This window comes from Benincasa hispida, chromosome 10 (genome assembly GCF_027475165.1).
Source record: "Benincasa hispida cultivar pf3 chromosome 10, pf3_genome.v1.1, whole genome shotgun sequence".
Classification (NCBI taxonomy): domain Eukaryota; kingdom Viridiplantae; phylum Streptophyta; class Magnoliopsida; order Cucurbitales; family Cucurbitaceae; genus Benincasa; species Benincasa hispida.
Window position 1 is genome coordinate 18,637,736 of NC_143487.1, and position 144,179 is coordinate 18,781,914.

General features: G+C 33.8%; 4 protein-coding genes and 3 long non-coding RNA genes across 14 annotated transcripts; 4 read left to right on the forward strand and 3 right to left on the reverse strand.

Annotated features, from left to right (window-relative positions):
- Positions 1-14,316: 14,316 nt before the first annotated feature.
- On the forward strand, positions 14,317-16,456 carry LOC120087685 (Tetratricopeptide repeat (TPR)-like superfamily protein). The gene is made up of 3 exons (XM_039044544.2): positions 14,317-14,711; positions 14,946-15,134; positions 15,459-16,456. Exons 1-3 carry the CDS (start codon positions 14,526-14,528, stop codon positions 15,957-15,959), a joined length of 876 nt encoding a protein of 291 aa, XP_038900472.1. The 5' UTR covers positions 14,317-14,525; the 3' UTR covers positions 15,960-16,456.
- A 1,207-nt stretch (positions 16,457-17,663) lies between these two features.
- Positions 17,664-25,545, reverse strand: LOC120088015 (uncharacterized). 4 transcript variants are annotated; one of them, XR_016523766.1, is made up of 6 exons: positions 25,240-25,515; positions 22,363-22,414; positions 21,136-21,235; positions 20,912-21,052; positions 20,364-20,832; positions 17,664-20,167 (listed from the first exon to the last, which is right to left on the reverse strand). It is a non-coding gene; the product is annotated as an uncharacterized LOC120088015 (long non-coding RNA). The 4 variants fall into 4 exon arrangements; XR_005484793.2 differs by having other exon boundaries at positions 17,683-20,167; positions 21,136-21,832; positions 22,363-25,518; XR_005484791.2 differs by having other exon boundaries at positions 17,685-20,167; positions 21,136-22,431; positions 25,240-25,536.
- Positions 25,546-27,511: 1,966 nt separating this feature from the next.
- Positions 27,512-42,063, forward strand: LOC120088385 (cyclin-T1-3-like). Of its 3 annotated transcripts, XM_039045634.2 has the most exons (8): positions 27,512-27,832; positions 28,476-28,711; positions 29,733-29,814; positions 39,303-39,437; positions 39,952-40,127; positions 40,227-40,378; positions 40,706-40,867; positions 40,940-42,063. In XM_039045634.2, the coding sequence occupies exons 2-8, from the start codon at positions 28,479-28,481 to the stop codon at positions 41,650-41,652; spliced, it is 1,653 nt and encodes a 550-aa protein (XP_038901562.1). In that variant the 5' UTR covers positions 27,512-27,832; positions 28,476-28,478; the 3' UTR covers positions 41,653-42,063. The 3 variants fall into 3 exon arrangements, with proteins under 3 accessions (XP_038901562.1, XP_038901559.1, XP_038901560.1); XM_039045631.2 differs by having other exon boundaries at positions 40,706-42,063; XM_039045632.2 differs by having other exon boundaries at positions 27,532-27,832; positions 28,521-28,711; positions 40,706-42,063.
- A 1,048-nt stretch (positions 42,064-43,111) lies between these two features.
- Positions 43,112-47,054, forward strand: LOC120089521 (interactor of constitutive active ROPs protein). Of its 2 annotated transcripts, XM_039047021.2 has the most exons (10): positions 43,199-43,387; positions 43,485-43,764; positions 44,551-44,619; positions 45,282-45,332; positions 45,432-45,495; positions 45,617-45,688; positions 45,905-46,156; positions 46,388-46,433; positions 46,610-46,688; positions 46,783-47,054. In XM_039047021.2, exons 2-10 carry the CDS (start codon positions 43,492-43,494, stop codon positions 46,873-46,875), a joined length of 999 nt encoding a protein of 332 aa, XP_038902949.1. In that variant the 5' UTR covers positions 43,199-43,387; positions 43,485-43,491; the 3' UTR covers positions 46,876-47,054. The 2 variants fall into 2 exon arrangements, with proteins under 2 accessions (XP_038902948.1, XP_038902949.1); XM_039047020.2 differs by having other exon boundaries at positions 43,112-43,764.
- LOC150033159 (uncharacterized) lies at positions 45,733-47,582 on the reverse strand. Of its 2 annotated transcripts, XR_016523953.1 has the most exons (3): positions 47,390-47,582; positions 47,201-47,304; positions 45,733-46,153 (listed from the first exon to the last, which is right to left on the reverse strand). It is a non-coding gene; the product is annotated as an uncharacterized LOC150033159 (long non-coding RNA). The 2 variants fall into 2 exon arrangements; XR_016523952.1 differs by lacking the exon at positions 47,390-47,582 and having other exon boundaries at positions 47,201-47,340.
- A 2,848-nt stretch (positions 47,583-50,430) lies between these two features.
- Positions 50,431-51,977, reverse strand: LOC150033160 (uncharacterized). Its single transcript, XR_016523954.1, has 2 exons — positions 51,845-51,977; positions 50,431-50,854 (listed from the first exon to the last, which is right to left on the reverse strand). It is a non-coding gene; the product is annotated as an uncharacterized LOC150033160 (long non-coding RNA).
- Positions 51,978-58,608: 6,631 nt separating this feature from the next.
- Positions 58,609-60,549, forward strand: LOC120089269 (uncharacterized). The gene is made up of 4 exons (XM_039046688.2): positions 58,609-59,126; positions 59,360-59,503; positions 60,084-60,239; positions 60,390-60,549. The coding sequence occupies exons 1-4, from the start codon at positions 58,707-58,709 to the stop codon at positions 60,471-60,473; spliced, it is 804 nt and encodes a 267-aa protein (XP_038902616.1). The 5' UTR covers positions 58,609-58,706; the 3' UTR covers positions 60,474-60,549.
- The last annotated feature ends 83,630 nt before the right edge of the window (positions 60,550-144,179 follow it).

Here is a 144,179-nt window from a genome sequence, read left to right on the forward strand (position 1 = left end):
CTACTGACTGTAGTTAAGAACTGGCTAGCGACCCAATTCCAAATGAAAGATTTTAGAGAGGTTTAGTTTGTTCTGGGTATACAGATCTTTCAAGATCATAAGAACAAAGTTCTATCGCTGTCTCAGGCATCGTACATTGAAAGGATGTTGCTCAAGTACTCGATGCAGAAATCCAAAAGGGGCCTACTGTCATTCAAGCATGGAGTTACTTTGTTTAAGGAAATGTGTCCTAAGACGCCTCAAGAGTTTGAGGAGATGAGATGGGTCCCATATGCCTCTGTTGTTATCAGTTTGATGTATGTGATGCTCTGTACTAGACTAGACATCTGCTATGTTATGGGAATAGTCAGTAGGTATCAGTCTAACCCAGGCCAGGGTCACTGAACCGCAGTTAAGAACATCCTCAAGTATCTTTGGAGAACGAGAGACTACATGCTCGTGTATGGAACTAGGGATTTAATCCTTACTAGATACACGGATTCTGACCTACAGACAGATAAGGACTCTCGAAAGTTCACTTTAGGGTCAGTTTTTACTCTTAACGGATGAGCAGTAGTGTGGCAAAGCACTAAGTAGAGGTGCATCCCCGACTCCACGATGGAGGTTGAGTACTTAACGGCTTGTGAAGCTGCCTGCTCAGGAAGTTCCTGACAGGTCTGGAAGTTGTTCCAGACATGTCTAGGCTCATCATCCTCTATTGTGACAATAGTGGTATTGTGGCGAACTCCAAAGAGCCCAAGAGTCATAGGCACGGCAAACATATAGAATGGAAGTATCATCTCATCCGCGAGGTAATGCATCGAGGGGACGTGATCGTCACAAAGATCGCTTTGGAGCAAAAAGTTGCTGACCCATTTACGGAGGCTCTCACGGGTACAGTTTTTTAGGCTTCAAAGTATGGGCCTTCGGGACTGCTCGTGGCTGGACTAGGACAAGTGGGAGATATTTTTGTATTGGGCCTTAGTGCCCTAGTTTATAGTTTTGTACTAGTTGTATGTACACCACACTCGCTTTAGGACAAGTAGAAGATTGTTGGGGATGATGCCCTAAACTCTTGTGTCCTGTAGTTTGTAAACACAATTTTGAACAAACGCTTGTGATGTATAATATATGATATTTTATTCACTTTTTTCTATGAACATTGGATGTTTTATTTGCTTTACCACAAAGTAATAAACTAAGATCCTTGGTTATCGTTTGTAACTTAAGCATGTATGTGGAGACATATAGGTGGATCATGCCTTGAGTGATAATCCAAATGGTCTGTATTATATGGATATAGGAGGAAAACCTTATCTTGGTAACATTACAGATGTGGCTCGCTTTGTAGAATAGTGACAAGTGTTGTGACTTGCTATAGATGGTCTGATCCTGATCATTCATGTGCAGACATGCGAGCGGGGGCGTCCTATATAAAGAGTTTGTATAAGACCGAACAACAAAGTGTTATAGTCTTGTTATATAACGTCAATCATGACAGAAACTTCACTTCACAAGGATGACCATAGGTAACATGACCTCAATTTTGGGTGAGTTGGGAACTCTTGCCTTTGAGGGCAATCCTTTGATTTGCATGGGTGCGAAATGCCAAATCGCCGATTCAAACCTACCACTTTGAGATTCGTTTGATTTGGGAGCTGGAAACTCAATTACACAAGATGGAATTCACTCCTTCCTCGAAGTAGGAGTATGTAGATAGATTGCTCCCTTAAGGGCTGATTCCAGAGCTTGAACGATGTGACACCACACACCTTTTCATTGTTCGGATTGGTGTTCTAATTCTCCCGGAGTCTTGTTATTTTTAGTTATACACATTGTTTATGAATAAAATAAGTGTTGTTCCATTCTGTCATTTACTTATATCCAATAAACAAAGATTCATGGTCATCTTATGTAAACTTAAGCATTTATATGCGATGTACAAGTGAATCATGCCTTAAGTAATAACCTAAATAGGCTTGTAGTATAAGGATTAATGAGGGATTCCTGATCCTGGTGACACTATGGATACGACTTGCTTTGTAGAGTTTTACAAGTGTTATAAACTATTATAGATAGTAAGTCTTGACCATTCATATGGAGACATGAGAGCGGGGGTGTCCTATACAAAGAGTTTGTATAAGACCGGACCACAAGACGATTTGTCTCTGTATATAACACTGTTGATACTGGAGACTTACATCTCATCTAAACGACCATAAGTGACATGACCTCAATCTTGATTGTTTTAGGAACTGTTGCCTTTGAGAGTGGTCCTTTGATTAGGATAGGTAAAAGGATGTTGACAAGGATGAATGAGTTAAGGCCATGAACCAGGAAATGGAGTCTATGTACTTCAATAACGTTTGGGAGCTTGTTGATTCGCCTGATGGGGTAAGACCTATTGGGTGTAAGTGGATTTATAAGCGAAAGAGAGGTGTAGATCAAAAGGTGAAAACCTTTAAGGTTCGACTCGTGGTAAAGAGTTATACTCAAGTCAAGGGACTTGACTATGAGGAAACTTTCTCACATGTTGTCATGCTCAAGTCTATCAGGATACTCCTGTCCATAGCCACATTTTATGATTATAAGATATGGCAAATGGACGTCAAGACTGCCTTCCTTAATCGTAATCTTGAGGAGACCATCTATATGACTCAACCAGAGGGGTTTGTAGTTCCAGATCAAGAGTAAAAGGTTTGCAAGCTTAATAGGTCCATTTATGGGCTGAAACAAGCGTTTAGATCATGGAACATTATATTTAATACTGCAGTCAAGTCGTTTGGCTTTAATTAGAATGTTGATGAGCCTTGTGTTGGGTTTTATGTCCTAAAACTCGTGATTTGTAAACAATAGAACTTATTATGAAAATTAAATAAGTTATTATTGAATATTTTCTTTTTTAGAGATCCAATAAACCTAACTCCCCTGACTATTACATGAATACTTGAACTTTATGTGGAGACATACAAGTGGATCAGGTTCGAGTAAATAGTTAAAATGATCTATAGTATATGAATAAGTTTGGGTACCTTATTCTGGTAACACTATGAGATGCGGCCTACTTTATAGTTGTTACAAAGAGTTGTAAAGTGCTACATTAGATCACAAATCAATTGTTCATTAGGAGATCAGTGGGACTTAAGGAACAAGATGTAATTTCGGGGGTAAAACAGAGATTCGACCCAACCATTATTACGAATAACCTGTGAAGGGTTAACTTACTAATCATGGTTATATTGAGTAATTTACTAATCATGGTTATATCGAGTGGACATAATATATCTACAATGAGAGGAGTTCAGCTATGGTCTTTAATGGAATCAATCATTAGTTAACGAATGGGGGTTAGATCGGTCTAATGAGTTTAGCCGATTAATCTCGGATTGTTGAAGCCTATGATCTGTAGGTCCGCGAGGTCCCTCTACTAACTCGTAAACGGATTAGCTGTAGAATAGCGTGATAAGTTAATTTGAAGTGTTCAAATTAGAATTAAATGAAATTGGAGAAATAATATTTAAATATGATTTAAATATTTGAAAATGGAATTGTGCAAAAATTAATTTACTATTTGATATTAAATTAATTTGAATTATTTTTTAATTAATCCAGAAAATCTCTTTGCATGACTGTCTGCAATATATTGAAGAGATTGAAGTGTTTTGAAGCAAGAAAACTCGTTAAATTTTTCTGAAAAATTCGAGAGAAAAAGTTCTTCTTCACGTTAGGTTGTTGCAGTGAGCTAGTCTCCAAATTCCCTTAATTCAAGCTTATTTTGAGTCCCACTACTCAATCTAGAGCACCAAGAGGATAGTAGAGAAGATCTTGGGGTGATTACGACAAGATTCAATTGAGATTAGCAGTTACTTTCAAACTTAGAGGAAGTTATTCGAAGGTATGTCTTGAAACTAATGTATTTCTGTTGAATCATGCTTTCTTTTCTGCCAAAATTAATGAATTAGAGTGCTTATGGATCCTGGTTACTTCCGCTGCACGATGGTATATTCCAACATCTTGTGTCTACAAGAAAATCATCAACAACTCAGTAGCTTTATGGTTACTGTATGTGGATGATATCCTAGCCATTGGGAATGATGTAAGGTATCTGACTGACATTAAGATGGCTAGCTTCCTAGTTCCAAATGAAAGAATTGGGTGAGGCACAATATGTTGTAGGGACCTAGATCATTCGGGATCGTAAGAATAAGAGGTTAGCCCTATCTCAGGCATCGTACATCGATCAAGTGTTGATTAGGTTGATGAATGTTTACAGGTTGAATTACCTTTGTTTAAAGCTTTCTTTCAATTACAAAGTGTTAATTTGTAAGGGCCCCTGGATTTTTGGGCATAATTAACATCCAATCGAGTCTGTAATTCAAAGATTTTGAGTTAGTCGAGTTGTTCATGATGAAGTTTCGAAGCATGGAGATGTGGTTCTCAGCGAAAAAGAAGACCAAAAGTTGGTCGTGTCGTGTAGCCTCAGGTAAACGATCGTTGGGATTTATCTAAACGATCGTGTAGTATTTACTAAACGATCGTTTAGCATTGAGGTAAATCGTTTACTCTATCCCGTAACGTTGGTTACCCGATCGTATAGATGCTAAAGGTAGACGATCATAGTACGAGCATATGTTGCTTATCGTTTAGAAAAAGGGGCGCACTAAACGATTGTGTAGTTAGCATGCTCATTGCATAGTCACTGACTACACGATCACGCAGTATACAATACAAAGGCGTTCGCTCAAAGATCGTGCTTCATCGCATCGTTGTCATTTAGATGATCGTATAAGGCTTGCATAGTGCACGGCGCGCTGCACGATCACGTACCTCATGCTTCATCGCATAGTAAAAGGTACACAATCGTTTAACTCGGGGAGCGTCAGTAAACGATAGACCAAAGCATTTGTTCTTTCGTGTAGACGATCATAGGGTGTTTGGTACACGATGAGTGGAGAAGCGTTGCTTGCCCGGAGGGTTCAAGACCCGGTTCGCCTATTTGAACCCGTGACTCCTTGTTTTGTAATAGTTAGCTTGTTTCTTTTGAGGATTTGAGACAATTTTACACGGTTCATCAACATTTGTTTATTATACATGTGATGTATTGTTTATATGGCAAAGTGTTTGACATATAGATTTGAAACCCACCTTAGGTTGTGCAATTATTCATGCATCATGTATTATAAATGTTATAAGCTAACGTGAAGAAATTATGTGAAAGCATATGCATGCATCATGAAAATATAAGAGTTATATTTTTACATGAAGTGAGCATTATCATGCATCATCTTTATATTATAAGCATTATAGTATAAGGGTGTATGGAAGCATATTGTGCTTGATTCGTTGCTTGTCTGTATAAATATTATATAAAAAGGTAGCAATGAATGAACAATGCATTGAGCATTGACACTTAGGTTGTTTATAATCATTATGAATGCCTTATATGTGTTAGCTTTACATTGTGGTTTTGGTTGTTTTTGCTATAAGTGTTATAAAGGAAATTAAAACTAAAATCGATAAGAAAGAGTTGCATGCGGACTTAGGGTGAACTCGTGTTCTTAAAAGAGTTTTAAAATTGAATGGAGATAGACCTAAGTTCAACTAGTTCTAATGAGATTAGTAACCTAGATTAATCTTTTAAAATCACTTTAATAGGATTAAATTGATTGACATAAAAGATTATATTTGTTTTAAATCTATCTATAAGGGACCTTTTGTCTAAACCGGGTTCTGTCTAGGCTGGGGTTCTTAAGCTGACGGAAACGAAACACCCCTACCTGGGAACCTACCTGAAAAGATGAATTAGATAGATCTTCTACAAGCATGCGACAATTGATCAAAGACTCCGTTAAAGAGTTTAATGGATGATGATCAAAAGTTGTTTAACTATCAAAGGTAAACGTTACTCTTGGGCAAACCTAAAAAGTCACTTAGTTAAAATTCTTAGCCGTGTTTTTTTCTAAGTAAACTAAACTCTAGGTTATAAAATACTCAATGGGAGGAAGAGATGTATCTGATATGTCGATGATTCCACTCACGTTTCTCCCTTTATGTTCACGCTGTATTTGGTTTTACAAATCTGTTATCGACCTATATCAAGTGTAGGTCCTTTCTTATCTTCAAATCTTGGTAGTCTAGTTGAGCATTCATTGTATCCTTTATCTTTCCTTCAATATTTAACAATATGCCCACCAAATTGTTGCATATGTTTTTTTCAATATGCGTTACATCTAATTTATGTTGTAACAATAGTCTGGATCAATATGGAAGTTGGAACAAAATACTTTTCTTAGTCCATTTTAGAATTCGTTTTCTTTTTTTATCTTGGTTTGATGGATATTTGCTAAGCACAGAAAAGTTCAACGTATTTATTTGTTGTAAGATCTCTTCTCCATTCGTTACGACTGGAGGAGGTCTACGTTCTACTTTTCCATCATGTTGCCTACTTTGGCGCCAACTATGATTCTCTGGAAGATAACATCGATGTCCCATAAATGATATTTTTCCTCTTATCTTGAAGGGCGAATTATCTTCTTTGCATATTGGACATGCTTGATAACCTTTTGTACTCCACCCAGATAGGTCACCATATGCAGGGAAGTCATTAATAATCCATAATAAGGTGGCATATAGTTGAAAAAACTCACCAGTAACAGAATCATAAGTTCACACACCAATTGTCCATAATTCTTTCAACTCTTCAATCAATGGCTGCAAGTAAACATCAATTTTCTTTCCATGAGATTTTGGACCAGGTATGAGCAAGAAGTGTGTTTCCCTCATGCATTTCCAAGGGGGCAAATTATAAGGAATTATCACCACAGGCCACATACTATAAGAAGTACTCATAATTCCAAATGGATTGCACCAATCTAAAGCTAATCTCAAACGAACATTTCGGGGATCTAAAGCGAAATGAGAAAATTCACGATCAAAATGTTTCCACCCCTCTGCATCAGCTGGATGTCGCAATACATCCTCTGTTTTAACTCCTTTATCTTTATGCCATCTCATGTCGGAAGCGCCTTCTTTTGATGCAAACAATCCTTTTAATCTCGGTATCAATGGAAAATGGCGCAATACCTTATGTGGTATTTTTTTACCCTTTCCATCATCAAATTTGTATCAAGACTCACCACAAATGGGGCATTGTTGCAAATCTGCAAATTCTTTCCAATAAAATACATAATCATATTTATATGCATGAATGGACTCATAATCTAGGCCTAAATCACGAAATTTTTGCTTAGCTTCATAAAAGGTAGTAGGTATAGTGGTGCTAGCTGGAAACACTACTTTTAACAATTCCAGCAACATGTCAAACGATTTGTTACTCCAGTCATTGAGAACTTTGATATGCATCAGCTTCACTAAAAAGTTCAAGAACAAAAATTGCAAACAACTAGGGTATAGATTATTACGTGCTTCGGTCATTAAATCCTTGAATAAGTCTGTGGTATCTCTTTCTTGACCATTAGAGAATATTTCATTCTCACTTATTCATTTGCATCTTCGTTTTCAATTGGAACTTATAGATCCTTTATAAGATTCAACATCTCATTTTCTTCGACAATATTACCCTTTATACTATCTACTTCAATATTGTGTATTGAATGAGTTGTATGACTTTCAAAACCTTTAGATAAGTTTATTGACTTTCCATGATATACCCATTCACAGTATGAAGGTGATATTTCATATGTTAATAGATGTTGTTCCACAATATCTAATTTTTTCCAAATTGAATTCATATAATTCTTGCATGGACAACTTATTCGTCCGGAATCATTAACATAAAACTTCACCATATCTAAAAACTAGGATACTCCTTCTCTATACTCCACCGATAACTTATTCCTTAGTTTAATCCATTCTTTATTCATCCTTAAAAATAAATCTTTTCTAATAGGTGATTTGACTTGTGTATACACAACATTCATGGAGTATAATTTGTATTAAAAAAAAAAGAAAAAAAAAAGAATGAGCATTTAGGAATGTGATTGTACTTTTTTCACTTTTTAGAAGCATATTTCTTCCATATTTCTTACCATGATTTGCATCTTTCTTAAGTACAATTGTTATTAAATGGGACTTGGACTTTTCAATTTTGAACTTTTGTGATGTACTAGTTGTAAAGGACTAAAGAATAAACTAAGTCCAAAATTATGTAATAAGTAAAAAGTGTCCTTTTTTTGCCCCTAATGTTATTGATTTGGTTTGAAAACCAAAATGTTTTTAAAGGTATAGAGTTGAATTTTTCTTCGTTAAGTTAGTTGAATTAACAGAGGTGAACACTATATGATGTACAGTTTTACTTATACATATGTCGAACATCTCACAAACTAAATAACATACGTCAGTTACTCCTCTCATTATCAGTTTGAATATCTACCTCTTCATATTTATCTTTTGAGAAGAATCTCTTTAAACTCTTCTAACAAATGAACACACTATTGTCATATCCTATAAGAGAGCACAGACAAGTCTTTCCCAAGTACTGCCTGGAATAGTTGATCCGGGTTAGCAAGATTGAATTGCTTCATACAGTTATTAGAACTCACGAAAATTTTAGGCTTCAGGAAGAAAACTCAAGAAAATCATCAACTTCTAAAACCAGTTTCCTATCCATGCTCGTCATTAGAGACCATGACATAAATTTTAAGAAGATTGATGATTAAATGTTCATAGAATTTTCAATAGAAGTTTTAGTCATATACACAAACATCATAGTAAATTTGAAATATATTTTTAATTAGTTTTAATCAAGCAAGTCACTAAATCCATAACCTTAAGAATTAAAAGGGAAAAAAAAGACTCAATCCACCAAATTGCAGAAATTGTAACATCCACAATCCACAATTCATAATAACATCCACAATCCACCAAATTGCAGAAATTGTAACGTAATGATATAGGAAGGAAAAAAAACCCTATGCTAGAAACGTTAGATTTAATTTAAAGAACAACAAGAGAGATAGATGCTAAATGACAATAAATCAAAGCAATAGTAATCGGATTTCAAAGAGTAGTCAGATTTCAAATTCATGAGAAATAAAACAATGGCTTGAATTTGCAAAATAAGAGAAAGGAAATGAAAGGGATGTGGGCAACCTGTTGAAAGCTTGCAAAGGACACCGGAGCGATGGACGGCATGTGAGCGTCAAAGATCTGCGAACGACGAAGGCACGCAAAAGGAAATGAACGACGGATGACAAGGCACACAAAGAGACGTGAACGACACATCGACGCGAACAAAACGGTGAAGGAAGAGACGCGAACAGAACAACATGGCAAAGAAATGAACGATGAAGGAAGAGACACGAACGGAACGGCAAAGGAAGAGACACGAATGGAACGGCGACGACAACAGCAGTGAGTGATGATGGTAGGCGAGCAGATCGACGGCAAGGCAGGCGGTGGTAGGCAATGACTGGCTAGGGTTTTCAGATTGGGGTTAATAGGGAAGAAGGGAGGCTGCGATGTGATCTGGGTATAACTAGATCAGATCTCCCAACGGCAATCGACGACCCCTTACATCGTCATGAAAGACCCTATCTCCCGACAACCGAGCTCCCAACGGTAAATTTAGGCGTTGAGAGAGCTTCTTTTTCTTAATGTATCAATCGCTGTCACTGATAGATTTTCATCAATTAGAATCAACCCTGAAATATTAACACTTAAGGCTAGCAATGATAGACATCTATAACTAGTTATGAACTTTCAATGAAACTCAATTTATAATATATATTTCACCTAACTTCTATCACCTATATCACTAATATCACTCATATCATGGTTTCGGCGATAACTTCTTTCATTGATACCATCACATTGATACCATCACTGATAAGATGTTATCAATGATCTCATTGATATCATGCCATCAGTGATAACTCTCTATCACCGATAATATATATGCTATCAGTTGTAGCTTCTATCATCGATAACGTTCTATTAGTGTTACCTTCTGTCACCGATAACATGCTATCGGTGGTTGCTTCTATCAATGATAGCTACTGACCACCTTATTGTCTCTTTTATTGTCATTTCCAAACATTTGTACGGTCCCTTTTCTTTTCAATACCTCTCGAGGGCACTTCCATAAAAATAGCGAATAGCCAAACCAAACCCTTCTTCTTCATTGATTTTAAATACACAAATAATCAATTTGTGCTTTCATTTTGGATCATCTATGTCATTTTTCAAGTATATTTCCGATAGATATCATACTCTTAAAGTCCTATAAAAATGAGGGGAAAAAATTATTGAACTATCTAATATCAGCCGCATTTTTTTATTTTTTGAGACATAAACTTGTTTAATAACCATTCTCGTTTCTTATTTTGGACTTTTAAGAAATGTTTCTAAAAATGATGCAAATTTGTGGACTAAAAAATAGTTTATTTCAAATCCCTTTTTATTTTCTATTTAATGTTTCATTATAATAATCAAACTTGATGATTGGCTTGTTGTTGTTAATTCACTTATGAATTGGGTACTTTCAAGTCTTGAGTATGAAACACAGTCTCATAATTCTTATGAAAAAAGATGGAAGCAGCAAAAACCAGATAAAGGAAATAAAATAAAAGAAAGAAAGAAAAAAGAGAATAAGCAAAAACCGGAGAAATGAAAGAAAATTTAAAAAAGAAAAAAGAAGAGAAGTAAAAACCAGAGACATAAAAGACAATTTAGAAAAAAAAAAAAAAAAAAACCAAAAGCAAAAGCAAAAATCGGAGAAATAAAATATAATTAAATTAAAATAAAGAAAGAAAGAAGCAAAATTCGAAGAAAATAAAGAAATTTGTTTTAAGAAAAAATGCGTGCAATAAGACAAGACGGAAGAGAGCGAAATTGGACATTGAAAAAAAAATCAAAAGTTGACTAGTCAACACTTCCATATTTACAAATATTTTTAAGATGTAATATATTTTTATATTTTTTTTCCCTTATTATACTATCTATTAACAACATCCTTTTAAAATTTTAAGTACTTCATTGGGAAATAAAGAAACACAAACAAATATATACATATTAAAAATGTTAATAAATACAATTCTTTTTTTTTTTTTCTCTTGAAATGAGAGTGGAAGAAAAGTTTCCAGCTTTTGGAAATAAGAAGTCGTGTACTTGGAAACGTAAACGACCCATGCAATAATGAAGTGAGTCAACCTTGTCGGCCCGTTGGGCTCAGTTTGACCCGTCGTCACTTGGGCCAAAACCCAACATGGCCCATCTCGTACTCCACGTTGCGGCCTAGCTGTACGAAACAATATATTTAGGACGTAAATTTAAAATTTTGAATGACACTTAATAACGCCTCCTTTAAAAAAAATAAAAAAATGAATTTAACTCAATTGACATACGACAAATTTCTGTATCAATTGGCTCGTTTGTAGTTTACAATTTTATTAAGTTTATAGCCAAACTTGTATACTAAAGTCTAATAATTGAATATCCCAAATCAAATTATTATTATCTTAATTAATCATGGGAGTACGTCAAGATTTTAATAAAGGGTAACTCCAATGAGTAACACTTTTAGGACTAATAATTAAATGTACACCAGTACATTTTAAATAATTGTAACTGTAACAAAATCTATCACATATGAACTTTATTGAGGCTTTATAAAATTTAGTAAAGATAAATGTAAAAAGTGAGACTTAAACTTGTCTATAAATGGCTAAAAGGTAAATTTATCACTAAGTTAGCTAATGATTTTAATACTATATATATATATATAAAGAGCATAAAGTTGAGGAAGACTCAGCCTCATCTGGAGTCATAATAAATCTACTCCTATATGTTAATAGTTTTAGTATGATTGTAATATTTTTAATGATCCCTTTAATAAATGTCGATACGCTGTCTATTATATATATATCAATTTGAATAGGAGTGGTCGATTTCAGATCGACAAAAACTAAAATGAAAGGTGGAGATTGATTTTGTTGGTGATTGAGAGAAAATAGTGAAAGGGCATATGAACACAAATAGAGAAATGGTAGGAGGGCCCATCATGGTGGGCAGACTTTTAATCACGACATCCCATCTTTTCCCACCTTCCTTTCCCGGTTTGAATTCTATTTTGAAAATAAAATAACATACTTTTAAATTTTAAATTTTTATATCTATATTTTTAATAAAATTTAAAATGAGTCACTTTTGTTAATTTCTTTATAATTATATATTTTAGGTAAGAAAATAAAATATGTGAATATGTTTATAAAATATGTCCATAGAAATTTATCAGTGTCTATTAGTGATAGAAATTGATAAAAATTTATCATTGATACTGTGATAGAAGTCTATTAGTGTCTATTAGTTTTTTTTTGTTATTTCTATAAAGAGTTTGACATTTATTCTATTTATGAAAAAATTTTAAATGTTAATTGTTTGATTTTTTTAAAAATTTAAGTGTTAATTAATAGTTTTGGGGAAAAAACAACAATAAACTAATAGTAAAAACTAAATTTAAGATTTATTGAAAATATAATAATTAAAACTAAACAAGTCTAAAAGTACATGAGTTAAAATGATATTTTAACCAGTAAAATGATAATAATAATTATATTGATTAGGTTGAAAGACCATTGTGGTCTATGTACTTTAGAGATTGTACAATTTTAGACAATGTACTCTTAAATGATCAATTTTAATCTATGTACTTTCGATAAATCTTAAACGTAGCTCGTCAAAGTTAATTTTTTAAAAAAATTGGTTAAATAGTAATAAAACTTTCATGCTATAAAATACAATATTGTGAATATATTTTCAAATCCCATAGTTAAAAATGCTAATGGATAACAAAGAGTTCTTGAAAATTTTAAAAAATTAAAAAAAAAAAAAAAAAAAAAACAAACAAACAACCCATATCAAAGACTACATTGTTATATTTATTAAAAATACAGACACTAGAATTAAATATTTGAAAATATTGGAACTAAAAATAAACAAAAATTAAAATAATATTTTTATCTAATAATTAGTATTATTAGCTTAAAATCTCACACCATTACCATACAAAATTTACGGTTGAAAATTAGAAATGTAGTCATGAGATTTAGTTTGTATCGATTTAATAATATTTTTCATGATAAAAACTATGATTTTAAGAACTATTGACTACATTGAGACTAAAAAATTTTACAAAATAAAGTCTATCAATTAAATTGTTATTTTTATAAAAGTTAATAAATTTGTTTAATTATTTATAAATATTTTAAATACTTGAGTTGATCTAAAATGACAGATAGATAAATAACTTTTACAAAAAGAATATAAATAAATAACCAATCAAGAAAATAAAAACTCCAATGACTTAAATTTTATTTTGAGAAAAAGCGGGTTTAAAGAGAAACGAAAAAAAAAAATCCTCTTTTGAAAATATGTTGAAGCGATAGATTTGAATCGTTGATTTATTACAATATATTATATATTTCAAAATGGATGAATTAAAAATACAAAAATCTAATAGTTAAAGACCAAGATGAACAACATAAATTTTATACCAGTGAATTTGACATTAGAGAGAAAACTTCACATGCCAAAATAATTATCTTTTCAAATTTACTAATACGAACATAATTGGATAGTTATCATTTATTATGGTTGTTCAAAAAATCCGATCATTCAAAAAATTGATCAACCCAACCCATTCCGTGTGGTTTGGGTTAGGTTATCAACTCATTTAGGTGATTGGATTCAAATAAATAAAAATTTTGTGGGTTGGGTTGGTTCATAGGTTCCCCTAATATAATCCGGATCAACCTGAATTTATTACTAACTTTAAAATATATTTTTATTATTATTTATAACACAATTATTTATACATATATTGATTTTAATTTTATTTTATTTTATTTCAATATTTTTTAATAATTTATTTTTCAACCATTCTTAAAAGTAGTCTTTTTACATTTTAGAAAGAAAATTTCCACCATATAAATTAAACTTGAGTTGTTAAACTTAATTCAATATATGAAAATAATTAAAAAAAATTATACGTTTTGCTTATTTTTAGAATAAAATTTTAAATAAATGATCCGATTAATTTGAACCTACCCAACCCAAATATTTTATAATTGGATTGAGTTTGGTCAACTTTTTAATAATTGTTATTTGGGTCGAAGAAATTTACAATTGGAACGATTGAGTTGAATTGGATTGAGTCTAAAAAAATCTTTCTAACCTAATCCAATACTTAAACACCCTTATTATCCATTCATTTTCTTTGAGATAGGATTATCCAATCTTCGCTCTACATTTATTAAAATAAAATAAAATAATAATTTTTTTTTTAAAAAAAAAGAAAGAAATTCAAACCAATTTTGAAATAAAAGAATAATTCATGATCTGTCCATTACGTTACTTGTTCTTGTTCATCCTCGAAGCTTCGCGTTTCCCGAGGCTCTCCTTCTGCCATTTCTCCTTCCTTCTGATCCTCTCTGTTTCCAGTTTCGCCCTTCAATTCAAATTTCTCTAATCGAAATCTCCACCCCCCCTATTTCATCACTTGGGGTTTTCTACAGTAGGGTTCCATTCAAATGCCCATGGCTACCGCACCCTTGAACAAAATCGAGCGAGCCCATCAGATGTACCGTGAAGGTCTCTATGTCGAAGCTCTGAGATTTTACACTGAAGCTCTGGCCATGGCCAAAACCAAGTCCCAGAGGATTGCGCTTCATAGTAACAGAGCTGCTTGCCATTTGAAACTTCATAATTTTAACAAGGTAAATTTGGGGATTTTTGTCTGTTCTGTCATGATTGTCAATCTGATTTCGAATTCGAACCGTTTCTCGTTTAACCCAGAATCGGATTCGCATTTCGTAATTGTTCTAATTAGATATGAATCATTGTAATCGAATTGATGACTGATTCCTGGATCAGAACCCTTCTGTCTTGTAGTTTGATTTCTTTATTTTTATTACCCTTCTATTCTTGTAATCTTATCGGTTCCATTTTAGGCAGCTGAAGAATGTACATGGGTTCTTGAACTTGATCACAAGCACACTGGAGCTCTTATGCTTCGTGCCCAGACTCTTGTCACACTCAAGGAATACCATTCTGCTTTGTTTGATGTTAACAGACTTATAGAATTGAACCCATCGTCAGAAGTTTATCAAAATCTTCATACTCGACTCAAGACGCAATTGGTATGGACTTGCTACTTGTTATCCTTCTATCATACTGTCTGTTCTCTAATCAAGTTGTTGAAGGACTCAGTTGTAGGCATTGCTGTTTGCTAATCATGCTGTCTATTATGGGATAGTTGTCTTTTTTGATCTTGCTTATTGAATCATGTCCACGGCGAATAAGTTGTATTAGGATTCGTGTCATTTGTATTACTGCAAGATGCTAATGTGATTACTGGGTTGTTTCATTAATCTTCAACTCGTAGTTCTTGCATGGTTTTGTTTAATTATACACAATTATGGTTGTGGCCATTGGTAAGAGATCTTTTTTCTGCTTAAGGAAAGTCACTTGCTCCAATACCTGAATCAGAAGCAGAGCTTGAAGAGGAGGAGGAGGAGGAAGAAGAAGAATACGTTGATGAGTTCAATGCATATGCAGCCAATGCGAAATGCAATGGGGGAAAAGAAAATGCTGTCGCTCCGAGTATTACACAGGTACAGAAACCTGAGCATGATTACAATTTGATTGAAAAGAACATCATCCAGAAAACTCAGAGCAACTATGGATTATCTGAAGAAGAAAGGGGCAGTCAGAAGGTTGAGGTGAAAATGACTACTAAAAGTGAAGTCGTTGCCCCTCGAGCACAAAACAAGAAGGGCACAACTGACCTAGGTCCCAATGGCTGGCAAACAATCCCAAAACCTAAAGGACACTCAGCTTTAGACTATGCACGTTGGGATAGAGTTGAGGATGATTCTAGTGAAGATGATGATGATGATGAAGAAGACTCGGGACCTCAATTCCGTTTTCGTGTTAGAACCGTTGGTGTTAAACCTGTGAAGTGAACTGAAGATGCATCATACAATCAAATGCCTTGCTATCTTGAATCTTGATAGAAAAACGACATGATATGCAATTCCGTGTTTCGTGGATTTTGGAAATTCACATGTCAAAGATCAGTACTGTTGAGACCTTCAGACCTATGTAAAGTGTATTTGTTTACAAACAAAATTAGCACAGTGGGTATGATCAACGGCAAGCTTTGCCCATAAGATTTTGTACAGAGCTCCAGCCGATGCCATTTGGTTTAAGTAATGTTCCGTCTGCTGCACAACATCAATTTCCGAGTGCTTGTCACAGTTGAAGATCCCGTCTTGGATTATGGATCATATTTCTGGTATATGATGTTCAATACTTGTGGTAAATACTATTATATGCTGCTGTCCGGCATTGATTGATGGTAGATTTAGCAGTAAATAAGCTTCAAATTTCATGGTATTTGGAAGAATAAATACTCGTTTGATGATACCTGAATGAATTATTATTTCACTGCTCTTTCATATCCCTGTATATGTGTATTTCTCTTGTGTTCCTTTCTTTCTTTGTTGTGGTTTATGAGGATTAGGCAACCAGCAAATGTGGAGGTAAGTAGCCAGGCTCTTTTCCCTGTTAACATGATTCTTTTTTATACCATTATTTTGGTTTTTGGGGTAATATCATGAATCATCCCATTTGAATAAATGTTTATGTTTACTTTCTCATATTGCAAATTCTGTAGCTGTTTCTTTAGCATTTAGAAGTCATTTCGTTGATTTTCCTTTCTTGGGCAGATTGCAAAAACCACCTTTTAGTACGGTGGTAGTTGCAATGAGCCTTCAAACTTATAAAAGTGTTGAAATTGGATCATCAGACTTACATAATCTTATAAATTATAATAATAGTTTTAGGCTTCAAATTTTATCATTTGGGGTCCAAAATGTCTAAAATTATTGTAAGTTTGGGGATCTAATTTTAACCTTCTATAAGTTTCTGATTTTAATCCTTTTATAAGTTTGAGTACTCAATTTAACGATTGAAAGTTTGAGGGGTTAATTGTAACTATTATTTATTTAGAGGTGGTTTTGTAATTTCCTCATTATTCTTTGACACTAAGCAAATCAAAAAGATGTTGGGAATTGCTTGGAATGGATGGCGTTGGGAATAGGTTAAAGGTTACTGCTACGCAATCAAAAGAAATCTCTTCCTTCTTCGGCGAAGAAGCAACTGATGAAATTAATGGTCATTATTGACGTGCTAACATAGTTTAGAAAGAAAAAAAATATAACTTTTTGGTCTGAGTTTTTTAATTTAACTTCGATTTGGTATTTAAATTTCAAAATATTATACTTTAGTCTTTGAGTTTTGAGTTTGATTTCAATTTAATTTATTATTCAAAATGTTATAATTTTTTTCTTGAAGTTTTAATCTTGTTTCAATTTGGTCCTTGGGTTTGAAGTTTTACACTTTTAATTTTGATTTTTCTCCAACAATGTATACATTCAATTTTTTTAATGTTAATGATTGTTAATTGATTTAAAAGAATTAAAAAAAGTTATAATCAACTAATTTTCACTATTTTAAGTTAATCTTAAAATTTTACTTCATAATTATTTGAAAATTCATTAATAGATATTAATATCAAAGACTAAAGTGAGTATTTAGTAAAAAAAAATCAAGATTAAAAGTGTAAATTTTGAAAATCTGGGGACTAGATGGAAACAAAACCTAAAATGAAAGGACTAAATGGGCAACAATTTGAAATCTAAAAATAAATTGAAATTGAGCCCAAACTTAAGGACTACGAGTGTACATCGATTGGTCGGTGCCAGTTTTGGGAGAAAATCGACTATGTAAATTGGTTGGCAGCTAATTGCTAGCCGATCAGTTTTGTCAGTTTCTTCTTCTTCTTCCCACGATCAGATCAAAGTTAGAAATAGTCGAATCTACTTTTTTCATCAAAAAGTAAGAAATTGTTGAGAGAAATTGTGGAAGGGAAAGCAAGAGAATAGGTCATGACGACGGTGTAAGGGAGAGTGATAGGGAGATGGAGATCAAATTGGGAATGTGAAAAGGAAAGGTGTGGTAGGATAAGAAAGAGGGACATTTTTTTCCTTTTTAAGAGAAAACACTAATATACATCTATGGTCAGTCAGTTAGGGGGTGTTGATTTTTTATGGGAGAACCGACTACTGATTGACCATGACCTATCCCTGACCGATCAATATTAATTTAGTCGGTTGGTTGGATCGATTTCGATGCCTTTAATTGCATCTCTATAAGGATTCCAGTTTTAAAATTCAAGGATCAAATGGAAACTAAACCCTAAACTCAAGGGGGGAAAGTAATTTTCCCTATAATTTACAAGGCTTATTTGTACGTGTAGACGTTAAATTACAGTGGCTTAAATTATTAATTGCTATTTAAATTATAGTTTGCATTATTGCTATTTAATTTACGTTAAATTCTTAACTTTTTTTTTTTTAGTTAAACACAATATTTTGAGTTGGTAGAGGATTTGAACGTTTAATCTATTAAGACAAATACAAAGATTACAATTATGTTAAAGAATAGGGAAAATTTTCACAAAATGACCCAAATATCAAAATTTCTATCAATGACCTTTTCTTAAAAACTTTTCTACCATTGACTTTTTGCTCATGTGAAATTCCAAAATTACCTTCAGTTTTAAAAAGCCTTTAGACCAAAGCCTTCAATCTTCTTCCTTCAACCATTCAATGTGTATTCAATACAATACCAACATTTCACCAAAGCATTTATTCCCAACTAATATTCTACCAATAGCGTTGAATAATATTGGTAGGAACTTAATGGAAGGTCACTCTCAGTATTCACTTTTTGTTGAACTTCCCACAAAACTCTCCCATTGTTCTCTTAGAGTTTCAGTCCAACATCTTCGTTGATCGTTTTCATCATCAGATTACAAAATGGAGAGAATGTAAGTAATATTCTACAATATTTCTTGTCCCAGATCGCTTTCATAATAAGTGTCGTTTAATATTAAATGAATGATTGTATAGTAATATATACACAATCGTTCATTATAATATAAACAGTCGGTCATAAATTACTAGACAATTGTATACTAAGTTATAAATGATTGTGTAGTAATTTATAAACGATCGTATACTTAATGTATTGTATATGTAATCGTATATGAATTTCTGAACAATCGTTTATACAGTATTACGTGATCGTTTATAAATTACTACATGATCGTTTATAACTCAGTATACGATCGTTTATGAATTACTACACGATCGTTTATAACTTAGTCAATCACCGTAAATCAATACGTGCATAGGTCAGGTTTCGAGTGCAACTTCTGATGCATGTGCACCAAAAGAAGATCTATAGTCTGGTCCAACAAAGAAAAATATAAGTTGTTTGTGCGATAGCTTAAGAAACTTCTAAACGATCGATTTTGGTTAATGAATAAACAAAAATACTCATGTCTCTAAGCATCCATGTGTTCTGCTCAAGCGTTTGAAGAAATCCTTGATCCTGAAGGTATGTACGACCGTCCACTCCTCGTTTTTGGTTTTAGGATGACATTTTCATATTTTGTATGCATTCCACATAACATTTGGGACTGGGAAGCATGGGTCATATGAACTAACGGTTCTTATGGGGAAGTCAGGTATAGGGACCAAGGTTGGGATTGACCGTGGCCAATTGGGGCTGAGAAGATTATAGTAGAGAAAATTAGGGTTGAGAATCTCCTTTCTTCCCCATTTTCACCAATTCTGGTGTGAACTTGGCTAGTTTTTTCCTTTTTCGACGCTCTCGATAATTTTTTTTCTATATGTAAATTATAAATTAGCGACAGTACGATATTAAGAAGACTAATTCACGCAATAGTTGTACTTTAACTTTAGTAGCATCCTTTTGAGTTGATGTCCCCACAACCTTGGCTGAATCCACAATGAAATGGCCCATAAGACTGAACGCTTGAGTGGGGAGTTCATTGACTTCACTGATCGTCCCAACTGGCTGTTCATTGACTAGTTGTTCACTGACATGTTCTTCTGCATCGGTCCAAGGGGGATTTTCTACACTGTGGGTTTCTTGGTGGGTACAAGGGAGATCTCCTGCATCGATCTGAGAGGGATCATCGTTATTATGAGGTCCCTCATTCTTGTCATCATCACCATTATCATCATCACGAGGTCACTCGTTATTGTACCTCTCATCATGATGAGTCCTTGTATTATTACTATCTCGAACAAATCAAACGAAATATTTTGTCAAGGGAGGTAATCGATCATATAAGAATATGTAAATGATCATTTAGAAAATCTAAACAATCGTCTAAAAATCTAAACGATCGTTTAAGGCTATCAAAATGATCGTTTAATATGATCTAAACGAATGTTAAAAAAATATTTAACTTATCATCTAGAAATGCATACCTCATTCAGATAATGGACTATCATCTTTATTTCGTTCAAACCATAATCTTTATTTCATTCAATTGTTTGCTCATCAAATGATGTTGGATAGTAGATGTATCTACCATCTGACGAGTCATGATAGTCAAGTTCGCCAAATCTATGTGAACTTCTTTAATTTCCTCCCTAAGAATCTTGTATGATTTGGAATGACGATGTCTTGAGGACTTTTATTGCCTACATGGTCTTGCTCTATTGGGTTAGCCTGAATCGACATATGTGGTTCTAGCTCTATGCCCTGCACATTTACTGAGCTTTTTACATGGGGTTCATGTTATTCCTGTCCCTGAAAGGACTCGTGAGTATCGATGGAGTGTTCAATCCCTTCATTCCTTCTTGCTCCAACAACAGGAACCACATTAAGTCCTTCTAGTCGGTCCTCCTTGTACCTTATCTCCTTTACTAGGTACAAGTCTCAACACAACAATATCTGTAAATAAAAAAATGAGCAAGTCATAATGCATGAAACTATAAACAAATGAGCAAGTCATAAGTAATCGGTTACTGACTTTTTTTGGGTGGAAAACTTTATTGCTCAATAATTTATAAGATGAAGCACGAGAACAAGTCCATTTAAGAATTCTAGGAGTTTCAACCTTGCTGACTTTGGTGGCTATGAACTTACTTGATGTAGATAAAATTTCGTAAACCTACGATATGGAAATTTTGTTACACGTACATAACACATAGGTTCAATGTATATTAAAGTGAATTAGAAAACAAAAGTACATACCTGGAAAGCAAGTAAAATCCCTTTATATAGTAATGTAAGACGTGGTGATCACCTTTTGCTTTCTTTAAATTATATGCCTCCTTCTTCCCCGCATGATAGTCTTCATGTTATTCAATGTACGTCAATGAAAGAGAAAAGATCCGTCGTAATGTACGACGTGTCATGGTCATCGACGATCCCAAATATATTCACATCAAATTGAGTTTTTTTTTTCAATCATCACCGTTTCAATAAACAGTGCCAATGCAACCTTGACAACATATTTGTTATTAGTAAAATTGAAATTCTCGAATGTCTCCACTTCCTTGCAAGAACTATAATTTTCATTTGGGTCCTTCGGTCAAAGAATGAGTTCTCGCAGCCTTTCACCGTTTGTTTCTCTTTCTATTGTTTCCCCGATCAGCGACAACCCAGTTATCAAGTTAAAATCCTATTGGGAGAATGTTATCTTTTTCCCTAGAATGTTGAATGATATAACGTTTGGGTTTGTATCTGTTACCTCCCTTAACAGAAAGTGGTGCAAAAGTTGTCAATTAAAAACAATATCTATATCCAACAGTGGACCAAAAGCCTTTTTCGTATACAATCTCATATGTTCTTGTGTTAACTTATTCTTAATCATAGGGGCAATTTTGTGGACTTGACAAGTGACTGTAGTAGGGAAATACTTCTCAGCAGGGACGACCATCTTACTAATCTAACAATCATGTACATTGCAAGAATTAGTAAACAATCGCCATCTTACCAATCTGACAATTGTGTACATTACAAGAAAATCTAAATGATCATCTAGAAAATCTAAACGATCTTATACAAAATCTAAATGACCGCATAACAAAAACTAAAAAGTCGCATAATGAAAACTAAATAATCAAATAACACATATCTAAACGACTGCATAATAGTTAGCTAAACGATCACATAACATATATCTAAACGATCATACATATAAACCTAAACGATCGCACAATAAATATCTAAACAATCGCGTAACAGTTAACTAAATGATCGCACGATATAAACCTAAACGATCACACAATAAATATCTAAACGGTCGCTTAGTATTCTCTATGCGATCGTTTAGTATATCTAAACGCTTGCTAGTATTATCTATCCGAGCTTAGTATTCTCCCAACGATCAATTACAAACAAATACGCGATTAAACCCTAAAAGATAGTCAAACCTTGAATATCAACATGCATTCTTCAAGAAAAATAGTCTCATACCTTTCAGATCACGAGAACGGTGGCAAGTGTGTAGAGACGACCAACGAGAAACCTGCGAGGAGTTCTTGGCTGAAGTTCGGAGAGAAAACGATAGCAAGTTTGAGAGAAAATTATTCGAAGAGAAATTGTTTGAGAAAGAAATGAAAGAAATGAAGGAACCTATCGTTGTAAAGTATTCGTAGAGGCACGCAAACAATCTGAAGGATTTTTAAAATTGGGGTAATTTTGTAATTTCGTATGGGCAAAAGGTCAGTGGTAGAAAAGTTTTTGATTTTTGGGTCATTTTGTGAAATTTTCCAAGAAGAGGACTTGCTGCCATTTTTCAAAATTTTTACAACATGTACAAGCTTGTTTTAGAGTGCAGATAATCAAATCTTTTAGATGTTTGGAATTATAAATTCTCGAATTATAGATGTTGACATATTTGAATAATCATATTTGTTTTATAGAAATATTTTTTTGTTGACATCTAAGAATATTTAAATAATTGTGTATGTTTATCTATCTAAAATGTCTTAAATTTACATAATGTTATAAGGACATTCTTATAGATATTCATTAATTTAGTATAATTTGAACATGTATAACATATTTGTTTTTATTAATTTAAATTTCTTCGTGAACTAATATAGTTCTTATTATTTTTTATATGTGTTTTTTCAACAAAACAATATATAGTAATTTAAACATTTATATGAAATAAATATTAATTTAAATATTTTTCTAAAAAGTAAAATTTAGAATTGAAATATTTATTTCAATTATAAAATATAATTAAATAATATATAAAAGAACAAGATGAAGAGTAGAATCTTAAAAGGAGATACCATTGACATGAAAATTTGGAAAATCTATGTTTTAGAAGAATATTCAAAACTTTTGAGATGCCCTCCATAAAGGTATCCTTAGATACTCCATAATTTTTCTAATGCTAGAAAATATTATATTACCAAACAAAACAAACATGTTATTTCATATGTCAACTCCATATCAATTTCAAACTTTTCTTTTTCCTTTTTTTTTTTTTTCTAAAGGACAAGAGTGTTAATACACCTCTCTAAAGTCCATAGTTTACAATAAAGCAAACTTTTAATATCAAGAGTATTTTATATAATTTAAACTACGTTAAAAATCACTTTTGGTTTCCGAACTTTCATAGATGTATTAGTTCCTAAACTTTAGTTTAAACAGTTTTGTTCCTATAATGTAATAAATATTAATTAATTATGCGTTTTTTACAACTTGTAATTATTTAATGTCCAATGTAAAAAAAAAAAAAAAAAATCCAAATTTAATGAAATTTATCCCATATATAGATTGATAAGCTAATTAAAGGTCAAGTTTGTACATAAATGATGTTGTAAGATACCTAATTAGAGATATAATAGAGTTATAAGTAGAATATTAGTATGGTTAATAGAATGACAAATTAGTAAATAGTTAATAGGTTGGTTAGGTCTTTTGGTTATAAATAGAGGAAGTGGGGTGGGAATAAGGGTATAGAGAATTTTATGTGAAGATTTCCTAATTGGGAATTTGGGAGAGTCTAGCCCTCTCGAAAGACGTTTATCTTGTTACTTTGCTTATGAGTTATAGCATATTTCAATACATTTTTCTATATTTCTATAATTGAATTGTCCTTGGGTTTATTCTGTATTCTTGAGTATTGTTATTGTTAGGAGAGGGATCCTAACAAATTGGTATTAGACCTGTTCTTTCTTGGATACTATTTTATTTTGTTTGACAATGGGGGAAGGAGAATCATCGACATGGGAGTGGTTGCGTAAATGGACTACTGATCATAAACGTGAGGCATCCGAGAGAAGAGAAACTCCATGGACATGAGAGCAAATGCATAAGAGGATAGCTGATTACAAGTGTAAAAGAGAAATCCGGGAGAAGATGCAAGAAACTCGAGGAGAAGAAAAAAAATGATTAAAAAAAATTGGAAGAAATGGTGGATGCTACTGGAAGGGAGATTTTTGAGCTGAAAGTTTTGATGCAAGAAATGGCCAAGAAAATCGAGCAGTTGTTAGGGGTAGTCAATAGGGTTTAGTACTCGAGCAGAACGCCCGGAGGTGAGATCAAGAGCTCAACCTCGATTTGGGTGAAATGTCATAGACATGGAAATTCCATGAGATTGAAGAAGCCGGACGAGGAAGGGAAAAAGGAAACACACTAGCTGGAAGGTAGGACGGAGAGAGAACAGAGTACTTATTGGAGGCCCTTGGTGTCGAAGAGAATGATAAGGTGGTTGGAAAGTTAAACAACATGAGGGTAAGATTTGTGCACATCACGCCTGAAGAGATACAAATGATGAAAATAGAAGCAAAAGGAGAAAAAAAAAGGTGAATCGAACGTGGAGGAATCAGAGGAGAATATTATGAAGAATATGGAGAGAAGCGGTGCCTGATCATTGATGTCCATAACCAACATTAAAAGGAGAGATGGTCAGAGACAAGAACTTGGTGGAATTCGAAACATCGATCTAAGTTTCGTGTGCTGGTGAGTTTTAAGTCCTTAACCCACAAAAGAAAACGCATAGACAGAGGAGTCGAGGAACAAGAAGGTTGGCCAAAGGTAAGAAAAAGGAGGCGACAACGGCAAAAACGACGCGGACAATGGAAATTTCATAAGAAGAATAAAAAGTTGAAGGGAAAAAGGAAAAAAAATAATAGCGCTCAATGAAAATCATAGCCAGCGACAAAGAATCATATGGCCTGGGACAATGAAGAAGTTTGTTGAAAGAAACTACAGAGGACGGTGGGTGGAGGTGTGGAGGAAGACACTGACGATTACTTGGCCGTCGCGACGTGACCAGCGGTAGAGGAAATATCGAGAGGAAGAAAAAGAAACTAGGGAAAAAAGAAATTATACCAGCAGCCTTGTTGTGGGAAAATTGGGATGGAGGCGAAGGCAGAAATAAGTCGCGGCGGTGGAAAGAGACAGATTCAGTCATCAACGACCAGAGGAAGATGAAGATTTTGCATGCCTTGTTAATGGTAGGGGACAATGAATGACAATGGAGGGAGATGATAACTTCAAAAAGTTGCCATTTTCGTGAAGAGGAAGGCAAAATATTCTCTACCCACGTGAAATGCCAGGTGGTGGGACCAGGAATTATAAAAAGTTGTTATGGTAATTATGAGTTATTTAATGGGTTGTATTTTCACAAGAAGGCCCAATTTGTCTTAAAGGAACTTGGCTCATATGGAGAAGTTAGGGTCCAGATTTTGTGGGAAGGTTGGGGTCGCATTAAATGGCTAGAAAAACAAATTGAGGCCCATTTGTTAGAGTGGCGAAAAAGGGACTTGAATATGGGCTGGAACTGCCTGAAGCGCATTGGGATTTTGAAGGTAGATGATGTATGGGCGAGGAAGCTGGAATGGGGTTTGAAGCAGCAAATGGATTATGGGCCTAGCCCATTCGGGAAGATCTTCAAATTGAAACACATTTACAAATGGTGTGGAGATGGGCCCGTAGAAAAAGATAACCATGAACCGGCCGTTGGAAATCCAAGTGAAATTATTGAGTTAGTTTGTGGGCCAAATTTCTAAGGGTTTGGAGCAGAAGCATATTGAGTTAGTTTATGGGCTAAATCCAAGTGAAATTATTGAAGCCCAGTTGCTGCACAAAATATGGAAAATGAAAAAAAAAAGGTGGGGTTACAAGGCGGAATGCAAAATGCGAGCAGCGTCGAAGACACAAACAAGGTGGGAAGTATTACAAAGGAGTTACCGGGATAACAAAAAAAAAATCGCCCAATCCCAAGTGAAGTGCCTATAGGTGAGGTCAGCCGTTGAAGGATGTGCACCAAACAGATTGAAATGATAGTTGGGCTGGAGTTGCATGAAGAAGCCCAATTTTCTTATTTCTACAAGTCTGCAAGGGATTTTGAAGTAAACTTTTGTGTAGTCTGTTTTTGCATGAGGTGATGGATAATTTTTTTGGGATAAGATTTGTAATGAGATTATCCAACTCACACCTTGAGGAAGGTGTGTTTTTAAGGGGCGAGTAGTGTAAGAGACCTAGTTAGAGATATAATAGAGTTATTAGTAGAATATTAATATGGTTAATAGAATGGAAAATTAGTAAATAGTTAATAGGTTGGTTAGGTCTTTTGGTTATAAATAGAGGAGGTGGGGGTGGAAATAAGGGTATGGAGAATTTTATGTGAAGATTTCCTAATTGGGAATTTGGGAGAGTCTAACCCATCTCGAAAGGCTAGGGTTTATCAGTTACTTTGCTTATGAGTTATAGCATATTTCCATACATTTTCCTATATGTCTATAATTGAATTATCCTTGAGTTTATTCTGTATTCTTGAGTATTGTTCTTGTTAGGAGAGGGGTCCTAATAGATGTCTACTAAGTCATTACATAATCAAAATTGATAGTTAAGTTTGATGAAATTTTTCACTAAATTGTTACAAAATTGAAAGTACAATGATTAAATTATCTACAAATTCAAAAGTACAATAACTAAGGTTCCCTTCGTTAGCCATTTTTATGGACACTATTTTCACCTTTAAATTTCTTTATTTGTTATTTACTTTTCATCAATGTTTTAAAAAACTAGCCATAATTTGAGAACTAAAAAAAGTAGCTTCAAAAAGTTGTTTTTGTTTTTGGAATTTGACTAAGAATTCAACAATCGTAATTAAGAAAGATGCAAATCATCGTAAGAAATGTAGATGAAATATGCTTAATTTTCTAAGACGAAAACAAAAAATCAAATGATTATTAGATGATGCCTAAATCATTACAAATCGAAATGCATAGACTAAATCATTATATTCAGGAAAGTTCAAAGATGAAAAGTGATTTAAAACTATTTAACCTAACTATAAATGGTAATTGCAATGAATAGTACTCTAGGACTAAGAATGAATTGCATTACAATATTTATAAAAGATTGCAAATATAGCAAAATCTAATAATATTGACCGAATCTATCACTAATAGGTTTTCTAAATTTTATTATATCTGTATTATTTTTTTTCAACCTGCTAGGTTTGCTAAAACTATATTTGCAATTCCCCCAACCATAAATTACATAAACTTTTGGAATCAATTTCAAAATGAAGTGTATGAGTATTGAGTATGACATTATAAAATAAAGAAACAAATATAATCATAAATTTATAGTTAATTTATTATCGTCATCATCATTAATTATTTTTGTTTTTGGAGGGTTCGTCCCAATCGTACGAAGGGAAAAAAGCAGCGTGAAAATGGCGAGCCCCGAACTCGAAGCACCAACAAAATTCTTCAGCTTAGCTCACTCTCCACTGCTTTTCATTCTTTCTTCCTCATAAACCCTAATCCTCCATTGCCAAATTCATCTCTTTTTCCTTCTGGGCATTTTCATTAGCCCTCATTCCCCCCCTTAATTTATCTCCTTCTACTCCAGCAATTGCTCGAGTCTTCGCAATTTTCCCACAATTCTTTTCTGCTCTTCGCCCATAAAGGTATTGTTAATTGCATCATTACCCCTCACTTCTGTAAGTTCGATTACATGTCCGTCATTCTCGTATGTAAACGAGGTATTCTTTTGTTTATGAAATAATCTCTGTTTGAATCTGATTTTTTCGTTTGGGCAACACTCGTGTTATCTTCTATTACGATTATTTTAAATATTTGCCTTTTCCCCCGTGATTATTGGTTGTCTTGCTTGGAATTTTGGGCTTTCTATTGAATGTTTTTGCCCGGAAGTCGATGGAAAGATTTGTTCGGACTCAGGGGAAGGGGGCAATTTAATGTTTTCTTTGTCCAAGGGTGTTGGGGTCGGACATTTTTCCTTAGGTGTTGGGCATTTGATGGCACTGTTGTTCTCATCTTAGTTAGCAGCTTTACACGGGGATATGATATACTGTCCTTAACTTTGTTATGAGAGTTTGTTTTGTAAACTGTCAGTGTCATAAGGTTTCTAGTTTCTCCTTCCAAAACTAGCTGTTTAGTGCTAATTCACAAGAATGTTATTATCATTCTTTGTTTGAGGTTTACATCTGACTTGTGGATTTATGATTGTAATTTGTAAATTACTGGGTTTGTTGTATCTATCTTTCTGTTTTCCTGAATAAGCTATCAATGGCTATAAATCTTGGGTAACAGGATATGCATATGGAGAATTTATCATCTAGTGATCCATCGCATCAGGTGATGTACGAAAATAGTGATTCGAAGCACTCACAGGATGGGTTGGAGGATGGCTCTCGATGGTATTTTTCTCGGAAGGAATTAGAAGAATTCTCTCCTTCTAAACAAGATGGGATTGACTTGAAAAAGGAGACATATTTACGCAAATCATACTGTACATTTCTCCAAGATTTGGGAATGAGACTTAAAGTGTGAGTATTCTAACAATCTTTAAATGTGCTATTGCCTTAAGGCTTATGTCTTCCTTTCTGCTTTTCTCAGTGAAAGGCATTCAGTTTTATTGCTGCCTATTCTTCTGTTCTCCTTTTTAACTGTTGTTTCACTTTCTTTAGAACCTTCTCATGAAACCTGTTCCTTTCACTCCTTATTTGAATTATTTCCAAGTATTGTTCAAGAGAGACATTAAAGACACTCTAGATCTTTTTCTATTGTCTGATTTAGATGTAGCAAAAGATGTAAATGCATCTATTTTATTATATCAACAAATAATTTTATTGAATTGTTTTAAGAGGCTTCCTGTCTTCATTTGTCCCTCCTTTGCCTCTCTTTCTCTCGTCATCTTCCCCATAATGCTTGGCTCTCTTCAACATATTTCTTCCATTTGTTTTGTTGTCTTTAATTTTTAGGGTCACAAAAGGTGCTTTTTGCAATGTATTTTTTTTTCTTTTTTCTTTTTTTTTTTTGTGGTGAAAAATTAGCTTATCTCCGACTTCAATTATGTGCACATATGGGAATTTGAAGGGGGTGCAACGTGCAATACTTGCCCTATATATATATTGTCAAACTTTTATGTGGATGAATTAAAAGAAACAAAATCTTCAAGAACACGAATTAAGAACATTGAAAGAATAAAAAGAAACAAGCTAGGGGGAAAATAAGTATCCCCTAATTTGTACAATTAACCTTATGAGAATACTTAATGTGATGCTTTAATGTTGACTTGATCACACCGTTCTTGCTATAGCAAATGCCTTTCTTCAAAGATCCTTATGTTTTTTTAGAACAAATTTCAGATGTGATAGTCTTCACAGTATTAACCCAGGTTGTCCCTTTTGGGACATCCAATAATGCTAACACAAATTATTTATTTTTCTAAGAGGCAAATTAAGAAGTTTCAGTTTACTTTTCTATGTCTCTAGCTATCCTTGATTAATTATTCTGTTATCTCAAACTAATATTCAGTCCGGTATGGTTTTTGTTTTTATTATGCAGTCCCCAGGTAACCATTGCTACAGCAATAATTTTTTGCCATAGGTTTTTTCTTCGGCAGTCTCATGCAAAGAATGACCGAAGGGTAAGTTCATTCTTCCAGTTTTTGTTGGGCAATATTTATTTTGTATGCATAAGACTAAGAGAATTTGTTCTCTCAAGGTGGACAAATTATATTCTTTGTTGATTTGGTTTGCTGCCACCTTTTTTGAAAATTTTCAGGTGCTCAAGGAAGAAAATCTTTTTAAAGCTGGCTTTTTATACATTCAATCTTGATATTTTTTCATAAAAAATTATGGAGCTTCAGTGATCTATTGATTGCAAGTTCTTTTATATATACACACACACATTTATGAAACAACTTCTTTCATTAAGAAAAAATGAAAGAATGCGAGGGCATAAGAAAAACCAGCCCTCAAAAGAAGGGAGCTCCCTCTATAAAAGAGACTCTAGCCACGCAAAATAACTGCAAATTCTATTTTTATAACAGGAGCTTTTGTTCTGTTTCTTTTCACACTCGGATAGGTTGAATGGCTTTCTATTGAAATACCCTTTTCATGTTTGTGTCAAGTTTTATGAAATAAGCCAAAGCCTCTTGTCGGAAATTTGATGTCAATGGACCATGGACATTTGTTATTCTAGTGCTTACGTAGGAATCTCAAATCCATTCTATGTTTGAATTTCATAGATATATAAATACTGCAATCTCCAATATTGTTCTATAAAAGAATTGTGCCCTCCCCATGGCGGTGGAATCTCTACTATTTACTGACATATAATAAGTGGGATTACATAGCCCATTTTTTCCTCTCTCTAAGTTAGTTTACTGTACAGTGAAACCAAAATTTATCTGTTCTCATAAATAAAAGCCTCAATATTGTACACTTCCAAGCTTCCATTCAAAATTATCTATTTTTCAAATAATTGAACTCTTGGCTTGTCTATGCTGTAGGAAGTCATTTTGGATCTTCTATCCCCATATAAGGGCCACTTTGGCAATATTTTTATAGCATTTATAGGTCGTGGGAAGAGGTTTAGGGTTTGATGCATGTTAACGTACTTGTTAATTCACTTGGAGTTGTTTTTTGTTTATGATTTTACCAATGGTTGAGGATCTTGAAAAGTTGGTTTGTTTATTAAAAAATTTCCAAGGAACACCATTCTCTATTATTTTTCCAATTGCTCCTTTGTTTGGGCCATTCTTTTTTGTAGGTCCCTTCATTTATACCTTCATTAGTCTTTGGAAATTGGTTTCTTATCTGAAAGTAAAACGTCACCTTATGGTCTTCTAATCAAAACTTCATGGTTGTTTCTCTCAATTAATCTACAATAGCCAAGTGAAGCCTTATGGTCCAATGGGTGATTGTGCTTTTATGGAGATTGTGGCTTGGAAGGGAAAAGTTTTTTGAGGGGAAGACACTAGCCAAATCACCTTTTGGGACCTTGTTAGAATTCTTACCTACTCTACATCTAAGACTTTTATAATTATAGCGTCCAGTTTTTGCCAATAGGGAATTTCTTTTGTAACACCGTAGGTGCAGTGGAGATATCTCGTCTTACCTTCTTTTGCACTATTTTTTTTGAAAATAAATATTAGTTTCTTATCAAAATTTACACACACTTAAGTTCACCAAGACACATCAACATCCCGTTTCTAAAATCTGTCTACATTTTTATGGTTTCAGACCTTGTATCTGGTTGCTCTTAAGCCACTTTGATTGGCTCTGCTTCTTTTGCTTCATCAATTAACGTCTTTCTGTTAGGACCCAATTTCGAAATACAAGATAACAAGAAGTAGAAGGAAAGAAATTGATAATAAAAGGGATTATAAACTCATTTGAGGGAATCTAAACCTCCATTTAGGATTTCGAGGAATCCCAACCTCCCAATTGACTTATAGAGTTCAACGTACACAATTCTCTCCCCTTCCTTGTGGATTTCCATAATATAACTAAAACAATTAAGTACAAAAGATCCCTAAAACTAAGGATAGCACTAACCACTGTTATAGGGAATCACTTAGTAGTACTAATTGACTTCGTAGGGAAACAAATGATAAATATTAATTGATATCTAAAACCCTAAAATAAATAAACTAAATAAAAACAAATAAAGTAAAATCTTTAGGATCGTAACACATGTCCTTATTTGTAAGATTTGCTTGGGCTTCTTCTTACTCTTATGTTCAGGAGGTACTTTTCACTGCAGTGATATTGATAACACAAGTCCTTCTCCCTCTTTGATTGAAATTCAGTAGTTGATCACCTTTCTGGTCGATTTTTAGTTGTTGATGCACTTATGTTGCAAAATGTGTCGTTGCAACTTGTTCGTAGTAGATCTTTGCAAAATACATGCATGACAATGGCCTTTTTCTCCATTCATAATAAGGTCCCCCCCCCAAAAAAAAAAAAAAAAAAAATATTCCTCCATCCATTTGGGCCAATTTCATAGTATATATATTTGCTCATTAGGCTTCAGCTTCTATACCTCCATTTATTCAGGGCTCCATCTTTTGTTATTAATTGTTTGGACAAGTTGGTTCAAGATTTCTTTTGGGAAGGTTCTAGAAGTGATGGTGGCATGCATAATGTGAATTGGGAGATTTCTCAGTCACGGCCTTCAACTTTGGGTGGCCTTGGTATTGGTGATTTTAAACATCGTAATTCAACTCTTCTTGCTAAGTGGACTTAGAGGTTTTTAACTGAGAGAGATGCATTATGGAGACGTTTGATTGTGGCTAAGCATTATTCTTCTGACTGCACTTGGCCTTCATCTACCACTCGAGGTTCATCCAAAGCTCCTTAGGGTTTATTAGTCAATACATTGTTTTGGTTGCTAATCATGTTCGCCATTAGCTTGGTGATGATGTTACAACATCTTTTTGGAATGATTCTTTGGCTTAGTTGTGGTGTTCTATGCACTGCTTATCCTTGGCTTTTTTGTATTGCTCTTCATCAGGAGGCTACTGTGGGTAATGTGTGGATATCATCACATGCACAAGATTTGCAATTACATTGCAATCTCATTGAGTTGTAGATTTCTAAATGAGCATCCTTATCTCAACACCTGGTCTGTCAGATTCCGATCCTCTTTTGATTCATGGTTGTAGTTTCTGGGAGAAAATTAATTTTCTATATTCCATGAACCCCAAAATATACCAAATATAGTACAAAAAAATATAGAAAAGGAAATCACACAAGAAAGGAAAAAAACAATATTTTACACAAAAAGAAGAGGAATAATCTACACTCCCCCTTAAGTTGGGTTGTATATAGGGTACAAGCCAAGCTTGGAGTTGAAATCTTAAAAAATTTTCCTTGGTAATGCTTTGGTGAGAATGTTTGCAATTTGATGACGAGATGACACATAAGATAATTCCACTGTGTTACTGTTGACCTTCTCAAATATGAAATGATAATCAAGCTCTATGTGTTTTATTTGGTCATGATGTACATGGTTCTTTGCAATACTTATGGTTGATTGATTGTCACAAAACATTTTAACTGAGTTACGAGTATCAATTTTCAGTTCTGTCAACAATTTCTGAATCCACATTCCTTCATAAATTCCCAAAGCAATAGCTCTATATTCAGCTTGTACTACTTCTTGCTACAACTGCTTTTTTTTTTTCTTCTCCAAGTGACTATGTTACCCCAAACATAGGAGTACTAGCTAGTTGTAGATTTTCGATCTGTTAATTCTCTAGCCCAACGAGCAAAAGTGTAAAGCTCAACCAATCTGTTTGATAACTTTTTGAATAACAGTCCATGACATGGAGTGCCTTTCAAGTATCTCAAAATATTGTTCACAACTTGAAGATGTAGTTCACTAGGGTTGTTCACATATTGACTCACAATACTTACAGAATATGCAATGTCTGGTTTAGTATGTGAAAGGTAAATTAACTTACCCACAAGTCTCTGATACATTCCCTTATCAACTGGAGTCGGCGTTATCATTTTGGTTTAAAACTAGATTTGGATCCATAGGTGTTACTGCAAATCTACACCCAAGATTTCCTGTCTCATCTAATAAGTCCATAATATATTTTCTCTGAGAAATTATAATACCATCTTTGGATCGAGCCACCTCCATGCCTAAAAAGTATCTCAAACTTCCCATATTCTTTGACTGCTGTTTTGCCTTCAATTGCTGGAAATATTTCCTTATTTGCTTCAACACCTCTTGGGTCTTTGATAATTCATTTAGAAGCAATGTGCAACAACTACTTTTTGGTCCTTCTCTAAAGAAATACTCCAATTTACTATGGAATAATGGGGTGAAAGTAGTGCTGGTTGAAATCTGGTTTGAAAGAAACCAAAGAGTGTTCAATGGGAAGGAAACTCCTTGGTTTGCTCGTTTTGAGGTGGCAAAACTCAACGCCTCTCTTTGGTGCTCCCTTTCTAAATGCTTTGAAGCCTATTCTTTGCAAGACATAAGCTTAAATTGGCAGACGTTCTTACAAATGGAAGTTTAATTGAAGCTTCAATGAAAGTGACAACAACTTATCTTTCCTTAGTTTTCTCAACTGTCTTAATTTCCTTGATGTATTTTAGCTCTTTGCAACTTCAATTTGTGAAGCTTTTCCTTGTATTGTCTCATTAGAATGTTCTTTTGCTAGCCTTTGATGGCTTTTCATTTTTGTTGGATGTGATGAGGGTGCTATGGGGGTGTCAACCTAGTTGAGATGTCCGGGTGCACCTACTGATCATTTGGTTTCTTGCTTGGTTCTTTGTATTCGCCTTTATTTACAAGTACTCATCTCTTGTACTAAATCTTATTGATTAATAAAAGCGGTTTCCTTTTCAAAAAAAAAGAAAAAAAAAAACTTCCCAGGTCTTTGATTTCAAACTTGGTTGCAAGCATCCTTTTAAGGTTGAGAATCTCTTCACAAACATTCCCTGTAATGATAATATCATCTATACATACAATTAAAATTGAAATTTTATCATTTAAGGATTTCATAAACAAGGTATGATCAACTCGACATTGATAGTAACCACCTTTGATCAGTGCTTTGGTGAATTTGTCAAACCATGCACGCGGAGATTGTTTTCTTCAACTTGCATACCAGATTACCGTTAGATTTGTCTTCCATTTTGGGAGGAATTTGCATATAAACTTCTTCTTCAAGCTTACCATTTAAAAAGACATTTTTCACATCAAGTTGGTGAAGACGCCGATCCTAGCAAAACACGAACGATACTCAATTTGGCAACTAGAGCAAAGGTTTCTTGGTAATCTATACCATATGATTGGGTAAAGGCTTTGGCAATAAGTCTGGTTTTAAATTGTTCCACACTTCCATTAGATTTGTACTTGACTATGAAAATTCATTTGCAACCAACTGGATTCTTTCCATGCGGTAGCCTTGTAAGAGTCCATGTTCCATTACTTTCAAGAGCTCTAATCTCTTCATCCACTGCCTTTTTCTGTTTTGGATCTTTAAGTGCATCATGAATGATCAATAGGATTTGAATAGTATCCAACTGAGTTACAAATTCTCGACAAGAAGGATGTTCCCATATGCAACATGTTTTTCAATAGGATGATTGGTGCAACTTCTAATACTTTTCTCTGAGCAATTGTTAGGGTCGAATTGTCAATTAAAGGTGCCATATAAGTAACATCCTCTTCAGTGGGATTCAGTTGTATGAGGCAACCTCTCTTCTTCTCCTATAAACAATAGGTATTCGGTTTTTTGATGCTTCAGGGGTATGAGACTGGTTAGACTCGAGAGTAAATGACTCATTTAATGTAGGAGATGAGACTTCAGTGGTGATGGGAATGGTTGGAGTGACGTGGAAAGACTCAACTTTTAATGGCTCAAATTCTCTCATATTCTCCCTCTGAATTTGGGACTTTGTGAAGCAAGACTGATTTTCAAAGAATGTGACATCCATAGAGGTATACATTTTTCTAGTGATTGGTGAATAACATCTGTATCCCTTTTGATGGGATACATAACTTAGAAAAATGCACTTGCTCAATTTGGGATCAAGTTTAGACCGGTGAGGAGAATGATTATGAACCAATGCGGAACAACCAAACACGCGGAGAGGTAACGTGGAGGAAAGATTCTGGAATTGAGGGTGAATTTTGAGGACATCTCGGGGGAATTAAAAGGAAAGAACACGACTAGGCAATCGATTGATAAGGAAGGTTGCCGTGAGAATGTCCTCTCCCTAGAAATGGTTTGGAACATCATGGGAAAACATGAAAAACCTTGCTACCTCAAGATGTCAAATTTTCTTTTCGACGATCCCATTTTGTTGAGGAGTGAACTAGTGTGAACTATGCCATGGGATCAGAGATACATACAAAGATTTGAATTGAAATAGTCTCGAGCATTGTTTGTTCTTAGGACTTGGATTTTGCAATCAAATTGAGTGGAAATCATGGCATGAAAAGATTGAAAAATATATGAAGTTTTAGATTTGTTCTTCATTAGAAAGGTCCAAATCATTTTGGTATGATCATCAATGAAGGTGAGGAACCATCGAGCACCTTAGATATTTTTTACTCTAGAGGACCCCCAAATATCATTGTGAATAAGCAAAAAGGGTTTTGAAGATTCATAAGGCACACTGGGATAAACATTTCTTGTGTGTTTAGAGAATTGACATGTTTCACATTGACAAAAACTTGATTTTCTATTGATAAATAAATTGGAAAACATTTTTTGAGGTACAAGAAATTTGGATGACAAAGATGAAAATGTCATAACATAACTTGACTTTCAATTGACAAGAACTTTGTCTTGGAAACAAAACTGACAAACCTAGAGCAAGACTCAGGATTGAAGACTGAACTTGGAGAACAAGGTTATGAAGAAGATAGAGGCCACCATGTTGCTTAGCTCTGTCAATCACCTTCCCCGAATCCACCTCCTGAAATTTACACAAAGTGGAGCAAAAACTAGAGATACAGTTTGAGTGATCAGTAAGTTTGCTAACTGAAATCAAATTGAAGTTCAACTTGGGAACATAAAACACGTTTGAGAGAATGAGATCATTCGTCAATTTTATTGACCCTCTTCCTATTATTCTGGAGAGAGATCCATTGGCTATCCGAACCGATGAATATCCAAGTAGGGATTTGAATAGGTGGAATAATATAATATCACCAGTCATGTGATATGACGCTCCAAAATCCACGATCCATGGTTTCTGCTTGCTATGCTGCACGGGAAATGTACCTCGATAGGCAAGATTACTAGATGTTTTCTTGACTGATGTTGATGGTGTAGAGTTTGAGAAGGAGTGATGACCAACCAGACGGTCCTTAAAATTTGGTGTCGAGGTATCCACAGTTAAATGGCCATCTTTGCCTCGACCACAAAATCTACATAAAAACTGATTGATTCCATTTAAGGAAATTGTGACCTTGAGGTTTATGATTTGTCACAATTTAAGGAGAGGCTTCCTAACCCATGTTTTGTCGTGTTTGGTAGAGAGAAATAAAAATTAAACACCAAAGACAACCTTTCAAAAGTAAGAAGCAAGGCCAACAACATCAGACTCATAGACCCATGAAGGAGAACTCAGGGGAAAGATTCTGAATAACAGTGCTAAAAGTGAATAGCAGACCCACTATGCTTCAAACCCACGAAGGCCCAGATCCTGGAAATCAAAAGTGAAGAGCAGTGCCAAATAGCAAACCAAAACTCTGAAAAGAGACCCACGAAGTGCCAAACAGCGGACCATGAAAAGAGGAGAAAAAAGTTGGCTTTGATTTCAACTTACTTCCGAATCAACACCACAGAACTCGTTGGAAAATGCAGTGGACGACGAACGGCAAGCGGTGATAGTGATGAGAGCCATGAACACTAGCGATGCTTATTGAGAGGTGACTTAATGGTATTGTAGACTTAAATGATGTTGGACTAGTGGACAATAAACTGTTAGAGAGATGCCCTAATGTCGGAAGAGGTGACCACGTCGGACATGGAGACGGTGTCGAAAAGTTTATGGTTAGGTTAGGGTTGCTTTGAAACCATGTAATGTGTGAGAGAAAATTAATTTTCTATATTCCATGAACCCCAAAATACACAACATATAATACAAAAAAATATAGAAAAGGAAATAGCTCAAGAAAAGAAAAAACAATATTTTACACAAAAAAAAGGAATAAATCTACAATGGTTTTGGCCTCTCGATCCCTTCTTTATTTTTACTGTTAAATCCCTTATCGCTAATTTGGTGAGAAACCTGGATCCAATTTTTTCTTTTTTTTTTTTTACTCTGTGATCTGGAAAGACCGTTATTATGAACTTGTGATTTGGAAAGACCGTTATCCAAAAAGATTAAGATCTTTCTTTGGGAGTTTAGCTTGGGTGCCATAAATACTGCTGATCGCCGGCAGCGTCGTATGTCTTATATGGCTATTTCTCTTTTTTGGTGTCATGTGTCGTCATCATGCTGAATCTCTTGCTTATTTGTTCTTGCATTGTCCTTTTGCTGCTAGCTTTTTGGATATTGTTTTGTGGGCTTTTGGATGGTCCTTTACTTGCCCTAATAACATCTATGGTATTATGACTTCTTTACTGGTGGGTCATCCTTTTGGTGGTTCTAAGAAGATGATTTAGTTGGCTTTGCTGCGTACCTTTTAGAGTTTGCAGGTTGAAAGAAATTGAAGGCTTTTCTGTGACACTTTTTCCTCCTTTCGTAATTTTATGGAGTTGGTTCTTTGTACTGTTTTTTCTTGGTGCAAAATCAAGCACCCTTTCGTTCCTTATAGCTTATCTTTTTTAGTCAATAATTGGCGTTCTCTATTGTAATCACCTCTTGGTGTGGGGTTTTTCTCCTGATTTCATTTATCAATAAAATGTTTCTTTTTCTTAAAAATTATGGTGGTGACAATCTTCACAAATTGAACCATGTTAAGGTATCACCCTTCAAGTTCACAACTTATACAACTCTAGCTTTTTACAGTTCTTCTATCTATTCAAGGAGAAAACAGAATGTTGCTTCTGCCTTGTTGATTAGGACCAACGAATTGGGGTGGTTTCAGGCCTCTAGCTCTACATTTGTTCTCATCTCCATTCTACCATTTGAATTCCCTAATTCATTGTAGCAGGAAAATACCCTCAACCGCACATTCAGCCTTGTTGGCAGTGTGTCAAGGGTCTACATCTTGCGATTCCTTTCCTCCATGTAGTGGAACCAATAATTCTTCTCTTCTAACTTCAGCTTCTGGTTGAAACAGCGAAGTAGTGTGTCCTCAACCACACATCAGTATCCAACCATATCTTAACTACTTTCTGCATTCATTCCAAATGGTTTTCACATTGTTTTCCAGTACTACTCTACAATGATCACTTATCAGCCCTCTTCTCACTGTTTCAAGTAAAAGAGATGGGGGTCCTAGAAATTTGCAATGAATAATAATTCATTTTCATCTTTGTATGCCACGAGAATTTTTGTTGTCTTTACAAGTCTCTTTTGTTGTGCTTCATAAAAGGTGTTAAAATGAAATCTGAAGTTGAGCAACCTATCACATAGGGCTGAGCTCATATATGTTTGAATAGATGATATTATTTTAGTGCCTCAGTTTAGTTTAATTTTCTTGCAGACAATTGCGACAGTGTGTATGTTTCTCGCAGGAAAGGTTGAAGAAACCCCTCGCCCGTTGAAGGATGTTATCATGGTCTCATATGAAATCATCAACAAAAAGGATCCTACTGCAGCCCAGAAAATCAGGCAAAAGGTATCAAATGGTTAGAGTGGGTCTATTTTCTATTCACATTTTAGGGTGGCTGTTATATTATCTTGTATCCACTTGTTTTCCATTTGTGATGTTATTGCTTATTCTAAACTACAATACTGGGTGATTTATTCTTTGTTGTTTGTTTCTTTGTTTATTCAAATTTCCATGTTTCCCCCTTGTCCTAATTACAAGGGAGCTAGTAGCTTTTACTTTTGGCTTCAGCAATATTATAATCTTCTAATGAGCATTGTAATAGGCTATAGTTTAAACGAAATAGCATCGTGGTTTGTACGCTTGTCAGCTAAATCAGCTAAAAATTTGGTCTATAGTAGTGTTTAGTTGAACTGTGGAAGTAAGATGAACACTTCAGAGCCATCACGGTTATGTCTTCTGGTTTTTCAGTTTGACTCTGGACCATAGTTTTAATTTGTCTACCTTATTAGATGAAAATGAAAGCATATATTTATTTAAACAATTAAATTATTTATGAACATATTCACATAATCTCCTGCAGGAGGTGTATGAACGGCAAAAAGAGTTAATTTTACTTGGGGAGAGGGTTGTTCTCGCAACTCTTGGTTTTGATCTTAATGTGCACCATCCCTACAAACCCCTTGTTGAGGCTATTAAAAAATTCAAAGTTGCTCAAAATGCCTTGGCTCAAGTAGCTTGGAATTTCGTCAATGATGGGTATGGGCTGTATGGCAGATTGCATGCCTTGGTTTTTTGTATTGCCTATAGATGGCTTTTCTCCATTCGCTTTTCTTGAAATGGGGATGTGGTATGCAGATTGCGGACATCTCTTTGCTTGCAATTTAAGCCTCACCATATTGCGGCCGGTGCCATTTTCCTTGCTGCCAAATTTCTCAAAGTTAAACTCCCATCAGATGGGGAAAAGGTGTGGTGGCAAGAGTTTGATGTCACCCCACGGCAATTGGAGGGTCAGTGTCAATGCATTTTCTTTGAATGTAGTAGAGCACCCAAAACTGATGTTGCACATTGAACTTCATTTTGTTGAAGTACACGCTGAATCATTCGCCTTCGTTTCCTAGATCTCGTGTTGAGAAAAATCTACATTCTAAGCCAGGGAATAATTATATATATTCATGCATAAGTGGTGCATTTGGAAAATGATCTGTTTAACTGTTCTCATTTTCCATTGTTTCTTATCCCACCCCAAAAAAGGGAAAAGGAAAAAGAAAAACTGTTCTCATTTTCCCCTCTAATAATTGGATGTGATTCTAACAGTGAAGAGTTATCTTTTGCAGAAGTCAGCAATCAAATGTTAGAACTTTATGAACAAAATCGATTGCCGCCTTCTGGTGAAGCTGATGGAAGCATTGGAGGTGGTCCCACTAATCAAACCCCTACGAAAGCTCCTACCAACAGTGAAGAACGTGGCATAGCGGACAATCATGCACTTGGTGCAGGTATTGCTACTTCAAGACTTGGAACCTCAAAAGCTGGTTCATCTAGGCCAGCATCTGAACACTCATTTGCAGGTGACCAGCCATCAAGAGCAATGCAGAATCATAGCCTTGAAAGTTCAAATGTAGATTTTAGAAGTCCTTCCAATCACAAAACAGGTAGTGAATCTAAGGTTAGACAGGAGATGGAGCCATCGGCTTTCCATGACAAGGGACACGTTCAAAACTCTGTAAAGCATCAGTCAGAGGGATTGGTTGAGCAAGACCATGGAAATGATGTGAAAATAAATGAAGCAACAAGGGATGCAATGGAACTGAAAGATAAACATGTAATTCGAAATATAGATTTTAGGGAAGGTACACTCGGCAAATCTCAGGACGTTATTAAAAAGATCGATAAGGACAAAGTAAAGGCTGCACTCGAGAAACGAAGGAAGTCTCTTGGCAGCATGACCCAGAAAAAAGAATTGATGGATGAGGATGATCTCATTGAAAGGGAGTTGGAAGCTGGTGTTGAGATGGCTGCTGGCAGTGAGAAAAACAAGCGAGAACAGAGGCAAAGTTGGAATAAGTCATCGAATAAACAAGAATACGAAGATTCGTATCAAGACAAACATCGAGAGGACGATAAAGATGAGCATCCTCAACGAACGCGACAGTTGTCATATAATCTAGATTCTAGTAACATAGAAGAAGGGGAGTTTGCAAATGCTAATGAAGTTGGTTATGGGTATCAAGATTCCCCAAAGTCGAACAGTCGTAAGAGAGGCAGGGAGCTAACAGGATAGAGCTTTTGAAGGGAAAGCCAAGTTAAGTTGTGTCGTGTCGGTGCAGCTGGTCAAACAGAGAGGGACCACGAGAATCGTATACCGGAAAATTATGTTTGAGAAGTTTCACCAGAGGGTTTTTTTTTTTTTTTTTTTTTTTTTTTTTTTTTGTTTTTTTTTGTTTTCTTTTGCTTTTTTCCCTCCCCCCAGAATGTTTTAGGTATTAGTTATTCCTGGGATCACGCATTGTCCAAGATTATATTCATATATTGACTTGAGAAATTCAGATGAAGGGCTATACTCTCTGTGGATCCCTCTTAGAATGTCAGCTTCTGCTATGCTTTTCATGTATGCACAACTTTTTACACAGCAACGATTTTGAAGTACTCTATTGAGGGTCTCTTTGATATCAGCATAAAAATATGATGATTAGTTGTTACATTTTCAAGTCAGCTACAAATATCTTTTCAAAAAAAAAAAAAGCCTTAGCATCTTTAGAAATTTGGTCAAATTTTTGCTTGCCCCTTATGCAAATGTTTTCAAATAAACCATAAAACTTGTTGTAAGTGCAATAATTCATTGGTAGTGTCTATTATGCCTATGAGTCGGTATTAAATTACTTAATTTTATCAATTTCAATAGTGGTCATTATTGAAGTTTGCACATTTATTGAAGGATTTTATCTTTTTTTTTTTCTCCCTCCCTTTCTTTGCCTATTTATTGAGAAACTTAATCTTCACAATTTTGCATTCTAAACATAGACATTATAATTCTAACATATTAATTCCAAATTTTAGAATTCAATTTAATGCTCCAAACATTCCATGAATTTTATGGAGAGCTTAATTATGGTGGGCATGCTTTAGCACAAAGGATGATCGTGGAAACAAGATTAAGAAAATAAGTTCGAATCTTCTCTAATCAAAGTAAAAGTAAAACGACCAAGGAACTAGTGATAGAATATGCTTTTATTCACTTGAAGTTGTCAAATTTGAAAGCCTTTCATTTACTTCTTTCTAATAATTTTTTTATTTTGTTTTTCTTAAATCTTTTACTTGAATTCATATTTCAATGAACCTTTCTTCAACAAGTTCAATTAAAAACATATTAGTCTTATACTCTCATTGTTCCAATGGGAAGAAGAACCCATGATTAGCTTTTTGGAAAATTTTCAAACAAAATATTAGCTCAACAATTACATTATGTTCCCGAGTATTCTTCCTATAAAAAGAAGATTAAGCGTCGAATTGACTATTTCAATATGTTTTGTTCGCTCATGAAATACATCATAATGTTCCCGTTGAATTGGAAAGAAAGTTTGACAATAGAAGGAAACTTCACCAATAACTAAGATTGCTTGGGGTTGGATAATCTACCTTATTAGTTGAACTAACATAGCTTCTGATTATTATTCACTCTCATTAGGTGTGAAGATCGAACCATCAACTTTTAGAATGATTATTTAATCCATAGTCAAAATGAAACAACAAGTTTTGTTTGGTGGTTTAGAATGGGAGTGTTTTGGCTGTAAGCCAATTTGGAGGGAAAAGCTTACAAATTCAAAACTGGGATCAAACAAAAGCCCCTTTTTCCTCTCATTTCCTATAGAAGTTCGAACCTATAGAACGATTCTACCTACTACTCCAATTTCAAAGCATGAATTGAAAACCAAACCAAACCAATGAACAAAAGGGCGTGCGGCAACTAATTAATCGATCGCAAGATATTCCTTTTTGTGGAGAATTTTACGTTTTTGGTTAGCCCTAATTTTTCCTTTCCGGATTCTTGTTTGCCTCATTTCTGCTGTTGAATCCTCTACCTACCGCTTCTCTGTCTGTAATTCTTGGAGATAGATTGAGTATGTCGGAGAGCAGTGGACCTGATTTCAATCTACCGGATGAGATTCTGGCGGTGATTCCAACGGATCCATATGATCAGCTCGATCTTGCTCGTAAAATCACCTCCATGGCGATTGCTTCTCGTGTGTCGAATCTTGAAGCTGACATGATAAGGATGACGCAAAAGCTTAAAGAGAAGGAAAAAACCATTTATGACCTCCAGGAGAAGTTGTCTCACCTAGAGCACGCGAACCAGGAAGCTGAATCTAGGTTGAAGATTGCGCTCGATGATAATGTAAGTGGATACAGTGTTCGTTATTGGGAATACCGAATACTTGGAAGATTTGTTTTATTTTTTGTTTTTCTTTTTCATTGGCGTATAGATAACGAAATTTGAGCCAATTATGCTGGAGAAATGGCGATGGTTTTCACGGTATCTTTGATGTGTTGTGATATTTTTTGATTGAGAATGACAACCCCGTTTATCCGTTTTTGCTTAAATTCAATGGCTCTTGATTGTTCAGCATCTCAATTTTCCATGAAGACCAATGGCTGATAGCCCATTACTTTGCTTTTGGTTGACGAATCGAGAAACAGCCAAAATATTCCGAATTGTCTTCTTAATATCAGCACTAAAGAACATAAATTATCATCTGGCTCAGATTGCTAAGGACTATTTTCTTTTGAATAAACTGGAAGGGAAGTGTGCATTTGGGTTCTGTGTAATCTTTATAGTCCTCCTTACTTGAGCAGTTTCGTTAACTTGGTTCTTTTGGGGTTGTCTTGAAGATTGAAAATATATTATGGAATCTAATAACTGATCGAAATACCCAGATAATTGTTTGCCATAGAATATTTCATTGGTTTTAGTAAAATGCAAATCGTGGGAGTTTATCTGAGCAATCAGTTAGAGTATGACTTTCCTTTCAGAATGAAAAAAGAGGTGATTAATGCAACGTGTTTTTGCTTCCTCGGCTTTTATTTTGATAAATGCTTAAGCCTAATTTTCTAGTTCCTCATTGAAACATATTTGACCTAATGTTGGTTTTGTTACTCGTTATTGTTACATTTTTTTATGAAGACAAGGCTTGCTAGGGAACGGGATTCACTATCAATGACTTCAAAGAAACTTGGACGTGATTTGGCAAAGGTAAAATTGAGGTCACTCTTATACAGAAGCAAGTTACTTTTTTACCTCTGTTTCTGTCAAGCTTGACACGTGTGTAGTATTTAGCTTTGGCTACTAGTCAAGACTTCAAGTGAAATAACTGCTTTATGGTGCAAACTGAAAGGTGATCAGTCTTGTTTTGCTCATAGACTAAGATAAGAGCTAACATGTGAGGCCATTATGGCATTTGATATCTCTAGAACTTAAACATCTTCCTGGCTTCTGGAATAGAACGATAAAGACATTAGGATATGTATCTCAAAGATAAGTTCATCACCTTTTTAATGAGAAATATAAACTCAGCATCAATTTCTTGATTTCTTTTCCTCTTATATCATTCTGTGAGTTGGCTTCATGAGAGTTCGGTCAGGATCTTGGGAAGTTGGGTTAGGGTAATTAAACAATTGATTATGAAGGAAGATAAATAATGTCTATTTCTTTGTATAGCAAGGTAATTTTATTTATTTAGTATAGAGTTTGTGTACCTATTCCACCATGCCTCTAAATTTGTACTCTTGCTCTTTTCATTTTATAGTGATCGCTTCTCATGTTGTTCTATATAATTTTAGGCATATGAAATGAGTACTTCAATTCATGAGATTTCATATTTTTTGTTGTGAGTATGCTGTCTTTCTTATTGACAGCTGGAGACATTTAAGAGACAACTTATGCTATCATTGAGTGATGAATCCTCTGTAAGGTTCCCTAGTCCATACATTTTACCAGTTATTCTACGCTTGGCCCAATACATAATTCTTCATGTATAATTCTCCTGTAATGTCTTCTCTTACCAGCAAACTGAAACTGTTGATATTGGGACCTGTGATCAAGCAGTTCCTAAAGCATATACTGACAAGGGTATTATAGAATTCCTCGATCTCATTATTCTTAAATTTTGACATCTCAAGGAACCTTTAGTTTCCATCTATTAGTTATATTTTTGGTGCTCAATTGGACTTAACTTTCACCTGGACTTCAGATGAGGTAACTAATGGACACACTGCACATTCTTTCAGTGGTTCTACAGAGACGAGAAGCACTTTAAATGAAGGTATTATTTATTGCCGTGTTCAATGCAAATGATAGAATAGAAGATAAGGAATTGATAATAATTAGATTATAATCTAAATATCAATACCAGATCTTAAAACAATGCATTAGTCAAAATCCTAGAGTGTCGTTTTTGTTGCCAGTTGGCTTTCAAGAAATTTTCTTCCGCTTATGGTGGGTAAATTATACATTAATGGCAACGTTTCATCTCAAACAGGAAAACATATTGGACAAAGATTTTCATCGTCGTACATCACCCCAAGGCTCACTCCATCAGCGACTCCAAAAATGATTTCAACGAGTGTATCCCCCAGAGGGTATTCCACTGTTGCTTCTCCACAGATAACGTCTGGTTCAACTTCTCCAACAAAAGCTTCATACGATGGACGAATTGCACTATCTCCATGGTACCCGTCGAGCCAGCAGTCTTCAGCAGCAAGTTCTCCTCCTCGTTCTCGTCAACTGGCTGGTAAAAGAAAGCATTATGTTTTTCTTTTCAAGCTTACAATATTCTCGAACTTTTTGAAGCATGTTTTACAATTTTATATTTGTTTGCTTATTATTCTATTATGGATTTTATAGTTACCTATTACTGCAAACCTTTAAATTTGGATGTTCCCTTGGGATAAAGATTTCAGCTATTCCTTTGCCTGTTTTTATTTTGAATATTTTCTTAATCTTTTGCACTTAAATGGTGTAGGTCGCTCTACTCGAGTGGATGGCAAGGAATTTTTCCGCCTAGCCAGGTTTGTGTTTATATTCTACTTTTTTTTGAAAAGGAAACAGCCTTTATTAATCAATAAGATTTAGTACAAGAGATGAGTACTTGTAAATTGTGTTTATATTCTACTGGAATTACGTGTTTAATGATTTTACAAATAGAACAGAACGTGTTGACTAATGAATTTGTAATTTATTCCAGGAGTCGTCTGGACTACGAGCAGTTTAGCGCCTTCCTTTCGAACATAAAGGAACTCAATGCTCAAAAGCAGACTAGAGAGGTAGATTTATCAGTTTCTAACAGTTTGCTATCTTTTATATCTTGGGACCTTCTTTTGCTTACTAGTAAATGGTTTCAACTGCCTTTGCTTCCAGGAAACTTTAAGAAAAGCAGAAGAGATATTTGGGACAGATAACAAAGATCTTTTTCTGTCATTTCAAGGATTGCTTAACCGCAATGTTCACTAGGCCTCTCTCTTCTTGAGATTGTTTACATCACACAGGGTCTCTCCTTTTAGATTATTAGAGAGAAAATTCAAAATGTTTGTTCTCAACTGTCTTGCTCTCTCCTAAGGCGCATGTATGCTGCATGCAGACTCACTATGTTATTGTAAAATATAAAAGATCAAACCCTGTTGGAGTTGAAACTTCTTATTTCTGTAGAAACAATGAGTTTGGTTTTTAAGAAGAGTAAGCAATAGATTTGGAGGGGTGAAAGAGAGAGAGAGAGAGAGAGAGAGAGAGAGGGAACAAAAAAAGAAAAAAGGAAAGAAAAACCAGTTGAGTTATCTACCTCCATCATGTGCTTTGTAGTTGTAGCGTCTAAAGCTGCAGCCAGTCTCTGTGACAACTCTATTTGGGGAAAGTATTACTTTCAGTCCATGTTTCTCACTTTACCTACACATTCGAAGAACTCAAAGTCTGCTGTCAAGTTTGCATTTAAAGGAGGGAAGTCAGTGTGATCTGATTGAAAGAAACTAACTTGTTTATGATGAAGGTCAGTCTTTCACTAATATTATTTGTGAAATATCAGGGGCTGGCTTGCAAGAGAACCCAGAAAAGTGATCATCATATGCTCCAAAATCAGCTTACGTTCACTTGCAAGCTATCTGCTCCATCACAACGCCTACTTGTCTAGTCAGGTACCAACTTGGGTTAGATTAATCCGAAATTCTGAATTATTAGATGGTGACTCAGGGGGTAAACCTTAGGTAAAAGTTGTGGTTCTTTCTGCCAAGAAAACAGCTGGGAATCTTTCTGTTTTTTTCACTTTTCTTTTTAGGTTATATATGACTATGATAGTTCATTGATTTCAATTTTAAAAGTTTCCTACATTTGGCTTAAACATTTAAAAACCTCTTGCTCTTATCAAATGTTAATAGTCTTCTTATTATCATGTGATACTTTCTCTTTTTGTTCGTCTTTTAAGTATGATGAAGAGAATTGATGAATTGAAGTTAGTATACAGTTTGCAGGTGAAACTAAACCCCTAATTACCTCAAAACTCATGTCCATTTGTACTGAAAAAGCCGAGAACCTACCGACATCCCAGAAAATAGTTCACATCTTATAACAATAGAAAAATTTTGGAAGACTTTATCAAACTACATAATAAGGCCAAAAATGCAAGTGTCTTTTTCTCTTTTTCTTGAAATTCCCTCGCCCAAATTGAAGTGAAGGGTGATGGTACAGAACAAGAACTGTGTAGGGGACCAAAACATTAGGGGCAGTTAGCAGATAGGAAGTATTTGGTGGGTTGTAGGGTAGGGGGACCCAAACAAGAAGAAAAGAAGTTGGTTTAAGCAAGATGGGTTGTTGAAGGAAGAGAAAAAAAACTGATTTGTACAATGATGGGATGGAAAAGGGTAATCAGAAGCACCTGATACTCTCTCATAGGCTTTAAGAAATATTTCAAATTCCATCTATTTTTCTACTTTTTAGGCAAAACACAGAGGCTGACGGAAAGATAAGATTTTGGTCAAAAGAATCTGCAAAAATGGCTGTCACTAGTTTTGATAAGATTGAGGTTCTCAAGTTGTTCCTTCTCTTTCGGCATAAATATAAGGTTGAAGTTGAATAATACAAAATACCCTTCAATTTTTTAGATATATTTCAATTATGCTTCAAAATATTTTATTTCTACTCTTCAACTTTGAATTTGATGAAGTAGCTAAAGTGTAAGAATTAGGTGTATGTGATATTATGTACAATTATATTGAAGATTGATATTGACACAATTTATTGACACTTGATGTGATCATGTATGCCTTCTAATTTCTACATATTAGTTATTGCATCAATTTCCTTTTTTTTTTTTTTTTTTTTTTTTTTTTTTTTTAACGAAAAATACTCTTCAAAGGCTTTTTTTAGAACAAATTTTAAAGTTGAAAGGTAAAATCGAAATTTTTTAATGTACGCTCATAGAAGAGTGTGTATGTATATATGTTTGTATGTATGATTATATGGTTTTGATACTTGGTAGCTTTTGCTTTAAAAGCATCTTTCTTTTCAGACAACCAGAAGATTTGACGGTCACCCCCACATCATCTTTTAAAAAATATATTTCTTCACACATGGAAACTGATCCTCTGAACTCTTCATCCTGTTCATATTGTTAAAAAAAAGAAGAAAATTTCAATCTTATTCCAAATGTTAGAAAGTTACCCAACTTTCAGACACACCTGGTTAGAACTAGAAGTTGCATTTTCCTTTTTTCATTTTCGCAACTTTAGGGTGAAATATAGATAATATTGTACAGATTTGTTTTGTATTGCCTTTTTGTTTGGATGTAATCTTTGAATGGTGAATCAGAACTTCTAATTAATGCCCTTTTTTTTACAAGAATTTGCATTTTTTTCATGTTTATTTATCTCTTGCCTTCTGACTTCTCTAGATATACACTTTGAAATGGAAAGATTCTTGTAATAGTACTTGTTGATACACCATTAATGTTCGGTATAAGCAAGGATTGAAATACTTATGAATATGTCGATATATCCAGGAGAGTTTGATATTGATATTGAAGTTTGATGGGCATCTTTGATATCTTTTATAAATAATAAAAAAAATTTACATATACTGATAAGCGCTCTTTTTAAATATAAGAAATATTTAAAAATATTTATACTTTATAGCAAAAAAGTTTTTAAATTACAAAATGCTTTTATAATTTTTTGCTATAAAATATAAATATTTTTGAGATTTTTCTACGTATAAGAATTTCCCTATGATTTCATAATGTTAGTAACAAGATTTACTTTGTTTGGAAGTAAAATTAACTTAATTATTAAATTAAATAAGTTTTTTTTCCTTTAATTTACAGAAATATTGAAATCTTGAGATCTTTATCAATAATTTAATCTTCGATGATAAGAATATTGAACCCTCCACATTTCTCTACAATATTATGATATTGTTTATGTTGGACAAGCTTTTATGACTTTGTTTTTAGTTTTATCTAAACTTTCTTGTATTAATGAAGACACAAATATATTATGAATTTTTTTTCTTTTTTAATCAATGTAAAACTTTTTTTTTTGCACTTTTAAGCATTCAAATGCAAAAAAGTTTAGATTGATTAATCCAAACTAAAATGTACCTTTCATCTCGTTTTAATTATTTATAAAACGACTAAATTATAAAGAATACCCCTATACTTTATACTTTGTATAAAAAATATCTTTTAAACTTTCAAAATGAGTTAAAACAAAAATCTTTATCGTGAATTTTAGATGTAAATTGTTAGTGTTTTATGGCATTAATGTTTATGAACTTTTAAAAGTTTAAAAATACCCTAAACATTAAAAATAAAAGTTAAAAAAAATACCTTTACGGTTATATATGAACAAAAACTATTGATATTCTCTCCTCAAATTTTCCACTTTTTTCTCTTTTTTATTACCCTCTTACTCTTCTTTTTCTTAACTATTTGATATCATTTTATCTAAAAATAAATAAATAAATAAATAAAATTATTCACTTCAGTTAAGGTATGTAGACCATAACAAGAAGAAACATAATATTGGAAGCACTAATAAATTTTAGGACTTAAATAATTTAACGAATTTGTACCAAATACATTTTTTTATTTCACTACTTATTGTTTTGGTATGTTGATGTAAGAAGAATAAGGGTTAATCGGGTAATTAGATAGTCTAGGTTAATTCCCTTTGTACCCCCACTTATAGTAAAACTCTATAAATAAAAACTTTCCACTCTTATATGAAATACATTTTCATTCTAATAAAAGATCAACAATCTTGATTCATGGAGAGAATTCTCCTTTTATCTCCTTTAGGCTACATCAATTGGTATCAGAGCGACCGCTTGAGCCAAAATTGACTGTTCCCCGTAGAAGACCAGGAAACCCTTGATGAGGTTGATCACAAGAGGGAGCTTTGTGAGTTGTGCTTGTTGCCAAACATCACACATCTAATTAAGGGAAAACCTTGAAATTCCAAGAAAGAAATAAGAAACCAAAGATTTTTCAAAATTGTGCAAGAATAGACTATTATCGACCAAAGGAGGCGTCCAAGAAAGAATACAACAATTGGTATGGACAAGAAAATCAAATTTACTTCAGAAAAGAGTGTTGAAATTCTAACTTAAGTGATTCTGAAGAAGAATTTCAACAAATTAATTTTGCCCATGCTCGATTTTCTCAAAGAACCTATCATTATCCACATTGAAAATTTGATTCTAGTGATTCTAGTAATTCCGATGATGTATCAAGGGCAATTTGGGACGGAATAAGAAGGTGACAATATCGAAAAAGGGCCCAAAGATCCAATCAAACCCATTTTTCAAGATATCAACATAAAGATGGGGAGTTAGATGAATTAAAGAATCATCAAGAATCATCAAGAATGGATTTTTACAGCCCAAGAAAAACATTCAAAACTTGAAATTACTCTTTTGGTTATGAAACACGATCAAGAAAGATTGATTCAAGAGAAGCAATGGATGAGTCCTATACCCATCATGAGATTAAAACATATTCAAGAATCCAACAAAATGACTACTCAGATCTTGTAGCATTGGAGGAAATAAAGAAAACAACAAAAGAAATCCAACATTCATTAGGAAAAATGACTCAACATATTGATCAACTATCAATTCATTTGCAAGAGTTCAAGAATAAATTGATTTTATATACTGAAGAAAAAACAAAAGAATCACGGTTGAAAAATTTTCAAATAGAGAACTTGAAGATAAAATTGAAGAAAAATAAGAATTTGAAGATGTTATGGAAACAGTTTCAAATGAAGAAGAAAAATCCAATGAAGAAGATGAAAAAGAAGTATCAAACACTAAGCAAAAATCGAACAAGAACAATGACACACTGATTGCGGTGGAAATGGATCACAAAACTATCAAAGAACTTGAAGCGAATGATAAAGAAGACATGATTCTTGAACAATTTTCCTTGGAAGGTAACCTTTTAGTGATTGGTTCTTTGAATACGGTTTTGGATGAGCTTGAAGAAAACATCTTTTTTGGGTTTATGCCCGAGAGAAGTTCATCTTTTGGTGACAATATTAGATTTTTTGTCTCGAATTTGTACCTTTGATCATAATATTTTTGTTCAAAATGTAGGAGGTTAGTTTGGTCATACTCCTTGAGCAAGTTTATTTCATTCTTTGTTTGCTTCATAATTTTTTTCTTTTTTAAACTCGAAGGCAAGTTTTCTTTTTGGAGGGGTAGAAATGTAAGAAGAATATGGGTTAATTGGGCAATTAGGTAGTATTCTAGGTTAGTTCCCTTTTTACCCCCACTTGTAGTAAAACTCTGTAAATAGGAACTTCCCCTCTTGTATGAAATACATCATTCATTCTAATAAAAGATCAACAATCTTGATTCTTAGAGAGAATTCTCCTTTTATCTCTTTTAGGCTACATCATATGTTTTGAGGGGAAATATAGATTTTAATTTTTTTTGGGATTTTATGTTTTAACTTACAACTTTAGTTTTGAGTAAATGTATTTTTGTTCATATACTAATAGTAAGAGTATTTTTTTTATTTTTTTTAGTTTAAGAGTATTTTCTGAAAATTTGAAAGTTTGAAGGTATTTTTTAAACTAAATACTAACGGTTTCTATTCAAAACTAATGTTAATAGTATTTTTGAACTATTTTTATAGTTTAAGGATGTTTTTCAAACTTCTAAAAGTTTAAGGATATTTTTGGCACAAAATATAAAATTCAAAGACATTTTTTCTTTTTGTAATTTTGCTATATATAAGTTTCATTAAAGGGGAAATACCTGTCTCAAGCTTTTGAGTCTAGTTTATCCTCTTAATCCCTAGGTTTTAAAATAATGTTGGACTTTTACCTATAAGTTTTGATTTTAATTTCCATTTGGCCCATAGATTATAAAACTTTGTATTTTTTACTCTTAAGTTTCAAGTTTTGTTTCTATTTGGTTCTTAGAGCTTCAAGATTTATACTTTTACCTTTGATTTTTCATTTAATATTCACTTTCAATTCTTGATGTTACTATATATTTAATTAATTATAAAAAATTATATAAATTTTATTTAAAATTCATTTTCTCTAATTTCCCATCACTATTAAAACTAATTAAATGTTCTTAAATCATAACTATTTTAAATTAAGTAACTAAAATTAACACCAAAAAACAAAAAATGAGCATTCGTAGAATCTCGAGGATAATAGAATAAAATATTGAAACTTAAGAATAAAAAAGAAACTAAATTAAAAAATAAATATGCAATATTTTGAAATCTAACAACCAAATGAAATTAAAATTAAGTATGCTAGAGTATCAATCACATTTTTCATATAAGGATACGTAAAATAATGTGTGTGATGGATTTATGTTTTAATACCAAAGTAAGAACATTTCTTTTTTTAAAATCAATCTGTAGCTTTTAGAATATTTATGGAACTTTAAGAATGGTGAAGTTCTTTGAAAAGAATATAAATAGGCTATCCCACCTACTCTTTCAAAAATAAAGTAAAACAAAAGTTATTTTTATTTATTTTTTAATAGAAAAATTATATTTTGGTACTTGGTTTAATTTAGGGCTCATTTGGATTGACCCGAGAATTCTTTTTTTTTTTTAAAAAACTCACTTTTATTTAAATACTTTTGATAAATATGGTTTAAAATACACTTCAAAAATTATTTTTAATGGTTGTCAAACACTCTAATTTTTTTAATGACTTATTTTTTAAATTAAATGTATTCCAAATACACCTTTACATTTTAACCCCTTTACATTTTAATCCTTGAATTTTTAAACTCATAAAAATTTAAGAGGGGAGGAAATAGAGATGGAAAGAGAAAAACAAATTTATATCAAAAAGTACTTTTATTTTAAACAAATTATACAAACATTTGTTATTTAATTTTTTTTATTATATATATGAATTATTTTTTTTAAAAAAATATTTTATAATTTGAATAAAAACGAAAAAAATTACCAAATACAACTTTATAGTACTATTAATTAACAAAAATATTGACCGAAGTATTAAAAATGTTACCAAATACTAATCAAAAGAATGAAGTTGTTGAATTTAAAAATTCAAAACTCAAAAAACAAGTTTGATGAAACTTTAGAGATCAAAAGTATAATTTCTTCTCTCCTTTAAATTTGACTTTTTGTACATGTTTACGAACACACGAAAACATAAAAATAATCTTCTTTAGAACTTCAACCATTCTTCAAATAAATTTCAAACAAATTTCAAACTAAGAATATTTTAAATAACATTGGTAACTTTGAGAATATATTTTAAACTTTTAGACTTGTGAAGTACATTGAAACTAATATATATAAAGAATACACAACACACTTTTGCATTTTCATTCTTTTAATGTGGAAGTAATCTTTTTCAAGATGAGTTATAAAAATTATCTTGAACTTTGTACTTTATACTTTGTGTTAAAAATACTCTTGAACTATAAAAAAATTTCAATAATGTCTTTAAACTTAAAAAAAAGGTTCAAAACTACTTTTACTTAGCTTTTTCTATAGAACCTGTTAGTATCTTGTTTTAAAAATACTCTAGAATTTTCAAAATGTTTCAATATATAATACTCTTAAACTTTAAAAAACGCTTAGTTAAAAAACACCCTTATCGTTAGAGCATGGACGAAATCTATTAATACCCCGTTTAAAAATTATTCCTAAACTTTCAAAAGTTGCATTAATACTATTAACCTTTAAAAAAAAGTTAAAAAAAAAAACGCTCCTACCATTAATATAGTGATCAATTTATTTGAAGTTATCTTGAGTTGGAAAAGAACCAATCTTCAAACAATTTATATAGATACATTTTTTTTAATTTTTTATTTATTTAGATATTCTCATTTTTTTCTCATTTGTCTAATTCCTACACAAACTTTCTTAGTAACAAAATATAAGCCAAAACATCAAGTATAATCCCACAAAATTTAAAAAAAAAAAAATCTCAAAATCAAAATCTTTCCTTAAAATTTACCAAAATGATAACTAGCCAAATACAAAAGGTCTTATTTGGCTATTAACACACCCTCCTAACGTACAACATTATTGTTAAAATATTTAGGTCCTAATTAAGGTCTCTCAACAGTTCAATTATTTTTTTTCTTCTTATACCTATTGTTTATATATCTTAATTGAAGGAGACAAATTTTGTTCTTTTTTAGATAACGAAGGTTGAAGAAGAGAGAAGAAAAAAGAGAGAAAATAGAGAAGTGTTGGATACATAGATCAATTGAAGTAGGAAAACAGAGATAATGAGATGTAGATAAACGGTAAGAACATTTTTTTATTATAAAAAAAGTAAAGGTAATAATGCAATTTTTGAAAGTTCAGAGACATCTTTGCAACGAGATATTAACGGTTTTTGTTAAAGTATACATCTATCTATAATGATATTTTTGAACTTTTATTTTTTATTTTTAAAAAGTTTAAAGATACTTTGAAACATTTGAAAATCCAGAGTATTTTTGAGTTGAATATATATATTTAAAAGAAACATAAAAATGCTAAGGGTCCAAATTGAATATTAGACATAGACCTGATAATTTAGTTAAAGTAATATTACATCTTAGCCCTTAGCCCAATTAGAATATCTTATCAACACTAAACAAATACAAAAGGGATATAACTTTACACTGATATAACTGTAAGTATACATATTCATTTTCCTCTTTTAAAGTTTTCCTTTTCCCAAATAGCCCCAAGACCCAAAAACACTTTCATTTTATTTCAGAAAGAAAAAACAACAGAGATATGAAGACCAAACAGTGTGTGTTTTGATTAATAATGGTGTCTTAGGGTTCTCTTTTGTGGTGAAGACAAGAAAAGATAGGCAGCCCATTCAAAAGCTTTGGTCAGTGCACATGCAAATTCATTAGAGAATTAAGACAAACCCTTTTCAGATAATCAAATAATAGTATAGAGAACCCAATTCTATTGTCATTGCCAAAGACTAAATTCAAATCAATCCTCTAAAGGACATCTGAAAATGCTCAAATGTTCAAGAAAACAAGGACATGAATTGCCAATTAAAGGAATATTTCATCACTTTATCATCTAATGGCAATGCTATGAATATATATATTTTTATAAACAAAATGATGGGTAATCAAGAAAGAAGCCTTCAGATTTGGGGATATATTGTTGTACTTTGATATCTTGTATGTTGCAAAGGCAAACCCATGTGTTAGATTCTTGTATATTTATTTATTTTCAACAAAAAAAAAAAAATAGGGGAATTTTCAAAAATAGAAAAATAAGAAAAAATATTTACCCAAATAGCAAAATTTAATTATAATTGTGATAGACATTATTATCAATATCTATCACAAAGAAACTTAAAAATAGAAGTCTATCAGCATTTATAAGTAATAAAAGTTTATCAATGTCTATCATTTTCTATTATTGATAGATGCTGGTTAGACTTCTATCATTAATAAAAACTATTACAAGTCTATCATCGATAGAGGCGGATAGAAGTCTATCAATGTTTATCAGTGATAGAAACTGTTAGAAGTCTATCATTGATACTATCAGTGATAAAAACTGATACAAGTCTATCGCTAATAGATACTAATGCTAAAAGAAGTCTATCAGTGTCTATTAATATTTTTTTGTTATTTCTATAAATAGTTTGACATTTTTTTTTATTTGTGAAAATTTATCAAAAAAATAATTTTTTGTCCAAAAGGCACACTTTTAGTTCTTAAGTTTTGAGTTTGATTTCAATTTAATCTCCGTGTTTCAAAACTTTACAATTTTGTCATTGAGATTTGAGTTTTACTTCAACTTAGTCCCAAGGTTTCACGACTTACACTTTTAACGATGATTTAATTTCACAAAATATTCAGTTTTAGTCTTTGACGTCAATATCTATTACTTAATTTAAAATAATTTTAAATTAAAATTTAAAATTTAATTTTAATAGTGATGAAAAATAGTGAAACTTAATTAATTGTAATTTTTCTAATTCTTTTAAATTAATTGATATACTTTAATGCTAAAGACAAAAAAAAAAGAAAGAATATTTAGTAAAAAACCGAGGTTAAGAGTGTAAATCTTGAAAACCTTTAGAATTAAATTGAAACAAAACTCAAATCTCAAAAACAAAATTGTAATATTTTGAAATCTACATATTAAATTGAAATCAAACTCAAAACTTAAAGAAGTAAAAGTATAACATTTTGATATATTTTTTTCTCTATATGTATGTATTATTTTATTTTTGAAAAAGAAAATGAAAAAAGAGAATAGGGTTGAGTTCTTTTAGAAGTACTTAAGTCTGTCTGAAATAGGGCACTTTAATCAGTACTACAAGAATACTATTCGCACGAGGCCTGTCATTTGCCCCTTTTTTCAGGCTTCTTCTTTAACCTTCTCTTTTACTAATATAAATCTTCATTTCATTTTTCTTCTTAATTATCTCTAATATAATACACATTAATTATTACACTCTTTCTATATATATATATATTATAGGCAAGAATATGATCTGTCGGAGATCCTAGCCTCTGATTCGAAAAATGTCTTAATTAGTTGAACTATATATATATATATATATATATATATTTATGTTTATTACCAACTCGATTCTTTTGTTCGATTCGGTGAACAAAAACTCATGTACTTAGGGTTGGTAAATTTTTGTTATACCAGATTTTGAAATATTTTAAACTATTCTTTATAGACTTTTTTTTCCTCTTTTCTCATTAAATTCAAGAATAGAAATTGACTTGGTGGTTAAATGACCGAATTGAAAAGAGTTTGTAACTTTGTTTACAACTCAATTTCAACCGTATAAAAATTAAAATTGTTCGTACCATTTATTTTAACGCAAGATATATCATTTAACACTCATTTATAATTTCATTTACCAAATCAATTTTTATACATTATTGGCACATACGTCAGTTTAAATGGATAATGTTGTAAATGAATATCATGTGTACATTTTCTTTTTATTCATCATTTTAGTAGAAAAATTTCAAAGGGTATACATTTTACTTTAAAACACTCCCAAATTTAAAGTATTAAAATGAAACTTTTCAAAGCTATTTAATATAATAATATAGATTAAAATACTATCTTGGTTTATGTGTTTTAAAGTTTGTTCATTTTTAGTTATTCTACTTTCAAATGTTCAACTTTAGTCTCTATATATATATTTTTTAAAATCTTAAAATTAACCCCTACAACTTGTTTATTGTTGATTTTTTAAAAAATATTTTGGTTATTTATTAGTATTTTTCACCCTAAATTTTGAAAATATATTCACATATTATATTTTCTTCCATGAAAATTATTATTATTATTTAGTAAATTTTGATAAAAATTAAAAGACTAAATTTAAGATTTATTATAAGTACACGGACTAAAATTAGACCTTTAAAAAAGTATAGCTAAAATTAAATAAATTAAAAATTAGAGACTAAAAATGATATTTTAACATATTTGTAATCGAAACCTACCCAAATTTTCGTGCTATTTTGCTAATTTAACCAAAGGAAAAGGAAGAAGTATTTCCTGTGATGTTTTGGAATTTTTTTGGAAAATTTGAGTGAATAATGAACAGGGAAATTAATGATGCGAATTTACGGTCTGCTGACCGAGCTGCCCTACCCCTAGTCAAGGCCACTTTTTTTTTAATAAAAAAAAATTTTCCCTTTCATATTTTGTTGTCTATAAAAGTTGGAAGCATTAACAAAAGCATTGGCTTAAAGAAAAAAGCATAAATTTTTTTTATTGAGAGCCCAAGAATCCTCTCTTCCCCTTTCTCTCTTTCTTCTTTGAGATCTTTAATTTAATTTCAATGGCTTCATTTCCTCATTTCTACTCTGATCTTCTTTATCCCAACAATCTTTCTGATCTTCAGAGCCTATTAATGGCTGTTGGAGACACTGGAATGTGTGACCTTAGAAACAACAACAACAACAATATCGACTTTTCTCTAAGGGAAGAAACTTTCGTTCCTTCCTTTGATCAAACCGTGTCACCCGAGCAATCCTCGTCTGATACCCTATCGCCCCTCCTAACAATGCAGTATCCTGACCTATATGGGTCGGTCTCTGATATGGCCGTCCCGTCGTTGCCCGAGTTTAACACGATGAGTACGTACGACATTCATAGCTTAATCAGCAACAATCAACCACAAGTTCCTGGTACATGCAATTACAGCGAGGAGTTCTTAGGCTTTGTGCCTGAATTGAAGCCCCTATACCGCGACACCTGGGTAATTGATAATTAATGCGTCTAGAAAATTCAAAAGCTTAAACTGATAAATTATACACCGTTGTTATATTATATTATTCGTATTCATAACTCTTATATATTTTTCAAGATTTGAAAATTAGTCGAAAAGTGAAACGTATAATAGACAATTATCGTCAATTGAAAATTCAAATCTATGACTTTTTGGTTTGTTTCGATATATGTTAAAGGAAGTTGAAATTTTTTGGTATGCAGGGAAGTCAGAGTAGATATGAAATGCAAGGAGTGGAAGAAACAAATATTAAGGTGGCAAGTCGCTACTCAGAAGAAGAAAGGAAAGAAAGGATTGTCAGATATTTGAAAAAGAGAAACCAGAGAAATTTCAACAAAACCATCAAGGTCCTAATAATTCTCAAAATAAATAAATTTCCGTTTTATAATCATTTTATTTGTGAAAATTAAGTCTATAAACACTTATTTCACCTATAAATTTCTTACTTTATTGTCTTGTTTTTATTAATGTTTTAAAAAATCAAGTCCAAATTTGAAAACTAAGATCCTGTTTGGTAAGCATTTTACTTTTGTTTTTATTTTTGAAAATTAAGTTTATGGATACTACTTCCACCTCCAAATTTTGAAAATTAAAAGATGTTTTTCTTTTTAGAATTTGACTAAGAATTCAACCAATATACTTAAGAAATATGCAAATCCTTGTAAGAAATGTGGATGAAAAATATGCTTAATTAAAAAAAAAAATAAAAAAATGGTTACCAAACGAAGCCTAAAAAATATATTTTTTAAAACTTGTTTTTGTTTTTAGAATTCGACTAAGATTTCAACTCTCGTACTTAAAGAAATGTGCAAATTATCGTAACTAAAAACAAAAAATGAAATGATTACTAAACGGTCTAAAATAATTTCTTATTTTTTTTCTCTCGATCTTGAAATAATCCTCATGGTTAAATTATTATTTTTACAGTATGCATGTAGGAAAACCCTAGCAGACAGAAGAACAAGAGTACGAGGAAGATTTGCTCGCAACAATAATGAACTTTGTGACACTGATGAAATCCCTCTCAAAACCAACAAATTAACTACCCCCACTCACAACCTAATTAAACAAAGAGATCAAATGGTAAAAACCTCATACCAAATTTTTACTGTTTAATTAATTTCCATTTTTTCTTAACTATTTTCTTACTTATTTTATGTTTTTCTTCATAAAGATTAGACCTTTATCAGATGGGTTGGCCAATTTCCTAATCAATTTCTTTTTTTTGGACAGAACAAGGAAGAAGAAGAGAGCTGGCTGCAAGAATTGGCAGCAAGTTTAATGTATTTACCTTATGTGACAAATTATGGAATGTAATTTGAGTAAAAAATTATTACTCGTGTAAAATAAACTAACTATTTAAAAATGACCTTTTTTTTTGGGGTGGGGTTTCAACAAATTGATTGCTTTTTAAGATGTGCTTATGTAATCTCTGACTCTGTGTGTGTTGCTAGTCAGGGTCCCTTTGGAGTTTGACCAAGCTTCCCATGAGTTGCTAATTACTACCTAATCATAAATATATATGCAAAAAACAAAACAAAAAAGGTTAATTAAGATCTCATTTTATTTGATTTTTGGTATTTGATCAACTAAATCCAATATTCTTTTTCATGCTCATGATGTTGCTACCATTGCTCTATTCTTAGTTGTATATTTCTCATATACATCTTTTAATAAAATATTATTTATTTATTTTTTTCTCGTAAATTCTTAAAACACCTATTAAAAAAAAGTAGATATCACAATAAAGAAACATATATGTAAATGTATAGCAATGCTTATAAGCTTAATTTTTAATAGTAAAAAACTGAAATCTCATTTGGTGACCACCATCTAATTTTTGATTTTTAGTTTTTGAAAGTTGTGCTTGTTTCACGCATTTTTTAAAATCATGATGTTCATATTTTCTATGTAAACATATGAATTCACTAAAATTCCAAAGAAAAAAAAAAAACAAAAGTTTTACAAACTACTTTTTTTTAACCTTGGATTTTGAAAACAGTTCTAAAATAGTGAGAATAAAACATAGAAATCAATAGATGAAATTGATAGTTGTACACTTGATTTTAAAAAATAAAAAATAAAAAACGAAGTAAAATCATTAAACGAGGTCTAAACGATTATAGAAGTTTAAGTGATGGATTAAAATGGAAAATTAATTAATGGTGTTTAAAGATTGGAAAAATAATGGGGGTGTGATTAAAACTAACTAAAATTCAGTTTAAGATTGTAAGTGGGTTTGATTTGTTGGCCCTAATTTTGACCTCAAAATTAAGGATGCATGTGAAATTTAGAAGGGGGGGATTTGAGAAAAAAAGGTGATGGGGGGTCACATTAGGGTTTTGGGATGACGGCACGAAGAAAGAGCCTTGAGAAGTGGGTGACCCATTCTGTGGGTGACTTATTGGCCTTCTTGATGTGTTTTACAAAGAAACTTTCATGGATTCTTTCTTTTTCCTTTTTTTCTTTCTCTACTTGTTAATTTGGTGGTTGAGAAGCCATCTAATTCAAACAGATTCTTTTCTTTTCCCTACACCAATAAAAGATAAAACGAACTCTTTCAAATGAGATCTTAATGTCGAAGATGCGAACATTATCTTACATCAAACATAAATGAATAGATGCATAACTAAAAATTTCGGGCGTATACAAGTAAAGACAATATTTCTATTGATATAAAGTTTAAAATAGACAATAACATACAAATCTGTGGTAAATCGATAGTTGCATGAGTTTCAAGCCCATTGAAAATCCATATATATAAGCCCAACTTTGTTAGTGTGTATATATGAGAGTATGGTATGGAGTGGTGGAGCATGATTTGGCTATGATGTGTTTGGCTTCTATAAGTCAAAGTTTTCGATTGTCGAACTCGATGGATATTTCTCGAATAATTAAAAATTATATTTAAATTAATAAATAAATATTTTAATTTTTTTTAAACAAATTAAAACATTTAATTATTAATATCATGTTCACATTTGTGTAATTTGTTGCTTACTCTTATGGTTTATAAATATTTTAACAATACAATGAAAATATTGATTCATCCCTCATATTGATATGTTTAACCATGAAAGTGTAATATGTTGATGGAAATTTAGTACCAATGCTTAAACCTAAATTATAGTTGGAGTTGTCAAGAACCAACTAACTTGAATAGTAACCCCACTCTTTTTTTTGAGCTACTTAATGACAACTATTTGATTTGTTATTTTTGATTGTCGAACATTAAATTTATAAAAATATATTTAAATTAATAAATAAATATTTTATGTTTTTTTAATAAGTTAGAATATTTAATATTAATATTATATATTTACATTCTTGTTATTAATTTGTTGTTTACTTCTAATGTTTAATGGACCCATTTACGATACAATGGAAATATTGATTCATCATCAATCTCGAACCTAAAAAAATGTAAAAATGTCAATATGTTGACAAAAATTTAATATCATATTTAAGCCTAGCTCGTAGTAGGAGTTGTCAATATCCAACTCACTAGAATAGTAACCCCACTTTTTTAAATGAGCTATTGTATATCCCCACACACACACACACCTTTTTTGTTATGTTATCTACATTTTTTCTCCAAATGTTTTTAAAAAATCAAGCTAAGTTCTAAAAACTGGAAAAAAAATTTATGTTTTGTTTTTTGAAATTTGACTAGGAATTTTCAATTTTTTTTTTAAAGAAAGATGAAAATCATCATAAAGATTTACATGAAAAAAAGGACACTTTTCATCAACTATAAAAAAAAAAAATCAAGGCCCCATTTGTTAATCATTTAACGTCCCAACTTTTCATCAACCATAAAAATGAAAAATCAAGGCTCTATTTGTTAATCATTTAAGATCTCATTTGTTAACTATTTCGTTTTTAATTTTTAATTTTTGAAAATTAAGCTTATAAATATCCATTCAATCTCTAAATTTCTTGCTTTCTTATCTACTTTTCACTCAGGTTTTAAAAAATCAAGCCAAATTTTGAAAAAAAAAAGTAGTTTTTTTAAAAAAATTGTTATGGTTTTTGAAATTTGGCTAATAATTCAACTCTTGTACTTAAGAAAAATGCAAATTATGGTAAAAAAATGTGAGAAATTAGACTTAATTTTAAAAAACAAAAAGCCAAAATCCAAGAATGAAATGGTTATGAAACTATGATCTTAGTTTTTTAGTTTTTGATTTTTAAAAATTAAATTTACTCTTAATTGTTTACAATGATTTTCATCTTCCTTGAGTAAAATAGTCGAACTCTTAGTTAAATTTCAAACAAAAAATCAAGTTTTTAAAAACGTTTTTTAGTTTAAAAAATTGATTTGATTTTTAAAAATATTAGTTGAAAGGGAATAACAAAATTAAATATTTAGGGGTAGAAAAGAGTTGCATATAAATTTCAATTTTAAAACTAAATAATTCTCAAATGAGATCCAAATGATGATCATATGAACACGTAAGTTTGGTCTAACCTCACTTATATGTTAATTAAAAAGCACTAGTTTGTAGAAGTGGCATTCACTATTTATATAATTTAAATCATGCGTTGGATGAAAGATGACAATAATTACTTTTCATGATGGAAGATTTATGGATTTTGGCCATATAATGACGGCCGATTGATTGACAGAAAACCAACTTGCCAAAAGGAAAAAAAATTCTATTCCTTAAAGAAAATGGGACGAGAAACAAGAACTTGGTACTTTGCGTAGGTAATCACTAATTCTTTCACAAACACAAATACCCCATAAATATCTTACAATAATTATGATCAACCACCAAACATTTTACATATAGAGATGATGAAGATCTTATCTAAAAGCTTCCACTGTCAGTTCTAGAATGGTAAAGTGTCAAGGCAAGCTCTTTCCATGAGTTTTCAATATACACGACTTAATTTTAAATTAACATACATAACAAAATAAATAAATGAGAAAAATATATAAATTTTATATCAAAATATATTTCCAAATACTCCTTCAAGTTGGAGCATGAAGATAACAAATGTCTAACTTGTGAAGAAGATAAATAAATCGTTGTAAAAATATTTTCAAGTAACTCTTTTGTAGCAGCATGACATGTAGTGAATGATGTTGTTTTGAATAACGTCTTGAATATATAGTGAAAATACCACAACGTGCTTTGTGCATTCATGAAAAATTGGATAATTTCGAGCAATATTTAATGCAAACTAACTATCACAAAATAAATTGTTGGCATGGAGGATGATCCACCCCTAGACTCTTAAGTAATGCTTTAAGCCACTTGTGTTCATGCCTAATAGACGTCATGGAGTGATACGCTGCCACTACCGACATATGAGACATCGTTTGTATTGCTTATTGGTTTTCCACAAGATAGAGGAACCACTAAGAAAGACAATCCAACCAATGAGAGAGCGGTGAGTAAAGGGAAAACTTGTCAATCCAAATCATACCAACCTGAAAGGGAGAGATCACAAATGGAGCGAAGAAAGATTCCTTGACCCAGACTAGATTTCAAATAACAAACTATATGAACAACAACAACCTAATGTTCTTGTCGTGGTGCCAGTATAAATTGAGCTAAAATGTGCACCTACATAAGCTAAATTACATTGCATAAAGGAAAAGTATATGAGATTTCCTACTAGACGCTGATATCGTTTAGAGTTTGACGATGATTTTGCTCAATTGAAAATCCTGTAGGTTTAGCTCCTAAGATCCCCACTTCTGAAACTATATCAAGAATGTCCTTTTGTTGACTAAGAAAAATACCTTCTGGATGCTGAACAACCTCAATGCCTAGAAATATTTCAAGTACCTAAAACCTTCATGTGAAAATATTCACCTAAATATTTCTTAAATGAAGCAACAACAAAAGAGTTATCACCAAAAATAATTAGATCATCAATATATACTAAGACTAAGTTGAACTTGTCCTTGATGCAACGTAAAGAGCAAGTAATCTGACTAAGATTGAGAGAATCTATATTTCTTTAGTGAAACATAAAAAAACTTGATACCAAACTAAACGTATTAAAAAAAACATTACAATTAAACTTTATAAGGATAATAAGATACCAAACACAATATTGATAGCCTTCTTTTGGACCAATTATCAACTTGCAAATGATACTCTCAATGTGGTGAAGAAATTTTAACAACCAACCCTATCAAGTGAAAGCCTTCCTTTGGGCTGACAATCACTCACTTGACATAGCTTTTAAGAAATGTGTAGTGGAATAACCAATTATGTAGCATTTTCTAAAACTAATTGCAGATTTAGAATATTTAGGGAAGATTCGGTTACCATTTTATTTTTATTCCTCAAAATATCCTTCATTTAACATAAAAGAGCAAACTATCCAAGCATGATATTTGGGGAAGTATTTTTTCACATTTTCATCAATGTGCTGCGTGATTCTCTCTTCTTTTTTCACAGCTTCATCAATGTTCCACGAGATTTGAAGAACGAACGATGTTCATCTCATCTCTTTGTGCGATCGATTTCTAAGTGGTTGAATATATAATTTTGATTTTCTCATCTATTCGTCCATCAATTTTTGCTTGCAATTTGGGATTTTTACTCGTCATTTGGGATTTTCCGGTATGTTTAGATTTCATCTTAGTTTTTGGGATTTTTCTTAGTTTTTTTTCTCATCCTCTTATTTTTCATTTCATCTTTTGCTCGATAGATTCTTCCTCCCAGTTCTAGGTCATGATTCTTCCTCAGTCTTTTTATTTGATTTCATCTATCACCACAAGAAATTTGATTTTTGCCGACAACGAAAACCATCGAAAAGGGTAAAAAACACCATTGGGACAATCTATTATGACGAAATTTCAACAGTTGGTTGTATCGTCGGGGAAACCTTCCTTGACCCAAAAAAGCCTTGTCATTGGGGAAAAAAAGATTTCACAACGAAACAAGGGTAGAAGCTTTCTGCTGACCCTAAATGAAACCGTCGGTAAAAGGTATTTCTCCCAATGGTGAAAATAAATTTTTCACTATCGGGAGAAGTAAGCTTCTGCCGATGCTTTCTTTTAGTGTCGAGAGATGGTTACTTATCCCAACGCTTAATCTATAATTTGACAGTCGACAAAGATTATCTTGAACTTTTTTATAGTTACCTTTGCTGATTGTGACCTATTTTAGTGTTGGAAAAAAGGTAGGAAAAACATGAAATTACACTTTTTTCCGATGCCTGTATCGTCGGGATTATATATTTAGGCGTCAAAAATATACTTTTTCTTTATTTACTAAATATTATATCCGTTTTTTTACAAATGTCATACCTATTTGAATCTTACAGATATCAAATAAATTAAAATAAAACTGATAAAATTAATTAGATGTCTACAACATTAAATAATATCCACGAAACATGTTTGAATCTTACAAATTTGTCAAATAAACAATTACTAATAAGATTTGTCTTAACCATGACATTGTTAGGGTTGATACCTTAAATCTCGTGGGTCCTGTAGTTTGTAATTATATTGTACAAACAGTTTATTTATAAAATTTGAGGTATTTTATTTGAAATTTAGTAGCATTAACCCACAAAACCAATAAACAAACATCCAAGGGCATCTTCTGTAACTTAAACATGTACGTGGAGACATACAATGGATCGTGTTTAAGTGATAACCTAAACAGTTTATAGTAGATGGATAAGGCTGGATACCTTATCCTGGTGATACTATGAATACGACCTACTTTGTAGATGTTACAATTGTTGTAAAGTTCTACAAATGATATGATCTTGATCATTTATGTAGAACATGTGAACGGGGGTGTTCTATATAGAAAGGATTTTTATAAGAATGGACCATGAAATGAATAGTCTCATTATATAACACTGTTAATAATAGAGACTTACATTTCACCAGAATAATCATAGATGACATGACTTGAATCCTAAGTGAGTTGTGAACTCTTACCTGTGATGGCGGTCCTTTGATTTGCATGGGTAAGAGTGGCCAGTTTGCCGACTCAATATACCTATTATTTTGGGGACTCGTTTGATTGGATTTCTGGGAACACAACTATACAAGAAGGAATTTATTCCTACTCTATTGTCAGGGTAAGTAGATAAATTGCTCTCTTAAGGGCTGATTTCGGGGCTTGAACGATGTGGCGCCACACTCTCTCTTGGCCCGAGAGGGGTTTGGCCATAGTTGACCTATGACTTATTGTTAATTAGAGGAAGTAGTAGTACTTAAGGAGTTAGACGTAACTACAAGGGAAAAATGGTAATTTTGGCCTTACGAGCAATTTGTGAAAGGTTATCGTACTATTGATTGGTTAAATCCAATGGACACAAAAATATATTTATAGTGCAAAGAATGTAGCTGTCAGTCTTTAGTGGAATGATCGACAATTAATGGAAGTTGAGTAATTTAATTAAAAGAGTTCAATTAATTATTCAAGTATCATTGGAGCTTCAATCTATAGATCTATAAGGTTCCCTCGGTAGCTCAATTGGGATAATTGAGAATCAAATTGAATTGTTCAAATAATTGAGGGAAATAATTATATATGATATAATTAATTTAAATGAATTATATGTGATATAATTGATATAATATATCAAATACATTATAATATATAGTTTATTTTGAGAGGAAATAAATATTTGAATATGATTCAAATATAAATTTATATGAATTTGATTTATATAAAAACTATAGGTTAAAATTTAATATGAATTAGATTTATATTAAATGCTATAGATTTTATGAGAGATTAATAACTTTATGTTATATTTGATGTAACATAAAGTTAATTATATATATTAGCTGTTAATATATGTATAATTAGTTATATAATTATATACATATATATTGATATATGATATATAATTTTATATTTTATTTTAAAATAAAAGTGAGAGGGAGTTATGTAACTCCCTCCCTCCAAAATCTCTCTCTTTGATCGTGGATTGTGGGAGTTGAGAAAAAGTTCTTCAAAGGTATGTCTTACTCGATTCTTTTATATTTAACTTAAAAGCATGCTGTAATTTAATCATTAATGCATAACTGTCCTATGTTAGATTGTAAATGTTGTTGTTATTTCACAATGGGGTTTGGAACGATCTGCTTCCGCTCATTGGTTCTTTGTCTTAAGAGTTCCTTCAAGAAGAAGATTCTTTACCTGTATGTGAGTCATGTCTTGAAGGCAAAATGACTAAAAGATCTTTTACTTGAAAAGATCATAGTGCCAAAGAGCCCTTAGAGCTTGTACATTCAGACCTCTGTGATCTGATGAATGTTAAGACAAGATGAGGGTTTGAATATTTCATCACTTTCACTAATGATTATTCCATATATGGTTATGTTTATTTAATGCAACATAAGTTTAAAGCCCTTGAAAAGTTCAAGGGTTACAAGGTTGTGTTGGGGTTAATGCCCTAAAGTTTTGTGTCCTGTAGTTTGTAAACAGATTGTACGAACGCTTGTGTTGTATAATATATGATATTTACTTCACATCTTGTTTTTTGTTTAGTTGCATGTTTTATTTGCTTTACCACAAACCAATAAACATAAAGTCCCTGGTTATCTGTATGTGACTCAAGCATGTATGTGGTGACATACAAGTGGATCATGTCTTGAGTGATAACCAAAATGGTCTGTACTATATGGATATAGGAGGGAAACCTTATCCTGGTAACTACGGATGCGACCCGCTTTGTGGAATGGTCACAAGTGTTGTGACTTGTCATAGATGGTATGATCCTGATCATTCGTGTTGGGGACATGCGAGCGGGGGTGTCCTATACAAAGAGTTTGTATAAGACCTGACCAAGAAGTGTTAACGTCTCGTTATATAACACCGTTTATGCTAGAGACTTCACTTCACTAGGATGATCATAGGTAACATGACCTCAATCCTGAGGGAGTTGGGAACCCCTGCCATTGAAGGCGGTTCTTTGATTTGTATGGGTGCGAGTGGCCAAGTCGTCGATTTAAACCTACCATTTTGGGGATTCGTCTGATTTGGGAGCTGGGAACTTAGCTACACAAGATGGAATTCACTCCTTCCCCGAGGCAGGGGTAAGTAGATAGATAGCTCCCTCAAGGGCTGATTTCGAGGCTTGAACGATGTGGCGCCACACACCTTCTCTTGGTTCTAGAGGTGTTCATACATAGTTGAACTATGTTATATTATTCATTAGAGGAATCAGTGGTACTTAAGGAGTGAGATGTAACTACAGGGGCAAAACAGTAATTTGGCCTAGCTGTACTTACGAGCATCTATGAAAGGTCATTGTACTCATGATTGGTTATATTCGATGGACACAAATATATTTGTGGTAAAAAGAGTTCTGCTGTTAGTCTTTAGTGGAATGTCTGACAGTTAACGGATCGTGGATCGTGGATCTTAGAGCTTTGAGCCACAGGTTCATTAGGTCCCCAGCTTAGATAAAGTCGAGAATCAGTATTTGGGTTAATTTGAAATGTTCAAATTGACAAGAGGAAGTTCGATTGTATACGATATAATTGAACTAGTTAATTATATATGATATAATTGGCTAAATGTATGAGATACATTATTTTAGAGGAACTTAAATATAAATATGAATTATATCAAGTAGAGGAGAAATTACTATAGTAGACATGTGATATCAAACTATAGGTTAAAAATATAATATGATTAAATTTATTAATATTTTAATTGGTTAATTATATGATAATTAACCCAAAACCACGCTCGGATGTGCGTTAGTGAGGAACAACGTCGGTTATTGTAACCGATGAATAAAAATGAAATTTGTTTCATTTTGAATCGTTCGTCTGGAAAAAGATCGAGGAGCGCATTGGTGTGAAAACGTAATTGATCGCTTATTCTCGAGAGCCTATACGATAGTCGCTTTGCGCCTAAACGATTGTCTACCTAGCGCCTAAACGATCGCACACTAAGTCCTAAACGATTGGTCAACTTACCTAAACAATCGTATAGTGTGTCGTGTTTGCTAAATGATCGCCTTCTGTTTTCTAAACGATCATTCAATAAAACCTACAGGATCGTGTAGTTTCTCCTAAACGATAAGCATCTTGCTATACGATAGCATCTTTTTCCCTCCCACTTGCTTATCACCTATACGATCAGTTCTTCCTCATACCTCTACCAAACTCACCAAAGACCACGCTTTGGGTTTTCACGCCGAGAATACCTGGGGCTTTTTTCTGGTGGTGTTGTCCCTGTTGCGATCCTGTTCTTGCGGTTGTTCATGCTTTTATTGTCGACTCATCTACTGGGCGTTGTTGATTGGGTAGAGGTCATTCGCTGCGTTGAGTTCCAAAGTTTGAAGACTGTCTTCAACTGGTATGTGAACTCTCTCCCTCGTTATTTTTGTTTAAAGAATGCCTTTAGTTGACTATTTGTTTGCATAACTGTGCGTTTGAACGTATTTGATGTATTTCAGTCACCATGAAATTGGAGCGATCCGAATGCGCTCATGGAACTCTTTGGTAAGAGATCCTTCAATTGGTATCAGAGACAGGTTCTGATACTCCGATTTCATATGTTGCAACGAAATGACATTTACGTTCTTGGTGGGTGCATTTCTACACTGTTTAATTGTTAAATTGCTGTGGATGTGCGAATTAATGGATGTTTTCGTGGATGATTAGCCTCGGTTTTATTTAAATCTTTTACATTTGCGGTTGTTTGTAAAAGCCTCTGCATTTTTGGGCATTAATAATCTTTATCGAGTCTGTATTCAAATTCTGTTTGAAGTTTTGAGTCATTCGAAGAAGAATATCGGTGTAAGCGTCAGTTCTACGAAGATGGAGTACGCGATCGCTGTTGATCGCATCGTGCAGATGATGGGTACGTGATCGCTGTTGATCACTTCGGTTAAACGATGGGATATGCGATCAAGGGTTGATCGCATCGTGTTGACGATCGGGTATGCGATCGCTGAGTATCGGGTTGTGTATATGATAGGATGCTCACATATCGTTTAACGTGCGAATACTCACTAGACGATCATTTAGGTTAGCAAGCTTCATCACTTAATAACTGACTAAACAATCGCTTAGTAACACAAGATAAATCGTTTACTTGTCGCCGTGTTAAGCGATCACATAGACGATCAGGCTTCACAGCCTCATTGTCATCTACGCAATCGTTTAATTTGCTTCTATCATTTAGTGCGTGTTGGACGATCGCCTACCTACGACGTTTACTACACGATGCAGTCCTCTTGGCGGTTCAAGGTCCGGTTCGCCTGTGAACCGGTTTGCTCGATGAAAAATGTAATAGATAGAGTTATTTCATTCCTTTTTTTTGTAAAGGCTCATCTCGGTCCATTAATCCTTTATTTATTACATGCGATGTATGTTTTTATATGTCATATGGTATAAACATATAGTAAATTTCACCTTAGGTTATGCAATGTTCATGCATCATCTCTTTATTGTAATTGTTATAGTTTTGAGAAGCATGATTTAATTATGTAAGAGCATGCTCATGCATCATATTATATAAGAGTTATATTTATGCATGCATAAAAAGGATTGACATGCATCATCTTTATATTATAATTGTTATAGTATAAGGGTGAATGATAGCATGTTTGCTTGGTTGTTATGCGTTATATAAAAGTTATATATAGTAATGACCGGGAATTGAATGAAGCATGACACATAGGTTACTTTATAAATGTTATAAACACCTCGCTGTGTGCAATGGTTTTAGTTGTTTCTTTTTAAAAGTTAAAGAGAAATTAGAACTAAAAGAAATAAGAAAGACATGAACGCTCACTTAGGTTTAATTCATGGTTTTAGTCGTAGCTGACGATGATGCTGAGGATCCATTGTCTTACAATAAGGCAATATAGGATGTTGAAAAAGATGAAGGGATCAAAGCCATGAATCTCGAAATGGAGTCTTGTAACACCGTTTACTAGTTAAGTTCATGTTTCAATTGGATGACCTAGGCAACTTAGTCTCTAAGTATATTATGAACTTCTGTTCATGAGGGAATGTCCTTTGATTTGTATGGGTGAGAGTTGCCAGTTCGCCGACTCAATATGCTTACCATTTTGGGGACAAGATCGAGTTGGGAGCTGTGAAAATAATAATACAAGATGGAATTCACTCCTTCCCTTTTGAGGGTAAGTAGATGAGTGTTCCCTTAAATGGTGTCTCCAGGATTTGAACAAAGGGCCCCACCCGATACTGAGGTATAGGGTATGCCCTAGTTTATTGTATATTGTACTTGTTTTTTCATGTATTATACATTAGTCTCTCAAGGCTTTAGGACAAGTGGGAAATTGTTGGGACTGGTGTTCTAATTCTCCCGGAGTCTCGTAGTTTGTAAACAATGTACACATTGTTATGAATAAAATAAGAGTTATTTTACTTTGCATTTACTCATATACAATAAACAGAGATCCATGGTTATTGTATGTAAACTTAAGCATGTATATGAGATATACAAGTGGATCATGCCTTAAGTGATAATCTAAAAGGTCTGTAGTATAAGGATATAAGAGGGATACCTTATACTGGTGACATTTGGATACGATCCATTTTGTAGAGGTTTACAAGTGTACTACAGATGGTCTGATCCTGACCATTCATGTGGAGACATGCGAGCGAGGGTGTCCTATACAAAGAGTTTGTATAAGACCGAACCACAAGATGACTAGTCTCTTTATATAACACCGTTGATACTTGAGACTTACATTTCACCTAAATGACCATAGGTGACACAACCTTAATCCTGAGTGTTTTGGGAACTCCTACTTTTGAGGACGGTCCTTTGATTAGTATGGGTGAGTGTGAAAAGATTGCTAACAAGATTGCTAACTCAACAAGCCTACCTTTTTGAGGATTTGTCTGATTGGAGAGCTGGGAACTCAGCTACACAAGACATAATTCACTCCTTCCTCGAAGTAGGGGTAAGTAGATAGATTGCTCCCTTAAGGGCTGATTCCGGGTCTTGAACATAGTGGCCACATTCTTTCTTTGGAAGAGAGGACTAAGTCATAGTAGGACTATGACTTATGTTCATTAGGGGAATCAGTGGTACTTAAGAAGTTAGATGTAACTATAGGGGAAAAATGGTAAATTGGCCCAGTTATACTTACGAGCGATCTGTGAAGGGTTATCGCATTGTTGATTGGTTGATGGACATAGAAATGTATCTGTAGTGAGGAGAGTGTAGCTGTCTATCTTTAGTGGAGTGCTTGACAGTTAACGGATGGTGGATTCCATGACTAAAGATTTTCGTCAGTTATTCACGTACTGTTAGAGCTTCAAGCTACAAGTTCATAAGGTCCCCTTGGTAGCTCAATGGATTCAAGTTGAGAACCAGTTCTTGGTGTTAGTTTGAAGTATTCAAATTGACAAGAGAAAATTCAATTATATATGATATAATTGGTATGATGTATGAGATACATCAAGTGGAGGATTAATATAAATATGATTTACATTAAGTACCATAAAATAGAAAAAGAACTATGGTTTATATGTTTCATGAGATGAAATATTAAAACTATAGGTTATAAATATAATATGGTAAGTTGGTTATCATATTTATTTATAATAATATTAATTATTTGATAATTATCTCTGTTTATCTAATATCCAATTGAGTGGGAGGTTATTGGCGGTTTTATGGTAACCGTGAGATAAAAGGAAAAATGTTTTCCTATTTTTAAAAAGAAGTTACTTGATTCGGAAAGTTGCTCATGGAGAAGCTATCAAGTGAAATTGTTTCACTAATCGATAGCTCATAGAGAGACTAAATAACCATGGAGTGTGACTATACGATGGTTCATTAGTTGATTGTAGCTAAACAATCGTGTGGCATCGTCTATACGATAGGCTGCCATCTTCTACACGATCGAGCATATCGTCTATACGATAGACAACATCCTATCTCCTACTTGCTCCGTACACGATTGTTGTCCTCCCGTCTCTTCCTCAGGACAAGTTCATATAGAGCCTATAACTCCTGGATTCTCACATCAAGAATACCAAGATAACCATTGTGGTGTTGTCCTTACTCAACTCGATTGATTTCGAGAATCTGGAGGTCGTTCGTTAAGTTTGTGATCATTTGTTCATTGTGTTCATGCTGTTGATCGTGTTGCACCAATCATTGCGCATTCAAGGGCTGAGTTGCTGTGGACACTTGTAGATTGAACGGGGGAGTTTGAAGAATGTTTCTTCAAAGGTATGCATACTCTATCCCTTGACATTCTTGAAAGCATGTTGTAATTTCGTTTTATGCATGACCTGTTAGTTTCCGTTTATTGATTGTAATTGTTAGTGTTCAATTTCGAATGAAATTTGGAACGATCGTTCCTCTGCTCATGGAAATCCTCATGTCTGATTTCCTTCAATTGGTATCAGAGATAGGTTGTTCTAATATTCCAAATCACTTCTGTTTTGAACTTTTTTTACAGTCGTGGTGGGTTTTAAGGTTTCCCCATTGCGTTTAAATGTTAAATGTGTTTGTGGATGGATGTGTTGATGGATGTTTACAGGTTAATTACCTCTGTTTAAAGCTTTCTTTGCGATTACAAAGTGTTAATTTGTAAGAGGCCCTACGTTTTTTTGGCATAATTAACAAGCAATCGAGTCTGTAATTCAAAGTGTTTGAGTTTGTTAAGTTGTTCATGATGAAGTTTCGAAGCATGGAGATGCAGTTCTCATCGAGAAAGAAGACCAAAGGTTGGTCGTATCGTGTAGCCTAAGGTAATTGATCGTTGGGATTTGACTAAACGATCGTGTAGAAATGTTATGCCCGATCGTATAGTATTTACTAAACGATCGTTTAGCTACTGCTAAATGATGGGGTAAAGCGTTTACTCTGTTGTGTAGCGTTGGTTGCTCGATCACGTGGACGTTGGAGGTAAATGATCGTATAGAGCATTTGATGCTCATCATTTTATAAAAGCCATGCGTACTAAACGATCATGTAGTTAGCATGCCTCATCGCATAGTCAATGACTACACGATCACCCAGTATGTGATACCTCGCACTTGCTGAGCGATCGTTTAGACGATTGTATTTCATTGCATCGTTGTTGTTTAGATGATTCTTTAAGGCTTGCATTCTACGTTACGCGCTGCACGATCGTGCGCCTCATGCTTCATCGCATAGTCAAGGTACACGATCGTTGCTAAACGATAGTTTAGCTCAGGAAGAGTTGGTAAACGATTGAGTAAAGCGTTTACTCTTTCGTGAAGGCGATCACAAGGAGTTTGGTACACGATCAGTGGAGATGCGTTTCTTTGCCCGAACGGTTCAAGACCCGGTTCGCCTATTTGAACCGGAGACTCTTTGCTATTTGTAATAGTTAGCTTTGGTTTTTGGAATTGAGGTTAATTATCCCAGTTCATCAACTTTTATTTAATGTACATGAGATGTATGTGGTTTATATGGCATAGTGTACGACATATAGATTTAAAACCCACCTTAGGTTATGCAATTATTCATGCATCATGTATTATAAGTGTTATAATATGGCATGATGAAATTACAAGAGAGCATGCACATGCATCATGAAATATAAGAGTTATATTTATGCATGCAGTAAGCATATTCATGCACCATCTTATATTATAAGAGTTACAGTATAAGGGTGTATGGAAGCATGTGTGCTTGGTTCATTACTTGGTTGTATATGTGTTATATAAAAGTAGCAATGAATGAACAATGCATGGAGCATGACATTTAGGCCAATTTGTAAATGTTATGAATGCTTTGTATATGTTTGCTTCACGTTGTGGATGGTTTTGGTTGTTTTTGTTATAAGCGTTATAATGGAAATTAGAACTAAAATCGATAATAAAGAGTTGCATGCGGACTTAGACAAACTCATGTTTTAAAAAGGTTTTAAAATTGGATTGAGATAGACCTAAGTTCAAGGTTCTAATGGGATTAGCAACCAAATTTTGATCTTTTTAAATAGGTTTAATAGGATTAAATTGATTGGCATAAAAGATTAAATTTGTATTAAATCTATCTATAAGGGACCTTTTGTCTAAGATGAGTTCTATCTAGATTAGGGTACTTAAGCTGACGGAAATGGAACACCCTTACCTAGGAACCTACCTGGAAAGGTGAATTAGATAGTTTTTTTTTTGCAAGCATGCGACAGTTGATCAAAGACTTCGTTAAAGAGTTTAATGGATGATGATCAAAAGTTGTTTCAACTTTCCAAGGTAAAAGTTACTCTTGGGCAAACCTTAAAGGTCACTTAGTTAAAATCCTTAGCCGTGTTTTTTCTAAATAAACTAAACCCTAGGTTATAAAATACTCAGTGGGAGGAAGAGATGTATATGATATGTCAATGATTCCACTCACATTTCTCTCTGAATGTTCACACCGTGAGATTCATGCTTGGCCTCGTGGTGCCCTAGGAGCATCCCCCTTCGGATGGTGTTTGCATGAGTCAATATCAAGGTGGACGGAGAGAGTATTTATAGTAAGTGGGTGAATGGTGTGTGTCAACACGTCCTGCAGTCTCCTTCGTTGGTTCACATCGTAAGATCATTATTGCACTCTCTCGTGGCACCCTAGGAGCGTCTCCCTTCGGATGGGTTTTGTGTAGTTGGTCTATCAAAGTGAACTCCAGAAATGAATAGGGCCACTTTAGTTTTTTCCCCAATCAGATTTTTTCCCTTCGGATTGGCTGCTTGGGGCAAAACTCTAGGGCTTAAAATGACGGGTCACACTTACGGAAAATTGTTAAACAAGTTAATGATTTCTTGACCGAATCAATAATTGCTAGTCGTTATAGAAGCAAAAGTTGTTATGGTATTAATGGTTGGTTGAGAATGTCTCAATTCAGAGGAGGGATGAATTGACCACCTTTCGGCGACTTTTATCCTAAACCTTTGAAGTGTCATTGCGAAACTAGATGTCACATGGGGTTCATTTCAGTTTTGCTAAACCTTATTGGATGTTGTTTGTTTTTCAATGAGTATTTGCTTAAAATCTAACGTAGGGCAATGTGTTTTTTTTCCCAGCAACATGCATGTTTTTTCGTTAAATGCCTCTAGTTTGACCGATTTCATACAGTGGAAAGAGTCCGTTAAAACATATTTCGTGGTAAACGACCTCGAGTTTGTCATGGTTGAGGAATATCCTCACGTTCCGACCCTTGATGCATCACGAGGTGTGGTTGAAGGCTAATTCATTAGCCCGACATCACATATTGGCTAGCATACCTGATGCTTTGGCCAGAAGGGTTGAGAACATGGTCATTACACGTGAGATCATGGATTCATTGCAAGAATTGTTTGAATGTCAGTTCTTACTTTTCGAGCACAAAGGGATGGATGACAAACACACCAGTAGTGTCAGTTCCCAGGTTAACCTCCAGGAAGAGAAAGTAAGTGTTGCTAACTCTGTTAAAGTTCATCGACGAGAAGTGTTCTTTGAAATGGAACTTAGGGCTTATTTAGGTTCTGATACTAATCCCACTACTCTCCAAAAGAGGAGGAAGTCTAAAGACAGTAAATATGATTCATTGGTCTTGGTGACACGTGATAGGACTCCAATTATGTGGCAATATCAGAACAAAGAGAATAAAATAGAAAAGGGGAAATCGACAGTTGAATCGGTTAATTGTTATCGTCAAGGTTGTTGGGAGAAGTTGAGGTTTAAAAAGAAGGAAGGAAGCAGAAGGGAGGGGAAATTTTGGAATATTGAGGAGTAAGGAAGAGGATCTCTCGAGGGGGAGTTTGGAAGATGCTGTCGAGGAGAAGCCATCGCAGTGTGCAGCTATCGTCTACTTCTACTAGGTGATTGGGTAACAGAACTAAACGATCGTGTAGCATTGGATAGGCGACCGTATAGCAAGTGGTGGAGATCATATAGTAACTGAGAAAACAATCGTGTAATAGTTTATAGACGATCGTGTAGGAATTAGTGAACGATCACAAAAGATTTGGTAAATGATTGTTTAGTAATACTAGGCGATCGTGTAGAACCTATAAATGATCGTTTAGCATTTTGTAAGTGATCGAGTGATAATTGTAAGCGACCGTTAGTCTTGTTGATTCATCTCATTTAATAAAGAAGTTGTTCATAGTTTAACTGCTTTTCTGGGAGGCTAAACCCATATATTACGTTAATAAATAACTTCAAGAATCAGTTTCCTAACAAATTGGTATCAGAGCAAAAACACCTGGGAAAGCATGGTTCAGAAACGTTTTGAAGAAAAATTGGAATTATTAGAACAAGAGATCTCAGGGTTCAAAGTCAAAATACAGAAACTGCCGACCATAAAGAAGAACTTGGCATTGTTGGTGAAGAGCGTAAAGAATTTAGGATTGCAAGCAGAGAAGCATCAACAGATGCTCTTTTCTCATGTTACAGAACTGACTAAGGGAAAGGCAAAAGTGACGGAAGAGGTAGAAAGATCGAATACCCGTAATGTGTGCGAAGAAAATAGTTCTGGGAAAGCCATCGAAGAAGATGCGATTTGCGACTGAAGCAAATTCAAGAAAGTCAAAATGCTGATATTTAGCGGAAGTGATCCAGACACATGGTTATTCAGAGCAGACCGTTTTTTTCAAATTCATAAATAGACTGAAATTGAGAAGATGACAGTGGCAGTTGTGAGTTTTGACAGCGTCGCATTAGATTGGTATCGGTCAAAGGAGGGCAGAGAGCCGTTCAAGGACTAGGAGGACTTGAAGAAAAGGATGCTTGTGTGATTCCTATATTTAAGTGAGGGATCGGTCCGTGGAAGGTTCTTGGCTATTAAACAAGAAACAACGATGAAAGCATATCAAAATTTGTTCGATAAGTTAGTAGCACCGTTGCCGCATCTATCGAATGAGGTTCTTGAGGAGACATTCATGAATGGTTTGGCGCCATGGATAAAGACGGAATTTGAATGTTGGGAACCCATCGGGTTAGCGCAAATGATGTCGCTGGCACAACGTGTTGAAGATAGAGAAAATGCACGAGCCGAAGCTGGACGAGCGCGGATATATGGAGGTAAGTTCCACAATTCGAACGCTTAAAAATCTAATACTGACAATGTGAATAAATCAGTAAACGGGAATGATTCGAAAGAGGGGGAAAAGACTGGAGAGTCATTTCTGATGAGGACCATTACATTGCGAGGAACATCAAGTAATGATAACCGAAGAGAAATTCCGGCGAAAAGATTAATAGATGCTGAATTTTAGTCAAAGAGAGAAAAAGGGCTCTATATTCAGTGCGATGAAAAATTCACTGTTGGACATCGGTGCAAAGGGCGAGAGTCGAGAGAATTGAGGTTGCTGGTGGTGCAGGCGTCTGGAGAGGAGTGGGAGTTGCATGAGGAAGACAAAGCAAGAGAAACGATGTTAGAATTACGTATGTTGATGCTGAGTAAGAAAATTTCATCTGTTACTGAACTGAACGTGAACTCAATTATGGGGTTGACGAACCCAGGTACAATGAAGATTAGAGGGGATATCAAAGGAGAATCGGTAGTGGTATTGGTAGATTGTGGATCGATACATAACTTCATATCAGAGGGCTTAGCGAATCGTCCGCAGTTGAATATCACAACCACGACCAGCTACGGAATAGTTTTGGGATCGGGACCTGCTCTACGAGGCAAGGGAGTATGCCAAAATGTGAAAATGAGGCTGGGAGATTGGAGAATGTGTGATAGTTTCATTCCACTGGAGTTGGAAGGTGTTGACATGATTTTGGGGATGTAATGGTTACACTCTTTGGGGAAAACAGAGGTCGATTGGCAGAATATGACAATATCATTTGTTCGTAGGGGCGAAAGATTGCTCTGAAAGAGAATGCAAGTCGGACAGAGACTGGCGTTTGTCTAAAATGTACGATGAGGATATGGGATGGGACTTTGCGAGTGCTTCTAAAGCATTGGAGGATGACTCTAGAGAAAGTGAAGAAGGCTGACAAAGAGGTAGCTGAACAAACAGAGCTTTATCTTGAGGACAAGGTAAAATTGGAAGGTGGGGGAATGATAGGACTCCAATTATGTGCCAATATTAGAAAAAAGAGAATAAAAGAGAAAAAGGGAAATTGGCGGTTGAATCGATTAAAAGTTATTGTCAAGGTTGTTAGGAGAAGTTGAGGTTTAAAAAGAAGGAAGGAGAAATTGCAGAATATTGAGGAGTGAGGAAGAGGAGCTCTCGAGAGGGGGAGTTCGGAAGACACTGTTAAGGAGAAGCCATCTCAGTGTTCAGCTATCGTCTACTTCTACTAGGCGATCGGGTAGCAGAACTAACGATCATGTAGCGGAGCTCAAGGATCGTGTAGCATTGGATAGACGATTGTATAGCAACTGGTGGTGATCGTATAGTAACTGAGAAAACAATCGTGTAATAGTTGTAGACGATCGTGTAGGAATTAGTGAACGATCACAGAAGATTTGGTAAGTGATCGTTTAGTAATATTGGGCGATCATGTAGAACCTGTAAACGATCAATTACCGTTTTGTAAGCGATCGAGTGATAATTGTAAGCGACCGTTTAGTCTTGTTGATTCATCTTGTTTAATAAAGAAGTTGTTCATATTTTAACCACTTTTCTGGGAGGCTAAACCCATCTATTACGTTAATAAAGAACTTCAAGAATCAGTGTCTTAACAACATGTTTGGTAGAGAATAATGATTCTACCTGGATCCTTGATTCAGGTGCTACTAACCACGTCAGTTCTTTTAACCAACACTTTAGATCCTAGCAAATGTTTCCACAGGGAGAGTTGACTCTTCGAGTCGATACTGGTGAGGTTGTTTCAGCTGTTGCTATAGGCAGGCTGAAGTTATTTTTAGATAAGAAACGTTACCTGTTACTGGATAATGTTTTTGTAGTTCCTCATATCAAGAGAAACTTAATCTCGGTTTCTTGTCTCATTGAACAAAGTTATACTGTCTTCTTTTCTGAGAGTAAAGTGTTTATTTTCAAGAATGGTATGGAGATTGGTTTTGGTTCAATGGAAAATAACTTATATGTACTAAGGCTGTTAGTCATAAAAGCCTTGTTTAATACTGAAATTTTCCATACGACAACAACAACAAAAAGACTAAATGTTTCTCCTATGGAAAATGCCCATCTTTGGCATCTAAGGTTAGGTCACATCAACCTCAGTAGGATTGAGCAGTTGGTGAAATGTGGACTTCTAAAGATTTTAGAAGAAAACTCCTTGCAGGTGTGTGAATCATGCCTTGAAGGCAAGATGACCAAACGATCTTTTACTGGAAAAGGTTATAGAGCGAAGGAAACCTTGGAGCTATACATTCAGACCTTTGTGGTCTGTTGAGTGTTAGGGCTCGTGGTGGGTATGAATATTTCATCTCTTTCATAGATGATTATTCAAGGTACGGGTATCTCTACCTAATGCAACGTGAGTCTAAAGCCCTTGACAAGTTCAAGGAGTATAAGGCTGAAGTTGAAAACTTGTTAGGTAAGAAGATAAAAACACCACGATCTGATCGTAGTGGAGAGTATCTGGACCTTAAATTCTAGAACTATATGATAAAACATGGAATCACGTCTCAACTCTCGGCCCTAGGTACACCTCAACAGAATGGTGTATCAGAAAGGAGAAACAGAATCCTTTTGGACATGGTTCGGTCTATAACGAGTTATGCTCATCTTCTAGACTCGTTTTGGGGATTTGTAGTGGAGACTGCATGTTACATTATGAACAACGTTCCCTCAAAAAGTGTTTCTGAAATACCTTTGAGCTGTGGAGAGGCCGTAAAGGTAGTTTACGCCACTTCAGAATTTGGGGGTGTCCGACCCACGTGCTAGTGACTAACCCGAAGAAACTGCGTTCGAAAGTTTGCCTTTTTGTAGGCTACCTCAAGGAAACAAGGGGTGGATACTTCTATGATCCGAGTGAGAACAAAGTGTTTGTATCGACAAATGCTATCTTCTTGGAAGAATACCACATTAAGGATCATAAGCCATGAAGTTTGTTTTACATGAGATTTCTAGTGAGACTACTGAGGGTTCAATAAGAGTTTGAACAGACTGACAGATCAACAAGAGTTGTTGAGTTCGGTTCACTATTCAACCATTTCAAAGTTGAGACTGCCTCGACGTAGTGGGAGGGTTGTGAACCCACTAGAACGCTACATGGGTTTGATTGAAGCCTAAAACATCATATCTAATGATGGGGTCGAGGATCCATTGTCCTTTAAGCAAACAATAAAGGATGTTGACAAAGATGAGTGGGTTAAAGCCATGAACCAGTAAATAGAGTTTATGTACTTCAATAATGTCTGGGAACTTATGGATTAGCCTGATGGGGTTAAACCTATAGGTTGTAAGTGGATCTACAAGCAAAAACGAGGTGTAGACGGAAAGGTGCAAACCTTTAAGGCTACACTCATGGCAAAGGGTTATACCCAGGTCGAGGGAGTGGACTATGAGAAAATTTTCTCACTTGTTTTCATGTTGAAGTCTATCAGGATAGTCCTTTCCATAGCCACATTTTATGATTATGAGATATGGCAAATGGACGTCAAGATTGCCTTTCTTAGTGGTAATCTTGAGGAGACCATCTACATAACTAGAAGGGTTCATTGTTCTAGATCAAGAGCAAAGAGTTTGCAAGCTTAATAGGTCCATTTATGGGTTGAAACAAGCGTCTAAATCGTGGAACATTAGATTTGACAGTGCGGTCAAATCGTTTGGCTTTGATCAGAACGTTGATGAGCCTTGTGTTTACAAGAAAATCATCAACAACTCAGTAGCTTTCCTGGTACTATATGTGGATGATATCCTACTCATTGGGAATGATGTAGGCTTTTGGACTGACATTAAAAAATTGCTAGCCGCCTAATTCCAAATGAAAGATTTGGGAGAGGTGCAGTATGTTCTAGGGATCCAGATCATTCGGGATCGTAAGAACAAGAGATTAGCCTTGTCTCAGGCATCGTACATTGATCAAATGTTGATCAGGTACCCAAAAGGGGTTTATTACCCTTTAGGCATGAAATCATTTTGTCTAAGGATCAATGTCCTAAGACACGTCAAGAGGGTGAGGAGATGAGATGGATTCCTTATGCTTCAACTGTTGGAAGCTTAATGTATGAAATGTTATGTACCAGACCTGACATTTTCTATGTAGTAGGGATTGTCAGTCGTTATCAGTCCAATCCAGGATTAGATCACTGGACAGCAGTTAAAACGATCCTCAAGTATCTTCAGAGAACGAGGGACTACATGCTCGTGTATGGAGATAAGGATTTGATCCTTACAGGATACACAAACTCTGACTTTTAGACCAATAGAGATTCTCAAAAATCAACATCGGGGTAGTGTTCACTCTGAATGGAGGGGTTGTAATGTGGTGAAGCATCAAGCAAGGATGCATCATAGACTCCACTATGGAAGCTGAATACGTAGTTGCTTGTGAAGTAGCTAAAGAGGCTGTTTGGTTGAGGAAATTCATTGTAGATTTGGAAGTCGTTCCAAATATGGATTTGCCTATCACTCTTTATTGTGAGAACAACGGGGTTGTGGCAAATTCAAAGGAGCCTCGGAGTCATTGTCGGGGCAAGCATATAGAGCAGAAATACCACTTGATTAGGGAGATTGTGCATCGCGGTGATGTGACAGTCATGAAGATTGCGTCGGAGCACAACGTTGCTGATCTGTTTACAAAGGCTCTTATGGTTAAAGTGTTCGAGGGTCATCTGGAGAGTTTGGGTCTACGGGACATGTGGCATCTTGTCTAGGGCAAGTGGGAGATGATACTGGGGTATAGAGTATGCCCTAGTTTATTGTATATTGTACTTGTTTTTTCATGTATTATACATTAGTCTCCCAAGGCTTTAAGACAAGTGGGAGATTTTTGGGATTGGTATCTTAATTCTCCCAGAGTCTTGTAGTTTGTAAACATTGTACACATTGTTATGAATAAAATAAGAGTTATTTTATTTTGAATTTACTTATATCCAATAAACAGAGATCCATGGTTATTGTATGTAAACTTAAGCATGTATATGAGATATACAAGTGAATCATGCCTTATATGAAACCTAAAAGGTTTGTAGTATAAAGATATAGGAGGGATACCTTATTCTGGTGACATTACGGATATGGTTCGCTTTGTAGAAGTTTACAAGTGTTGTGAACTACTACAAATGGTTTGATCCTGACCATTCATGTAGAGACATGCGAGCGGGGTTGTCCTATGCAAAGAGTTTGTATAAGACTGGTCCACGAGATGACTAGTCTTTTTGTATAACGCTGTTTATACTTGAGACTTACATCTCACTTAAATGACCATAGGTGACATGACCTTAATCCTGAGTGTTTTGGGAACTCCTGCCTTTGAGGACGGTCCTTTGATTAGTATGGGTGACAATGGCTAGATTGCCAACTCACAAGCCTACCTTTTTGAGGATTTGTCTGATTGGGGAGTTGGAAACTCAGTTACACAAGACGGAATTCACTCCTTCCCCGAAGCAGGAGTAAATAGATAGATTGCCTCGGGTTTTGAACATAGTGGCCACATCCTTTCTTTGGAAGAGAGGACCAAGTCATAGTAGGACTATGACTTATGTTCATTAGAGAAATCAGTGGTACTTAAGGAGTTAGATGTAACTAAGGGGCAAAACGGTAAATTGATGCAGTTGTTCTTACGAGCGATCTGTGAAGGGTTATCGCCTGTTGATTGGTTGATATGGACATAGAAATATATCTGTAGTGAGGAGAGTGTAGTTGTCTGTCTTTAGTGGAGTGCCCCGAAATTTAACGGATGTTGGATCCCCTGACTAAAGAGTTTAGTCAGTTATTCACATACCGTTGGAGCTTCAAGCTACAGGTCTATAAGGTCTCCTTGTAGCTCAATGGATTCAAGTTGAGAATCAGTTCTTGGTGCTAGTTTGAAGTGTTCAAATTGACAAGAGAAAATTCAATTATATATGATATAATTAGTATGATGTATGAGATACATCAAGTGGAGGATTAATGTAAATATGATTTACATTAAGTACCATAAAATAGAAAAAGAACTATGGTTTATATGTTTCATGAGATGAAATATTATTACTATAGGTTATAAATATAATATGGTAAGTTGGATATCATATTTATTTATAATAATATTAATTATTTGATAATTATCTCTTTTTATCTAATAACCAATTGAGTGGGAGGTTATTGGTGGTTTTATAGTAACCGTGAGATAAAAGGAAAAATGTTTTCCTATTTTTAAAAAGAAGTTACTTGATTTGGAAAGTTGCTCATGGAGAAGCTATCAAGTGAAATTTTTTCACTAATCGATAGCTCATAGAGAGACTAAACGACCGTGAAGTGTGACTATACGATAGTTCATCAGTTGATCGTAGCTAAACGATCGTGTTGCGATGTCTATACGATCGGCTGCCATCTTCTACACGATCGAGCATATCGTCTATACGATAGACAACATCCTATCTCCTATTTGCTCGGTCAACTACACGATTGTTGTCCTCCTGTCTCTTCCTCAAGCCAAGTTCATACAGAGCCCATAACTCCTGGATTCTCACACCGAGAATACCAAGGTAACCATTGTGGTGTTGTCCGTACTCAACTCGATTGATTTCGAGGATCTGGAGGCTGTTCGTTGGGTTCATGATCATTATGTTTGTTGTGTTCGTGCTGGTAATGGTGTTGCACTGGTCATTTTGTTCGAGGGCTGAGCTGCTGTGGATGCTTGTAGATTGATTGAAGGAGTTTGAAGAATATTTCTTCAAAGGTATGCATACTCTATCCTTTGACATTCTTGAAAGCATGTTGTAATTTCGTTTTGTGCAAGATCCGTTAGTTTTCGTTTATTGACTGTAATTGTTAGTGTTCAATTTTGAATGGAATTTGGAACAATCCTTCCACTGCTCATGGAAATCCTTATGTCTGATTTCTTTCAGTACCCTCTTGTTGGCCCAAGAGGGATTTCTGTTTATTGGTTGGACCATAAACATGTTGTTCATTAGAGGAGCATTGGTACTTAAGAAATCAGAGGTAATCCAAGAGTAAAGTGGTAATTTGACCTAGTTGAAGTACGAATACTCGTGAAGAACTAACTTGCTGTTATTGGTCTATATTCATAGACATAGAAATATATCTGTAGTGAGAAGAGTGCAGTTGTTGGTCTTTAGTAGAGTGTACCCACAGTTAACGAATATTGATTAACTTGGTTAATGATTTTAGCCAATTAATCTCATATCTTAGAGCTTCTTATTTGCAGGTCCACCAGGTCCCCTTATTAGCTCACTAAAGGATATTGAAGAGGAATAATTTGAATTGTTTAAATCAATTTGAGGAAATTGTATATTAATATGATTAACATGTAATTGATTATGGATGTGATCTATTATTCAAATTAAGTTTGAAAGGAACATTTGAATGAGATTCAAATAATTAATTCAGGTGAATTAGATTCACAAAAAATTAATTAATAAATAGAGAGGTGTTGCATATAGACATACGATGTTTATGGTAATTAAATATATACGTTAAATTGGATTTAATGTATAAATAGTTATTTAATTAATGTGCTAATCAATTAAATAAGTGCTATTTATCTAATTGTGCACAGGGAAAAAAATGGAAAAAGGCTTGGAGAAATGGGTTAACCATCTATATAAAATCTTCCTTATGGCCTTTTGGGGCAAGCATTCACTGTGTAATTTTACCTTAGCCACAAAAAGAAATCCTTTCTACTTTCTCCAAAGGTTTTTCCTCCTAACCTTCTTCCAATAGTTAGATACCACCCATTCTTCTATTGGAATCCTTGAGAATAACAAGGTTATTCTCATGGTCATATTCAAGATTGTTGGAGGAGTCGTTCGTTGGAATATTGAGAGGATCTTTCTAAGAGCTCAAGAATCTTCAAAGATGAGAATTGTTCTTCCTTCTTATTTCCCTTCATCTAAGCATGCCCATATTGTGTTTATCCTATAGATTATATTTTAGTACACTGATTTTGTTTATGTAAAAATCGATTTTCAAGGGATGCAAGGCATTCACACGCTTTCGCTTGGGATTCGATCTCTTCAGGGTGGTCCTTTGATTTGTATGGGTGAGAGTGACCAGATTCGCCGACTCAATAAATCTACCATTTTGGGGATTCTTCTGATTGGGGAGCTGGGAACACAACTATACAAGAAAGAATTCATTTATTCCCTTAAGGTAAGTAGATAAATTGCTCCCTTAAGGGTTGATTTCGGGGCTTGAATAATGAGGCGACTCTCACTTTCCTGGCTTGAAAGAGGTTCAGTTATAGTTGGACTATGACTAGTTGTTGATTAGAGGGATCAGTGACACTTAAGAAGTTAGATGTAACTATAGGGGTAAAACAGTAATTTTGGCCCAATTATACTTACGAGCAATTTGTGAAGGGTCAACGCAATGTTGATTAATTATATCCAATGGATACAAAAATATATCTATAGTGCGAAGTACAGCTGTCGATCTTTAGTGGGGTGACATACAGTTAATTAAGTTTGATTAATTTAATTAAAGAGTCTAATTAATTATCAAGTATCACTAGAGCTTCAATTTGTAGATCCTAAGGTCCCCTCGTTAGCTAAATAAAAACAAATGAGAATCAAATTAATTTTGGTTTAATTTCGAATTATTCAAATTAATTAAAGGGAATTAATTGTATAAGATAAGTTAAAGAATGTATGTTGCTATATTATAAAGTATAATGTATGTTGATACATTATATTAAATTTATGAGAGAAATAAATATTTTAATATGATTCAAATATTAATTATATGAATATAATTCATATAAAATATAACAGCTCAAGTTTGTATACAAACATTATAGGAAATTAAATAATGAATGTTAATTAAGGTTCAAGGTTAAATCTAGTTATTAGTAAATAAGCTCTAAGTTTAAGCCATTAAGTTTAAAATTTGGCCTATAAATCTTATTGGTCATTAAATAAATAACAAACATAATATTGATTTGAAAATTATGCAAATCCAAGTAATGAAGAAAATCTAGAAAATAAAATAATGACAATATAAGAACATTTTGAAGAAAGTGAAATAATAATATTAATAATATAAAAGAAGAAAAAAAAAAGATAAATATAAAAGAAGATAAATACAAAAAAAGAGAGATAAATATAAAAGAAGATAAACATTAAAAAAAAGAAGATAAACAAAAATATAAAAGAAGATAAACATAAAAAAAGATTAATATAAAAGAAAATAAACAAAAAAGAAAAAAAAGAAGATAAATATATAAAAAAAGATAAGATAAATATAAAAGAAGATAAACATAAAAAAAGAACATAAATATATATAAAAAAAGAGATAAACATAAAAAAAAAGGGAAGTCGGTTAAAACATCGCTATAAATAGGGAAGTGGGCACTTTGTTGGAAAAAAAAAAGAATCAAAAGCATTTCAAGACCAAACCATAAGGAACAATTAGGATTGCAGTAAAAGTAAGTAGTTTTCTCACCTTCTAAGTTTTTTATGGTAGTGTACTTTTCTTATGTTCTTTATTATGTTCTTATTATTATGTTGCATTACCTTTGTAGAGTCCCTAGCGCCACAAACAAGCATCTTCAAGATTCCAACGAATGATCTCCAAACAGTCTTGATTACGAATAACTCCTTGATCGATCACGAACATTACCATAAGAGAAACCTCGTTATTCTCTAGGATTCCAATAGAGAGATAGGTGGTATCCAACTATTGGGAGAGAGAGAGGAGAAAAGTGTTTTGGAGAATTGAGAGGATTTGGCCTAGAGAAAATTCTGTACAATAACACTAAGAAGTTGTGTATTGTTAGAGTTTCTCTGCAATGCTAAAGGTCTAGGAATGTGTATTGTCAAAGGGACATTGAGAGGTCTTTATATAGGGAAGGGACAAGGATCTTTCCCAATATATTTTTCTTTTTTATAATTAATTAAATAATATTTATTTAATTAATTAGTCCATTTAATTAAATAACACTTATTTAATCAATTAACCCAATTAAATAACAATTAAATAACACTTATTTAATTTCAATTTGCACAACAATTAAATAACATTAAACCTAATTTAATGTATATATTTAATTATTATATACATCCCATGTATATGTGCAAAACCTCTCTATTAATCAATTCTTTGTGAATCTAATTCACTTGAATTAATTAATTTGAATATTATTCAAATATTACTTCTCCAATTTAATTGTAGATCATATCCATAATTAATTATATATTAATCACATTAATATATAGTTTCCTCAAATTAATTTGAACAATTCAAATTATCTATTTTAAGTATTCTCTAGCGAACTAATGGGGGCACCTGGTGGACATGTAGATCAAAAGCTCCAACGATATGAGATTAATTAGTCAAACTCTTTAACTAAGTTAATCAATATTCGTTAACTGTGGGTACACTCCACTAAAGATCCACAACTGCACTCTTCTCACTACAGATATATTTCCGTGTCTACGGATATGGACCAATAACAGTGAGTTAATCCTTCACGAGTGTTCGTAACTCTAACTGGGTCAAATTATCGTTTTACCCTTGGGTTACCTCTAGCTCCTGAAATACCAGTGCTCCTCTAATGAACGACCTGTTTATGGTCTAACCAATAAACAGAAGCTCCTTTCGAGCCAATGAGAGGGTACAACCCTTTTTTCAAGTCCCGGAGACACCACTTAAGGAAACACTCATCTACTTGCCCTAAAAAAGGGAAGAAGTGAATTCCATCTTGTTTTATTCTGTTCCTAGCTCTCCACTCGGTCTCGTCCCCAAAGTGGTAGACATATAGGGTCGGCGATCTGGCCACCCTCACCCATGAAAATCAAAGGAAAATTCCTCATGAACAAGAGTTCATAATATACTCAGGATCGAGACTAAGTCGCCTAGGTCATCTTATTGAAATAGGAACCAAACCAGTCAATGGTGTTACATCTAGTGGTTACTATTTCGCGGTCCAGTCTTATGCAAACTCATTGTATAGGATACCCCCACTCGCGTGTCACCTACATGAACGCATTGGATCATTATGTTTGTATCAAATACAAAGTGGATCGTATCTATAGTGTTACCAGGATAAGGTACCCAACCTTATTCTTATACAATAAACCTTTTAGACTGTATCTTGAACATTGATCCCCACATGTCTCCACATACAATTCAAAACTCATAAGGCAACCTTGGATGTTAGTGAAGGAAATCGGACATGAGGATTTCCATGAGCAGCGGAAGGATCTTTCCAAATTTTAATCATATATGAACATACACAATTACAGTCACAAATCGAAACAATAGGTTATGCACAAAATAGAAATTACAACATGCTTTAGTACACGATCAAGGGAAGGAATTAACATACCTTTGGTGACTCATCTTCAAGTCCCTTGATCACGAACACTCGAACAACAACAACACGACAACACACAAATGCTCGGACACTACAACCGCTACACAACACGATCACAGCAAATCGAACACCCCAAACACCACGAACGGTCTCCACAAAACCTCGACTGTGTTGAGTTGAGTATGACACCACCAAAAAGGTTATCTTGGTATTCTCGGTGTGAGAAACTAGAGTGTGGGCTCTGTGTGGACTTGGGTAGAGGATAAGACCGGAGGAGAACAATTATGTAAACGATTGAGCAAGTGGGAAATGACAAAGCCTATTTTATAGGTCGATGTCCAATTGTTTACCAAAAGCTATGCGATCGTTTAGCTCATCGGCTAGTTCAGTGTCTATCTCCAAGCTGTCGTTTAGTAAATCTAATTTGCTTGACAACTATTCCGTGAGTAATTTCCGAGAGTGGAAAACTCAAATCAACATTAACTAATTTTAGGAAAGCATTTTTCCTTTTATCTCAAGGTTACCATGAAACCACCAATAACCTCCCACTCAATTGGTTATTAGAGAAAAAGAGATAATTATCCAATAATTAATATTATTATAAATATAAATGATAACCAACTTATCATACTATATTTATAACCTATAGTTTTAATATTTCATCTCATGAAACATACAAACCATAGCTCTTTTTCTATTCCATGGTACTTAATGTAAATTTCATTTACATTAACCCTCCACTTGATGTATCTCATACACCATATCAATCATATCATATATAATTGAACTACCTCTTGTCAATTTGAAAAATTCAAATTAACACCAAGAACTGATTCTCAACTTGAATCCATTGAGCTACCAAGGGGACCTTATGGACCTATAACTTGAAGCTCCAATGGTACGTGAATAACTGACTAAACTCTTTAGTCACGAGATCCACCATCCGTTAACTACCAGGCACTCCACTAAAGACCGACAGTTGAACACTTCTTACTACAGATATATTATGTGTCCATCTTAACCAATCAACAACAATAACCCTTCACAGATCGCTCGTAAGTACAGCTTGGCCAATAACCGTTATGCCCCTGTAATTACATCTAACTCCTTAAGTACCACTGATCCCTCTAATGAACATAAGTCATAGTCCTACTATGACTGAGTCCTCTCTTTCAAAGAGAAGTTGTGGCCACTGTTGGGAATATCCTAGAACTCGCAGTTCGTGTTAAACATTATATTTTATCAATAATAATGACTTGTTGATTTTGCATCTTATTATGAAAATCTAATAAAAATGCATCCTTGGCTATTGTCTGAATGCTATAACTTTATGTAATGACATGAATAGGATCAAGTTGACAGTATATAGCCTAAATGGTCTAATAAGTATATGGATGAAATTGGGTATCTCATCCTGGTAACACTATTGGATGCGGCTCACTCTGTAGTTGTTACAAGAAGTTGTAAAGTGCTACAAATAATGTGATCCACAAATTGTTCATGTTGAGACATGAGAGTGGGGGCATCCTATGCAATGAGTTTGCATATAGATTGGACCACGAAAATAGTCACTTTTCTTTATAACGACCGTTTACTGTTAAAGCTGACTATTTCATTTAATATGTAACCTAGGTTAACTCGATCTTAATCCTGAGCTAGCTATGAACTTCTATTTGTTCGGGATTATCCTTTGATCTGCAAACAGTGAGAGTAGTTCAACAACACTACTCAATAAGCTTACCATTTTAGGGATAAGACCAGATGAACAGCTGGGGACATAGCTTTGCAAGATGGAATTCACTCTTACCCTATTTAAGGTTAGCAGATAGGTTGTTCTCTTAAGTACTGACTCCAAGTATTGAATAATCGGAGCCTTGCCTTCTCATGATAGAGAAAGGATTTGATTCATAGAGATTATGAATCAGAATTGTTCATCAGAGGATCAGTAGGAACTTAAGGAACAAGATGTAGTCACAGTGGTAAAATAGTATTTTTGACCTGGCTGTGATTATGAACAACTTATGAAGGATCGACTTACTAATTATGGTTATTAAGTGGACATAATATATCTACAGTGAGGGGAGTTCAACTATGGGCTATAGTGGAGTGTCCCATTAGTTAACGAACGGGGGTTAGATCGGACTAATGAGTTTAGCCGATTAATCTCGAATTGTTGGAGCCTATGATTTGTAGGTCCGCAAGATCCCCCTACTAGCTCATAAATGGATAAGTTTTAGGGTAGCTTGTGAAATTAATTTGAAACGTTCAAATTAAACGGAACAAGAGAATATATATTTAAATATGATTTAAATATATGAAAATGATTATTGTGCAAAAATTAATTTAATATTTGATATTAAATTAATTTAAGAAAATTGTTTTTCAATTAAATGATTTTGAAATCGTTTTATATTTTTAAAAGAAAAGTGAAATTCGTTTTTGCATGTTGCACAAAATGGAGAATGAATTTTTTCCATTACCTTCATCTTCATGCTCACACAAAAGCCATTAACTTCTCTTCATTAATTCTCCAAGGATGAGCTACAAGCCATGTACTTCACCTTTTTGGATGTTCATCTGCAATATATAAAGAAGATTGGAGTCATTTGAAAGGAATGAATGCAGAATTTTTTAGAGAAAAATTTCTGTGAGAAGAGACTGTTATTCTTGTCCCATTGCTGTGAGCTCTTCATTGTTCTTCACCTCTTCAAGCTATTCTTAAGTCCCACAACTCTGCCTAAAGCTCCAAGAGGATAGTAAGGAAGGCTTTGAGGTGGTTCACGGTGATTTTTAGTGAAGACTGCCTGTACACTCGAATTCTTGGAGAGTTATACAAAGGTATGATCTTAAAACCCACTTTTTAGAAAAGCATGCTTTAGTATTTGCCAAAATTAGTGAATTTGAATGCTTATGGATCCTTGATACTTCCGCTGCATGTTATTTAACTCTTTCAGCCACTATGTTCAAGCCCCAGAATCAGCCCTTAAGGGAGCAATATATCTACTTACCCCTGCTTCAGGGAAGGAGTGTATTCCATCTTGTGTAACTGAGTTCCCAGCTCCCAGATCAGACAAGTCCTCAAAAGGTTAGGCATGTTGAGTTGGCAATCTAACCACTCTTATCCATACTAATCAAAGGACCGCTTTTAAAGGCAGGAATTCCCAAAACACTCAGGATTGAGGTCATGTCATCTATGGTCGTTTAGGTGAGATGTAAGTCTCCAGTATCAATGGTGTTATATACAGAGACGAATCATCTCGTGGTCCGGTTTTATACAAACTCTTTGTATAGGACACTCCCGCTCGCATGTCTCCACATGAATGATCAGGATATACCATCTGAAGTAGTTTACAATACTTGCAAAGCTCTACAAAGTGGGCCGTATTCGTAGTGTCACAAGGATCAGGAATCCTTCCTTGATCCTTATACTACAGACCTATTTAGGTTATCACTTAAGGCATGATCCACTTGTATATCGCATATACATGCTTAAGTTTATATAAGATAACCATGGATCTTTGTTTATTAGATATGAATAAATTCCATAATGAAATAAAACTTATTTTATTCATAAACAATGTGTATAATTACAAACAACGAGACTCCGGGAGAATTAGGACACCAATCCCAACAATCTCCCACTTGTTCTAATGCCTCAGAAGACTAATGCACAATACAATATAAAATACATGTACAATATACAATAAACTAGGGCATACCTCAGTATCGTCTCCCACTTGCCCTAGACAAGATGCCGCATGTCCTACAAATCTAGACGCTCTAGGTGACCCTCGAACACTTTAGCCGTGAGAGCATTTGTAAAGGGATCAACAATGTTATGTTCCGATGCGATCTTCGTGACTATCACTTCACCGTGATGTACAATCTCCCTAATCAAGTGGTATTTCTGCTCTATATGCTTGCCTCGACGATGACTCCGAGGCTTCTTCGAATTTGCCATAGCCCCGCTGTTATCACAATAGAGAGTGATAGGCAAATCCATATTTGGAATGACTTCTAAATCTGCAAGGAATTTCGTTAGGCAAACAACCTCTTTAGCTGCTTAACAAGTGGCTACGTATTCGACTTCCATAGTGGAGTCCGTGATGCATCCTTGCTTGATGCTTCACCACGCTACAACCCCTCAATTCAGAGTGAACACTGACCCTGATGTTGATTTGCGAGAATCTCTATTGGTCTAAAAGTCAGAGTCTGTGTATCTTGTAAGGATCAGATCCTTATCTCTATATACGAGCGCGTAGTCCCTCGTTCTCCGAAGATACTTGAGAATCGTCTTGACTGTCGTCCAGTGATCAAATCTTGGATTGGACTGATATTGACTGACAATCCCTACTGTATAGCAAATGTTGGGTCTGGTACACATTATTGCATACTTTAAGTTTCCAACAGCTGAAGCATAGGGAATTCATCTCATCTTTTCAACTTTAGCCGAGAGAAAGCATTTGTAAATAAATCAGCAATGGCTACTACTTAACTGTTGTCACAATATTAGGGGATGAGAAAGTCCGTATTTGGAACCATTCCAAATCACTTAGAAACTCCCTGAGCCAAACTTCTTCCTTTTCTGCTTCACAAGCAGCCACATTCTCAGATTCCATAATGGAATTTGCAATGCATCCTTGCTTGGTATTACACCTCACTACAACTTCACCGTTTAGAGTAAACACTGATCCTGACGTAGATTTTTCAGAATCCTTATCAGTTTGAAATCAGATTTGGTGCATCTTGTAAGGATCAAATCCTTAGTTGTATACACCAAATTGTAGTCCCATTCTTTTAAGATACTTGAGGATGTTGTTAACTGTTGTCCAGTGATCTTACCCTGGATTGGACCATTACCTACTGAAAATTTCCATTGCATAACAAATGTATGGCCTAGTGCAGAGATATAGGGAATATATCCTCAACTTCTTGAGGTGTTTAAGGATACTGTTCCTTTGAGTCAATAATTGTATCCTACATCATTCCCAATGAGTAGGATATCGTCCACATAAAGTATTAGAAAGCTACTTTATCTTTGATTATTTTCTTGTAGATACAAGATTGATCAACGTTTTGATCAAAACCAAAAGATTTGATCGCCATATCCAATCTAATGTTCCAAGATTTGGATGCCTATTTCAACCCATAAATGGACCGATTCAGCTTGCAAACTTTTGCTCCTGGCCTTAGGCTACGACCCCTTGGGTTGAGACATAAAGATATTCTCCTAAAGATTGGCATTCATAAAAGTAGCCTTGACATCCTTTTTTCATACCTCATATTCATAATATGTGGCTATGAACAAGATAATTCTTTTAGACTTAAGCATAGCAATAGGGGAAAAAGTTTCCTCATAGTCAACCCCTTCTCTTTGGGTATAACCCTTTGCTACAAGTCTAGCTTTGAAGGTCTGTACCTTTCTAGCTACATCTCTCTTTCTTTTGTAGATCCATTTACACCCTATAGGTTTTACCCTTTCAGGCAAATCTATAAGCTCTCATACCAAATTGGAGTACATGGACTCCATTTTAAGGTTATGGCTTTGACCCATTTATCCTTATCTACGTCATTCATTGCCTTTTATAGGACAATAGATCCTCAATATAAATATCTAGTATGACAACCTGAGTTTCAGTTAAACCCAAGTAAGGATTAGGTTGTATCACAATCCTCCCACTGCATCGAGGCACTCTCAACGATTAAGAAGGACGAGATTGACCTGAAGTGTTGCCTTTTTCATTAACTCTTGATGAAGAACCAACTTCATCAACAACCCTTGTTGATTCTTCAGTAACTTCATTTAATCTATATGGTTCATGATCTCTCATATGGTCTTCCTCTATAAAAGAGATGAAGCATTCGTACCCTTCTCTAGTCTTTCCATTCATTGGACCACAAAAATCTGAATGTATGAGCTTTAAGGCTCTTTGGCTCTATAAACTTTTTCCACTAAAAGGTTTTTTAGTCATTTTTTATTCGAGACAGGATTCAGATGGAGGTAATGAATCATCTTCTAACTTACTTAGAAGTCCATTGTTTACCAATCTCCCAATCTTGTCAAGATTTATGTGGCCTAATCTCAAATGCAAAAGGTAGGTATCATTATTACTTGGAGAAATTCTACGCCTTTTATTTTGAGTATTAGCGGTTTTAAACATTCATGATTTAACAGTGCTTTTGATTCAGTTGGTCTTAACACATATAAGCTATCTTCTAGTTTAGCTGAACAAATAATCACACCATTTTTCAAAATGAACGCTTTAAATTAAAAGAAATAGAGTATGATTGTTCAATTATACAGGAAATAGAAACAAGGTCCCTTTTCATCTTGAGAATAATGTATTAAGTTTTCTACAAATAAAAATCTATTTCCAAAAGACAACTTAGCATCTCACACTGCACGAGCTGAAATGGCATTTACCGTTCCAACCTTGACTGTCATTTCACCCTCTTCTAGCTGCTGAAAGGCATTAATTCCCTGTAAAGAAGAACAAACATGATTAGTGGCTTCTGAATCAAGTATTTAGGTATCATAGTCATTTGCCACTAAACAAGTTTCCAGGACTAATAAACCATATTTACCTTCATTCTCTTTCTTCTTTTCAGCAAGGTACTTTAGGCAATTGTGTTTCCAATGACCATCCATTTTACAGTCGAAGCATTTTCCTTTGTCAGCCCTAGCTTTGCCCTTTTGTTTGCCAGTAGCGGAAGCCTTCCCCTTCCCTCCTTTCTTTTTCTAAATCTTCTTAGTACTAGAAGTCGAAAGAACAAACTTAGTTCTAGAGGATGAATTCTTATAGAACTTTTTGGAATGGGCAACATTTGCCTCTCCTTCTACTGGTCCCTTACCATTGGCCTTTGTCCAAAGATCATAAGCATCCTTCAATACTTGAAATGCATTTTGAGTGGGGACTGTAGGAAATTCCTCCGTCAAGACGAACCGTAGATCATCAATAATCCGAATCGTATTAAGAGATTTTCACATCGCATAGTTTTCACTAGTTAATTTCTCATTTTTAAGCAAAGATATGATTGTGGAAGACATGTTGAAATATATAACAATCACTTGACCTTATTAGTTATTTTTGTCATAACCCATTACTTAATTATCCAATCAATTTAGCAAAAACACATTTAATCATATAACCCTAATTAAACTATTGATTTTAGTTTTTGCAACGATACTTCAGATGTTTAGAGCAACAGCCACTGAAGGGTGATCAACCACTCCTCCTCTGAATCGAGACAATCTCAGCCAATCACTAATACCAGAATATAACTCCTATGTCTATAGTTTTTTAGCTACCGTTGTTTCAATCAAGGATTCATTAATTGACTTAATTCGTCCCGTAAGTGTGGCCCTCCCATTTTCAATCCCAGAGGTACGCTTCAATAAGCTACCAAAGGGAAAGACAACTGTTGAAGGTTAACCTAAAAAACCTATCCATTGTTGGAGTTTACGATGTTCCGAGCCCTATGATGAGGCTCTCCGAAGGGATGGTCGCTCTAGGGCGACATGTATGCGGACCATAGAAATCTCACAGTGCAACCTAATGGTTGAGACCATGGGATATTGACATGCGTTCCTCTCCCACTTACTATGAATACTTTCTCCATTCACTTTGTTATTGACCCATGCAAACACTTTTCAAAGGGGGCCCACTCCTAGGGTGACACGAAGCCGAGCATAAATGTCATGGTATGAACTCTTGGAGACGTGAGAGCTGAAATTTGATATATCACATATACCAATATCCTCCAACTAAAGTATTCCAATATTTTATTAGGATTTTTATTATACTTAGTTAAAACCCCGACTAATGAATTTTTCTAAGTTCTTTAAATTTGCTCAATATAACATTTATATTGAATAATTTAAAAATACTTAATTATATTTATTAAATTTTTTTTAATAAAATCAGTTAGCTAATGCTTATAAAATATTTACCCAATTCACCTTCCAAGTCATTCCCAGGTAGAGGTGTTCTGTTTCTGTCAGCTTAAATATCTCTTCCTAGACATAACCTTACTTAGGCAAAGGTGCCTTATGGACAATTATTTTATAAATTTAATCTTTTATTGAAATTTATTTTAATCCTATTAAAAACAAATTAAAAATATTAAACTATTCCTAATCCCTTTAGAAATAACATAAGCCAATTTTAAACAATTTAAAATAATTTAGACCAATGTTTGCATGCAATCTAGATTATAGAAATTAATCAATTTCACTAAAACTATAACTATAAATTAATGAAATATTAAATCTATAATAACATCAAGCATTCACATACATCATTCCACTATTTATTAAAGCAATTTTAATACATAGTATGATACATGGATATCTTTAGACTAATCATACATCACTAATATAACTCTTATATTATAATGTATGAGCATGCTATATTTAATCATAATGCATGTACTTGTTTATCCTAAGGTGGGTATTTTTGAATCTATATGACATACACTATATACTAAGAATTAAAAAACACATAATTTAAAACATACATCCAATGCATAATTAAATTAGACAGCAAAAATTGGATCGATTTTGGCACTCTAAAACTAAATTAATTGATTAAATTAATATAACCATCATATCAATTTAACTAATTAATAAATAAAATGAGAATACAATTGAAATTTAGGTAAAAAAATAGCCAAACACCTCGAGCCTTCGCGTATGCTCCCTTGCTCTGTCAATCCTCGGAGCGTTGCAATGTTGAGGATAGTGTTGCAACGCTACGACGTGAAGCATTGCAATGCTGCGATAGCAACATCGTAACGTTGTACAATAGAATGCTGTTGTACTCTTCTGGCTATAGATATATTTCTGAGTCTATGGATATAGACTAACAACAACGAGTTAATCCTTCACGAATGTTCGTAACTCCAACTTGGTCAAATTACCATTTTACCCTTAGGTTATCTCTGGCTTCTTAAGTACCAATGCTTCTATATTGAACAACCTATTTATGATCCAACCAATAAACAGAAACCCTCTCAGGCCAATGAGAGGATAGGGCCCTTTTTTCAAGTCTTGTAGACACCACTTATGGTAACACTTCTCTACTTATCCTAAAAAATGGAAGGAGTGAATTCCATCTTGTTTTATTATGTTCCTAGCTCCCCACTCAGTCTCGTCCCCAAAATGGTAGACATATAAGGTCGGTGATCTGGCCACCCTCACCCATGCAAATCAAAGGACAATCCCTCGTGAATAGAAGTTCATAATATACTCAGGATTGAGACTAAGTCGCCTAAGTCATCCTATTGAAATAGGAACCAAACTAGTCGAGGATGTTACATCTAGTATTTACTATTTCACGGTCCAGTCTTATGTAAACTCATTGCATAGGATACCTCCACTCGCGTGTCACCTACACGAACGCGTTGGACCATTACGTTTGTATCAAATACAAATCGGGTCATACCCATAGTGTTATTAGGATAAGATACCCAGCCTTATCCCTATACTATAGACCATTTAAACTGTATCTTGAACATTGATCCATGTATGTCTCCACATACAGTTCAAGACTCATAAGGCAGCCTTGGATGTTAGTTTATTGGATTTAGGGTTATTAAGACAAATTACACAACAATACAAACAATAAGTTTTATTGTATTTACACCTTTATTGATGACTATCAATTGATAACATTTACCATTCACGAGTTTTAGGACATAAAACCCAAAAATATGTAACATAACCTATGGTTTAATATGTATATATATTAAAATAATTAATATATATTAATTAAATTCAAAATTTGAATTTGAGTTCAAATTAGTAACTCCCTTTAGGAGTTATTCTCTCAAATTAATTAAAAAATAAGGGAGGTTAGTTTCTATCTCTCCCCCTCTCAATTTTTTACATGAAGATAGAAGAGAGAGAATCTTTTTTCTTCTTTCTAATTGATCTCTCTATGCTTTCTCAACCAAGAAAATCTCTCATCTTCTCCTTCCACCAAAATTGAGTGCAAGCCTACAAATTCTACATGATTCTCGTCCTTGAAAATAATGGGGAAGACCTCGTGGTGCTATCCCTTTTTTCTTGATGCTATAATCGTGATGCCAAGCTTGGGAGATCAAGAGGAGATCGGGCAAGTTCGTACAATGGAGAGGAAATGCAAAGATATAGAACTTCAAGGGTATGTTTGTTTTGATCTCTTGTCCTATCTATATTTCACAGTAGCAACATGCTTAAGTTAATAATTATGTTTATTCTTTCGTTTTCATCGCTCTGAATTATGTTGTATGTTCTATAAAACGAATTTTAGGCACTGATACATCCAATTGCTTCCGTTGTGGGAAATTCCAATCCCTTCAATTTCAAGATTCTAACGGATGTTCATATATTAGTAGCTTGTCTTCTACATTTGATTTGAAAAAGAAGGATATGTTTGCTAGTAAGGAAATAGTATCAAAGTCTTTTCACTATATTGCTATAAAGAACAATTTTGAGTTCGAGATCGTGAAATCAAATTCTAAATTAATTGTGTTGAAGTGCTCACAAGATGATTGTGAATGGTTCATTCATGCATCTCATTATAAGGGTAGTGTACAATGGAAACTTAAGAAGTATATTGCTAATCACAATTGTTCTATAAATGCTATTCAAACTTCTCATAGACAAGCATCTTCATCATCGATTGGTGATTGTATGATAAAAGATTTTAGCCCTTGTGATCGTTTAACCCCGCATGATATTATGATTCACTTGCATATTAAACTTGGGTAAATGTTTGTTACTATAAAACTTGGAAGGCGAAAGAATATATTATGAAGTCATTGAATGGTTATGAAAGGAATCTTATACCTTAATCCCAAAAATTTTTATGAAGCTGAAAGAAATGAATCTAGGTTTGTTTTTTCTCTTATCCTTTATATGTCGTCAGTTGGTCGATGTCGAGTTTACCATCGCCCGTAAACCCGTGCCTATGAAAATAATATTTATAAATCATCGAACTAACTACTTATACTAACTGGTAGTATAAGCAGTAAGTATGGGGTCGAACCTTAGGGAAGCATGGAAGATTAGTTTATCGAAGCTCGTTTTCGGTTAAAGTGATAAATCGGGAGGGGGGTTGGTGTGAATTGATAATTGAAAGTACATGAAATAAAGTGCAAGAAAATAAAAGGTAGAAGCACAATTAATTGAGATATCTTAGCATAGAGGAATGGATTTACCCAATGTAATTTAGATCATTGACCCAATTTATGACTTAAACTTCTTGTTTATGCTTAACTCAATTGATTAGAATCCCAACCAATGGTCCTAATTATCTAATTAATTAAAATTCACAGAAAACGAATCCGCTCCATACAAATTAACGAATCGCATTAAGTTCTAAGGATTATGCTAAGATAAGTGTTTAACTTCCAACGTCTAACTAAACAATCAATATGGTTTTTCTCCAGGTTGCTAGGAGCAGTCCTTTTTGCCTAACTAACCTATTTCTTCTAATGAGATTAACTTATAAATATGTGTCAAATATTACAAGTTAATCACAAAGTATTAGAATTACACAACAAAATTATTGGGTGTCAATCAACAATTAAAACCATGCAATTCATAAATATAAATTTGGATTAAAATCCATAGACAAGTTTATATACATCAATAAATCGAAATCTCAAAAAATTACATCGAGTTCCTCTGAATCCCTAAACTAAGAAACCAAAATCTTACCTTCCCATGGAGGATGAGAAGCTACAATCCGACATTACTCGATAAATTACTAAAGAAACACCCAAAATTAAACGATCATCGCTCGATTGGTTAGGGATTTCTATCACTGAAAGGCAAGTCGACGATGGAATGGATGGATATGAATCATCGATGGATGGAAAGACGAATGGTCGATCTATTTTGGGAAGGTGAATCTGAATAGTCAATGATGCAGTTTGATCATGGAATCAAATTTGGGCTTATTAAATTTCAATGGGCTTTTTAGTCTTTTTGTATGGGCTAGACTCAAATTTGACCATATCTGTTATATTTTTTTGTTAATGCTATATTTGCAATTAGTTTGGGCTAAAAGGTTATGTTTGCAAGCAGCCCTAACTTTTATGTTGTCTATTTCTGCACCAGCTAGCTACAGGTGTACCTATTACTTGGCCAAAACTAATGTCTTCCTTTGGGTCGAAAGTACACATAAGTAATAGGTCTTTAAACAATAAGAGTCTAATAGATGTTGGCTTGACCACTGGAGAAAATATCTCATTGAAATTAACACCTGGTCTTTGAGTAAATCCCTTAGCTGCCAACCTAGCCTTATATCTTGGTCCTTGATCATTATGGAATCCCTCCTTCAATTTGTACACCCATTTGGATGTAATTGGTTTGCAACCTTTGGGCAAAAGTGTCAACTCCCAAGTGTTATTTCTGACTAGTGAATCAACTACTTCATTCATTGCTTCTATCCACAAAATAGCTTTAGGACAACTCACCGCTTCTTCAAAAGTTGAGGGTTCTGCTTCATTATATAGATCTAAAGCATTTAGAGTTAAGTGGTCATCATATCTTGAAGGTGGCACAATAGTTCTTCTTTGCCTATCTCTAGCTAGGCTGTACCCCCTCAAATCTGGTTCTTCTTGCTCTGGATCAGAAATAGCATCTTCTACTTCTTCTTCAAGATGAGGTAGTTGATCAAAAGGTGATTTTGAGCTTGAAGGATCAGAGCTAGGGTTGAGAACTTGCTCCACCTTAATTTTATCATTCTTCATTTGAGCTGCCGTAACATTAGATGTAGATCCTTGCATAAACATCTCATCTTCCATGAAAACAACATCTTTACTTGTAATACATCTATTCTCTGTAGGGAGCCACATTCTAAATCCCTTTACTCCTTTTGTGAAACCCAAAAACATACATTTCACAGCTTGAGCAACTAATTTTCTCTTGTTCTGATGGACAAATCCAGTGCAACCAAACACCCTTAGATTATTTAGACTAAGAGGTTGTTTTTTCCACCTTTCTTCAAGAGTTAGAAGTTTAAGAGATGCATGAGGGCATCTATTTAGGGTATAGACAGTATATGAAGCTGCTTCAGCCCAAAATTTTTCAGGAAGTATTGCATCTGACAGTAGGCTTCTTACTCTTTCCATAATAGTTTTATTTAATCTCTTTGCCACCCCATTTTGCTGAGGTGTATACCTAACAGTCTTGTGTCTAGTAATACCATGCTGTCTACAAAAAACATTAAAATCTTCTTCATAGTACTCAAGCCCATTGTCAGTTCTTAGACACTTAATTTGACTGTTAGACAATTTTTCAACCATAATCTTCCATTCTTTGAACTTATCAAATACTAAGTCCTTAGATTTAAGGAAATATATCCAACATTTTCTAGAATAATCATCCACAAAGGTTAAGAAATACCTGGCTCCACTCAAGGATTGGAAAGGTGAGGGATCCTATAGGTCTGAATGCACATAATCAAGGATGGCCTTTGTTGTATGCTGAGCCTTTACAAAGCTCTACATCGTAGCCTTACCTATCACACAGTGTTCACAAAAAGATAAGCTTTGATGAATTCCTTTAGGTAGAATTCCCTGATTAGAAGAGCTTGTAGACCTTTGGCAGTAATGTGTGAGAGTCTTTTGTGCCAAAGATCTCCTTTTAAATCACAACCAAAGCTGAATGCATTTTCTGAACTCTTTGAACAACATAGACACCATTAATCTTGACCCCTTTGAGAATAGGCTTACTGTTCTTTAAAACTTCACAGTAGCCTTCCTTTCCTTTGTATTCACAGCCAATAGAATCAAGCATGCTTAGTGAAATCAGATTTCTCTTCAACTTAGGCACATCTCAAACATTTCTCAATAGTTTGACTGATCCATCTTCATGTTTGAGTGATACAGAACCAATACCAACCACTGGACATGAGTTATTATTACCCATGTAGATAGAGCCTCCATCCAACTCTCTATAAGTGTTGAACCAATCTTTGTGGGGTGTCATGTGAAAAGAACATCCTGAGTCTAGAACCCAATCTAGGTTCTTATTAGATTCTTCATATGCCTTCCAATTTGATGTAGCTAAAGCATCTGAATAGAAGTAAGAATCCTCACAAACTGAGGCTTGACCTGACTGATCTTGTTGGACTTTCTGTTGAGGTTGTGGTTGCTTGTTCTTTTGCTCATTTTTCCACTTTAATGTTCTGCAATCCTTGATTAGATGTCCTAGCTTTTTCCAATATTTACATCTAACTTTGGTTTTTTCTTTACCATCTTCTATTGAGCTTTGTTTCCCCTTTTCCTTATTATTCTGTTTAGACTTACCCTTGACAAATAAACCCTCAGCACTGGGCTTATCTTCCTTGTTGGTTAGGAGTTCCATCTCTCTGATTTTAAAGGCTGAAATGATATTATCAGTAGTTAGAGAGTCTCTACCATATTTTAGGGTAGTCTTTACATCCTTATAGGAATCCGACAGTGAGTTAATAAGCACAAAGGCTTCATTATGTACCCCAATCTTTTCTCCTTGAGTCTTGAATTCAGTAGTAATCCTTTTAAAGTCATCTAAGTTTTCTATCAAGGATTTTGAAGAACTCATTTTGAAGGTGAAAAACTTTTCCCTTAGGAAAAGCTTGTTGGGTAGATTCTTAGTCTCATAAAGATCATTTAGCTTACTCCACATCTTGAATGCTGTTTCTTGGTCGATCACTTGTCTTAGAACATTGTCTGACAAATTAAGAACAAGTGTGCCATGAACAATTAGCTCCATGTTCTCATTTTCTTCTTCTGTTGCAGTAGTTCGCAGCTTGGCTGGATCCTCAAGGGCCTTATGAGCCCTTTGTTGCCCCAAAATGGCTTTGATCTTGGCTTTCCACAAGCCAATGTCTCCTTTCCCATCAAACTTTTCAATATCATATCTTGATGTTGCCATTTTTTCTATCTGAAAGCTCTAAGATTTTGCTTCTTTAGAATCTTGACTAATCTTGAAGTTTTCTTGCAGGCTCCGATACCAGTTGGGCTTGATATGCTTGATGGGCTGAAAACAACTATACTGTCTTGAAACAAATGTTATTGAGCCTGAAATGAAAGCCTGGCCTGGCCTGGCCTGAAATGAAAAACCAAAACCACTGATGGAATTTGAACTTGAACAAAACTGTGTGCTAAAAGCACAATCCACATGAAGATAGATCTTCACCCTATACTTTGATGGCCAAGATTTACTTCAAGCACTTAGGTCATTGCAGACAATTCAATGACTAACCTTATTCTTTTCTTTCTTGTAGAAGAAAACCAAGAGAGAAGAAAGGGAAAACTAGAGGGAGATGCTGTTGGAAATCGTCTAGACGATGAAGGTGAGATTCATCTAGACGATTGAGGTATAGCCGAGCTTCATCTAGACGATTAGGTAAGATTCGTCTAGATGATGAAGGTTCCACTGAGGTTCATCTAGATGATGAAGGTGCTGCCGAGTATTTGTCTAAACGATGAGGGTGCTGAGGTAAACGATAGAAGATTAAAAAGATAAAGGAAGAAGAACACCAACAGTTTTACGTGGTTCGGCCAAAAAGAAGCCTACATCCACAGAGAAGCTGATGATTTCTTGTCAGGGAGTTACAATAAGAAATTACAAGATAAGTAGTTAGCTATCTTGATCTCTCAATTTTTCTTTTCACTCTCTTACTTGTACAAGAAATTATAGATGTATATAAAGACAGCTTGTATAACTAATTTTTAACAACCTTGAAGTTGTTCTTCATAACTTGTAATAACAATAGGGTTTTCTACGAAATCACCTAGTATATGTAACGTGGCACTAGATTTGAAACTCAGTAATCAAGTATTAAGAACCTATCCCTATCAGATGTTAGCCTTCCTTTGGGCCGACTAACAACCTAAATGATATATCATTAAGTAATTTATACTTATCATTGCATGTGTGTTTGATGTCTTTCAAATTCCTTCCTTTGGGCTGATCATAATTCACATAAACAAAAAATACACTAAAATTTAACGATTTATGCCCAAATTTATAAATATTCAAAACAAATTAGGCAAAATTATGCTAAATTCTCAATAAATTGTTAATTATCAAAATAAAAAAGATATTGAAATCTTTTAATAATTCATCACATTAAAAAATCTTTAATAAGCACAATGAAAAGGAGAAAATCATAGTCCTCCATACTTTATTATGCCAGGAGAACCTTGTAACATAATATATAATCTTTAATTTTAATCATTATCAATAAATAAATAATGATTTGGATGGAATAAAAATAGTAGTATATGATGGGGGAATTACAAATAACAGAGGAAAATGGAGTAAATATAGAGAAACAAGGCAAGTAAACAATTAGGTCGAGACATGAATATCTTACTCTCTTTAAGAAGATTCAAGCCCTCTACAATTTGTATTGAATTTCTTTATATCAACCACCGATGTAGTAGATGTTCTTTGGCCTATCCCCTCCAGGATACAACAACTCAACTGAAACGTTGTATAGCTCAAACCACTCTACACTGAAAGGTTCAACTCAAAACTCCACAACTAAAACACCCTTCTTTTGGCTAGTTGCTCTTAAAAGAGTTATTGAGAAAAAATATGAGAGAAAGACATAATTAGAGGATCAGTGGTACTTAAGAAGCAAGAAAGTAACTATAAGGGTAAAACGATAATTTGACCTAGTTGTAGTTACGAACAACTTGTGAAGCATTGATTTACAGAAAATGGTTAAAAATCAATGGATATATAAATATTCTACAGTTCATAAGAGTGTAGTTATGGGTCTATAGTGGAGTGCCCTTGATTAATTTAATTAAAGAGTTTAATTAATTAATCTCATATGATTGAAGCTTATAACTATAGGTCCATAAGGTCCCTCTGCTAACTTATAATAGGATTAAACAAGGATTTAGGTGTTGTAAATTTAAAGTGTTCAAATTATTGTTTAAAGGAATTTATTGTATATGATACAATTTAATATAATGTATATAGATACATTATATTATATAGTTTATTTAAATTAGATTCAAATTTAAAACTGTATAATACGAGAGAATAATATTTGAGGTTCAAATATTAAATAATATGAATTGGTTCATATTAAACCTGTATAGTAAATTTAATGTGAATGAGATTCATATTAAACCATAGGTTATTAGAGAGAAGAATATTTGAATATGATTCAAATAGTAAATTAATTAAATATTTGATATTTAATTAAAGATTAAATAAATGTTAATTTATTTAAGTTAAATTTTAATTCCAGATTAAATATATTAATCAATCAATGCAGGGGAATGATTAGTGGGGTGAAGGATTTAACTCCCCACATGTTTTATTCTGAACCCTAGTAGACTAAGAGATATAGATTAACTCTCTCTAACTCTCATGTAGATAAAAAAGAAAAAAAGAACAAAGAAGAGTTCTTTGGTATGACTTCCCCTTCTCCACGAACACTAAAGCTCCCACAAGCTTCCTTGTTCCAAAGAGAATAGCAGAAAAGATCACGGTCATGTCTTGCTCGTGATTTGATCATGTAGTGGATCTAGAAGATTGAGAAAAGGTCTTTGAGAATTGGTTCTATAAAGGTTGTAATTCATCTTCCTTAATTATTTACTGTATAAAGCATGTTTAGCCTAATTCTTTATGTTTTCGTTTTGTAATTTTTCTATAACAAAATTAAGGCAAAGCGATAATCGCTTTCCACATTGGGATTTAATCCCTTAAATCTTTTCATTCTCCAACAAGTGAGCGAAGTGTTAAGGCAACCGTGAGCTTGACTTTAAGGTTGATAAACTGAGGACTAGGCCTAGTTTTAGTTAAGATGTCAGCCACTGATCATTTGATGGCACAAACTGTTCGGATTGGTGTCCTAAATCTCTATTATATTATTGTAGTTTGTAAACATTGTGTAAACAAATTGTTATTAATAAAATAATTATTATTGTATGAGCATATACTCAATCCAATAAACTAAGATCCTAGGTTATTTTATGTAATTTAAACGTGTATGTAGAGACATACAGGTGGATATTGTTTAAATGATAACCTAAATGGTATGTAGTGGATGGATTAGGTTGGGTACCTTATCTTGGTGACACTACGGATACGACTCGCTTTGTAGATGATACAAGTATTGTGAAGTGCTATAAATGATCTGATCCTGATCATACAGGTGGAGACATGTGAGCGGAGGTACTCTATACAAAGAGTTTGTATAAGACCAAACTACGAAATGATTAGTCTCATTATATACACCATTAATAATAGAGATTTAGATTTCACCAGGATGACCATAGGTGACATGACCTAAATCCCGAGTGAGTTTTGAACTCCTGCCTATGAAGGCGGTCCTTTGATGTGTATGGGTGAGAGCGACCAGATTGCCAACTCAATATGCCTACCATTTTGGGAATTTGTCTGATCCGGGAGCTAGAACACAACTATACAAAACAGAATTCACTCATTCCCTGATGTCGAGGTAAGTAGATAAATTTCTCCTTTAAGGACTGATTTTGGGGCTTGAATAATGTGGTCACACCCTCTCTTGAATTGAGAGGGATTTGGTCATAGTTGGACTATGACTTATTATTTATTAGAAGGATCAGTGGTACTCAAGGAGTTAGATATAACTACAGGGGCAAAATAGTAATGTTGGCCCAGCTATACTTACGAGCAATTTGTGAAAGGTTATCGAATTGTTGACTAGTTATATCCAATGGACACAGAAATATATCTGTAGTGCGAATAGTACAGTTGTCGGTCTTTAGTGGAGTGACCGAAAGTTAATGAATGTTGGGTAATTTAATTAAAGAGTTTAATTAATTATCTAAGTACTATTAGAGCTTTAATCTATAGGTCCATAAGGTCCTCTCTGTAGCTCAACAAGGATTATTGAGAATTAATTTTGGATTAATTTGAATTGTTTAAATTAATTAAGGAAATTAATTATATATGATATAATTAATTAAAATTAATTATATGTGTTATATTTGATATAACATATAGTATTTACATATAATAAATTAGTTATTATATATATATATATATATAATTATTTATTAAATTAATTTTAATTAATTTATTAATTAAATTAAAGAGAGGGAGTTACAACTCTCTCTCTTCTTCCTCATCTCTCTGACTGTCAAAGAACTCTCTTTAACTTCTAAAATCACACAGAGAAGAAAATTAAGATTTTCTTCTCCCTCTCTACAAACTTCTCTCCCTCTTCCCAAATAACTTAATAGAACCTACACGTCATGCTATCTCAATTCCTAAGGAGAATATAGGAGGTTCCAATTTGTGGTGGTGGCAATCATTTAGAGATCGAAGTGTTCGTGACTGGATTCGAGAAGGGATTGCGCGAAGAATTTTGTCTTTTAGGGTAAGTCTTTCCATAAACCCTAACTCTAATTCCTTCTAAGCATGTTGTAATATTTTGTTAATGCATATTTTCTGTTATGTAAATTAAAGTTTCGTGAAAACCTAAATCTGGAACGATCCCCACTTCTACCGCGGAGCCTTCACATGTTCCTTCAAATGGTATCAGAGTGGACGATTTTGGTCCCAATTTTTTTCTTTCCAGAATTATTTTTTAGAGTTATGATGAGTGCATTCTGTAAAATTTTTCATGTTGATGAATGATTTTTTTGAATGGTTTGCAATTTTTGATTTTTCGAGATTAGGCTTTAGTTTTATAGTTTTATGTTTACAAATTTTATTTGTAAGAACCCTTTGTTTTGGGCATTAAATGCTACAGATTTTGTAATTTATTGTTCTTGAGTCGCTCTAGTGATGTTGACGACATTCTGGTGAAAACAGGGCTCAAATCGGAGTAGATTTGAAGCAGATCGCGATGGTACAGTGTAGACTGTACCATAACTATATAATGTTGTGCCCAAGCATTGCAACGCTGCGATGTGGTAGAACGGAAAGTTTTTCCGTAGCGTTGTAACGCTAAGTCACAGCGTTGCAATGTTTCGAGACAGAACAATTTTTTTGATTTGTGCTCGGTCCAGTTCAATGCTCGATTGGTTCACCTGCGGTTCGATCAGTTTGAGCCGTTTAGGTCTGATTCGGGTGCTGAGCGGTCTGGTTTTTGTGGTTCAAAATTCAATTAACTTGTTTCGAACCGGTTGACTATTAATTTGTAATAGTTAGACTTTTTAATTAATTAAATTAATATAAATATTATATTAATTAAATTAATTGCTTTAGGAGTCCAATCCCGGTCCATAATTGCTGTCTAAATTATGTATATGATGTATGGTTTAATTATTTTATATATGTCATATAGTAAAAATTCCTACCATAGGTTATGCATTATTCATGCATCATTTACATTATAAATGTTATAATATATAGTTGCATGATTAAATTTTATAGCATTCTCATGCATCATATAATATAAGTGTTATACTGTATAGTTGCATACATTAATAACATATACATGCATCATTTATATTATAACAATTATAATATATAGTATGGATGTATGTTTGGATGTACGTTATTAATTATTTCATTATTTTAGTATATAAGTGTTCTGTATATTTAGTATTGAAATGAGAATTGCACAATGCAGGACATTACTTTAGATAATTTTATAAAGTATGTCATTAGATGCAATAAACAATTTTAATTTGTTTCATTTATTTTATAAGAGTTATAATTAAATAAAATTAGAAATTAAAATCAATAATTCAGAATTGTATGCAAACTTAGATAAAATCATTTTCAAAAAATAGTTTTAAAATATGATTCACCTAGACCTAAGATCACAAATTTCTAATGAGATTAGAAATTAGTTTAATCTTTTTCATCAGTTTAATAGGATTAAATTGGTTTTAATAAAAGATTAAATTTGTAGCAAACGTATCTATAAAGGACCTTTTATCTAAGACTAGTTCTGTGTAGGCTAGGGTATTTAAGTTGACGGAAACGTAATGACCCTACTTGGGAACTGACCTGGATAGGTGAATTAGATAGATTTGCTACAAACAGGCAATTGTTGATTAAAGTTTGTTAAAATGTTTAACGATCATTAATCAAAATTGTTTAACTATCCAAAGTAAGTGTTACTTTTGGGCAAATTCAAAATATCATTTAGTAAAAATAATAAACCCTAGGTTATTAAAATACTCAGTGGGAGGAAAAAGATGTATATGGTATGTCAATATTTTCACTCACGTTTCTCCCTTAATATTCACACCGTGAGAATGATTCCTGGCCTTAAGGTGCCCTCGGAGCGTCCTCTTCGGATGGTGTTTGCATTGGTCAATATCATGGTGAATTGAGAGAATATTTATAGTAAGTGGGAGAGGGATGTGTGTCAACATGTCCTGCTATCTCCTTCACTGGTTTGCACCGTGAGACCTTATTGCACGGCCTCAAGGTGCCCTAGGAGCGTTCTTCTTCGGATGGTTTGTGCATTAGGTCAATATCAAGGCAAACTCTAAAAATGGACAAGATCACTTTAGTTTTTGCCCGAATCGGTTTCATTTTAGTTTTTGCCCTAATTGTTTTTTCCCTTCGGTTGGCTCATTGGGGCGGAACTCTAGGATTTAAAATGAAGGGTCACACTTACGATAAATTGTTAGGTTAGTTATGATGGGACATAAAGAACACATGCACAGTGGAAGCGATGAAATCGACAACATTCTAATTGCATTAAAATAACAAGAATAAGCATGCAAAGTGTTATAGATTACAACCTTTGAAGATTCCATCGCAATCTTCCTTTCCCGAGTTCGATCGACACCACCAACGATAAATCCCGCTATTCTCTGGTTGAAGAACACGTTGTGGGACCGATATGTTAGTGAAAATAAGGGAATTTCACTATAAAAAGAAGGAGAGTAAAGAGAAAAGAGGTGAAAAATTTTAGGTTAAAAGTTATGGAAGCACTAGTTTTTTAAATTTAAAAAACAAAGCCTTTTGTAGAGAAAACACATGCAAAATCTCATTTTGCATTTCTTCCACCTCAAACTCCATTAGCATGTAATCTCTAGGTGTCAAGCTTGAGAAATACCACTCCAAAGTCTACTTAGTTAGTAGGAAAATCCAACAATTATATTTTTCCACTAACTATTTTTTTAATAAAAAAGTTGAAAAACAATTTTCAAATTTTAGAAAAATATTTAATTAAAACAATTTCAATTAAATAAAAACTAAACAAATTTAATATCACATATTAAATTGTTTAAGACACCTAGCTTTGATTAATTATATTAATTAAGTTTAAAAAATATTTTCATGCTAATGATCAAGTATACTCTAAAAAAAATTAATTAATAAATAAATTATTTAATTTTAAATTATATCTCATATAAAATACAATATTCCTTTAAGACCGAATTTGAACATTTCAAATTCTCACTTCACCTAGTTCTTCAATTTTGTCCATATTGAGCTAGTAAGGAGACTTGATAGACCTATAGATTATGGGCTCCAACGATCTGAGACTAATCGTTCAAACTCTTTAACCTAGTTAATCAACATTCGTTAACTCACAAGACTGTCTACTATAGCCTGTAGTTGCACTCTTCTCACTATAGATATATTATGTGTCCATTTGTTATAATCGTCATCAATAAGTTGATCCTTCATAGGTTGTTCGTAACCTCAGCTAGGTCAAATGCCGAAATACCCCTGAGTTACATCTTTTCTCCTCAAGTACTACTGTCCCTCTAATGAACAATTAATTTAGGATCATAATCACTAAATCCATTCCCTCTAGGGCCAACGAGATGATAAGGCCCATTGTTCAAGACCCGGGATCAACCCTTAAGGAAACAACCTTTGTACTATCCCTGAAATGGGTAGGAGTGAATTTCATCTTGCAAATTCTATGCCCCCAGCCATCTACCCAGTCTTATCCTTGAAATGGGAGGCATATTGAGCAACGATGCTGGGCTTACCCTCACCTATGCAGATCAAGGGACAATCGCGAATAAACAGGAGTTCATAGACAACTCATGATTCAGATCGAGTTATATAGATCATCAAGAAGTGAAATTAATCACTGTTAATAGTAAATAACGTTAATACGTAATAATGATTATTTCATGATTTGTCTAACACAATCTCATTGTGTCGAACACCCCTGCTCACATGTCTCTACATGAACGATCACATTGTTTATGATACATTACAACATTTGTAACAATCATAAATCGAGCCGTATTCAATAGTATCTCCAGAAATAGGTACCTAACCTAATCCAAGTACTATAGACGGTTTAGGATATTTTACTTGAACTTGATCAAGTTTATGACTCCACATAAAGTTCAAGTATTCATGACAATAACCAAGGGTTCGTAGTTTATTGGATTTAGAGTTATTAAACAATCAACAACACTTGTCTTAATAAACTTCATATATGTTTACTGTTTACAAAACTACGAGTTTTAGGACATACAACCCAACAAGTTAATGATTTATTGACCAAATTAATGATGACTGATTGTTAAGGAATAATAGTTTTTTTTTGTGTAATAACTGGTTGAGAGTGTCTCACTTCGGTGAAGGGACAATTGACTACTCTTCGGTGGCTTTTGTCCTAAATCACCGAATTTTTTGAAAATTAGATGTTAAATAGGGTTCATTTAGTTTTTGGTAAAATTGATTGGATGTTTTAGAGTTATGCTAAAATCTACTATAGATCAATTTGTTTCTTTTCAACAAAAATATCAAATTATATTTTTCTGTTATTTGGCTCTAGTGATTTTACCCTTTTTAATTATTCGATATTAAAAGATTCAATTAAAATGTTTTTCGTGGTTAACGACCTCAACATCGTCTTGATTGAGGATTGTCGTCAAATCCCAACTCTGATGCAACACGAAATGTTCGTGATGCATACGAGATGTGGACGAAGGCTAATGATAAGGCTCGAGTTTACATTTTGGCAAGCGTACCTAGTGCATTAGCCAAAAGTTTTGAGAGCATGGTCACTGCACATCAGATCATGCATCAATATAAGAATTGTTTGAGCGAAAGTCCTCACAATTCAAGAAAAATGGGGTTGACGACAAAAAAACCAGTAATGTCAGCTCCCTAGATAAACTCCAATCCATATTGAATGTTAAAGGACAAATAGAGAAAACAAATATTGCTAAATTTAGTGAAGTTAATCAACGAAGATTGTCCTCTGGGATGAAACTTGGAGTTTATGATATGTTTGGAGCTAATCCCAGTACTCTCTAGAAAAAGAAGAACTTCGAAGAAAATAAATCTGATCCCACTACTCTTTAGGAAGGCTTAGATTATTTTTGGACAAGAAACGATATATGTTATTAGATGACGTATATGTAGTTCCTCATATCAAGAGGAACTTAATTTCTGTTTCTTGTTTGATTGAACAAAAGTATTTCTTATCTTTTTCTGAAAATAAAGTGTTTATTTTTAAGAATGGAATGGAACTAGACTTTGGTTATGAAAAGTAACTTATATGTACTAAGACCATTAGTTATAAAGCTGTGTTAAATACTGAAATATTCAAAACGACAACAACTGTTAAAAGACCGAGAGTTTCTCATAAAGAAAATGTCCATCTTTGGCATCTAAGGTTAGGTCACATCAATCTTAATAGGATTGAGAGATTGGTGAAAAGTGGACTTTTAAATGGTTTAAAAGAAAACTCTTTACCTGTATGTGTGCCATGCCTTGAAGGTAAAATGACAAAACGATCTTTTACTGGAAAAGGTTATAGAGCCAAAGAAACCTTGGAGTTTATACATTCAGACCTCTGTGGTCCGATGAATGTAAAAGTAAGAGAAGGGTATGGATATTTCATCTCTTTCATAGGTGATTATTCTAGATATTGTATCCATACTTAATACAACATAAGTCTGAAACACTTGAAAAGTTCAAGGAGTATAAGACTGAAGTTGAAAACTTATTAGGTAAAAAGATAAAAACACTATAGTCCCAACTATATGATAGAACATGGAATTACGTCCCAACTCTCAGCCCCTGGTACACCCCAACAGAATGACGTATCAGAAAGGAGAAACAGAACCCTGTTGGACATGGTTCAGTCTATGATGAGCTATACTCAACTTTCTGACTCGTTTTGGGGATATACAGTAGAGATTGTTGTTTATGTTTTGAACAACGTTCCCTCAAAGAGTGTTTTTGAAACACCTATTGAGTTATGAAGAGGTCATAAAGGTAGTTTACGTCATTTTAGAGTTTAGAGATGTTCAGCCCATGTGCTAATGGCAAACCCCTAAAAGTTGGAACCTCGTTTAAAAGTATGCCTATTTGTAGGCTACCCCAAGGAAACGAGAAGTGGGTACTTCTTCGATCTAAGTGAGAATAAAATGTTTGTATCGACAAATACTACCTTCTTGGAAGAATACCACATGAGGGATCATAAGCCATGAAGTAAAATTGTTTTAAGTGAAATTTCTAATGATTCTACTGTGACTTCAACAAGGGTTGTTGAAATGGCTCATACATCAACAAGAGTTGTTGATATAGGTTCATTTATTCATACACATTCATCTCAAGAGTTGAGATATCCTCGACATACTGGGAGGGTTATGAACCCACTTGTATGCTACATGGGTTTAACAGAAGCTTAAGATATCATAGCTAATGTTGGTGTTGGGGATCCATTGTCTTATAAATAAGCAATGGAAGATGTTGACAAGGATGAATGGGTTAAATCAATGAATCAAGAAATGGAGTCTATATGCTTCAACTATGTTTGGAAACTTGTAGATCAACCTAATGGGGGTAAAACCTATAGGATGTAAATGGATCTACAAGAGAAAAATGGGTATAGATGGAAAAGTATAGACCTTTAAAGCTAGACTTGTGGCAAAGTGTTATACCCAGGTTGAAGGAGTAGATTATGAAGAAACTTTCTCACCTGTTGGCATGTTATAGTCTATCAGAATTCTCTTGCCCACAACCACATATATGACTATGAAATATGGCAAATGGATGTCAAGACTGCCTTTTTGAGTAGTAATCTTGAAGAGACCATCTACATGAATCAACTAGAAGAATTCATAAAACAAAATCAAGAGTAAAATGTTTGCAAGCTTAATCGGTCCATTTATGTACTAAAACAAGCATCTCGATCTTGGAATATAAAATTTGATATTGCGATCAAATCTTATGGCTTTGATCAGAATGTTGATGAACCTTGTATTTACAAGAAAATCATCAATCTCATTGGCTTTCCTTGTGTTGTACGTTGATGATATCCTACTCATAGGGAATAATGTAGGTTTTCTGACTGATGTAAAGAAATGGTTGGCCGCCCAATTCCAAATGAAAGATTTGGGAGAGGCGCAATTTGTTCTAGGAATCCAGATCATCAGGGATCATAAGAACAAAAGGTTAACCTTGTCTCAGGCATCGTATATTGATAAGATACTTGTCAAGTATTCGATGTACAATTCCAATAAGGATTTATTACCTTTTAGGCATGGAATTGTATTGTCTAACGAATAGTGTCCTAAAACTCCTTAAGATGTTGAGGCAATGAGACGAATTCCTTATTCATTGGTTGTTAGTGGGCTTATGTTGATCGAGTATGTTGGGGTTGATGTCCTAAATCTCGTAGGGTCTTATAGTTTGTAAATATTTTGAACAAACTCATTGTTTATTTAATAAAATATATGATATTTTATTCCATATTTTAGTTGCATTAACCATAAACCAATAAACTAACATCCAAGGTTATCTTGTAGCTTAAACATGTATGTGAAGAGATACGAGTGGATCATGTTTAAGTGATAACCTAAATAGTCTCTAGTAGATGGATAAGGTTGGGTATCTTATCCTGGTGACACTGCGAGTATGACCCACTTTATAGGTGTTACAATTGTTGTAAAGTGCTACAAATGATCTGATCCTGACTATTCATGTATAGACATGTGAGCGGGGATATTCTATACAAATAAGTTTGTATAAGACCGAACCATGAAATATTTAGTCTCATTTTATAACGCCGTTCATAATAGAGACTTACGTTTAACCAGGATGACCATAGGTAACATGACCTGAATCTTGAGTGAGTTGTGAACTCTTGCTGTAATTTATGTAAATGCATAATTTGTGCTTTCTTTTTTGTAAAATTTTCATTATATGAAAATTGGGAATCAGGACGATCCCGCTTCCGCTCAAGGTTCTTTTCAATGGGAACCTTCAAAGTAAACATGCAATACACGGAAGCTAACAGAATCATTAAGCACTCTAATTACATTAATTTGAGTAACAAGCATGTAAACTCATAGCTTTTCATACAATAAGGTTTCACTTTATTACCTTTGTAGATTTCCTCATATTCCTTGCAATCTCCATGAAATTGACCTTAAATTTCATTTGTAGACCACAAAAAGTATCTTCTATACTATTCTCAGCCTTGGATTGAGTGGTGGAACTCTAAATTGAAAGGGAATTGGAAGTAGTTTTGGAGGGTTAGAGAAGAAATCAAATTTCAACAAAATTTCTTCTTCTAAAGTCAGTTGCATGTCCTCTAAATCTGATTAATTTCAAAGTATTTAATCAACCTAAACATGCAAAACTCCATTAATAAGCTATTTGACACTTTAAATAGCATTATAGAAGTGGGCTAGGTGTTGTAATATAGAAAAATCCACTAAAACAAATAGGTTTTGGGAATTCAATTTCTGAAATTGAATTGATAAAAATTAAAATGGATTTAATTTAATCAATTAAATAATTTAATATCAAATATTAAATTAATAAAACACCTAATTCAAACATGAATCCTATTCATGTACTTAATATTTAAATCATTATTTAAATATATATTGAACTCTCCAGAAAACGTTTAATTTCAATAAATTTGAACGTTTAATTATATCGAATATAATTATCCAAACCCTAAATTGAATTTGAACATTTCAAATCCACTCAATATTCTAATTCAAGGTTAATCTTTTACGAGCTAGTAGAGGGAGCTTATGGACCTACGAATCATTAGATTAATTGGCTAAAACTCTTTATACCGAATTAATCAATATTCGTTAACTACCGAGACATACCACTATAGGTCAATAGTTGCACTCTCCTCACTGTAGATATATTTTTGTCCACTTGATTTAACCATAATCAGTATGTCGATCCTTTACAGGTTGTTCGTATTTACAGCTAGGTAAAAATTACCGTATTACCCCTGTAAATACATCTTGCTCCTTAAGTCTCCACTGATCCTCTATTGAACAATTGGTTTATAGTCCAACTAATAAATCATATCTCTCTCTATCATGAGAGAGCGGGGCTGAAGGAACTCTATGAGGAGAGAGCCTTGAGCGGAAGCAAGATCGTTCCAAATCCATTTTTCATTGAATGTAAGTTTTATAGTAAATCAAGAACAAGATATGCATTTACTTAAATTATAGCATTCATTAATAAAGAAAAACTTAGGATTTCAGAAACCCTTACTTTGAAGACTATTCTTTAAGAATCCCTCGAACAAGTTACGAATGGATCTCCTTCTCCAAACGGAACACCATAAAATGGAGCCTCCTGTATTCTCCTTAGGGATTGAGAATGGCAAGAGGTGTGGGCTCTGCCTTGGGGTTTCAGAAGATGAAGGAAATGGAAAGGAAGAGAGGTAGGAGAAGAACTTTTCTTCTCTGTTCGCTTTTTTCAGAGAGAACCCTTCTCTTAGTGTTTCATGGAGGAAGATGAATGAACACCATCCCCCTCTCTCACCCCTCTCATCACGAACACCCCAGCAACACGAATGACCTCCACAGAACCTCGACGGTGTCGAATTGAGTATGACACCACCAAGAAGGCTACTTTGGTATTCTCGGTGTGAAAATCCAAAGGGTGGGCTCTGTGTGGACTTGGTTGAGGTAGAAGAAGCAGGAAACAACAATCGTGTACACGATTGGGCAAGTGTGAGATGACTAAAACCTATCGTATAGGTGGATGCCCAATCATTTAGTAAAAGCTAAGCGATCACTTAGCTCATCGTTTAGTTCCGTGTCTGTCGCTTACAAACACTACACGATCGTTTACTAAAACAAGCTGTCGCTTAGTAAATGCGTATTTACTTGACAACTTCCGTGAGTTTCTTTTTTCGAGAGAGAAATCTCAAAAACAAATTTTCAACATTACTAAAATTAGGAAAACAATTTTCCTTTTATCTCACGGTTACCATGAACCACCAATAACCTCTCACTCAATTGGTTATTAGAGAAAAAGATTTAATTATCCAATAATTAATATTATTATAAATATAAATGATAACCAACGGCGTTATATACAGAGTCTAGTCATTTCGTGGTCCAGGTCTTATACAAACTCTTTGTATAGGACACCCCGCTCGCACATCTCCACATGAATGATTAGGATCTACCATCTGTAGTAGTTTAAAACACTTGCAAACCTCTACAAAGTGGGCCATATCCGTAGTGTCACTAGGATCAGGTATCCCACCTTAATTCTTATACTACAGACCTATTTAAGTTATCACTTAAGACAGGATCCACTTGTATATCACATACACATGCTTAAGTTCACATAAGATAACCAAGGAGCTTTGTTTATTGGATATGAGTAAATATCAGAATTAAATAACAATTTTTTTATTCATCAAACAATGTATATCTTTACAAAACAACGAGACTCCGGGAGAATTAGGACACCAATCCCAATAATAACAACCTTATTATATGTATATAAACTATATGTTATATCTCATATAACATATAATCTATAGTTACATATTGTATCAAATACAATATAACCTATAGATGTATTTTCTCTCAACCATACATGACATTTAATATAAATCACATTCATACATGACATTTAATATAAATCACATTTATAGTAAACTCACTTATATGAATCTCGTTAATATAATTGATATTTGGATCATATCCAAATATTTAGTTCCTCTCAACTTATTTATGGTATTTAATATAAACCATATTTATATTAAATTTAATTACACGAATCTCATTCATATAATTAGTATTTGAATCACATTCAAATTCCTCTCATATTACCTTATTTTATAATGTATCAAATACATTATATTAATTATATCGCATATATAATTAATTTAATTAATTTTATCATATATAATTAATTCCCTCAATTAATTTGAACACTTAAAATTAATCCAAAAATAATTCTAAATTAAATCCCTTTTGAGCTATAGAGGAGACTTTATGGACCTGTAGATGAAGCTCCAGCGGTACTTGGATAATTAATTAAACTCTTTAATTAAATTACCTAGCATCCATTAACTACCGGTCATTCCATTAAAGATTGACAGCTACAATCTTCGTACTATAGTTAAATTTATGTGTCTATTGAATATAACCAATCAACAGTGCGATGACTCGTCACAAATTGCTCGTAAGTACAACTGGGTTAAAATTACCGTTTTCCCCCTGTAGTCACATCTAACTCCTTAAGTACCATTGATCCCTCTAATGTACAATAAGTCATAGTCCAACTATGACCAAGTCCCTCTTAGGCCAGGAGAGGGTGTGGCCACTATGTTTAACCCCCAGAATCAGCCTTTAAGAGAGCAATTTATCTACTTGCCCCCTGCATCGGGGAAGGAGTGAATTCCATCTCGTGTAGCTGTGTTCCCAGCTCCCCAGTCAGATGAATCCGCAAAATGGTAGGCTTACTAAGTTGGCAATTTGGCCACTCTCACCTATACAAATCAAAGAATTGCCTTCATGAGCAGGAGTTCATAACTCACTCAGTATTCAGGTCATGTCATCTATGGTCATCCTAGTGAAATGTAAGTCTCTATTATTAATGAATTATATAAAGAGACTAACCCTTTCGTGGTCCGGTCTTATACAAACTCTTTGTATAGGATATCCTCGCTCACATGTCTATACATGAGTGATCAGGATCAGATCATTTGTAGCACTTTACAAGACTTGTAACACCTACAAAGCAGGCCATATCCGTAGTGTCCCCAGGATAAGGTACCCAACCTTATCCATTTACTACAGACTGTTTAGGTTATTATTTAAACAAGATCCACTTGTATGTCTCTACATACTTGTTTAAATGACATAAAATAAACTAGGATGTTAGATTATTCGATTCAATATATGCTTATAAAATAACAATTATTTTATTAACAACAATATGTTTATACAAAGTTTACAAACTATGAGATTACAAGGAGATTTAGGACACCAATCCCAAAAATTTCCCACCTGTCCTAAAGCTTAAGGAACCTAATGTACAATACAAATAAAGTACAAAATCACAATAAACTAGGGCGTACACTATATTCAATAACATCTCCCACTTACTCTAGACAATATACCGCATATGCCGTAGACCGAGACTTTCTACATGACCTTCGAACACTTTAGCCGTGAGAGCCTTTGTAAACGAATTAACAACATTGTGCTCTGAAGCAATCTTTGTGACAGTCACATCACCTCGATGCATAATCTCCAAAATCAAATGATATTTCTGCTTTATGTGCTTGTCTGTTCGGTGACTCATAGGTTCCTTAGAATTTGCCGCAGCACTACTGTTATCACAATAAAGTGTGATGGGCAAAGACATATTTCGAACAACTTCCAAATCAATAAGAAACTTCTTAAGCCATACAACCTTTTTAGCATCTTCTCAAGCAGCTACATATTCGGTTTCCATAGTGGAGTTCGCGAAGCATCCTTGCTTGATGCTTGACCATACTATAGCTCCTCCATTCAAAGTAAACACTGACCCTGATGTGGATTTCTACGAATCTCGGTCAATTTGAAAGTCAAAGTTTGTGTATCTTTAAAGATCAAATCTTTATCTCCATACACGAGCATATAGTCTCTCGTTCTCCAAAGATACTTGAGGATCGTTTTGACTGCCGTCCAGTGATCTAATCCTAGATTGGACTGATATCGACTGACATTCCCTATTGCATAGCAAATCTCAGGTTTAGTACATAACATTGCATACATAAGGCTGCCAATAGCACATGCATAGGGAATTCATCTCATTTCCTCAACCTTTGGAGGAGTCTTAGGACATTGTTCCTTAGACAATACAATTCCATCCCTGAAAGGTAATAAACCCTTCTTGGAATTATGCATTGAATATATGACAACCACAAGTCTAGCTTTAAAGGTCTGTACCTTTCCATCTACACCTCTTTTCCTCTTGTAGATCCATTTACAACTTATAAGTTTTACCCCATCAAGTTGCTTTACAAGCTCCCAGACAGAATTAAAGTACATGGATTCCATTTCTTGATTCATGACTTTAATCCATTCATCCTTGTCAACATCTTCCATTGTTTGTTTATAAGACAATGGATCCTCAACTCCATCATCAGTTACAATGTCTAGGGCTTCTGTTAAATCCATGTAGCGTACAGGTGAGTTCATAACTCTCCCACTACATCGAGGGAATCTCAACTCTTGAGATGGATGACTAGATAAACTAACATCAACAACTCTTGTTGATGTATCGACCCTTTCAACAACTATTGCTGAAGTCTCAATAGATTCATTAGAAATTTCACTTAAAATAATTTTGCTTTGTGGCTTATGATCCCTCATGTGGTCTTCTTTCAAGAGGTAGCATTGTCGATATAAACACTTTATTCTCACTTGGATCATAGAAGTATCCACCTCTCGTTTCCTTGGAGTAGCCTACAAATAGGCATAGTTTTGAACGATGTTCCAACTTTTTGGGATTTTCCATTAGCATATGGGCTGGACATCCCAAATTATGAAGTGGCATAAACTACCTTTACAACCTCTCTATAACTCAAAAGGTGTTTCAAAAACACTCTTTGAGGGAACGTTGTTCAAAATATGAACTGCAGTCTCTATTGCATATCACCAAAACGAGTCAGGAACATGTGTATAACTCATTATAGACCGAACCATGTCTAACAGGGTTCTATTTCTTCTTTCTGATAAACGATTCTGTTGAGGTTTACCTGGGGCTGAGAGTTGGAACGTGATTCCATGTTCTATCATATAGTTTTGGAATCTTAAGTCCATATACTCTCCACCACGATAAGATCATAGTGTTTTTATCTTTTTACCTAATAAGTTTTCAACTTTAGTCTTGTACTCCTTGAACTTTTCAAGAGCTTCAGACTTATGTTGCATTAGGTATAGACACCCAAATCTTGAATAATCATCTATAAAGGAGATGAAATATTTATAGCCTCCTCGTGCTCTTACATTCATCGGACCACAGAGGTCTAAATGTATAAGCTCCAAGGTTTCTTCGACTCTTCCAGTAAAAGGTCATTTGGTCATTTTGCCTTCAAAGCATGACTCATATACTGGTAAAGAGTTTTCTTCTAAACCATAAGTCCACTTTTCACCAACCTCTCAATCCTATTAAGATTGATGTGACGTAACCTTAGATGCTAAAGATGAGCATTTTCTTTAGAAGAAATTCTCGTCTTTTTACAGTTGTTGATGTTTTGAACATTTCAGTATTAAGCACAACTTTTATAACTAACGACCTTAGTACATATAAGTTATTTTCCATTGAACCAAAACCTAACTTCATTCTATTCTTAAAGATAAACACTTTATTCTCAAAGAAGGATATGGAATATTTTTGTTCAATTAGACAGGAAACATAAATTAGGTTCCTCTTGATATGAGGAACTACATATACGTCATCTAATAACACATATCGTTACTTGTCCAAAAATAATTTAAGTCTGCCTAGAGCAACAACTGAAATGGCCTCACCAATACCGACTCTAAGAGTCATCTCTCTAGCTTCCAACTGTTTCAAGGAATTAAATCCTTGATCGGAAGAACACGCATTGTTAGTACCTCCTTAATCAACTATCCAGATAGAATAATCATTCTCTACTAAGCACGTCTCCAAGACAATTAAATCAAATTTATTTTCTTTGGAGTTCTTCCTTCTCTGGAGAGTAGTGGGATTAGCTCCACAACTTAAGTTCTAAACTTCAAGTTTCACCTCAGAGGACAATCCTCGTTGATGAACTTTATCAGAGTTGGCAATGATTGCTTTCTCTGTTAGTCCCTTGACATTCAATATGAACTGGAGATTATCTTGGAAACTGACACTATTGGTTTTATTATCATCAATCCCGTTTTGCTTTAATTGTGAGAACTTTTGTTCAAACAATTTTCGCATTGATTGCATGATCTCATGTTCAATGACCATGTTCTCAAACTTTTTGGCCAACGCATCAAGTATGCTTGCCAAAATGTGAACTCGAGCATTAGAATTAGTCTTCGTCCACACCTCATATGCATCACAAACATTTCGTAGTGCATCAGGGTTGGGACTTGAGGACAATCCTCAGTCATGAAAATTTCGACAAAAAACATTTTAATGAATTCTTTCCACGTCGTGTAATTGAAACATGTTGAACTAGAAAAGGCAACTAATGGAAAAACGCTATTTGACATATTTGCTGAAAAATAAACACATTGATCTACATTAGATTTTAGCATAACTCTTAAAAAATACAATCGGTTTTAGAAAAATCTAAATAAACACCAATTACATCTAATTTTGCAATGATGCTTTAGTGATTTAGGACAAAAGCTACCAAAGGGTAGTCAGTTGTTCCTTCACTGAAATTGAGACACTCTCAACCAATCATTACACCAGAATAACTCTTATTCATATAACAACCAGTCATCATTTATTTGGTCAAGAAATCATTAACTTGCTTAATAATTTTTCGTAAGTGTAACCCTCCATTTTAGACCCTAAATTTTGCTCCAGTGAGCCAATTGAAAGAAAAAACCGATTGGGGCAAAAACTAAAGTGATCCTGTCCATTTCTAGAGTTTGCCTTGATATTGACCGCATAAACCATTCAAAGGGGGACGTTCCCAGGGTGCCTCGAGGCTGTGCAAGAAGATCTCACGGTGCAAACTAATGAAAGAGATTGTGGGACATGTTGACACACATCCCTCTCCCACTTACTATAAATACTTCGTCAATTCACCTTGATATTGACCCGTGTAAACACTATTCGAAGGGGGATGCTCCTAAGGCACCTCAAGGACAAACATGAGTCTCACGATATGAATATTAAGAGAGCAACTTGAGTGGAAAAAATGACTATCATATACATTTTTTTTCTCCCACTGAGTATTTTAACAACGTAGGGTTTAATTTACTTAGGAAAAATATGGCTAATTATTTTTACTAAGTAATTGTTTAAGTTTGCCCAAAAGTAATATTTACTTTGGAAAGTTAAACAATTTTGATTAATATTCGTTAAACACTTTAACAAATGTTAATCAACAATTGCATGCTTGCAACAAATCTATCTAATTCACCTTTCCAGATAGGTTCCCAGGTAGGGGTGCAACGTTTCCATCATCTTAAGTACCCCAGCCTAGACATAACTCGCCTTAGATAAAAAGTCTCTTATAGATATGTTTGCTACAAATTTAATCTTTTATTGAAATCAATTTAATCCTATTAAACTAATTAAAAAAAAGATTCATCTAATTTCTAATCTCATTAGAAATTTATGAACTTAGGTCTATCTCAACCATATTTTAAAACAACTTTAAAAAATGATTATAACCTAAGGTTTGCATGCACTCTTAATTATTGATTTTAATTCTAATTCTAATTTCATTTAGTTATAAGATTATAAATAAATGAAAAAAAATTAAAAACATCCATAGCATGCTTGATATACTTCAGTTAATGATTATTTAGAAATTAACCTAAACTAACGTCATACTTCATGCAATCTCCATTTTTACTAATATATATAACAATTATATAACTAGGTAATGAATCATACTATAGCATACTTTCCATACATACATTCAACCATATATTATAATTATTATAATATAAATGATGCATGGAAGTGCTATAATGCATGCATACATATACTATAACATTTATACTATATGATGCATGAGCATGCTATATAATTTAAATCATGTATATTCATATATACTATAAAACTTATAATATAAAATGGTGCATGAATATAAATGCATAAAATTTGGTGGGATTTTAAATCTATATGACATACAATATGACATATAAATTAATAAAACATACATCACATGTATATTTAATACTAACAGTTGATGGACCGGGATAGAACATCTAAAAGAAACCTTAAAAGACTAACTATTACATGAGAAAGAGTCATCTAGTTCTAAATAGATGAACTAGGCCTTGAACCGCTCGAACCTCAACGAACTCTTTGCAGTGATCGTGTAGCAAACTGGTTGTGCGATCTTGTAGCACATACTATCGATCGTGTAGCAAAATCTACATGATCTTGTAGCTAATGCTACACGATCGTGTAGCAAAATCTACATGATATTATAGCATTAGCTACACGATCATTTAGCAAATGCTACATGATCATTTAGTAAAAGCTACACGATCGTGTAGCTGTAGCTATACGATGTTCTATAACTTTTTCTTCTTCTTCATTGAAGCTTCCCGAGAATAGCATGGGCGAATCAAACAACAAATACAGACTCTATAGCAAAAATTAGGCTCAAAACAAGGGCTTTTAAAAACCAAATTTGTAAACAAAAATAAAGCCTTAAAACTAAGTATCCTATTCCGAAACATCCATCAACAAAACCACATTCATATTGAAACCATTCATCGCATGAACTTTAAACAGAATGTAGTAAAACGCACTAACACTGTAAAAATAATTCAATAAAAAAATGGAATTTGGGATCAGAAAACCAGCAAAGTCATGTCACCTATGGTCATCCTAGTGAAATGTAAGTCTCTATTATTAACAGCGTTATATAAAGAGACTAATCATTTCGTGATCCAGTCTTATACAAACTCTTTGTATAGGATATCCTCGCTCACATGTCTATATATGAATGATCAGGATCAAATCATTTGTAGACTTTACAACACTTATAACACCTACAAAGCGGGCCAGAGTACCTAGCCTTATCCATCTACTACAGACCATTTAGGTTATTATTTAAACAAGATCCACTTGTATGTCTCTACATACTTGTTTAAATTACATAAAATAACCTATGATCTTAGTTTATTGGATTGAGTGTATGCTTATAAAATAACACTTATTTTATTAACACTATAAAGTTTATAAACTACGAGATTACAAGGAGATTTAGGACACTAATCCCAATAGGGACCCTTTTGTTCAAGACCAAGAATCAGTACTTAAGGGAACAACATATCTACTAACCCTAAGATGGATAGGAGTGAATTCCATCTTGCAGGACTATGCCCCATCTATCTATCTAGTTTTATCCCCAAAATGGGAGGCTTATTGAGTGGTGTTGTTGAACCACTCTCACCTATGCAGATCAAAGGATAATCCCAAATAAACAGGAGTTCATTGTTAGCTCAGGATTCAGATCGGGTTACCTAGGTCATCTATTTGAATAGTCAATTTTAACAGTAAACGGTTGTTATAAAGAAAAGTGACCATTTTGTGGTCCAGTCTTATGAAAACGTCTTTTGCATATGATGCCCCCACTCGCATGTCTCCACATGAACTATTTCGGGATCACATCGTTTGTATCAATATACAAAGTGGGTTGCATCCATAGTGTCTTTAGGATGAGGTACCCGATCTCATCCATATACTTATAGACCTTTTGGCTATATACTAAAACTTGATCCTCTTTTATGTCTATACATAAAGTTAAAGTATTTATACTATAGATATGGATTTGTTTATTGGATTTTATAACAGAATGTAATAGTAATAACACTTTTATTGAATGAAGTCTCAATAATACTTTTATTGCAAAAAATAGAATATGTTTATTAAATACAAACTATGAGTTTTAGAACATTCCCAACAATCTCCCACTTGAACTAAAACTCCAGTGAGTTACAAATATATACAAATATACAATGTTGAGAAAAAGAGAGAAAATACAATAAACTAGGGCATTTATATACCCTTGACATTCTCCCATTTGCCCTAGATTTATGAAGCTCGTAGTCCTAGTGCCACAAGGTGACCCTCGAACACTTTAGTCGTGAGGGCCTTCATAAATTGATCAGTAAGATTATCGTCAGAGGCTATTTTCGTGACTATCACGTCTCCTCAGTGTACTATTTTCCTGATGAGATCGTATTTTTGCTCGATGAGTTTTCCGCATTTATGGCTTCTAGGTTCCTTTGAGTTGGCAACTACTCCACTATTATCACAATACAGGGTGATTGCCAGATGTATATTTGGAACTACTTTCAAATATTTTAGGAATTTTCTAAGCCATATTGCTTTTTTAGATGCTTCACACGCAACTATGTATTTTGCTTCCATAGTGGAGTCAACAATGCAACTATGTTTGATGCTCTGCCACACTATAGCTTATTCGTTTAGGGTAAATACCGATCATGAAGTAGATTTCCTAGAATCTACATCATTATGAAAATTAGAATTAGTGTATCCCATAAGTATCAAATCCTTAAGACCATACACGAGCATATAATCCCTCGTTCTCCAAAGATACTTGAGGATGTTCTTAACAGCAGTCCAATGGCTATGTCCAGGGTTGAACTGAAGCCTACTGACTATTCTGACTGCAAAGCATATGTCTGGGTGTGTACACAACATAGCGTACATCAAGCTTCCGACTGCTGATGCATAAGGAATTCTTTTCATTTCCTCAACTTCTTGAGTTTTCTTAGGATACTGTTCCTTAGACAAATGAATTTTATGTCTAAATGAATACCCTTTTTGGAATTTTTCATATTATAACTTGACAACATTTTGTCAATATAAGATCCTTGAGATAGCGCTAGTGTTATGTTCTTGCGATTTCAAACAATTTGGATTATGAAAACTTACTAAGCATCTCCTAAATCTTTCATTTGAAATTATGATGCCAGCCATCTCTTTACGTCAGTAAGGAATCCTGTCTCATTTACAATGAGCTCAATATCATCAACATAAAGTACCAGAAAAGCTACAGTCTTGTTGACTATTTTCTTGTAAACAAAAGGTTCGTTAACATTTTGTTCAAAGCCATAAGATTTGATCGCAGTATCAGATCTTATATACTAGGATCGAGATGTTTGTTTTAACCCAAAAATGGATCTTTTAAGCTCGCAAACCTTTTGCTCTTGACCCTGTTCAATAAACCTTTCTGGTTGAGACATGTAAATACTTTCGTCAAGATGGTCATTTCAAAAAGCTGTCTTGACATCCATTTGCCATATTTCATAATCATAAAAAGCAATAATGGATAAAATTATTTTAATAGATTTAATCATTGCAATAGAAGAGAAAAGGTTTCTTCATAGTCTCACCCCTCTCTTTGGGTAAAAACATTAGCCACGAGTCTGGCATTGTAGATTTGCACTTTACCAGTTTGGTCTCACTTTCTTTTGTAGATCCACTTGCAACCAATAGGTTTACCCTATCTAGTTGATCTACAAGCTCCCAGACAGAATTGAAGTACATTGATTCTATTTCTAGGTTCATGGCTTTTATCCATTGGTCTTTATCTACATCTTTCATTGCTTGTTTAAAGGTTAATGGATCCCCTAAGCCATCATCAAGTATGACAACTTGAGTTTCTGTTAAACCCATGTAGTGGTCAAACTATTGAACAACACTCCCACTATATTGAGGCATTCTCAATTCATGAGAAGGATGTGATGGACCAACAATTTTTGTTGAAGGACCAGTTTGATCAACAACATTTGTTGATTTATCTGTAGATTCTCTGAACATCTCATTTAATACCATTTTACTTCGAGGTTGATGATTTCTTATGTGATCTTCCTCAAGAATGTAACATTTATTGATACAAATACTTTATCTTTCTGAGGATCATAAAATAGACCATCTTTTGTTTCATTAGGGTATCCTACATATAGGCATACTTTTGAACGTCGTTCCAAGTTTTTTAGAGTTTTGTACTAACATGTGTGTCAAGCATCCCCAGATTCTGAAGTGATGTAAACTACATTTACGTCCTCTCCATAACTCATATGGTGTTTCTGAAATACTTTTTGAAACAACCATGTTTAGAATATATACGACAGCCTACACTGCATAACCCCAAAAGGACCGAGGTAACTAACTGGGCATAACTCATCATTGAACGAACCATGTCTAACAGGGTTCGATTTCTCCTTTTTGCTACACCGTTTTGTTGTGGTGTACCAGGTGCATTGAGTTGGGATTGAATTCCATGTTCTGCTAAATAGTTCTGGAATTGTAAATCTATATACTCGCCACCCCGATCTAATCGAAGTGTTAATTCTTTTACCTAATAGGTTCTCGAATTCCATCTTGTATTCTTTGAGCTTTTTAATAGTTTCAGACTTATAACACACATAGCCATATCTGAAATAATCATCAATAAAACTGATGAAATACTCAGATCCTTCTTGAGCCTGAATATTCATCGGACCACAAAGATCTGAATGTATAAGATCTAGGGGTTCCTTGGCTCTAAGACCTTTTCCGGAAAAGGATCTTTTAGTCATTTTTCCCTTAAGACATGATTCACATAGAGGTAAAGATTTGTCTTCTAACTGTTTTAGATGTCAATCCTGTTGAGATTTATGTGACCAAGTCTTAAGTGCCAAAGATTTGTGTTAGGAGAAATCTTTCGTTTCTTATTTTCAATTTCGACTATTTTAAACATCTCTATATTTAAAATAAATTTTGCCTCAGTTAGTTTTAACACATATAAATTTTTTTCAAGTTTAGCAGAACATATTTGAACAACCCTAATGAACACTTGATTTATATCAAAAGTGACTTTATACATATGTTCCAGTAAAAAAGATACAGAGATTAAGTTCCTTTTTATTTTACATACATAATATACATTTTCTAATAAAATGTAGGAATCTCCAAAACATAAATTGATGTCTCCCACTGCTTCAGCCGAAATGACTTCACCTGTTCCCACCTTGAAAGTCATTTCGTTTTTCATCAACTGCTTCCAGGAACTAGGTTCCTGAATAAAAGTGCAAATATGATTAGTGGCGCCTGAATCCAGTATTTAGGTCAAATTAGAACTTTCTACTAAACATGTTTCTATTACAAGTAAATCACATTTACCTAGGTTTGCCTTCTCAGCTTTCTTTTTCGCAAGATATTTTGGGCAAATTCCGTTTCCAATGCCCATCTTCGTTACAATGGAAACATTTTCCTTTTGCAATCTTGTTCTTGCTTTTCTTAGCAGGAGTATTCTTCTTCCCTTTTCCTTTCCTCTTCAACTAGATACTCTTATCCTTTGAAGGGCTAGACTTTTTGCCAGAAGGTTTCAAACCAGATGTTGATCCCTTCCGAAACTTTCTTTGGGTAACAACATTTGCTTCTCCTTCTTTATTTTTCATTAAAAATTGATAAGTCTGGAGTTCATTTAAGAGAATTGTTAAATTGTAATCAATCTTATTCATTATAGCGTTAGTGCGAAAAGTTAAGAAGCTCTTCGGAAGATACTCCATGATCATATTAACTTGACATTTCTCATCTATGACAACGCCATTAGCTTTCGCAATATTAAAGTGGATCATCATGACCAAGACGTGTTCCCTAACATAGGTCCCTTCCTTCATGTGGGAATTGTAGAAGTATTGTATAGCATCATGTCGTACTGATGAGGACGACTGTTTAAACATCCCTTATAACGACTTCATGATCTCTTTAGCAGTGACCATTGTTTCATACTTTTTAGTAAGCACATTTGATATACTTGCTAAAATGTAGACTTTGATTTTTTTCATTAGCCCTAACCCACCTATTATAGGCATCATGAACACTTCAATTTTCATTTGAATTGGGAAGAGGAGGACATTCCTCCATTAAAAAAAATCTAAGATAATCAACAACTAGTATTGTTTTTATGTTTGACTTCCAGTTCGAATAACCCTCACTATTGAATTTATCGGAAGCTAGGAGTTGAATTATCGAGTTCGACATGCTGACAAATGAGCAAATTCTATTATAAAATTGCATATAAATCCACTTTTTAGCAAAAGTAATAAAATACCAATATTTCTTTATTTATTTGCAACGATACTTAAATGAGTCAGAAGAGATGCTACTGAAGGGCAGTAAAATACTCCTTCACTGAAGTAAGATATTCTTGACTAAATACTATATCCAGAATAACTCTTATTCCTATAGTCATTTCGTTATCGTTTTCGGTCAAGAACTTACTAACACTTAGTAGCTCTTGTAAGTGTGACCCTCCATTTTCAGATTTCATAAAACGATATGAATATGCCCCCCAATTGGAAGATGATTTTGAAGACAGAATTAAGAAACCCTATTCATTTATGAAGGGATCGTCTGACAGCAGGCGCATAAGAATCTCGCGGTTCAAATTAATAGAAGAGACCATAGGATATGTTGACACATTTCCTGCACTCACTTACTATAAACTACTTCCCCTATCCACATTGTTATTGACCCATGCAAACACTTTCCGAATGGAGCAATCACGGTAAAAGCAACATGAAGCCGAGTATGGATCTTAGGGTGTGAATTTTTAGGGACGTGAGAGAAAAATAGTATATCTTATATATTATTAATCTCCATCTGATGTGTTCTAATTGTTTTGGGTATCTCTTGTACTTAGGTATATTTTGGCTAATTTTTTTGGGTATCTCTTGTACTTAGGTATATTTTGGCTAATAAACATCCTAAGTTCATGTGGTTTATCCAATTATAACGTTTATATTTGGATTTTTAACCTACAATGTTTAAGTGATAAAACCATTTTATTACCTAACATTGCTCGTGAATGCTCATAACCAATTAACAACGCTCAACATTTCAGCTATAATTCCTAGGTAGCAAGTGTTACATAAACCGTCAACTTAAGTACCTTCAGCCTTAGATAGGATTATAGACCAAGTGAGTGTGTAACCATGTTTTATAAGATAACAACCTATTTTAACTATTAAAACAATTTGTTATTTAACTTAAGTGAGCATGCAACTTATCTTTGTTATAGATTTTAAAAGTCTAATTCATTTTATAACTCTTATAAAACTATAGACATACTATAACATATATTTAAGCATTTCGTTCTTTAACATAACAATTATATTAAACTTATGAAACCCTAAACATGCATACTATATATTATAATTTATTATAACATATGTTAATGCATGAAATATGATTTTCTATCGTGGGATTTTAAATCTGCATGGCATACAATATGCACATACATGTTTTAATTTAAATATAACATATATAACATGCATAGATATTTAAACAACATTGATATGGACCAACTTTGGCATCCTAAGCAAGAAAATAAGCTAATTATTACAAATAAAATATAAAATTAGCTTAAAAAAGCCTCTAGACCGCTCGACTCGACCCGAACTTCCTGAACCGATCCTTTAGTGCTCTAAAATGTGTCGAATCGGACCTGGTCAAAATGGTCCAAACGGTCCAAACCCACGAGCCGGTCCTCATGTGCATGCATTTCTGGGTAGGGATGAGCAACGTTACAACGCTTCATCCCAGCATTGCAACGCCTCAAGCTTCATGTAGAATAGTGTTGCAACGCTCTAAGGCAACTTTGCAACGCTGCCTGGCAGAGGCACCAATTTTAGGTTTCTCCAGCTGACCTTGCTTGCTTCAATCTTCAATTACAACCTAATTTCAACTTTATTGACTACAATAAAATTATAGACTCTCAAGCACACATTAAGACCCATCAAACGAGAGCCAAATACAATTATTACATCATAATCAAAGAAGAATCTGATGCCAAAACTGGATGAACAACCATATCAGTCACTATAACATGTATCTCATGAAATTCACCCACCATACTCAAATTAACGTTAACTGAGTTCTTAAATTAAGCTCTAATACCAATTAATAGAGTAAACATGCAATATACGGAAGCTAAAAAAATCATTAAGCACTCTAATTATATTAATTTGAGTAATAAGCATGTAAACTCATAGTTTTTCATACAATAAGGTTTCAGTTTATTACCTTTATAGATTTCCTCCAATTCCTTGCAAGCTCCTTGAAATTGACCATCAATTTCTTCAATAGACCACCAAGAGTATCTTCTCTGCTATTCTCAGCCTTGTATTGAGTGGTGAAACTCTAAATTGAAAGGAAATTGGAAGTAGTTTTGGAGGGTTAGAGAAGAAATCAGATTTCAGCAGAATTTTTTCTTCCAAAACCAGTTGCATGTCCTTTAAGTCTGATTAAATTCCAAGTATTTAATCAACCTAAACATGCAAAACTTCATTAATCAGCTATTTGACAATTAAAATAGCATTATAGAAATGGGATAGGTATTGTAACATGGAAAAATCCACTAAAACAAATAGGTTTAGGGATAAATCCACTTAATCACATTTTGATTTTAATTCTAAATATAATTAAATTAAAAATTAATTCAATTTCTGAAATTGAATTGATAAAAAATAAAATGGATTCAATTTAATTAATTAAATAATTTAATATCAAATATTAAATTAATAAAACACCTAATTCATACATGAATCCTTTTCATGTAATCAATATTTAAATCATTATTCAAATATGTATTGAACTCACCAAAAAATGTTCAATTTCAATAAATTTAAACGTTTAATTATATCGAATATAATTATTCAAACTCTAAATTGAATTTGAACAATTCAAATCCACTCAATATTCTAATCTAGGGTTTAATCTCTTACGAAATGATTAGTCTCATTATATAACACCGTTAATAATAGAGATTTACATTTCACCAAGATGAAAGCGTTCTTTTGATTCCGCTCAATGTGACATGACCTGAATTCTAAGTGAGTTGTGAACTCCAGCTTATGAAGGCGGCCTTTTGATTTGTATGGGTGAGAATGGCTAGATGGCTAACTCAATATGCCTACCAATTTGGAGATTCGTCTGACTAGGGACTAGGAACACAGTTACACAAGACAAATTCACTCATTCTCTTATGTCGGGGTAAGTAGATAAATTGATCGCTTAAGGGTTGATTCTGGGGCTTGAACAATATGGCCACACCCTCTCTTGGCCCAAGAGAGATTTGATCATAGTTAGAATATGACTTATTGTTCCTTGAAGGATCAGTGGTACTTAAGGATTATATGTAACTATAGGGGCAAAACGATAATTTTGGCCCAACTGTACTTACATGCAATTTATGAAAGGTTATTGCATTGTTGACTGGTTATATCTGATGGACACAGAAATATATCTATAGTGTGAAGAGTGCAGTTATCGATCTTTAGTGGAGTGACAACAATTAATGGATGTTGTGTAATTTAATTAAAGAGTTTAATTAATTATCCAAGTACCATTGGAGCTTTAATCTACAGGTCCATAAGGTTCCCTTTGTAGCTCAATCGAGATTGAGAATTAATTTTTGATTAATTTGAATTGTTCAAATTAATTGAGGGAATTAATTATATATGATATAATTAATGTATTTGATACATTATAATATAAAATTTATTTTGAGAGGAATTAAATATTTGAATATGATCCAAATACTAATTATATAAATGGGATTCATATAATTAAAATTTTAATATAGATATGATTTATGTTAAATATTATAAATGGTAGAGAGGAAATCAAATATTTGAATATGACTCAAATATTATTTATATGGATGAGATTGATATAATTGAATTTAGTATAAATATAATTTATATTAAATACCATGTATTGTTGAGAGAAAATAGAACTATAGGTTATATTGTATTTGATACAATATAAAAACTATAGGTTATGTGGTATATTTGATATAACATATAGTATTTATATATAATAAGTTAGTTATTATATATATATAATTATTAATTAAATTAATTTTAATTTAATTAAAGGGAGGGAATTACAACTCCTTCCCCTTATTTTCTCTCAACCAAACGTGCAAAGGAATAGTGGGTTTTCAGTTTTGACAAATTCTCTTATTCCTCATCTCTCTGAGTGTCAGAGAACTCTCTGTAACTCCTAAAATCACACGGAGAAGAAAATAATTTTCTTCTCCCTCTCTACAAACTTCTCTCCCTCTTCCCAAATAACTTAGCGGAGCCCACACCTCTTACTAATTCTTAATTCCTAAGGAGAATACAAGAGGTTCCAATTTGTGGTGGTGGCCATTTGGGATTTCGTCATTTGGAGATCAAAGTGTTCGTGACTGTATTTGAGAAGGGATTGCGTGAAGAATTTTGTCTTCTTGGGTAAGTCTTTCCATAAACCCTAACTCTAATTCCTTCTTGCATGTTGTAATATTTTCTTAACGCATATTTTCTCTTCTTTAAATTAAAGTTTTGTGAAAACCAAAATTGGGAATGATCCCCACTTCTAGTGCAGAGCCTTCACAAGTTCCTTCACAAACATCACACATAACTATTTATTAGTGACTTTCTCCTGGATAAAGTGAATATCAAGTTCAAGATGATTTGTGTGATTATGAAGCATTGGATTTGCATCCATATACATAGCACTCAGATGGCCACGAAGCAACAAAGGAGTGGACAGATTATGTGTGCCAATTTTTCTAAAAAAATTCAATTGAATCCATAAGAATTCTGCAACTACATTTGATAGGCTCTTGTACTATGATTCATCACTGGAGCGAGAGACCACTTTTTTCTTGGAAGAACACCATGAGACTAAACTCGAGCCTAAAAAGGCATAAAACCCACTGGTGCTTCACTGGTCATCAGGGCACCTGGCCTAATCTGCATCAGTATAGTAGGTTAAAGTTGAAACAGGGGACTTAGGCAACATAATTCCATGATGAGCAGTGCCAAGTAACACAATAAATAAACATTGGTTGCTTGAAGGTGTGAAGTCGTGGGAGCATGCATAAATTGGTATAGTTTATTCACATAGAAGCTGATATCAGGATGAGAGAGTATACAGTACTTAAGAGCACCCACCAAGCTTCTATATTATGAGGTATTTTCCAACAAATAACCTTCTCTAAGAGACAAGGGAACACCAAATGCCATGGGAGAATGTATAGGTTTACAAATGATCATGTTAATGCGAGCAAGGAGATCATAATATACTTGGTCTGAGATAAATGCATACTAAAAAAAGAATGAACAACTTGAATACCGAGAAAGGAAGTCAAATCACCAAAGTATTTAAGAGAGAATTGACTATTCAAGCATGATATGAAATGTTATATAGGAGCTGAATCATTGCTGCATAGATAAAAAAAAAGTAACCATAGAGCTACCATTTCGAAACAAAAATATAGAGTTGTCAAACTTTGCACCAAAGTGACTCCATTGTAATAAGTAAGAATTGAGTTTGAAGAACCATGTACAAGGACTCTTTTTAAGATCATATAGAGCCTTACGAAGAAGAAGTGCATGATTAGGACATTGTTGATTAACAAAACCAACAGGCTATTTAATATACACTTTTTCAGTGAGATCCCTATTGAGAAATGCATTGTGAACATCAAGCTTTCTAATAACCCAATTGTGAGATAAATCAAGTGTCAAAATAATGCAGATTGCGGCAGGCTTGACAACCAGACGGAAGGTTTCAAAATAATCAACACCATAGGCTCCACTAAAGTCTTAAGCAATTAACCTAGCCTTAAATCTATCCATCTCTTCCGCTTGCTTTAATTTTAACCTAAACACCCACTTACTCCCTTTTTTTTTATTGGAAGGCAGTGACACTAAAGACTAAGTTCAATTCCTAAGGAAAGCCTTGAACTCATCAACATTGCATATATCCACATTGGATGCAAGAGAGCATCTTTATAGGACTGTAGTTCAGTTCTATCCAAATCAGTAGCCACAGATAACCAGGCCTTAGATTTTCTTGGGAAGGGGAAGGTTGAGTCATAGGGGAAGGCAAGGAAAAAGGTGAGGGAGAAGCTTGGCATGGTCGAGGGAGGCAAAGGGGATGGTAAGGCTAAGGATATAGTAATTAAAGCAGGGGAGGAAGAATGGTGATGAACATTGTCATTGTTAGTGGTAGGAATCAAACCTAGGGAAGGAACGAAAGGTGGAAGAGGTAAAGCAATAGGAATAGATACAACATTAGTACAATCAGAGGGCTGAGAAGTAGGTAAAGTGACTCCAACGGGAAAACATTTTCATTGAAAATCACATGTATATGAATACACGATTGGTTTGAATATGAAAGCAAAGATAACCTCTATAAATAGATCTATAGCCTAGGAAAACACATTCATGTGATCGAAATTGAAGCTTATTATCATTAAATGGTCTAAGAAAAGGAAAGCACATACAACCAAAGGTTTTAAGGGGATTATAATAAGGACATTTGGCATAAAAAACTTAATGGAGGGATTTATTTGAAAGAAGAGGTGTTTGTGCGATTGATAAGGTATACATCAATTTGAAAAGCAAAAGACCAAAATATTTAGGGGACTGAAGAGTGAGCAAGTAATTTTTGGGTTTTATGTCTTAAAACTCGTCGTTTGTAAATAATAAACTTATTCTGTTAATCAATAAAGATGTTATTGAAGTTTGATTCAATAAAGTAGTTATTGAATATATGAATTGCTCATTTTGTTTTAGAAATAAATCCAATAAACTTAAGATCCATGGCTATTACATGAGTACTTGAACTTTATGTGGAGACATAAGAGTGGATCAAGTACGAGTTGGTAGCCAAAATGGTCTATATAATACGAATAAGATTGGGTACCTTATTCTGGGGACACTATCGGATGCGACCCAATTTATAGTTGTTACAAATGTTGTAAAGTGTTACAAACGAAGTGATCCTAATTCGTTCATGTGGAGACATGTGGAGTAGGGATGTCCTATGTAATGAGTTTGTATAAGATCAAACCAAGAAATAAGTCACCCTTACTTTATAACGTTGTTTATTGTTAAAAGACTTGACTATTTCAAAGGAATGACCTAGGTAACTTAACCTTAATCCTGAGCTAGCTATGAACTCCTGTTTATTCGGGATTATCCTTAAATTTGCATGGGTGAGGGTTGGCTCAACGGGTTCGACTCAATAAACCTCTCATTTCAAGAGTAAGATTGGGTAGATAGCTGGGGACATAGGGCGCAAGATGGAATTCACTTCTACCCACTTTTAGGGATAGTGGGGAGGTTGTTCCCTATGCTGACTCTGGGTCTTGAACAAGGGTTCATACCCTCTCATTGCCCCGAGAAGGACTTGGTTTGTTGATTGGATATCAAACCAATTGTCCATTAGAGAATCAGTGGAACTTAAGGAACAAGAGGTAATCTTAAGGGTAAAACAACTATAGACCCAATCGTTATTCCGAACAACCTGTGAAGGGTTAACTTACTAATTATGGTTATATCGAGTGAACACAATATACCTATAGAGAGGGGAGTGCAACTACTGGGCTTTAGTGAGGTGACACGGTAGTTAACGAATGGGGGTTAATTTGGTTTAAAGAGTTTAACCAATTAATCTCGTATCGTTGGAGCCCATGATTTGTAGATCCATTAGGACCCCCTACTAGCTCAGAAACGAAATAAACCTTAGAATAACGCAATGAATTAATTTGTATCGTTCAAATTCAAATTAAGAGAATTAGTAATTATATGCAACATAATTACTCATTTGATTATTTAGTTAAAAAAAATTGGAGAATTGATTAATATTTAAATATGATTTAAATATTAATTTCATGAATAGGGATTCATGGTAGTGGAATTGGTGTTTAATTAATTTAATATTTGATATTTAATTAATTTAATATTTGATATTAAATTAATAGAATTAGTTAAATCAATTAAATTTAAATTTTGAATTTTGAATTTAGTGAAAATTCAAAATTAGAAAATCAATTTTGTTTAATTTATTTTTTAGGAAAATTAAATTAAATTGGAATTTTAGAAAAAATTCAAATAATTGATTTTTTAAAAAAATTGGAAAATACAATTTCAATTTTAATTTGATTAAAAATTGAAAAATGAAATGAAAACTTTGGTTTTCATGCAAAAGTGGGTTTTTCCCACATTTTGTCATTTTCCACTCAATCCCACGATAATTGAAGAAGTAAGAGTTGTTGTATTATGATGCAATCTGATTGCATGATGGATTAGTACAAAAATACAAATTTTTGTTGAGATTAAGGCCATGCATAATAGAGATTTATAAGGAAAAGAGGGTTGAAGAAGTGTTCTTCAAAGTTTGCTACAAAACTTTCTACATTACTGAAAATTCCCTTGATTTAGCTCTTTTTTAGTCCCACAACTCAATCTAAAGTTTCTAATGGATAGTAGAGAAGATCTTGTGGTGATTCAAAATTAGTTGATGAAGAGATTGGAGCTGAATTTGAAGATCCAAAGAGTTCTTCAAAGGTATTTCTGAAACCCTCTTTATTTTGTATGAGCATGCTCGATTTGTTGCTAAAATTAATGAATTAGAGTGCTTAATGATTCTAAATTCTTTAGTTGTTAGCTTCCTATCTCCAACAATTGATATCAGAATATGATTTAAGCACTCAATTCGTGATAATTTTAGCTTGGTGGGTGTTTTTCATAAGATGTATAAAAATGGTGGACGGATATGGTTTTTCTCAGTTTTGACATTAAATTCTCTTCGATTATGTTGTAATTTTTGTATTGGCTCTTGTTTGATGGACCTTAATGTGTGTTTAAGTGCCTATAAATTTGTTCTAGTCAATAGAGTTGAAATTAGATTGTAATTAAAGAAAGAAGCAAGGGAGGTCAGCAAAGAAAAATGGTTTTGAAGCTTTTGCTAGGCAGCGTTGCGACGTTGCCTCTATAGCATTGCAACGCTATTCATCTTTCAGTCCAGATTTGAATGTTTGAACCCGTGCTATCGCAATGGTAGGATGAAGCATTGCAATGCTGCTCATCCCAGCCCAAAAAGTGCACATGAGCTTAAACTGTCGGTTTAAGTGATCTGTTTACCCGGTTCAGGCCTGGAAGGTCTGGTTCAACACTTTTCTGGACAGTTCAACCCATTTTGATGCTTTGGAGGTCCAATTTTGGCGGTTTGGGTTAGTTCTGCGATGCAGAAGTGTTTTGGAGCCGATTTTGCTGATTATTGTAATAATTTAGGCATTTTGCTTGTTTATAGTGCCAAAACTGGTCCATATTAGTATGTGTTTAATTATTTATGCATGTGATGTATGTTATAGTTAAATAAATCTTGTATGAGCATATAGTATGCCATGTAGATTTAAAATCTCACCATAGGAAGCATGTTACATGCATTTAAAGTATGTTATAAGGAGTTATAATATATAGTATGCATGTTTAGGGTTTCAAGTGTTTAATATAAGTGTTATATTAAATCATGAAATACTTGATGATGTCATGGATACAAAGCATCTCTAAAGTTTTATAAGTTGTTATAAAATTAGGTTAGATATTTAGAATCCATAACAAAGATAAGTTACATGCTTACATACGATGACCATTTGTTTTAATAGTTAAAATAGATCGTTATCTTGTAAAACTTAGGTTACAAACTCAACCGATATATAATCCCGTCTAAGGCTGGAGGTACTTAAGTTGACGGTCTATAGAACACCTCCTACCTGGGGATTATGGCCGAATAATTGAGCGTTGTTAACCCAGTTTTATGAGCATACGTGAGCAATATGAGGTTTTAAAACTGGTTTATCACCTAGACATCATAGGTTAAATCCAAATATAAACGTTATACTTGGATAATTACCTAAACTTAGGTTGTTTAATTGGCCGAAACATACCTAAGTAAATATTTACCAAAAACAAATAGAATACTTCAGTGGGAGATTAATAACATATACGATATGTTGTTCTTAGCTCTCACGTCCTTAAGAGTTCACACCGTGAGATCCATGTGACGCTTCATGTTGATTATACCTCGACTACTTCATTCGAAAAGTGTTTGCATAGGTTAATATCAAGGTGAATAGAGGAAGTAGTTCATAGTAAGTGGGTGAAGGATATGTGTCAATGTGTCCTGTGGCCTCTTTGAGTAGTTTGGACCATGAGATTCATATGTTGTGCCTACTTGTCGACTTTATGCGATCTACGCTAGTCGTTTTTACGGCGACTATCCCCTTAAAGGATTGTAAAATAGGATTCGGAAGAACACAAACTCTAGGAATGGATAGGATTTCTTAAGTCAATTCCCAACCTCGACTCTCCAATTTGGTAGCATCGTTATCTGAAAATTGAGGGTTACACTTACAAGATTACTAAGTGTTAGTAAGTTATCAACTGAAAACGGTAACTAAATAACTATTGGAATGTGAGTCATTCTAGAGATGGTATTTAGTCAAGAATATCTTGCTTTAGTGAATGAGTCTTTAACTGCCTCTCGGTAGTACTTATTATAACTCACTATTGTTTCGTTGCAAATAAAATATAAAATTTGGGTACATTATTACTTTGCTAAAATCTGATTGGATTTTTAAAAGCAATTCACTAATAGGATTTGTTTATATTTTACGAATGCTAGCTCATTAGTTCAGTTGTTGGCTTCTAATAAACTTACTGGGACAATTATGCTACATGGAAATCGAATCTAAATATGATACTGGTGATAGATGATATGAGGTTCATTTTAACTGAGGAATGTCCTCCAAATCCCGACTCAAATGCAAACTGAACTGTTTGGGAAGCATATGATAAGTGGCTAAGAAACACAATCACATGCATACCACTAAAGAGATTATGGAATCTCTATGGGGGATGTTTGGACAACCGTCTTTTTCCCTTAGACATGATACCATTAAATACGTTTACAACTGCCATTGAGAAAAGTCAGGTTAGTTTTATTCTAGAGTCTCTTCCGATGAGCTTCTTACAGTTCCGCACAAATGTGCTGATGAACAAAATAGAATACAACTTAACCACTCTTCTCAATGAGCTATAGACTTTTCAGTCCCTCTTGAAAACTAAGGGACATGAAGTAGGGGTAAATGTTACCACTGTAGATAAAAGAGGATCATCTTCTGAAATAAAGTCCGATTCTGTTTCTTCATCCAAGAATAAAAGTATTGTGGTGAAAATTAGTAAAAGGAAATAGAAGGCTTCTACTGGTCGCAAAGGCAAGGCCAAAGTTGCAGATAAAGGAAAATGTTTCTACTACAGCGAAGATTGGTACTAGAAGAGAAACGACCCAAAGTACCTTGCGAAAAAAAAGAATGGAGAAAGCAAAACAAGGAAATTAGTTCCTGAAGGTTGCTTGTAGAAGAAAAGATAATTCTCCAAGTTACGAACAAAGGAGACTATCTCAGAAAAACCAGTGGGAGATCTTGAAGTTGTTATCAGAAGATAGACCTCTGTACTTTTGTTAATGTAATGAAAGGTTTTGTATCTATCTTTCATAAAGAACAAGTTATATAGAAATATCCTTTTGTCTAAATGAACTGTTCATTAACAAAAGAAATATTTTAATTTTTCTACTATAAATAACTTCTATATTAAAACCAACCAAAGTAAATGCCATTTTAAATATTTAGATATTTAAACAGTTGACAAATAAAAGGCAACGATTTCTTCAATGTACTTATCTTTGCCAATTAATAATTTTTGGTCAAGTCATAATAGGATTAAGGATAAAGTGAAACGTGGTCATCTAAATAAGTTAGTGGACAACCTTTTAAACAATATGAGTGTCTTATCTTAGAGATAAGATTACCAAAAGATTTTTTATAAGAAAAAATCTTAAGAGCCAGAGAATCCTTAGAGCTTAAACATTCAGACCTTTATGGTCCGATGAATCTCAAGGCACAAGGAGGGTATGAATTTTTCATCAGTTTTAGGGATAATTATTCAAAGTACAATAATATTAACCTAAATCATAAGTTTAGAACACTTGAAAAGTTTAAGGTGTATAAAATTTGTTAGGTAA

Excerpts from the sequence above, each read along its gene's own strand:
- LOC120088385 (XM_039045631.2), top strand. The coding sequence starts at position 28,479 with ATGCATATGGAGAATTTATCATCTAGTGATCCATCGCATCAGGTGATG. Across the intron at positions 40,128-40,226 it reads TGGAATTTCGTCAATGATGG|ATTGCGGACATCTCTTTGCT; the intron begins GTATGGGCTGTA and ends TGTGGTATGCAG. Across the intron at positions 40,379-40,705 it reads CACCCCACGGCAATTGGAGG|AAGTCAGCAATCAAATGTTA; the intron begins GTCAGTGTCAAT and ends TATCTTTTGCAG.
- LOC120089269 (XM_039046688.2), top strand. The coding sequence starts at position 58,707 with ATGGCTTCATTTCCTCATTTCTACTCTGATCTTCTTTATCCCAACAAT. Across the intron at positions 59,127-59,359 it reads CCCTATACCGCGACACCTGG|GGAAGTCAGAGTAGATATGA; the intron begins GTAATTGATAAT and ends TTTGGTATGCAG. Across the intron at positions 60,240-60,389 it reads TTAAACAAAGAGATCAAATG|AACAAGGAAGAAGAAGAGAG; the intron begins GTAAAAACCTCA and ends TTTTTTGGACAG.
- LOC120087685 (XM_039044544.2), top strand. The coding sequence starts at position 14,526 with ATGCCCATGGCTACCGCACCCTTGAACAAAATCGAGCGAGCCCATCAG. Across the intron at positions 14,712-14,945 it reads AACTTCATAATTTTAACAAG|GCAGCTGAAGAATGTACATG; the intron begins GTAAATTTGGGG and ends GTTCCATTTTAG. Across the intron at positions 15,135-15,458 it reads CTCGACTCAAGACGCAATTG|TCACTTGCTCCAATACCTGA; the intron begins GTATGGACTTGC and ends GCTTAAGGAAAG.
- LOC120089521 (XM_039047020.2), top strand. The coding sequence starts at position 43,492 with ATGTCGGAGAGCAGTGGACCTGATTTCAATCTACCGGATGAGATTCTG. Across the intron at positions 45,689-45,904 it reads GAGAAGCACTTTAAATGAAG|GAAAACATATTGGACAAAGA; the intron begins GTATTATTTATT and ends CATCTCAAACAG. Across the intron at positions 46,434-46,609 it reads GAATTTTTCCGCCTAGCCAG|GAGTCGTCTGGACTACGAGC; the intron begins GTTTGTGTTTAT and ends AATTTATTCCAG.